This window comes from Musca autumnalis, unplaced genomic scaffold, assembly GCF_047663935.1.
Source record: "Musca autumnalis isolate F117 unplaced genomic scaffold, ASM4766393v1 scaffold_1, whole genome shotgun sequence".
Classification (NCBI taxonomy): Eukaryota; Metazoa; Arthropoda; class Insecta; order Diptera; family Muscidae; genus Musca; species Musca autumnalis.
The window spans coordinates 282222524-282366702 of NW_027411644.1; the positions used below are offsets into that span (position 1 = coordinate 282222524).

General features: G+C 37.3%; 2 protein-coding genes and 1 pseudogene across 7 annotated transcripts; all 3 read right to left on the reverse strand.

Moving 5' to 3' along the window:
* Positions 1-6505: 6505 nt before the first annotated feature.
* On the reverse strand, positions 6506-7363 carry LOC141392040 (bifunctional arginine demethylase and lysyl-hydroxylase JMJD6-like; annotated as a pseudogene).
* A 6974-nt stretch (positions 7364-14337) lies between these two features.
* Positions 14338-26446, reverse strand: Sar1 (Secretion-associated Ras-related 1). Of its 6 annotated transcripts, XM_073961460.1 has the most exons (7): positions 25746-26004; positions 25497-25570; positions 25203-25351; positions 16621-16740; positions 16482-16547; positions 15414-15649; positions 14338-15351 (listed from the first exon to the last, which is right to left on the reverse strand). In XM_073961460.1, the coding sequence occupies exons 3-7, from the start codon at positions 25243-25245 to the stop codon at positions 15235-15237; spliced, it is 582 nt and encodes a 193-aa protein (XP_073817561.1). In that variant the 5' UTR covers positions 25246-25351; positions 25497-25570; positions 25746-26004; the 3' UTR covers positions 14338-15234. The 6 variants fall into 6 exon arrangements, with proteins under 6 accessions (XP_073817561.1, XP_073817557.1, XP_073817559.1 ...); XM_073961456.1 differs by lacking the exons at positions 25497-25570; positions 25746-26004 and adding an exon at positions 26265-26446; XM_073961458.1 differs by lacking the exon at positions 25497-25570 and having other exon boundaries at positions 25655-26429.
* Positions 26447-34360: 7914 nt separating this feature from the next.
* Positions 34361-88938, reverse strand: rdhB (retinol dehydrogenase B). Its single transcript, XM_073964208.1, has 5 exons — positions 88700-88938; positions 88472-88640; positions 88284-88413; positions 55486-55621; positions 34361-34757 (listed from the first exon to the last, which is right to left on the reverse strand). The coding sequence occupies exons 1-5, from the start codon at positions 88835-88837 to the stop codon at positions 34560-34562; spliced, it is 771 nt and encodes a 256-aa protein (XP_073820309.1). The 5' UTR covers positions 88838-88938; the 3' UTR covers positions 34361-34559.
* Positions 88939-144179: the final 55241 nt, after the last annotated feature.

Here is a 144179-nt window from a genome sequence, read left to right on the forward strand (position 1 = left end):
TTTCCCAATGGAGTGCTGTTGGAGTACATGTCGAAATCTTAACTGGTGATGGGAAGACAATATCAAACCCATTTAGCAGATGAAGCAAAAGCACTTAAGCTTGGATTAAATGAAGAGCGGAGGAAGCACACATTTTTGCGATTGAATTCAATAGAGAATTTTCATTATTTGTGTTAATTTAATAAAGTTATTAATATTTTTGTTTTACACAAATAATAAATGCATTTTATTTTGTTATTCAAAACACGTGCTCTGAACTGCCTCCTATTCTACCCCAAAGGGTCAGTTAGAATGCAATGCCAAAGGGTCAGTTAAAATACAGTGCCAAAGGTTCAGTTAAAATGCAATGCCAAAGGGTCAGTTAAAATGCGGTGCAATGGAGTGCCTCTTTCCGGGATCACTCCCTTGTAAAAATCATGAGTGAAAATGCATAATTTGATGCACTTCCAAATCACTTGTACATATCATTTAACTGCCTCTTTGGAGGCAAACTTTTCGCTGGGACAGTATCTAAAAAATTAATCCTTTTTCTGAAATGACATTTCTTGAATAGGGTCGCTATTTTTTAAGGTAAAATCTTGAAAATTTGCCAGAGCATTTATTTTAGCTTTGTGTATCAAATTCCATCAAAAAACGAATTTTGATTTTCATGTGGGTTACGGCTTCAGGGATTCCTGGTGACGATATATATTGGCGTGATCAGCACTGTAAGACCTACCTGTGTTTCAGATCGATCCGAATCCAGTCCAAACATTCAACCTACTCCAAAGTTTTAAATGCCGTTCGAAGGCCCAACTTTACATCTGAAATTTGTCCGCATAGGCCCACTTCCTCATATCGTCATCTGAAATGCCCAAAGACGTAACCCTCGAAGGGTTACGTGTTTGGGCATTTCATGTGACGATATAGGCCCCATGGAACGGCACCTCCCGATTTCCCATATTTTGAAGGTTGTGGCCTCAACATCACACTTAAATAGCTGACATTTTGTATAAAGTCTTCGTTGGGAGTATAAAACTTTCCACCTGAAATTTGTCAGTATAGGTCCACGTCTTCATATAGCCCCCATAGAACGGTACCTCCCGATTTTCGGTATTTTGAAAGTTGTAGCCTCAATATCCCACCAAAATGACTGAAATTTGGTATTTAGTCTTCGTTGGGGATATAAAACTTTCCCCCTGAAATTTCTCGGTGTAGGTTCACGTCTTCATATAGCCCCCCATAGAATGATACCTCCGGACTCTGGTATTTTGGTATTTGGTATTAAGTCTTCATTGGAGGTATAAAACTTTCCACCTGAAATTTGTCGGTATAGGTCCACGTCTTCATATAGCCCCCATAGAACGGTACCTTCGGATTCCTTATATTTAGAAGGTTGTGTAACGGTACCTCCCGATTTCCGGTATTTTGGAGGTTGTGGCCTCAATATCCCGCCAAAATGGCAAAACTGCAGCGAGTTACACTTTTATGTCATTACTTAAGATTAGAATTTAAGTAAAAAATCGTTGAAAACCCATATAATTTCTTATTTCTTTCTCTTTTCAAAATAGTCTGTTTTTTTTTCTTTCAATAAAAATAAATGTTTCATTTGATTTGGAAAAGGTTTCATTTAATTAGGAAAAGGTTTCATTCAATTTGGAAAAGGTTTTATTCAATTTGGAAAAAGTTTCATTCAATTTGGAAAAGGTTTCATTTAATTTGGAAATGCTATATGTAAAATGCATAAATTTTGCTATGCAAAAATGTATGCATTTTGCATATGTAATTTGTTTCGATTGCAATTTAATCAGAAGCCAAAAATATGCCTAGTCCCAAAATTTGACATGAATCGGACCAAAAATAGGGGTTGCATAAAATTCCGCTGTCTAACAAGTAAAAAAGTATCAGTCGGCTTTGCCGACAGAGATATACCCTCAGCCTGTGCAAATTGAAACACTTTTTTCACAAAAAATCTTATGTATGTATTTAGGGGGTTTCAAAATTTTGGTCGTACGAACCGACAAAAATGTTGATTAGGATTAAAGTTCAAAAATGTTGCGGAAAAGGTACTTTAAGGAATGGACCGACATAGACCATGGGTGTGCCATAGGCGGTTTTTACACCCTTCGGGCTGTTTTCTCAAGAAGTATGGATTTGCCCCTGAAACAACTTTTACCATCGTAATTGAGGCAGCAAATTTAAGTTGTTTCAACAAAAATCAAAGTGATTCAATAGCAGGTCTTAAAGTGAACTTATCCAAAATTGTGTGTGGGATGTACGGGATGGAGTGGACAAATATAGTCCATATTCGAACCTGATCTATATCTGGTGATATTATGAGAATGTGTAAAGTATGGACCAAATCGGTCACTCCCATCAAGAGCTATCGTGCGCACAATTTTTCCGAATATTTTTGAACTTTTGTGGGGTAGGTACCTGAAGGAGTGAACCGATATGGCTTATCTACGAACTTTAACTAAGTTTGGAAACAATATTACGAAGACCAAATTTTGACCGGAATCGGCATTTCCGTTCGAGAATTATCTTGCGCTTCCACCCATAAACATGGTGTCATAGGCTTTGTTTTTCAACTTTCAGGCTATTTTTTCAGGAAGCATGGACTTGCCCCTGAGGAAACTTGTACCTTCGTATAGGGGACAGTGAATACAAGATGTAACAACAAAAACCAAGGCGATTCGAGAGCAGGTCCTAAACTGAACTTTTCCGAAATTTTGTGTGGGAGGTACTCGAAGGAGTTTACCGATTGAGTCCATATTGGAACCTCATCTAAGTCTGGTAGAAATTTCATAATGTGCAAAGTATGGACCAAATCGGTTACTTCCTTCAAGAGTTATCGTACGCAAAAATTTTCCGAACATTTTCGTTATCTTGCGTTCCAACCACTACACACGGTGTCAGAGGGTTTTTTGTAACTTTCAGGCTGTTTTCTCAGGAAGTATGGACTTGCCCCTAATTAAACTTACAGCGTCGTATAGAGGACAGCGAATTCAACTTGCGTAAACAAAAATCAAAGCGATTCGAGACCAGGTCCTAAACTGAACTTTTCCGAAATTTTGTGTGGGAGGTACCCGAAGGAGTGGACCGATTGAGTCCATATTGGAACCTCATCTAAGTTTGGTAGAAATTACACGATGTGCAAAGTATGGACCAAATCGGTTTTTCCCTACAAGAGTTATCGTGCGCACAAGTTTTGCGACAATTTTTGAACATTTGTGGGGAAGGTATCTGAAGGAGTGGACCTATATGGCCCATCTTCGAACTTAAATCGAATCTGGACAAAATATTTCGATACCCAAAATTTGAACCGAATCGATTGATCCGTTCGAGAGTTATCGTGCGCACCAGCCAGACAGACCGACAGACAGACAGACGGACGGACATTGCTAGATCTACTCAAAATTGTCTGAAACGGATATCGTGCAAACATACTTGGGGTCTAAAACCATTATTTCTATGAGGCACATTTTTGGTCGTATCAAAGTGTAAATACCCTCTTTAGCCTAAAGGCTGAGAGTATAATTATGGGTAATGGTGGTGGTGTTGGAGTTGGGTTTGGCGGCATCAGTAGCATCCCTGTCGGACTTTTATTAACCAGTTGATAAAATGATTGATAATAGATCGATAATTTTTAAACTGACTAAAAACTGGCTGAAAAGTTATCTAGAGATGAACACTTTGAACAGAAAAAAATTTCGGCAATTGTCCATGTCTAGATAATTTTTCGACCAATATAAAGTTAGTCGAAAAGTTATCTAGAGATTAACCACTCTGAAAACAGAAACATGTACCGTCTGCAAAGTATTTGTGTTTGTCGAAGAAATAAGGCACAAATGCATAAATAATTCGCACTTGCTTTTTCTTAATATTCTTCGTATAAATGCAGCATCCAGTTATAGAATACAGTGTTGATGGACTGAACATATTCGTACATATTACTCATATTATTCTGGAATTAAAAAGGAACACAAAGGAAATATACAAATTTGCCCCTTCTTCTCTCTAACAAAAAAGAGAGAGAGACAAAGAGAGGGAGAGAGAGAATATGAAAAGTCAAAAATAACAAAAACAAAAATTGTTTTTTTTTTCACATTATGTTTTAAACTGACGGAACAACTCTAGTTTAGTAAAAACTCTCCGATTTTTTTGAAATTTTTTCCAGAGGTAGATATTGTTACGCTGATCACGGAAATGTATAATTTTCTTGGGGGACGGACCCGGTTACCCGGTTGTTGGACCCGAAAGTCCGGGTACAAAACCCGGGTTGGACCCGGCTCTACTGAATCGATTGCTACAAAATGGGTATCATTGGAAAGCTTATGGAAATACCTATCCAACAAGTGGTCAGGTGATATAGCCCAAAAACTGATTTTTGGACCCGGATTTTTCCATAAAACCCTCAAAAAGTCGAAAATGGGTCCATTATGGGAGCCCGCTTAATGTATGTCAGATTATAGCTCGCACTTTAACCTTTCCAAAATGGTGATATATGTTGTAATACCTTCTCTGGATCCAGAGATATGGCCCTTAGAATCTTCAGAACTCGGTTCTGTAGGGCTGGTTTCTTTACATTATAGGTGTCTATGAGAAATTTTAAATTTCTAAATTGACCAACATTTTCTTTTAACTTATAATTTTTCTTTAAATAGCCGGCCTTCGGCCGGGGATTTAAGACTTTCTCCTATGGACAGGCACAAATCTCGGGAACGGGAACAAAATTTTCTTTTAAATTATAAATTTTTCTTTAAGTAGCCGGCCTTGGGCCGGGGATTTAAGACTTTCTCCTATTTACAGGTTCTCCTATTTACGGGAACACATTTTTCTTTTAAATTATAAATGTTTCTTTACGTAGCCGGCCTTCGGCCGGGGATTTAAGGCTTTCTCCTATGGACAGGTGCAAATCTCGGGAACGGGAACAAAATGTATTTTTAAATTATAATTTATTTCTATAAATAGCCACTTGGAGAAACCGGGTTTTCGAGATTCTAAGAGCCATATCTCTGGATCCAGAGAAGGTATCACAACATATAGCACCATTTTGGAAAGGTTAAAGTGGAGCTATAATCTGACATGCATTAAGCGGGCACCCATAATGGGCCCATTTTCGACTTTTTGAGGGTTTTATGGAAAAATCCGGGTCCAAAAATCAGTTTTTGGATTATATCACCTGACCATCTGGAAATAACCCCATCATATGACCACTTGCTGGATAGGTATTTCCATAAGCTTTCCATAATGGAAAAATCCGGGTCCAAAAATCAGTTTTTGGGTTATATCACCTGACCATCTGGAAATAACCCCATCATATGACCACTTGCTGGATAGGTATTTCCATAAGCTTTCCAATGATACCCATTTTGTAGCAATCGGTTCAGTAGAGACGGGTCCAACCCGGGTTTTGTACCCGGACTTTCGGGTCCAATAACCGGGTAACCGGGTCCGTCCCCCAAGAAAATTATACATTTCCGTGATCAGCGCAACAATATCTACCTCTGGTAAAAATTTCAAAAAAATCGGAGAGTTTTTACTAAACTAGAGTTAAGCCAAACTGACTAAAAATAGGCAAAAAAAAGTTAGATTATTATCAGTCGAAAAGTTATCTGGCGTTGGACAATACTGACTACTCAGGCGCTCATCGCCTTGTAAAATTAGTCAGTTGGCATAAGGCAAAAACTGACTAAAAATAGGCAAAAAAAGTTAGTTTATTATCAGTCGAAAAGTTATCTGGCGTTGGACAATACTGACTACTCAGGCGCTCATCGCCTTGTAAAATTAGTCAGTTGGCATAAGGCAAAATGATCGATAAAACGCCACTTATGTTTAAAAAAAGCTAGCTTTATGTGAGCTTTAAATCGGCCACAGTCCCTACAGGGATTATTTAGAATACGTCTACAATTATAGTTAAGTTTATCGTTGGTGTTGTTGTTATTATTTCTTCTATAGCAACTACAATTAAATACACTTCACCCCGGTTAACTACCTTTCATAAAATTCCAAAAAATTGAGGCAGTTATGCGGGAAAGGCAGTTACGAAAATCCCGCATAACTACCTCATGTGGGTAGTTACAAAAATCTCATCTCAGCCTTACAAAAAATGACAACTAGAACATAATCGCCAAAAAAACAAAACGGTCTATATTAAAAAATGTCTAAAAATATATAAGTTATATTATTTAATCAATAAGAAATTTAGTCATCAGTGAGCATAACACCATAACATAACACTGCACATCTTCATCACAATTCACGTAGTCGTCAAAATTGATTTTCTCATAAATACACCAGTGCGGGTAATAAACCGAGAAAAACATTATTAACTTTTCTGTTTGGGGAAATATTTGACGGGCAAATATCCGAATTGGGTACTTATAGAAAAGTAGTTAAGCGGGACAGTTTGAACTCATTTATATGAAAAAACTTTGGGGATTCCGATTGTGAGGCAATTAAACGGGAAAGGCAGTTAAGCAGATAGGTAAATAAGCGGGGTGCAGTGTACTAATAACGGCCATCATGAGTGTGAGCCCATTGTTTTACCCATGCGCCGTTTCTTTTTCTTTTTGGCAGTAAGACTTTCCTGGCCACTGTCCTTATTTGAGGAGCATGAATCGTCTTCACTATTATTACCACCATTATCACTATCCGATTCTGATAAAGATGAACCATGTAATGGCCTCATCTTTAACAATTCCTTGGGCGTTTGGGTGGGGAATAGACACCAACGTTTGTGACCACTTATCAAGGCATTCCATGCACTAGTACCCAATGGATCTATGTGAGTGAATGCCGGTTCCGGAACGGCCAGGGCCCATTACAAACCAACGATACGGCGGACGTCTTTCTTCGCCGCAATACTTGAAAAGATCATCACGGAAATATTTCGGTACCTGGTAATCTTCTAGAAGTTTCCGACGTCTGTGATGTTCCCCAAAACTACTGTCAAAAATGTACAAAGGGCTATCGTCCCGCGTTGTTTGCATGTATTCAATGTAGTATTTCATTTTCATTTTAACACTGTACCCCTCATTGTCTTCACCACACTTGAACTTTTGATTACGTACTTTTTCGCCAAACGCGGAAGGGTCCATTTCTCCAACGCCTGCCAATTCTTTTGACAACCTTCAATTACGACCGGTAAATAGGGTTCCTCGAAGCGTCTTATGAATTCCTCACAGCTAACTTCATCTTCGTTGATCCGTTCCATGTTGTCATTGACCTTACAGAATGGTTCAAAGCGTTCGGGGTCGGCATAACGTAAGGCTATCCAACCTTCTTTGTCCAATTCAGGTCGTGCACGTCTCTTTACATCACGAGTCCGTTTGCGGGAACGTTTTGGCAGTTTGAACTCCTCATTCATCGTATCGGTAGTTTATTGAAAAATGAAGCCTGGATGTAAAGCAGGTCGTCTCGACATTGCTCATTTTTCCAAGAGGAAGAGCGAACGGTAGTATTCAAAATTTGAGGCGTTGATAAGAAAACGTGTATACGCTTAAAATTCAAGTCGTTCTAATACAAAATGTATTCTTTAAAGACGTGTAAGATTAGGCTGTAAGTTTGCAAAAGATGATCTTGTCAACCAAGCCATGGTAATTGGGATAAATTCAACTCATTATACCACAGAGAAGTTCCGGAAATTTTGAGGCAGTGGATCCTTCTCAGATGTTAACACAAAGGCTAAAAGTTTCAAAAAAAAATTTCCACACCTGTAAGACTTAAAACGCTTAATTCCAAGTGATTGTCATTACTTTTATGACAACATTCCTTATGAGAATTAAAAGTTACATTTAAATTGTTACAGATCACTGAATTTATATTAACTATAGGCCTGTTCGATAACCCAAAAGTTTGTACAAATTTGTACAAACTTTTACAAAATGCTGTTTGATACAAACTTGTTCAACAAAAGAGGAATGAGAAGTTTTGCACATGGTAGAACAATAAAAGCTAACAACAATACCCAGCTGACTGAACTAGGCTGTAATGTTAGTATCAAATTCCATACGACATTTTATATATTTATTTCTATGTTCAATGTATATTAGGGATAAATATATATTTTTTGAAGAACAAATTTATTCATCAGAAAAAAACTATTTCCCATAAAGACTTCTTCATATCATTGACATGTAACCTCCTCCAAGTCCGAACGACATGCCGCACACTAAAACACCGCTTATAGGGGCGGTACAATATTTGTTAATATGCGTTGTATTTTGTTAAACTTGAAAAGAATAAAGCCCTAATAAACGTGTGCTATTTTGATTTCAAAAACAAAAGTTTGAAGCGGCTTCTCTTTTTTCGATAAATTACCAGCGACCCCAAACATTTTTGCAAGAATTCTACTTTCTGCGAGAAATTATGCATTTAGTGGAATGATATGGAAACATTCATATTGAAAATCTAACGAGTTTTCATTCATGTTTTCCAAAATATTCAATCAAATGTGAAAAAATATTAGTTTTTTTAAATTCCAATAATTTATAGACATTTCCTTATTTTGTTTACATTTATCTTTGGCACTAACGTTACAAACAAAAACAAATTCCTATGTGGTTGTTGTTGAGTTGTATTTGTTGTAGTACTTACTTTATCTGGTTTTTTCTACCATGAGTTTTGCAAGTACTTGCAAGAACTTACAAATACTTTTTATATGCGAAGTTATCGAACAGACCTTATGTTTTGTCCATAAATTGACTTAAATACAACAATAAATATAATACTCCAGATTTAAATATAGTCTAATACAATTGAAATTATAAGTAATTATAGTGATGGTTGGAAGAGACAGTTACCTAATTGTGGTCCATTGAATTGAACCCAACACCGTCAGATTGCCAGTTTAAAGTTCGCTCAACCGCGTGGGCCAATAAACCAGTTCTAATTTGTTTATAATTTTTCATTTAAACTAGTTTCTTCAAATGTATACTCAATAAATTGTGGGTTACGTATTTTGGCATTTCAGAAAAATACAATACCAAAAGACGTAACCCACACAGCTTCTGAAATTCTGAAAAAAAATTCGAATTATTCCATTTGTAGTTCAAATCATTTTATTTGTAATTTGTAAAACCAAAAATAAAAGAAATGCAATTGCGAATAAATTCGAATTTAAAATAGAAAAAGTTCAATTACAAATGGGAAATTTTCAAAATAGAAATGAAATAACACTCCGCGACAACCAAAAAAATTACAAGGAAAACTGAGTAGCTAATGAAAGTAGAGATAAAAATATGAGGCACGTGTATTGGCGTTTAAAAGTTTACGTCGAAAACTAACCAAAGTAGGCGGGGCAATTTCCGCCCATTTCTAGTTTTTTCGAAACGTTCGACTTAAGATATCTTGGAATCCTCGCATTTTAGGTATATAGTGTCTTTGGCAACTTTACTGAAGAGGATATGGAATATTTTTTTAAAAGTTTTAACCCTCATGCGGTTCATCAAAAGGGTCTTTTTGGTCCTTTTTCGAAAATCTTTCAAAAACTCCTTTAAAATGTGATCATATAAAATTCAAATATTCTACAAAATTATTCGTTATAAAATTTTACTATAGGTCTCAGAACACAACAAATCTGTAAATCTTGTCTAATCGCCAGGAATCTTTAAAAATGAGACTCATAGTGAAATTTGATTTGGAACATTTCTCTTTTTAACAATATCCCCAAAAAGTGAAGGATATTGTGAGATTTTGATCCAGCACGGAATTATGTAAAATTAACAGTACAAAATTAAAACAAATAATAATAGGTGTGTTCGTTTACTGGATAATTTGTACAAATTTGTACAAGTCCAGTAACTTCTTGTAAGCGACTAAGGTCTTTTGTATTGTACTGTAGAGTAAACGAACAACATCCAGTAACAATTCGTACAAATTTTGAGTAAACGAACACACATAATTGCAGCCTAAAATATACAAATTTGTAATCTAATTATACCCTCAGCCTTTAGGCTAAGGAGGGTATATACACTTTGATACGATGAAAATGTGCCGCATCGAAATAATGGTTTTAGACCCCAAGTATGTTTGGACGAAATGTGTTTCAGACAATTTGGAGTCGATCTAGCCATGTCCGTCCGTCTGTCTGTCCTGCTGGCTGGAGCGCACGATAACTCTCGGACGGATGAACCGATTCGGTTCAAATTTTGACTTTCGTAATATTTTGCCCAAACTTAGTTTAAGTTCGAAGATGAGCTACATCGGTCCACTCCTTCCGGTACCTCCCCCACAAAAGTTCGAAAATGTTCGGAAAGTTTGTGCGCACGATAACTCTTGAAGGGAGTGACCGATTACCATATTACCAGAGTAATATGAGTTTCCAATACGGTCTCTATAGGTCCACTCCTTCGGGTACCTCCCACACAAAATTGCGGAAAAGTTCAGTTTAGGGCCATCTCTCGAATCGCTTTGATTTTTGTTTTAGCAACTTGTATTCATTGCCCCCCATACGACGGTACATGTTTCATCAGGGGCAAGTCCATACTTCCTGAGAAAATAGCATGAAAGTTGTAAAAAACCCCTATGACACCGTGTAAGGTGGTTGGAGCGCAAGATAACTCTCGAACGGATCTGCTGATTCGGTCCAAAATATGGTCTTAGTAATATTTTGTCCAAACATAGTTTAAGTTTAAAGATAAGCCATATCGGTCCACTCCGTAAGGTACCTCCCCCACAAAAGTTCAAAAATGTTCGGAAAAATTGTTCGTACGGTAACTCTTGATGGGAGGGGCCGAATTGGTCTATACTTTGCACATCCTAATATATCTACCAGATATAGATCAGGTTCAAATATGGACTATATTTGTCAACTCCATCCGGTACCTCCCACACAAAATTTCGGATAAGTTCACTTTGAAGCAACATGCATTCGCTGCCTCATTTACGATGGTAAAAGTTTTTTTAGGGGTCCATATTTCTTGAGCAAACAGACCGAAGAGTGTAAAAACCCCCTATGGCTCCATATGTTGCGGCTGGAGATCCACTTCCATAACGGTCAATGTCGATCCATTCCTTTTAGTATCTCCTCCGCAAAACTTTTGATCTTTAATCCTAATCAACATTTTTGTCTGTTCAAACGCCCAAAATTTTTAAAACCCCCTAAATACATACGTATTTTGGGAAAAAATTGTTTCAATATACACAGGCTGAGGGTATATCTCTGTCGGCAAAGCCGACTGATACTTTTTTACTTGTTTTCTTATAGAAATAGTATACCTAGATATGATATATATCATGATATATAATGTAAATAGACATCTCATTTCTTTGGTAACCCATAGTGTAATCTGACGAAGAATATTTTTGTCTTTGATGTCATCTCTCTAAATTTGATTTTTGTGGGACAGTTTTGAACAATCTCAGATGAAGTCCGACTTTAACCGTAAGACGTGTTTTTCATTTTTAGAGATTCCTGGCGATTAGACAAGATTTACAGATTTGGCAGTATAATTTTAATTTCAAATGGAATGTATTGAATTGCACATGGAATTCTGAAATTACAATTGAAATGTTTTGAATTACAAATGGAATTATCGAATTAAAATTAACATGATTTGAATTACATCCGAAAATAATGTTGTTGAGGTTCCTTCCTCATTTGTTTTCTGCCTCGAATCGAAACTGCATACCTCTGTCGGCATTGGCCGATAGACAGTCCTTCTGGACTCTCGTTTTCTACTGAGGCCGAGGTCAGTTTATCGACGACTGCAGTCGTTGGGATGACTGTGGTATCATGTTAGTTCACGTATGTACAGTTCTCGGCTTCAGCAGAATCGCTACGGTATCTGAGACTCAGACCCTCCAGGCACGATAACTGCCAAACGAACCAATCGACAAACCTTCGATCTCGTAATATTTTGCTCAAATTTGATTTACGTTCAAAGATAGGAGGTACCTTCCCCGCAAGAGCTCAAAAAATTTCGTTTAAATGCTGTGCATGTATTTCAAGGGCAAGAACGCACAACATGCACGTAGCAACAGGTCATTACAGGTCATTACTGCGCTTGTTAACATAACGTAATTCTGACTTGCATTTCCTGAGTACTTCAGCCATAAAAAAAACTTCTCTGCAAGCGGTTTTATAGGTACTTTGTTTGGCACGCTTTTCAAGTTGGGCGATAAAAAGGAGGTGTTATAGCATTAGTCTGTAGTGCGATTCTCTAACTCATTTTTTGAGTTAGCGACAAAAATCGGTAAAATAAAAATGCTTATAAATTCGGCAATTAACAATGTATTAGATAGAGCACGCTAGAGAAGCACAATTTCGAAAACTATCTTCAACAAATTTATTTTATAGAATGAAATGATATTGAAAAAAATACAGAATTAATATTTCAAAGAAAACTTGTTTGAAATAATTTTACACAAAGTAAAGTATAAAATTCTAACACCCTTCCTCAATTTGTACTCCGGATTGCTCTCTAAATTTTGCGATTTGAACTGATGTTAGTGGCCTCACAGCCGCTATCATATTTTCTGTAGGACAGTAAATACACTTGATATTGTTTGACTTGACGTGATCCTTTACGAAGTAGACATTAGTATCGATGTGTTTTGTTCGATTGCTGAGTTTTTCGTTCTTGATCATTCGTATACAGCTTTGATTATCTTCGTAAATGATGGTTGGTTCACATTGCTCCAGCATCATGTCATTTAACATTTCTCGTAACCAAGCTTCTGACAAAGCCACATATTCTGCTTCCGTCGAAGAGACCAGTTAATGGAACCTCCATTGATTTGGAAAATGAATCCTGAATTGGATTTCCTATATGTTCGATTCTCCGCCCAGTTTGCGTCTGCATAGCCAACAAGTGTATTCTTTCCGGGAGTGTTTTCAGTACTGAGGCGAAGTATATAGTGTGCCGTACCCTTTAGATATTTTAGAACTCTTTTCAGCTCTGTCCAATCGGATTTTTTAGGGCAACACACCTTTTGTGCTAGTATTGAAACACTGGCTGCAATATCTGGCCTAGAATTTACACTTATATAGAGAAGAGATCCAATAAGTTTCCGGTATCTTGAATTATCTAGCAATTGTTCAGATTCTGTTTTTCCGTAGCCAGGATCAAGTGGATACTTTGCAATTTTTGAATCCTGCATTCCAAATTCTTTAAGTAAGTTTTCAATAAATTTAGTTTGACGAAGAGAATAATTAGATCTTTTGTCTTTGATGACCTCTAATCCAAGGCAGTTATGTATATTCCCAAGATTGGTTATTTCAAAGTTTGTGTTCAGCAAACTTTCTACTTGATTGATGCATTCAGCCGAATTACTTGCCACCAATATATCATCAACGTAGACCAATATATACACGTGTCCCTCGTCGTTGGTGAATTTTGTGAATAAGCATTTGTCTGCAGTGCTTTTTTTAAAACCTCCTGCAATTAAAACGTTATGTAGAGTTCTGTTCCATGTATGCGCGGCTTGTTTTAAACCATACAAGCTCTTCCGCAGTTTACAATCAAATTTGTCATTCATTTTCTCAAATCCCGGCGGCTGCTTCATGTATATTTCCTCTTTCAGATCGCCATTAAGGAAAGCAGATTTCACATCCATATGAACAACATGCATTTTCTTAACACCAGCAACTGACAACAATGCACGGAAAGTCGGTTGCCTGACGACGGGAGCGAAAATTTCGTCGTAGTCTTCTCCGTACTTTTAACTGAAGCCACGAGCAACTAACCTTGCTTTATAGCGCTTATAGTGCGTCTCGCTTGATTTTGAATATCCATTTACAGCTTATAATATTTTTGTTCTCTGGTTTCGGAACAATCTCCCATATCTTGTTATCTTTCAGTGATGACATTTCTTCAGACATTGCTTATATCCGCTTGTCGCGATCTTTCGACTTAATTGCTTCATTGTACGTTCTAGGCTCACTAGTATTGGAAATCGTAGAACTCATATAGGTTAACTTCTCTGGAGCTTTACCCTTTGTGCACCTATTTGATGTTCGAACTTTAGAGTTTGTATGCAAGTTTGATGAAACCATTTCCTCATTAGTATTTCCGCGTGGCAATTCCTCAGATGAAATTACTTCTATTTCAGTGTTCACATTTTCTTGAATATTTGCATCTGCTTCTGGATTTATACTACAAAATGCAATATTGGGGATTTTCCTTACGCCATTTACTTTTTGCGTCCTCACCAGCAAAAATGCAGTGAAATTACGTCTCTACATTGTCTGTTTGGGCAGATATGGAATGTTTTTATTTCGGGTCATATGACATTGATGGCTAGTGTAAACACCCCTTTAGAGAATCGCACTACTGATCTCTTTAACATATTACAAACAAAACCCCCCAATCTATCAAAAAATAAGATTTCAAATTCCAAAAAATAATCAACTTATTAAAAAGGACTTTTTTGTATTTATTTAGGATTTTTGTTGATGTTGATTTGTTGTTTTTTTTTTTGCACAGAAAATCGAGAATGTTTTACACAAGACCAAAAAATAATTTACGCTAAATAAAATTATATTATTAAAACTTATGAGAAAGAGTAATGAAATAAATGGAAAATCTCGCCCTTCATATTAAAATGGAGGCACAACAAATTAAATAATTTGAGAACTACAATTAAAAATATATATTGTTGTTACTAAAAAAATCATATGGAGAATGGATATCAAATCCAAAAACTTATCAAAAATCACAAAGCAAAATTAAAGAATAAATGGAATACATTTTGCGTGTGTGTGGTGTGGATTGGATTTTCATACTTCTTCTTCTGCATGGAAAGAAAACAAACTAGAAATTGCTAAATCTTAAAACATGTTGTTAATTTCTAATTTTTCTTGGCATAAATAATGCTATTTATTGTTGAATATTGTAAAAAAAAGAAAAGTTGCGCCTTTTTTCCCCACTTCTACTGAGAGTTTAAATTAAAATTATTATCATTTATGGTTGGTTGTTATTGTTGTTGCAGTTTGTTTTTCACATTTTCTTTTTATTGTTGTTTGAAATTGTTGTATTGAATTGTTGCAGATGATTTTCTTTTTTTGTAGTTGTGGCTGATTGTGATTGTATAAAGAATGTGTGTGTGTATTTTGTTTATATGAAAATGTGTATGTTTCAGTGTGTGACAGGGTGGAGTTTGGAGGAAAACAATCGCTGCTTGAAGTTTACAAATATTTGAATGTTTTTGTTGTTGTTTTATACTTAATTGATGTACAAATTAAAAAGTATTTTTCTTTTTTGTTTGTTTTGTTGTTTATGCCACTCCGTAACGAAACGAACCGAACACTTAATCAATATACTGCGCTAACCAACGGAAACCTTCACCATAACCTTGTCTCTTCAGCACAGAGCACATGAACAACTCCAAGGGACGACCAGGCAAATCGGAACGTGCAACTTTGCCCTGAAAATGAAAGGGGGAATTTGTGAATTCGCCGTATTGAAATAAATGCTGTTGTTTTTTACCTTTCCAGTGGTTAATTGATAGAGACCAAATACATTCCTTAATTCATCTTCACTGGCAGCACCAGGTTTATCGATTTTATTTCCCAAAATAAGCACAGGACAATTTGACAAAGCCTCATCTGTTAGCAGAGAGTCCAATTCGTTTTTGCTTTCTTGGAAACGGCCACGATCCCAGGCATCGATCAAGAAGACAATAGCATCCACAGCGGGGAAATAATCCTTCCACACTCTACGGGCTGAAAACAGATAAAAAAGAAAAATTATTAACTATGGTACGCTTGCTAAACCTTTTATCATAATATTATCACCACCGGCTTAGCCAGAGGGTCTCAGTTCTCTGTGCCATATTCCAACAGGTCTGATCACTTTTCCATTTTGTTGCACTTGTATTCGCAGACCACACTGGTAGTCCGACCTATAGCTTTATAAGTGGTCAACAAATGTTGCAGGCAAGTTCCAAGCAGTTTCGGTGATGAATTGTTCGTATTTTCGCACTTTCACTCTCAGAGTGCACGACTAACAGGCTCTAACAAGATCTACTTCCAACTCTTCGACATCTAACTTATTTTTGTTTTCCTAGGATTCGAAAGTGGCCTCAGTAGTGGCCTCAGCTGTCTAGCTACTTTTGTGAAAGTGGTAAAAATTCAATCATAATTCCATCTCCATCCATCACGTCCACCTTGTCTATGTATTTTTTGCTATCCCGAGAATGTCATTTGTTGGTATGTGTGTATGGACGTTTGCAGTATCCCTCTTTATCAATGCAATAATAATTCACCCTAACCCTTCATCATCTTACTCCAAGTGTAAAAAACTGTGAGTTCTTTTATGTTAATTCTATTCATTTTTAAGTTCATTCATTTCCCTTCAAAGCCTAACAAACAACATAAAGTGGCCACAGGTAATGATGTAATATCCCAAATTAGGTAGGGGTGGTTGTTCTTTTTTTGTGGCCTAAAAACCTGTTTTGCAACCTAACAAAGTGAATAACCTCTTAACATAAAGCAAGGAGTGGTGGTTAAAAAGGGTAATAAACAAAATTAGTGCAATGCCAATAAATTAACTCACCTTGAGTGTGACCACCCAAATCGAAGGTGGTGAAACGCATATTGCCAATGGACAATTCTTCCGATGCTATAAAGAAAAACAGAAATTTTGGTTAGCTTTCAAATGCATTTTCATTGGTTACGATGAGGTTTCTACTTACTGGGATGTAGTGTCGGTACATGTTGGGCTAATTTATCATCTTTGAGCATGTGCAACAATGTGGTTTTACCAGCATTATCCAAACCAAGGAACAATAATTTACCCGATTTTTTCCATAGACCTAAAAAATAAAACAAAATTGATTCATGGTTAGCATTGGGGAGTACTATGAGGGTGGTTAAGCTAAATTTGTCATCAGAATATATATATATATATATATATATATATATATTCCTAAGTAGATATATGTATACCGCTGATATAGCCATCCATCAGTAGCAAACGTAACACACGAAAAATATATCACGAGGAAAGGAATGAAAGAGAAAAAATATCTTTTCCGCGAGAAAAAGAATGCTCCACATTGGACAATAAACGGAGACGTTTCCACAAGAATAGGTGTATATTGCTTGCATTAACGTCACCCAGTTGATTTCAGGTACAAAACTACTATTGCTACAAGGCAATTATTTGCACTAACCTCAACTTCGACGTACGAACCCTGAGGGCCCAAGAGTTACCAAACTTATTCTTAAAGTCAAAATAATTGCAACATCAGCACAGGATTAAGTTAATTACCCTAAAGACACATGTTGAAACTTTCACCGTGTGGGTTTAGAGTTATGGACAACAAATAAGCTATTGTGTTGGATCCAGTCAAAATAGTCAAAATATTTCAGTTGTACACTCATGCATTGTACCTCGTAAAAGAAACTAAATGCATAAGAAATAAAAATGATACATGTTTGCTTTTTACCCGCGTTAAAAATGCACAATAGTGAAGTTTTGAAACACAGCTTCGCATTTGTTTAATATTACGGAGTTATGAAACACAATTCTTCAGGCATGTGCAGTCTTTTGCCAAGCATCTAACAATAAGGAAGTCAGCCAAACACTGTCGGGGAATGAAAGTATAAGTCAGCTGTGTCGACAGACATATACTCTCAGTCTGGGACCTAAAGAAAAGAACCAAACACAACACTGCTGATGTCTATAGGGGTCTTATGACTTGCACTCGAAAAAAATTGTACCGTCTTAACTAGGGCCGCATACACAACATGTTGCTAAAAATTTAAAAACGATCCCAGACGAGTCCTTGAACTTCACTCTTTCTAAACTTAGTGTTGGAGGTACCCAAAGAGTTGTCCGATGTAGTCAATATTCGAACATAATTCGGGGACGTAAGAAAAATTACTATGTACAAGGTTTGGACCAAATCGGTTTCTCCCTTCGAGGATTTATCTTACGTACTACCCAGTTTAGTTGTGGTCGGCAGGCATTTTGGAGATTTTGGTCCATTATTTTATTTATTTATTTCAATTTTCATATGCCCAGTCTTTCGACCTTAAGGCTGCATACTACAGTATAATGTTCAATTTAATATTATATAAAATAGCTTAAATATAACAAGGGAGGGATGTTAGAACTACTCAAAAAAAAATAATTACTATGTATAAGAAAAGGGGGCAGTAATTATAAAATAAAAAAAAATGTAAATAAAAAACATTTTGATTAATTGAATTTTGATACTCCAAGAATGGAAAGGATAATAAACTACTCCAAAAAGAAATACAGCATTTATAATAAGAGCAATATAAATATGCATAAATAATATTAAATTTTTTATTATTATTTTTTTTTTTTTTTTTTGATTAATGAGAATTTCAAAAACAAATATTTTATGAAAATTCATTATTTTTTTATGAAACTTCAGATCATTAAATGCAAAGTAAGAATTTGAACTACTCCAATAAAAACTACATTTACATCTGAATATGAAATGAACCACTCAGTGATGTGCCTAAATATTTCAAGCAAAATACGACACAGTGACTACATTCAAATTCACATGTATGCAGCATAGGAAAAAAAAATATTTAAAGCATTTGAGCTATAAGCGGATAATATGAAAATTAATATAAATAGATCACAATTGGGAGTAACGTGAAACAATATACTCCAACATTTTTCTGCGGAATACAACTAATGAAAGACCAAACACTCCTCTTAAGGGCAGTGGCAATACATTATATACTCTAGCTACTCGAACAAGAAACGATCTCTCTAATGGAGGTGTGAGCAAAGGAATGCGAATTTGGGGGTTCCGATATGATCTTGTAAAACTGAATAAATGTACAAAGTAAAGCGGCGTCTGCATCTTAAAGCATTTGTAGAAGAGAAGGCATATTCGTAAATTAATAAAATCACGAAATTTGCAACCTAAAAAATCAATAACAAAAGGAGTGACATGCTGCAATCTTTTAAGCGAATAGACAAATCTTACTACTCTATTAAAGGCAATTTGAAGCTTCTTAAGCACAAAACCAAATGTTCCTGAGAATACTTCTATGTTGTACATGATTATTGGCATTATCAATGCTTTTACAAGGTATTTTTTAATATCATTCGAAAGACATAATTCGGTGCTATAAAGCTTCCTTAACATAAAGTTAATTTTGGAAACCAATGAATTGATATGAACTTCAAAAGTCAGCGCATTGTCAACAATCACACCAAGGCATTTTATACAATCAACAAATTCAATTTGTATATTATTATATCGGACTTCAATTTCCGAATCGACAGGAAAACCAAAGGACATAGCCTTCGTTTTGTTGGCATTGATAGATAACTTATTTGTAAACATCCAATTAGCTACTGTTGAACTAACATGATTTACAACACTTTGCATGACATCAGGGAAAGCAACATCACACTTAAGCAATAGTTGGATATCATCCGCAAAAGCATAAGGGAGGCAATTTTCAGAAGCAACTGTAGCAAAAAAATCATTCAGAAACATGATAAACAATAATGGGCCTAGCACTGACCCTTGTGGGACACCACTCACAACAGGCAACAAACTTGAATGATTACCACCGGCATAAACATATTGATATCTACAGCCAAGATACGATTCAATTAGTGCACAGGATGTAATTGAAAACGCAAAATTATGGGATAGTTTAAAAACCAATAGTTCATGGCTAATCCTGTCAAAGGCTTTCTCCAAATCAATAGATACAAGAACACAACAACCATTGTTACTTGTAATATGCCGAATCTTGTCAGTTAGGCCCACTAATAGAGATGTTGTACTCCTATTAAGCCTAAACCCAGATTGAGAATCATGTAATAAAGAAGGAAAAGATATGTGACACAAAATTTGCTTTTTTAATATGTGCTCTGCCATTTTCGAAAGTATAGGCATGATTGATATAGGTCGAAAGTCATTAGCTGCATCAGACTTACGAATAGGAATCACTTTAGCTATTTTCCACAGCGAAGGAAACACAGAGGTCATAATAATGGTATTAACAATGTGAAGAATATGGTTTCCTATTAAGGGTAACATTATTTTAAGGAACTTTAGAGTTAAACCGTCAGAACCTACTGCATTTGATTTAATCAAAGAAAAACAATCCATCATTTCATCAAGGCTAACTGATCTAAAGGAAAATCTACCCCAGGAGTTAAGAATAGCCGGCGAATTATTATTGTCAACATTTTGGAAAGAAGCAAACAAATTATTTAACTGATCAACTTCAACATCAATAACATCCCTATTTTTTCCAATGCCATAACTGTTCAAAAGAGACCAAATCTCTTTAGTCGTTTTGCCATTGAATAGCTTATGATGAAATGATGATTTGATTTTACGTATCACACGCTTCGATTTATTACGATTTCTGCAAAATATGCGCCAGTTAGCATCATTTGGATTATGAAGATAAGCCCTCCAAGACAAATCTCTCATAGAAAGCCAATACTTTATTTCAGGGGTTTTAAACCAATCATCTTTCCGACCATTAACACACCGCCTCCTCCGAACAGGAAAACAACTATGTATTTCATATAAATTTGTATATAACACATTTAGTTGCTGATTCACATCATTTGTACAATAAAGCTCAGAAAAATCACACAATTCCAAAGCACTATCCAAAGTGTCTGCCGTTACAGCAGAATAGTCTATATATTCATAATACTGCGGTACAACATTACATTCAACATCCATCGAAATGAATATAAATGAGTGATGCGATATTCCCGGACACTGGAATTGACTAGAAAAACTCAATGAATTTGTCATCGACACTAAAAAATAGTCGATTGTCGATTATCTCAGGAAGTATGGACCTGCGCCCCAAAGAAAACGATCCGAGACGAGCTATTAAACTGCACTTTTCCCAAATGTTGTATGGTGGTACCCGAAGGACCGATATAGTGCATATTCCAACCTGAAACATGGCTAAATGAAATAATACAATGTGCAAAGTTTGGACCAATAAAAAACTCCCTGCGAGAGTTATCTTGCGGATTTGCCATTTTTTGTTGGCGCCGTCAAGGTTTCTTGGAGCTTTTCTTTTACGCCATAGTATGGACTTGCACTTGAAAAAATTGTATTGTCGTAAAGGGGGCCGCAAGGACAACCTGCTGAAAAAACATTTCAAATCGATCCGAGAGGAGCTTTTTCCGAATTTTGTGTTGGAGGTACCCGAATGAGTCCATATTCGAACCCGATTTATGCCTGGAAGTAATATTACCATATACAATGTTGTTACTAATTCGGTTACACCCTTCGAGAGTTATCGTTCACACCATTTGCAGAAAAATTTTGAACTTTTGTTGGGGAGGTATCCGAAGGGGTGGACCGATATGGCCCATCTTCGAGTCATGCCATATTTGTTATGGTCACCATCTTAAACTAAGTTTGGACAAAATATTACAAATGTCAAATTTTGGTACGAGAGTTATGGTGCTCATCTGCCAGACAGAGAGACGGACATAGCTAAGTCGACTCCAAATTGTTTGAAACAGATTTCGTCCAAGCATACTTAGGATCTAAACCCATTACTTCGATGAGGCACATTTTTGTTTCTATCAATGTGTATATACCCCATTTATCTTCAAGGCTGAGGGTATACAAATTAAGTTTTTGTGGATGACCGGCCTTTGACCGAAAATTTAAGACATTCACATATGAGCTGGGTTCACCACTGGCTATGAGGTTACATCTCCCTTTAAATTTTAAAAATGTTTGTGGATGGCCGGCCTTCGGCAAGGAATATGATATTTTCACCCAGTTGGACCTCCAGAGGTTTACACTGACACCTATATCAGCGGATTTCGGCAAGAAAAATGTATATCGTTGGTAAACATATCAGTATGAGCCGTTAGCTGAAACCTTGTTCACTTCATAGGAAAAACACTGAATCCACAAATCGCACATTATTGGCTGACTTCTGAAACATCAGTTGCTTTGTAGTCATGAAACAAATTTCATGAAATTATGCGTTCTTAGATCGAGTTCCCCACTACTGCAATTACAAAAATTTCTCTAGTATACAAGTCGATTTAAGAACGCCTAATTTTATGAGATTTTTTTCATGACAACAAATCAACTAACGATTCGAACAAAGCCCATACTCACTTTTGCCGTAGACATACGATATCATAGTTCGAGAGGTACAAGTTATATTGAACATACAAAATAGGCGGGCCGAACTTTGTATACCCTCCTCCACAAACTGTGCCAATTGTAGTTACTCGGAACCTATTATGTCAGCTAAAATCCTCAAGGCACCTAAAATAGGAAGGTAACGTTATTTGGAGGCTATTCCGAAACATGGAGCCCGGTCGAAAATTTTTGTTGAAGTAGTTTTGTATCCACTGGGATCCTTAAATATCAAATTACAGTTAGTTCAGTTAGTAATAGCTAAATAAAATTCTCAAATTACCAGTTATATGGGCCTACAATGAAAAGTGGACTTATACAAATTTTTTGTGGTGAAGTTTTGTAGCCACTGGGAAGCTTAAATACGAAATTACACCAGATTTGTCAGGAAAATTTAGCTAAGGTCCTTTAGATACCTCTACCGAAACGTGGACATATGCCGACAATTTTTGGTGGAGAGTGCTTTGTAGCCACACTACAGGCAGTTCGGTTGGAAAATGTTGCTAAAAGTTACTTGGGAGCTAGGCCTAAGACAGCAATTTTTGGGAAATTTTGTAGATACTGGGAACCTTAAATAGCAAATTACATCAAATTATGCCAGACAACCTAGGAAAAATACTTAAGATTCCTAAAATCGGAAGCTACCGTTTCATGGGGGCACTACCCAAAGAACCTATGCAGAAAATTCTTGGTGAAGATGTTTTGTAGCCACTGGGAACCTTAAATATCAAATTACAGCCACTGCTGTTAGAAAACTTAGCTTAAATGCTCAAAATAATTCAAATTGGGATGTGCCGTTGTTTGGGAGATGGCACTCGGAACGAACATTAAATGTCAAATTACAGCTAATTTGATCAGGAAATGTTTCTAATATACTCAAAATACCTTAAATCGGGAAGCACCGTCATAAGGGGCTATTCCAAAACGTGGGCCTATGTAAAAAAAACTTTTGAAAAAAAAAACTTAAATGAGAAGCACAGACAGACATGATTATTAACAGAATTTAATGCAGTAAACCGTGGATACTTTTACCATACCTCTAGATCAAAGCTGAGAAGCAGACTTCGAATGGGACGTTGTGAGATTCTAAATGTATTTCCGCAGAATCGCGGATTCGTCCATTATATAGTGCTAAAGTGGCAGTAATCCGATAAGACCAAGTACGTAGGTGGTATCAACGTACAGTAACCGCAGATAATTTTATCATACCTAAAATTCTGGAAAGTCTCAAGAGAAACGGATCAAAGCTGATATGTAGAACCTCGGTTTCCGGATGGGAAGTTGTGAATTTCAAAATTTCTTTCCGATCATACTGGAGCAGACTTAGAAGGTCGTGAAGAACCAGTAGGAAGCAAGCAGCACGAGCTTAGCTTTGTGCAATAACCATAGAACTTTTTCGTCATCGCCTTTAGACATATCCAGGACGAACACAATCGACCAAAAGTTTCCGAGTAAAGTGGGGAGCAAGTTGAGTTTACGCACTCAGTTTGGATTAGGATGACATTTTTGTCATAAGTAGATCTCGTCACTCTATATAACATTACTGGGGGTAGTCTATGCTTTCCGAGATATGGGCCTTTGAAGTTCTGAAAATTTCCTTGTACAAAAGTCCGATTACAATTTAAAAGAACATTTTGTTGAAAAAGTATTTCATTGAGGACCGGCAAATATGATGTTCTGAAAATTCCCTTGTTTAAAGGGCGGTAATAACGGAAAAATTATAATTCCAAAGAAAATGTTGTACCCGTACCTGTGAAAAAATTGATCCCGATCCTAGTATAGTGCTCAACTCAAGCCTCAAGCGGTCACAGTATTATTAAGTGACTGGGAATCTTTGAACCTTAGTGTGCCTTTCACATTGAATGTGAACGTAATGTAAAACTTTTCTATGCTATTTTCTAATTGTTAGAAAAATCTTCGAATTCCTTTTCCAAGGGGAAGTATTTAATTAAAACCGGCAAATTTATATCAAAACAACTTGTTTCATTTTAGCCTGAACTTGATTTTCTCTTAACCTCAGACCTAGACCTATGAACGGATGTTTAACAATGACTAATACCCTAGACAGACGGCAGCGTTAATTTGCATTAACTGCCTTAATTCAAATTAATTCGTGCATTATCCACATTCTTAATGCACAAAATCAAAGGAAATTTAAACTGAATTTAGCAATTTCAATATGGCAATGCTGTTGAAAATCAATTGTCTTTTGTCAAATTTCCATGTTTAAGAAAATAAAAATGGAATGCAAATCAGCAATTTTCGCGTTTCTTCAAAATAAGTAGTGGTCTTTCGCGAGTAGAATAGCAGCTAATCGTTTTCCACGCCTTCTAACAAGTCTCTTTTTCAAATTTTTATTTTCACAAAAAATGTCATTACCCACCATACCAATTCTATCGAAAATTATATCTTCCTCAAATGTTTTTTAAAGTTTTGCAATATTTTTATAATATTAAAAAGACTCAAAAATATCGCGAATAAATTACATTTATTTTTGCTTCATCGTAGAAAGTGTATTTGTTTCGCATATTTTGGCGAACTTTTGTAAAGCTTTATGAAATGGTCTGCTGGGTACAAACAAACAACACAAACAGCTGTTTCAGAAATGCAGATACTATCGTCTGTCAGGGTGAAAAATTAATTCAAATTAGGACATTTTTAATGCAAATTAACTCTGCCGTCTGTCTAGGGTATAAGATAATTATCAACATTGTTGTTGTTGTTATTCTTATCGCTACGAGATTCTCCTATAGCAAATTTGACGATACATGCTCATTTTCACATTTATATCATTAAAGAGGGCAAATAGCTGTTCGAATTTGATATAGGGTTAAAACAAGATTATCAACAACAGCAACAGAGGCTGGCTTTCGGTTTTGGCCGAGATGTGTGTTCAAAGATCAAACGTCAAATGTAAACACAATGCGTTATGGCCAACACATCGTGTCGTTGTGTTTTAACGTCAACACAAGTTTAAGCTACTACAACGGCGGCTGGTCTTCAGTCGATCTGTTTCGGCAGATAGACGACATATGGGCCAATAATAATTTATGTGCTTTGTTGGCAAAACAGATTTTAAAGATTAACTAAAAAACCATTCAATTTTATTTCAATGATCTACTTACCCAAATATCCTAAAACACCAGTAAACCAATCCCAAATGAACATTTTGTAATAAATATGTTACTATAATATGCGGGGAAGAAGGGAAGTAAGTGATATTATATATTATTAAAATGCTGCGGCTCTGCTGCTGCTTTAATGTTAAACTAAGCTGCAAATAAAAGAAAAAAAAGACAAGTTAAACAAGGCGGAAACATTAAACTTGACAAATAACAAAGAAAGTAGTGCATTTTTGTTGTGTCTTTATTGGCACATTTCAACGTACTACGTGCCCAAACACCCAAACACACACATACGCTAATTTCAATGGGATCCCAGAGATGAGTCCGGATAAATAGGCTATCACTTGCAACTGCCCGCCTGCCTATAGCTATAAAAAATAATTCTTTTATTAACAATTATAGTTATTACATGCTTGAAAACTGATAGTTCGGAATGACAGGGCAACTCTTGCCGAATGCAAAGCAATAAATGATAAGACATGGAGACGGGGTACTTGAACAAAGTAGAAAAAAAGTACTATGACTCTCTAAATAAGGCAAAACCTTGACATAAATATGTGTAAAGCGCAATATACGGCTGACGAAAATATTATTAATAGACTCATCCACTGGCTGGGCGCAAAATAGTAAAAATTGTTATTTAATAATTTGCAATTTTTGATGTTTTTTTTTAGCATTTTGTACTTTAGACTTTTCGTGACGAAAGACCGATTTTTAAGGGACTACCAAAATAATAGCTCATAACTTGTGTTGCTCCATTTCTCCATACTTCTTCCCATACTATAGCCACGATTTACACTTCAATTTTCTTTTGACCAATCATTGTTGTACGAATCACACCACCACCAATACCCCGTCGTCTGTCTTGTCTGGCTGGCAGGCTAGTATGACAACTAGTCAAAGTCAGCGTATATGTGCGTGTTTCTTTCATCGTTTTTACACTTCCTATTTTTTTCTTTCTTTATTTGCCCAGATAATTTTTAACAACACTTTTTTCGGTAAATGTCCAGCTGCTTCTGGGATTATCGGGAATGCTGGAGCCTTTGCTTCCGGTTACCTTACCTAATGGAGTATATTTTAATTAAAAGTACAAATTCCAGTAAATTTATCCAAAGCTCCCCTATCAAATTTTCACTTAATTCTTTCTCCCGTATTTTTTCTTATAAAAATGAAAAAGAAGAAGAACAAGACACGACACGACAGCAGTGCTGAGTGTTGCTAACTTAATGGATGTTAAAAACGTCAACATTATTTTTGACATTTAAAAGCGCCAACAGTTACCAATGTTGTAAAATAGCGGTTTTTGGAACAAATTTCCATTATCGACCCTTCGCAGAAAAAAAATTCATTTAAATCGTAAATTTTTTAATAGCCGGCCTTTGGCCAGGATTTTAAGACTTTCCCCTAAGGGCATGAGTTAATTACGGTCAAGTGAACAAAATATTATTTTAAATCGTAAACTTTTTCAAAGTAGGCAAGAGAATTTTCGGAACTTTGCAGGCCTTTATTTCGGGAAGTATACATTTCCGCAATAAAAGTAATACATCGTTGGAATCGGTATGAAAATCACAACAGCCCTGTTCCTTTACGTGCAAGAATCTTCAAGTTTTACCACTTTTTACACGAAAAGCGTTCCTTTACTTCAGACACCGTACAATTCATATGGTAGCAGTTTACAACTTTTGCTACTTTTGCCGGTTTTACCATTTTCAAAAGTAAAGGAACAGGCCAAACATGTGTTAAAGTTTTCACATTTTTCTGCGGTGGGTCGGTAAAGGAAATATAAGCCGTTTGACGATAAATTGTTAGATGTGAATCATAAACAAACAATAGGCGTGTTTGATAATCCAATAATTAGTTTCACTCTACGGTGTGTCGACTTCAAATTTTTTAATTCCCCAAACAAATGAAAAAACTTGGCATGGTTGACGGCTTTTTATAGTCCAAGAGCCATGACTTTTCGATCGCACGGTCAGGGGCTGGATTCTTGTTCTATGAAAATTTGAAAGGAAAAATATTTGCTTACTCCCGGTCCACACTAAAGCGATTTCAATGATAGAATTTCATGAAAGTAGGCGTTCTTAGATCGAGTTCCATACAAAAAGTAATTGTATGAAATTGCTGTAGTGGGAAGTCGATCTAAGAACGCCTAATTTCGCTGTAGTGTGGACCGGGACTTTATACATTTTTTCATTTTACAGTTTTCTCCTTTTTAAAAGCTTCATTACACATTTTCATAGAAACATAATCCTCGACTGATATGACCCTGCTTTTTCACTTGACAGGACAGTTGAGTTTATGTATTGATTGGCAAAACCCCAACACTTGCCTGTGTGACGTAGGAGTCCCGACAACTGAAAACAACAGTTGTAAAATTTTGAATGAAAATCGATTTCTTTTTCAGCCTGTTTCACTATGTCGAACGAAAATAAAAACGAAAGAAAAACTACTAAACTCGTGTATGATTTTCAAAATTTGTAGTTGTTTCGAAGCAAAAACAAAGTTAATATTAAAACGAAAAGCAAAGTTTAGGTGTTTTTCGTTCGCATTAATTTTCTTTCGACATAGTGGAACGGGCTGTTATTTGTTTCCGTTTTCATATTTATTTATTACTGATGTTCTTTTGTTTTCAACACATTAACAGCATGTTTCGCTACGTTGAACGAAAATTAATGCGAACAAAAACACCAACACTTTGTTTTTCATCGTAATATTGAATTTGTGTTTGCTTTAAAACAACTACAAAATTTAAAAATCATACACGAGTTTAGTTGTTTTTCTTTCGTTTTCATTTTCGTTCGACATAGTGAAACAGGCTGTTAAAATTTTATCTCACTAATCTTTACAACAATTTTTTACACCAACTCTCTGCGAAAAATGGTAGACATCTGGGAGTATGGCTGACTTCCGAAACTTCAGTTGCTTTGTTGTCACGAAACAAATAGGCCTTTTCGATAATTTCGCAAGTAAAAAGTACTTGCAAGTACTTGCAACTACTTCTCATTTCTCTTTTACTGAACAAGTTTTTGTTATAGAACAGCATTTTGTAAGTTTGTACAAATTTGTACAAACTTTTGGGTTATCGAACATACCTAATCTCATGAAATCAGGTGTTCGTAGATCGAGTTCCCCTCGATTTAAGAACACCTAATTTGATGAGATTTGTTTCGTGATAAAAAAAATGGCGTTTGAATTAGATGTTTTTGCCGGGTTTACATTCTTTATGAGGATTTATTTGATGTTTTTCCTATGGAATTGACATTTGACAACCCAGTTAAGTGCAAACAGGGTAAAAAATTAACATTTTCAAAATCAGCTTATGTGTTAGTCTTATGTAAACGCCTAGTGAGGGGAAATGGCGTGTGAAGGCCCCGGCACATACAGCCCGTTGAGTATCGCGTTATACTATGTTTACATTTACGAAATCCACTTGATTTCATCTGTCAATTCCTTTGTGTATACGTCAAATGAAAACTCATCTGAAATCGATTGGATTTCATTTGACGTTTGAGCAATGCCATATATATTTTATGTCTTTGTATCAAATAAATGTTTGGATTGGATTTTAAGCAACTCATTCAACAATGTTGTAGTTCATAGTATTGAGAATGTTTATTTAATATTTTGAGCTTTTTTTGATTATAGAAGTACAGTGTACCTAATACCCCGTTTATATATAACCGGATTTAACAAACCGACTGGGTTTTAAATGTCAATTCCATTGCTTATATTTCAAATAAATCCTTATAAAGAAGGTTAACCCTGCAAAAAGCTCTAATATAAACAGCATATTAGCTCAGTGTCAATTATGCAAAACTTTTGTTGATTTGCTGCATTCAAGTGATCAACAGAGCACTGAAACAATAATGAAGAAGGTTAATTAATTATAAAAACAAATTGTTTCATCTGAAACGTGATTAAAATAGTGCCGTTAGATTAAAAAGGATAATCAAGATAATAAAAGCCTGTAACAAACGATTGACAGACAAGGAAGGAGACATAAGGAAGGTTTGAAAATTCTTGAATCACGAAATGGGTAGAGAAAAAGAGCCGTAGGGAAAAATTGTGAACTTGGAGGCAGATGTGGACAGAGCCAATTGGAGGCAGATGTGGACAGAGCCAATGCGTTGAATAACTATTTTCATCGTTCTGTTCTGTGTTCTTTTGTCGATGGTCAGACTAGCACGATTTCAACATGGCGACGTCAAGTTTATAGGCGAGGGGTATGAAGTAGTGAAACCCATGTACATGGTTTTCTGTGTTTGTTGTGTTGCCTCTTCTTGTTCATCGTTGCAAGATTTTTTTCTTCAATTTTCTTTCATTTTTATTTTCTCAAGCAAACGTTAACAACAAAACAAACATAAATATATTTAATAAAAACATTTAATTAATGAAGTAGTGAAATTTTAACTATTAATATTAATTTAATTAATAATGTTAACTATTTTGTGTTGTTTTTTGGTTTATTTATGTCTTTTTTGTTTTTATTGGTATGAGAAACACAACAAACGCGAATGGTAAAATAAAGAGGACACGCAAAGATCTTAAATTTCACGTTAACGTGTGTGGACATTAATGAAATTTTAAAAGAAACTTTAACGAAATTTGTTTCATGAAACCTTGCTAGTCTGACCATCGACTTTGGGACAATGAAAGGCAACTAGTTTGCTCTAACTGAAGTTGACAATAGCCGAATATTAAAAGAACTTAAAGGTTGTGATCAAGACAATATTAAGCCAAAACAAGCCGACCATGTGATACCCTACACCTTTGCTCCTGGGAATTAGCTTTCCACAAATCAAAATTTCTTTATGGAACAAATAAACTTATTGTAAGAAATAACTTTGTGGACTCTGGTACCATATCACACCAAGCATAAATAATAATATAACAATTGTTTCCCAAACATCTCAGAAGGAAAAAGGGAGACTACTCTTATATCAATGAGTGAGTGTACCCCGATTCATATTCGCTCAATCATATGGGACCCACAGCATATCTCCGAGTGCGAACAGCGTGTCCTAAGACACCAATTGTAGAGAAGTTTTACATGGCTGAAATACTCAGCCAACATTACTGAAGGGTTTTCTGTGTTCAGCCAACATTACTGAAGGGTATTTTACCATCGTTGAAAATTTGATGTTGCCTGACTGGGAAATCTTTTTGAAAAAATGTGGCAAAGTGACCCATGTCGCAATGTATGTATAAAAATCCAGTTGGACAATTTATACGCTAGGGCACCATGCAATTTGCAATAATGCAAAAACTGGGAATGGGAAATGTGGTTCTCTAAACAAAACCCATTATATATTAGGCAGTAGACCCGTTATCTAGCAGACACGTTATTGCTATTTGCATCAGGGGGAAGATCAGTAGTTCCATTTCCATATGTAGTCTACTTTGCCGGTGTATGCCCACCAGGAAGTAAAATATAGACCAAAAATATGTTTTTTTTTTATTTTCCATACAAAAGTAATGGTCCATTTCACCCGCTAAAAGATATCAGATCATCATCCAAAATTGTAGGCACCTTCTTCTAGCAACACTCTTACCTCGTGCAAAATTTCGTGATTATTGAGCTATAATTGCGACCTCTGGCGTGTTTATTATTACACTATAAACAAATAACTGAGTATATTAGGCTGTAAATCTGTTATCATGTACACCAACACAATTGACACCAATAGAAAGGTCAAGCGTTCCTCTTCCAAGTATAGCTTATTTGCCCGGAATGTCTCTTCCAGGAATAAAGATATAACCTATATATTAAAAATTTTCACACAAAAGTTGTGGTCCATTTAACCCTCTTAATATTATCTGATCGCCATCTTAAATTGCAAGCTTCTTCTTTGTCATATACTCTTACCTTATTTAAAATTTCGAGGCGATCGGACAATTATTGCGACCTACAGAGCAGCTACAAAATCGGATAAAAATTATGTTTTTGGTCCATTTCACCCGCTTAATATTTCACGACCATCACCAATAAAAATAGGGATCTATTCTGGTCTAAACCCGACCTCCATAGAAAATTTCGTGACGATCGGTCCATAATTGCGGCCTGGAAATTGATTACAATTAATAATGGACAGACGGATGGAGGGACGGACGGACACACATCTTAAAATCGCTTTATCTCGTCGAGATATGAAAAATGGTATACCACATTGGGGGTCTCCGACGAATATTTCGCGGTGTTACATGAATATTTACCAAAACAAACTTATAATAATAATAATATAATAGTGGTGTAGGGTATAATGATGTTGGGGAAATACTTTTAAAGATTTCCAATAATATCATTAAATGTGGGAAATATCCATACTTTCTAAGATTCACAAAATAATTCCAGTACAAAAAAAAAAGTGAATTCAAAAAGCATTCAAGATTTCAGTAGTGGTTTTATTAGTGCTTGACAAAATATTTGAAAATATAATTTTTGAACAAATCACAACGTATGTTGAGGACAAAAAAATTGCAAATCAGTGGTGTGGCTTTATGAATGATTCTGGAAAAGATGAAGCCTTATTTAATATTGTTGAAAATGTCTGCAGTGGAATTGATTCATGATGTTGAGGAGTAGCCGGAGCATTTTATGACTTTAACAAGGCATTTGATTACACTGCGACACAAAATGGAGATGAACCTCTGGGGCAGAGATAATTCCTTTTGGGGATGAAAGCCCTTGGTGAGTTTATTAAGAATACCGAAGGTACAGATCCGCCGTGAGTCGAACTTCCGAGTTATGGCGTGATGAAGTTTCTGCTGAATACCCTGTAAGGCATCGGAAGTCTACGTTATATATTTTTTAACTCTTGTTTTAGCCTATTTATGAAATGACATGTCTTCAATCAAATTGAATGAGGATTATTTTCGTAGAGCATTACGACCTTCTAACTCGCTTCCTTCAATGTTCTTCAAAAATGTTGCTCAGAAAATTGTAGGTACGACTCTCATTGGCAACTAATCGATTTTGTCGCGTTTTCATGGGACCAAACCATACAAATTTTAAAGAAATCGCTCTACAGACCACATTTATTGTCCAATCGATGAAAACAGTTTACCAGTTCTTTGTTGTGACTAAACTGATCCTTGCCTGAAAATTGCCGGTACGAGCATTTTTTTCAATTTCCATTCCCCTTACGTGTCTCTCCTACAAAGAGCGACTTGCCATATGCCTAATGTGGATTGAGACTGGGGCTTTATATACAGTCGGACCTCGATTATCCGTAATGGTCGGGACCGGAGGTATAACGGATAATCGATTTTCCCGAATAATGGAGTACACTGATTCTCATGTAATTTTAATAAAAAATGCATTTTTACAAATAATTATAAACAAGAGCAATTATGAATTTACTGTAAAGTTTAAAATTTTGAAACTGTTCTGAAATAATTAATTTGTGCTTTATTTTTGTCCATTGAAATTTGTCGAATAACTTATAATGCAGTATCATGAAGATTTTCATGGTTATGCTTGGTTTACATTTACGAAATCCACCCGATTTCAACTGTCAATTCCTTTGCTTAAACGTCAAATGAAATTTAATGGATTTCGGATGAGTTTTCATATGACGTATATGCAAAGGAATTGACAGTTGAAATCGAGTGGATTTCGTAAATGTAAATCAAGCATTAATCGGTGTAAAATAAACCAAAAAAAATCTGTGTTTTCCTCTTCCGGATAATGGAGGTTAACGGATAATCGAGATTCGACTGTATTATAAAATGAAACAATAAAAGAATAAATTATTTTTTTATTTATTTATTTATTCGATATCCATACAAAGAAAGCCTATAAGTCCAATTATACATGTATTGTGAGATTACAATTAAAATTTAGATTCCATGGCAGCCTAATCGAAATTAAAAAAATATGAATGCTTTTAACTTTTGCCGCGTATTCCAGTTATATAGTCCGTAGTACTTGTAGTTGTTATGGTTAAAACACTATATTTTTGCAATGGAAATTTAAGAGCCACTTCTTCATACACCTCTAAGATTAACAGCCTGTTTCTGTATGTCGAAAGAAGAATGTGTGCGAAAGAAACACGTCCAAACTCTTGTGTGTTTTTCAAATTTGTTTTTTGTTGTGAAGCAAAAGAAAAGGTAAAATTATTTCGAAAACTAAAGTTCGGGCCTGTTTCATTCGCACACATTCTTCTTTCAACATACAGAAACTGGCTGTAAGGTTTTTAGTGGTCTTTGCTATAACGCTATAATTGCATTCCCATTACTTTTTTGGATAATAGACCGATCAGAAATCCTCTCGCTTAGTCTCGGTCCATACTAGAATAATTACAATGAAATTTGGCATTTTTTGGGAAGAACACATAATTTCAAGAAACTTGTGTACACACTTTCATGTATTCTGCAATTTTTCTTTGTTACAATATTCGTATGAAAAAATCAGACCGTTTTATTTTACATTTTCTTTTACTTTCATGTAAAAATTTCAGTAAAAGTATTTTTAGTGTGGACCGGGACTTATATATGTTTGAAATAGGTCCCAGTTCCCACAGCACACCTATATAGATTTTTTTGTAATTTCAGCGCTTTTTACATTTTGCGATTTTACAAATGTAGCTCATTTACAGCACTTACGTTTCATACGACAACCATTGTGTCGTACCACGATTTGGCAACGCACAACTAGTGTTGTGTTAGACTATTAATCGCTAGATGGCGTTTGAGTAACTTATGGATTTTATTTATTTTTTACAGTTACTTCATAAATAGAGTTAAAGTAATAACAAATTATATTAATTCTGATAAATTTATTACAAAAAACTGAAAAAAATTAATTTACTATTACTATTTGTCACATGGAGTGGTGTTTGATTGACAGACAGTTCAATTGCAGTCGTTTTTGTTGCAACGCTGCATTGTTGTTATTCTCACAAGGATATGGTATTGCTTTGCTGCAACAATTCGGCGCATTATGCCGGCTTCGTGAGAGAGAGAGAACAAGGATGCAAATAACAGTAAATACGTGCATCAATCGGTGTTGTGAATGAAAGTGTTGTTGTTTTAAAAAGCAAGGTATAAAATCCCCCCAAAAATAGGGAATGTTATTAGAAAAAACAAAAACAAAATAAAAGTGCAATAATAATAAAAACAATGTGATAAACCTTTAACAAAAAACAATAACAAATAAATATTTATGCATTAAACAAACAATTTTGTGCCATTTTCTTTATTTGCTGCATAGAAATCAAGTGAAGCACGCTTCTTCTGTAAGTTTCATTCATTGTTTTTAATATACGAAAAATTGCACGTGAATGTTGGTGTGTGTGGGGTTGGGAGAGATTTGTTTGCCGGCTTAAGAACACGTTTGCATCAACCACCACTACACTCTCAGTGGTTTCCGACTCCGGCTGTATCATAACGCCGCATTGCCTGCAATGTAATGTCCTCCACCTGTACATGATTCGGTGTCTCAAGTGCATACATGATTGCATCGGCCACATCGCCAGCATTCAGTTTGGGTAGGTCAGCAACGGTGTGAGAGTAGACATTGAGGAAATCTGTATCCACCATGCCGGGATTAATGCTCTGAAAAAAAAGATAAAAGAAAATTTTTTTATGTAAATAAATTATTTATTTATTCTATGAAAATAAATGCAACAAATGTTTGTTTAAAGATGCTGCTGAATGGTCTAGAGGTCTGCTATCCATTTACTTGCATAATTTAATTACATTAGTGTGAATCTTAGATGCATATGTATGTGTGAATGTAGGTATGTTTGTACTAATTGAGTCCAGGCAATTAAAAGTTCAAATATTTGTGTTTGAAAGGTCATCTGTAAATATAAAAGAGCAGTGAGGTGAGGTATTCACTGACTGACTGATTCATCACCGCCCAGACGAAACTGCTGAAGCTAGAAAGTTGAAATTTTGGGTGTAGGTTGCTGTTGGTGTGTAGGGGTGAGATAAGGCTGGGTTTTTGGAAATTCGACCCAGAAGCGTACGAAAAGTACTAAAAGGTACTAAATATGGTACTCTTTGTATTAGGCAAACGGTAAGAGCTAGAATTCTGACATTTGGAACGAGTGTAACTGATGGAGATCTAGAAAGATGTACAAAGGGTTTTTGGAAATTCGACCTCTAAGTGTACGAAAAGTACTAAAACTTACAAAATTTAGGGTGAACGGATAGAGCTGGAATACAAACATTTGGAATGAGGGTCACTGATGAAGAGTAACAATGAAAGGTTTTTGGAAATTCGAACTATAAGGGTACGAAAAGTACTAAATGGTACTAAATTTAGTACAATTTTGATTTGGGTGAACGGATTGAGCTGGAATACAGACATTTGGAATGAGGGTCACTGATGAAGAGTAACAATGAAAGGTTTTTGGAAATTCGAACTATAAGTGCACGAAAAGTTATAAATGGTACTAAATTTAGTACAATTTAAATTTGGGTGAACGGATTTAGCTGGAATCCTGAAATTTGTAATGAGGGTCACTGATATAGAGTAACAAAGAAAGGTTTTTAGAAATTCGAACTAAAAGTGCACGAAAAGTACTAAATGGTACTTAATTTAGTACAATTTGGATGTGGGTGAACGGATAGAGCTGGAATCCTGAAATTTGGAATGAGGATCACTAATGAAGAGTAAAAATGAAAGTTTTTGGAATTCGAACTATAAGTGTACGAAAAGTAATAAATGGTACTAAATTTAGTACAATTTGGGTTTGGGTAAACGAATAGAGCTGGAATCCTGAAATTTGGAATTAAGGAAAGGTTTTTGGAAATTCGAACTATAAGTGCACGAATAGTACTAAATGGTACAAAATTTAGTACAATTTGGATTTGGGTGAACGGATAGAACTGGAATACAAACATTTGGAATGAGGGTCACTGATGAAGAGTAACAATGAAAGGTTTTTGGAAATTCGAACTATAAGGGTACCAAAAGTACTAAATGGTACTAAATTTTGTACAATTTTGATTTGGGTGAACGGATTGAGCTGGAATACAGACATTTGGAATGAGGGTCACTGATGAAGAGTAACAATGTAAGGTTTTTGTAAAGGTTTTATAAGGGTACGAAAAGAACTAAATGGTACTAAATTTAGTACAATTTGGATTTGGGTGAACGGATAGAGTTGGAATCCTGAAATTTGAAATTAGGGTCACTGATGGAGAGTAACAAAGAAAGGTTTTTGGAAATTCGAACTACAAGTGCACGAAAAGTTCTTAATGGTACTAAATTTAGTACAATTTGGATTTGGGTGAACGGATAGAGCTGGAATCCTGAAATTTGGAATTAAGGTCACTGATGGAGAGTAAAAAGAAAGGTTTTTGGAAATTCTAATTAAAAGTATACGAAAAGTACTAAATAGTACTAAATATAGTACAATTTGGATATGGGTCAACGAATAGGGCCGGAATCCTGAAATTTGGAATGGGGGTCACTGATGAAGAGTAAGAAAGAAGTACCAAAGGTCGAAAAGTCCTAAATGGTAGTGAGTTTAGTATGATTTGGATTTGAAGAGCTGGAATCCTGAAATTTGGAATTAAGATTGTTGTTGGAATATAGAATTGAGATATCGAGGTAGCTTTAGAAAATCGTACTAATGTGCACGAAGCACAATTTGTATTTGCGTAAACAGATTACTGTTGGAGTGCAGGATTGAGGTAGTTTTGGAAATTCGTACTTATAGAAAAGTGCTAAATGGAACTACATTGGCTATAAATTGGGTTTAGGATAGAGCTGAAATATGAAAGTACATTTTGGAAATTCGTGTACGAAAAGTGCTAAATGGTACAAAATTTGGTACCTTTTGGTATTTGCTATATGGTATAGAATTTTGCACAATTTGTGATTTTGTAAAGGGTAGAACTGGAATTTTGAAATTCGGCATTAGATTAGCAATTGGTGTTTAGAGTGGAGGTGGGGAGGAGGTTTTGAAAATTCGTACTTATTTATACAAAAAGTACTAAATAGTACTATAATGGGTTTCAGAGGAACGGTTAAAGCTTGAAAAGTGAATTGGGGTTAGGATATAAGTTGAATATAAGGAAGTAATTTTTGAAACGTTTACCTATGTGTACGAAAAGTTGGGTAACATGTTGGTACCAAAACCATTTTGGCATTGTGTAAACAGTTAAGGTAATAAATAATAAAAGCTGGGATTATATAATTTGGAAATATGCTATTTGTACAAAAAATACGAAATGGAAAAATATTTGTTGTGGAGATCACTCTAAAATTAGAGACAAAGTTCTGAGTTTGAAAAATTGTACTGAACATTGTTCCATTGATTTGATGTTAACGCCAAGGCGTTTCTAAATAATGTACTGAAATTAAGTAGTCAAACGTGAAGTATCTTTTCAAAAATGTTTTTGTTCTGACCGCTTTGGTATGTTAACTTGAAAACGTGATCCAATGCGACAATTTTGTTAACTAGAAGTTATTTACCCCCTGATAATAAAAAAACCTAAATTGAAATGCCTCCAACAAATTTTCCGTTATATACGGTGGGCATACCCGTGCATAGTAAGTAAAATTTTTTGTAAAAAAGTTTTTCTAAACTTTCATGCCACAAATTCCGAATTTAAGTTGGAAAATGTGCTCTAAATCTTCAAAATATCTCTTCTAATAAACGTGGATTGAATTGGAGATTTTTATACCCTCCACCATAGTATGGAGGGTATATTAAGTTTGTTTTTCCATTTGTAACGCATTGAAATACTCATTTGCGACCCTATAAAGTATATATAGTATCAAGAATATAGATCAGGGTAAAATTCTAAGTCGATCTGAGCACGTCCGTCCGTCCGTCCGTCCGTCCGTCCGTCTGTGGTAATCACTCTAGCATCCACAAAAATGAAGATAGGACGCTGAAATTTTGGGAAAATGCGTCTTTTGTTTGCAGGCAGGTCAAGTTCGATGATGGGCTATATCGGTCCACGTTTTGGTATAGCCCCCATATAACGGTACCCCCCGATTTGCGGTATTTTGACGTTTTTAGCTAAATTTTTAGACCGATTTAGCTATAATTTGACATTTAGGGTCCTTAAGTATCAATAAACTTATATAACAAAAGTTGTGGACATAGGTCCACGTTTTGGTATAGCCCCCATATAACGGTACCCCCCGATATACGGTATTTTGACGTTTTTAGCTACATTATCAGACCGATGTAGCTATAATTTGACATTTAGGGTTCTTAAGTGTTAATAAACTTATATAATAGAAGTTGTGGACATAGGTCCACGTTTTGGTATAGCCCCCATATAACGGTACCCCCCGATTTGCGGTATTTTGACGTTTTTAGCTACATTTTCAGACCGATGTAGCTATAATTTGACATTTATGGTTTTTAAATGTCAATAAACTTATATAACGAAACTTGTGGACATAGGTCCACGTTTTGGTATAGCCCCCATATAACGGTACCCCCGATTTACGGTATTTTGACGTTTTTAGCTACATTTTCAGACCGATTTAGCTATAATTTGACATTTAGGGTTCTTCAGTATCAATAAACATATATAACAAAAGTTGTGGACATAGATCCACGTTTTGGAATAGCCCCCATATATCGGTACCCCCCGATATACGGTATTTTGACGTTTTTAGCTACATTATCAGACCGATGTAGCTATAATTTGACATTTAGGGTTCTTAAGTGTTAAAAAACTTATATATTAGAAGTTGTGGACATAGGTCCATGTTTTGGTATAGCCCCCCAAATAACGGTAACCCCGATTTGCGGTATTTTGACGTTTTTAGCTACATTTTCAGACCGATGTAGCTATAATTTGACATTTAGGGTTCTTAAGTGTCAATAAACATATATAACAAAAGTTGTGGACATAGGTCCACGGTTTGGTATAGCCCCCATATAACGGTACACCCCGATTTACGGTATTTTGACGGTTTTAGCTACATTTTCAGACCGATGAAGCTATAATTTGACATTTGAAGTTCGTAAATGTCAATCAACTTATGTGACAAAAGTTGTGGACATAGGTCCACGTTTTGGTATAGCCCCCATATAACGGTACCCCCCGATTTACGGTATTTTGACGTTTTTAGCTACATTTTCAGACCGATATAGCTATGATTTGACATTTAGGGTTCTTAAGTATCAATAAACTTATATAACAAAAGTTGTGGACATAGGTCCACGGTTTGGTATAGCCCCCATATAACGGTACCCCCGATTTACGGTATTTTGACGGTTTTAGCTACATTTTCAGACCGATGAAGCTATAATTTGACATTTGAAGTTCGTAAATGTCAATCAACTTATGTGACAAAAGTTGTGAACATAGGTCCACGTTTTGGTATAGCCCCCATATAACGGTACCCCCCGATTTACGGTATTTTGACGTTTTTAGCTACATTTTCAGACCGATATAGCTATGATTTGACATTTAGGGTTCTTAAGTGTAACTAAACTTATATAACAAAAGTTGTGGACCTAGGTCCACGTTTTGGTATAGTCCCCATATAACGGTACCCGCGATTTACGGCATTTTGACGTTTTTATCTACATTTTCAGACCGATTTAGCTATCAATTGACATTTAGGGTTCTTAAATGTCAATAAACTTATATAACTAGTGGACATAGGTCCATGTTTTGAAATAGCCCCCATATAAAGTTACCGCCCGATTTCAGGTATTTTGAGAATTTTACCAACAAGTTTTAGCCGAATTATCTGTAATTTGAACATTTGACATTTGAAATTCCTAGTGGTCACCACACCTCTCCACCAAAAATTGCCAAGAAAGCCACCCTATAACGGTACCTCCCGATTTTCGGTATTTTGAGAATTTTACCTACAAGTTTTAACCGAATTATCTGTAATTTGAACATTTGACAAAAATTGTCAAGAAAGGTCGATGTATTGATAAAGCCCCCATATAACGGTACCTCCCGATTTTCAGTAATTTGATGATTTTAGCTACAATATTAAACCGAAGTAGCAGTAATTTGACATTTGAAGTTCTTAGTGGTCACAACACCTCTCCATCAAAAATTGTCAACATAGGTCCATGTTCGGATATAGCTCCCATGTAACGGTACCTCCCAATTTTCAGTAATTTGTCAATTTTAGCTATAATTTTTAACAGAACTAACTGTAATTTGACATTTGAAGGTTGTAGTGGTCACCACACATCTGCATCAACAATTTTCAACATAGCCCCAATATAACGATACTTCCCGATTTTCGGTACTTTGAGGATTTTACTTAAAATGTTTAACCGAACGTAGGTCCATGTTTTTGTATAGCCCCAAAACAAACCTCCCGATTTTCCGTACCTTAGCTTTATTTTTTGGACGAACTTTCTGTAATTTGAAATTTAAAAGTCAACAAAAATTCTGCAACAAAATTGTTCATTTAAGTTCATATTTTCGTATAGCCCAGATACCTCCGAACTAGCTGTTAATGACATTTGAAGTTCCCACGTTATGTACCGATTTTCGATATTTTGAGGATTTTTAACCGAATTAGGAGTTATTTGACATTAAAGGCTCCCATCAAAAACGGTCAACATAGGCCCATGTTTTATTATAAGCCCTATATAACAGTACCTCCCAATTTCTAGCCCACCAAAAATTGCCAACAGTTAGATATAGGCACCATAAAAAAGGGCCTCTCGAATGAAGCATTTTATGTACATTATCTGACATTTTAACGTACTCACTTAAAGTTGGGGACAGGAATGAATATTTTATGGTGGAGGGTATGAAAAGTTCGGCCCGGCCGAACTTAATGCTTTTTTACTTGTTTAAATTAAACTTCTATATCCTCTGAGTATTCAAGGTCTAAATTTAAAGATAATTGGACAATATAGATTTGTTCTTCTTTTAAAATACACTAATCGAGAGGTACCGTTATATGGGGATATACGAAAACGTGGATATTCATGACCATTTTGAATGCCGAAAGTTTAACGGACCTATTCGGGCTCTGGGCGAAACCGCTAAAGCTAGAACCTTGCATTGTAAATGTGCGGGATTGTTGTTGTGAAGGGGTGAAATATAGTTTAGTGTTTGGAAATTCGTACTGGAAGGGAATGCTGTGTTAGTGAAGGGTTAAAACCAGGAGTCAAATCTAAAATTTGCAATATGATACGTAGTTTTGGAAATTCGATATAAAAAATATGGTAGTTGTGTAGGGATGCGATACGGCAATTTTTTTTTTTTTTTTTTTGTTTTGTAAATTCTGACTACAATCGAAAAATATTGGTAATAAAATAGGTCTTAGTACAACAGAATCTCCAGTATTCACCATTCCCGTATTAAATATTGTTTATATATACTTTTTCCTTTCCGCATACGAAGTAGCGGGCACTTGCTAGTCTATATATAAAAGTGCACATGTATTTGTTTTAGATTAAGGTTTTAGGTTATTGTAGATTCTAAAGGAATTAATATGAAGGATATGGCATGAATCCGTAAAACGTCTGCGCCGACAAAATAATGAGTTATTAAATTCAAAGAAAAATTAATTATAAATAATTAATTTAAATGAAATTAAAAGATAACTTACAAACAAATATGGAATTAAGAAAAATATTAATAATGAAATTTATTGTCGAAATAAAAGATATAAAATAAAAAAAATATATAACATAAAAGATATAAAGATGGGAGAATTCCATTGATGCCAGGTGAAACTACTACATAGCCGAACAGGTCGATGATTCCAACTTCTGCTCCTTATACGTGGATCATCCCACTCGCATAACTGCAACGTGCCGCAGTTCCCCTGACGTCATCATGGTTAGCTCTGACCTAATATTACCACTTCCTGACAAGTAGACACAGCTTTAAATTCGGTCCATTTTCCTATTACTGTCAAAATCAATCTGACAGAATCACACATTCCCTCTGAAGACAGAACGTTCATGCATTTTAATAAGACAGACTGGAACATATTCTGCCAAACTAACGAAGATGAGTTCTCCACCATGTACCCTCCAACATCAGTCAAAACGGGGGGAAAGCGTCTAGACAAGTAATACTCCGAGCTTGCAAGAAAAAATACCCGGTGGAAGGATTAAAAAAGGCCTAACTTCCCATCAGATCGCGGATCAAATCAAATATCCGATACGAAAGGGAAACCCAGCTGATGCAAGGATCCAACACCTTAATTAAGAGATCGGAAAGCACGTGTCTGCCAATAAGAGAGATCTATGGCGCAAACATCTCAACGAATTGGATCTCGAATCCAAAAAGCTGTGGAAAACCATTAAAAACCATTACAATCACAGGTGTACCGACAATATAGCCATAAAATTTGGTTACGGAACTCCAAAAATACCATCACGTACTTCTGCAGACAAATTGTAAACAATTCCCAAATACCGGACAGCGAGAAAAGGAAAATTCGAAAAAGGCAGATTGGGACCTATTCTGCCAAACAACCGATGATTAACTCTACACCATATCCCCTCCAACTTCAGATCATTATTTCAGTCCCTGCATTTAGGCAAGTACTACTCCGAGCTTGCAAGAAACAAATACCGGAGGGCAGGATTAAAAAAAATAAGGCCTAACTTCCCAACAGAAGCCTTTAAGCTCGCAGATCAAAGGATGACATACGAAAGTAAAACCACGGCGATTCAAGGATACAAACCTTTAATAAATATATCGCATAGGTCGTGTCTGCCCATAAGAGAGATCTATGGCGCAAACACTTTGTCGAATCGGATCTCGGATTTAAAAAGCTATGGAAAGCAATAAAAAAACTTTCCAATCCCAGGCGCTCTGGTAATATAGCCATAACACGTATATCAACAGTCTCCTACAGATATTTTGTGGAACATCCACAGATACCGGGTAGCAAGAAAAGGAAAATTCTCAGAGCGTCATGTGCTCTGAGGCCAGACAGGGACGTTGCCTCCAACACAACGGATAATGTGCTGAAAAGTATCAAAGGATGGTCTGGCGACAAAAATGCTGAAGTAGATTGGACCTAACGGTGCCACGTGTATGGCCCATACGTTCAATATATGCCTCAGTACACTTGAAATCCCAGACATGTTTAAGATAGTCGCTGTCCCTAAATCTGGGAAACTCGTATCGACCCATAACTCTCCTTTAACCGGTCGTTAAGATGTTGGAGGCGATAATACTACCAACAATATCTCAGCACTTTCACATTGCTAACTACCAGCATGACTGAAGGAGTACTATCACAACACTTAGTAAAGTTACCTCTAGTATAGCTAAAGGTCTTAACAGTAAAACACCACACAAAAGAACAATCCTTTCGACACTAGATTTGTCGAAAGACCTCTACAGCAATTGGTCTGGATGGTCTTGGGGACAAAAACGTTGAAGCATATTGGACCTAATGGTGCCACGTATCTGGCCCATACGTTCCATTTATGCCTCAGTACATGTGGAAGATAGTCAAGGATTTAAACCTGAGAAACCAGCGAAGCTCGTATCGACCCATAACTCTCCTGTCACCGGTCTTTAAGATATTAGAGGCAATAATACTACCAACAATATCCGAACACTTTCACCTTGCTGATCACCAGTATGACTACCGAGCCGAAAGAAGTACGATCACAGCACTTAGTAAGGTAACCTCTAATATAACTAAATGTATGTAGTCGGTAGTCAATTCTATGTGGAATTTTTTTTGGTACACATGTTTTGAGTTTTAAGGACACCTAAAGCTACATTTGCTGAGGTTAGCACGCTGTGGTCAGAGCTCGTCACAGAAATTTATTTCTGTCAGCGAAGGTTACGGGGGTAGATTGACCTGTAATGCGATTCTCTAACATATTTTTGAGTTACCGACAAAAATCGGTAAAATAACAGCTCAAAATTATGAATGAAAAGTTCAAATAAAAGTTGGCAACACTCTTGCTATTGGTAGAACTTTAGACTGCTTTTTATTCGTCGCTAACTTACCGAAAAACATCGGTGCAGTCAATATTGTAAGCGCCAAAATTACTAAGTATTTGGCCATTATTTCCATCTTCTTAAAGGAGAGAAACTTAGAACTATCACCAATCCATCTTGAGAATTCATACAGTATAAAACCCCAAAATATTGGTTCTTATATTCGACAATCTTATGACCTCGGCAACGAATGCCGCTTAGGTTAGGTTCGTAATGGGGAAATATAAAATATTCGGTTTATAGGGAAACACTCTATATTAGCATCATCTTTATTATCTTTATTATCATCTTTATTAGCGGCGACAGTGTTTGGTCGATCGACCTTGAAATAATTCCTATTTTGTTTTTGAGTTGTTATGTCGATGGTCAGACTAGCAAGGTTTCTTGAAACCAATTTCGTTAAAGTTTCTTTTCAAGTTTCGTTAGTGTCCACACACGTTAACGTGAAATTTAAGATTTTTGCGTGTCCTCTTTATTTTACCGTTCGCGTTTGTTGTGTTTCTCATACCAATAAATCAAAACAAACATAAATAAACTAAAAAACAACACAAAATAATTAACATTAATAATTAAATTAATATTAATAGTTAAATTTTCACTATTTCATTAGTTAAATGTTATTATTAAATATTTTTATGCTTGTTTTGTTGTTAACGTTTCCTTGAGAAAATAAAAATTAAAGAAAATGGAAGAAAAAATCTTGCAGCGAATAAAAGGAAGAGGCAACACAACAAACACAGAAAACCATGTACATGGGATTCACTACTTCATACCCCTCGCCTATAAACTTGACGTCGCCATGTTGAAATCGTGCTAGTCTGACCATCGACTATTTAAGTGCCTCTAGACATTCTTAGATCGAGTTCCATAGTCCCGGTCCACACTAGCGTGAATTTCATTTAAAAATTTCATGAAATTAGGTGTTCTTAAATCGAATTCTCCACTACAGCAATTTTATGATTTTACTCTACTATGGAGGTCGATCTAGAGACGCATAATTTCATGCAATTTTTGCAATGAAATCACTCTAGTATGGACCGGGACATACTGAAGTAATTTTATAAAATTGCTGTAGTGGGGATCTCTATCTAAGAATGCCTAATTTCATGAAATTATTTCAATGAAATCTCTCTAGTGTGGACCGAGACTTACAGAGCAAGTTGTTAGAACAAACAAGTAAAAAAGAATCAGTCGGCTTTGCCGACAGAGATATACCCTCAGCCTGTTCATAATGAAACAATTTTTTTCCCAAAATACGTATGTATTTAGGGGGTTTTAAAATTTTTGGGCGTTTGAACAGACAAAAATGTTAATAAGGATTAAAGATCAAAAGTTTTGCGGAGGAGATACTAAAAGGAAGGATCGACATTGACCGTTATGGAAGTGGATCTCCAGCCGCAACATATGGTGCCATAGGGGGTTTTTACACTCTTCGGGCTGTTTGCTCAAGAGGTATGGACTTGCCCCTAAAAAAACTTTTACCATCGTAATTGAGGAAGCGAATGAAAGTTGCTTCAACAAAAATTAAAGTGATTCGAGAGCATGTCTTAAAGTGAACTTATACGAAATTTTGTGTGGGAGGTACCGGATGGAGTGGACAAATATAGTCCATATTTGAACCTGATCTATATCTGGTAGATATATTAGGATGTGTATAGTAAAGACCAATTCGGCCACTCCCTTCAAGAGTTACCGTATGAACAATTTTTCCGAACAATTTTGAACTTTTGTGGGGGAGGTACCTGAAGGAGTGGACCGATATGGCTTATCTTCAAACTTAAACTATGTTTGGACAAAATATTACTAAGGCCATATTTTGGACCGAATCGGCATATATCTTGCGCACCAACCACCTCACACGATGTCATAAGGGTTTTTTGCAACTTTCATGCTATTTTCTCAGGAAGTATGGACTTGCCCCTGATGAAACTTGTACCGTCGTATGGGGGGCAGTGAATACAAGTTGCTAAAACAAAAATCAAAGCGATTCGAGAGATGGCCCTAAACTGAACTTTTCCGAAATTTTGTGTGGGAGGTACCCGAAGGAGTCGACCTATTGAGACCATATCGACACCTCCAAATAATAGTATGCTAAGTCTAAAAAGTGAGTTTTGCAGGAGAAGCTCTCAAAGTGTGGAAATTTTTTTGAACTTCAGTACTATGCTAAGTCAATATTTGTTTATAACTTCTGTTCGGATTGACCGATCATTACCAAAATTTGACAGAATTTAAGTTAAAGGACGTTCGACACCTCCAAATAATAGTTTGCTAATTCTGAACAGTGGGTTTTGCAGGATAAGCTCTAAAAGTTTGGAAATTTCTTTGACCTTCAGTACTATGCTAAGTAAATATTTGTTTATAACTTCTGTTCGGATTGTCCGATTATTACCAAAATTTGACAGAATTTAAGTTAAAGGACATTAAATATAAAAATGTAAAGAACTTGAAAACATGCTAAGTCGACTTAGCATACTATTGTTTGGAGGCGTCGATATTGGAACCTTATATTACTCTGGTAGAAAGTTTACGCTATACAAAGTATGGACCAAATCGGTCACTCCCTTCAAGAGTTATCGTGCGCACAAATTTTCCGAACTTTTGTGGGGGAGGTACCGGAAGGAGTGGACCGATGTAGCTCATCTTCGAACTTTGGGCAAAATATTACGAAAGCCAAAATTTGAACCGATTCGGTTCATCCGTTCGAGAGTTATCGTGCGCTCCAGCCAGCAAGACAGACAGACAGACGGACGGACATGGCTAGATCGACTCCAAATTGTCTGAAACACATATCGTCCAAACATACTTGGGGTCTAAAACCATTATTTCGATGAGGCACATTTTTCAACGTATCAAAGTGTATATACCCTCTTTAGCCTAAAGGCTGAGGGTATAAAAACTTTGTAAACAAGGCGGAAAAATTAAATTTGTTTTGATGTATAAAGTTGATTTTAATAAACCAAGACTAATATTTACGATGTCTAAACGTTAAAATAATTTGTTTATTTATTTTAGATGGGCAAAATAATTCTTTTTTTGCTCCTTAGTTATCATTAGTAGTATAATGTGCAAACATTTTCAGTATTAAACTATAAATTTGTAATTTGACGTATATTTTGAGACGAATTCAATTTAAAAAAATTCTTTTTACGTTTCAAATTCGATCAGATGGGCTGATGCATCTACCTTGGTAATTGTGGTATGAACAAAAATCAGCTGACTGCCATTTAAATCCTCCAAAATGTATATCTAAATGCAATGAGATTTGTACTGGATTTATTAGATCCAGTCGAGGATTTATGATCTATAAGTTTGAAAACTAAAACCACTAGCAGAACGTGTTGAGTTTAACTTACTCCAAGACAATCTACTTGGTCGGCGAGCATCTCGATCATAGTGTTCTGGGAAGGCACAAGTTTGCTACATGACCTGTCTGGGCGTCTCTTATAAGTGAAACTCAATGACGAGAATTGCAAAGAATTCAAAATAGTGAACTACGGATCGCATCCGAATGTGTGCGACTGTCGGAGTTGAACCACTTGCATGTTGAGGTTAAGACGCTTCAATCAAGCAACATAATGAACTGTCTAAAATTTGGGATTCGTAATATTTTGTCTAAACTTAGTTTAAGTTCGAAGATGGGTTATATCGGTCCACTCCTTTCGGTACCTCCCCCACAAATGTTCAAAAATGTTCGGAAAATTTGTGCGCACGATAACTATTAAAGGGAGTAACCGATTTGGTCCATACTTTGCACATCGTGAAATTTCTGCCAGACTTAGATAAGGTTCCAATATGGACTCTATCGGTCCATTCCTTCGGGTACCTCCCATACAAAATTTCGGAAAAGTTCAGTTTAGGACCTGCTCTCGAATCGCTTTGATTTTTGTTGTAACTACTTGTATTCACTGCCCCCATACGACGGTACAAGTTTCATCAGGGCCAAGTCCATACTTCCTGAGGAAATAGCCTGAAAGTTGCAAAAAAAATCCCACTTCTTGGGGACCTCCCACACACAATTTTGGGTAAATTTACTTTAAGAACTGCTCTCGAATCACTTTGATTTTTGTTGAAACAACTTGCATTCGCCGCCTCAATTACGACAGTAAAAGTTTTTTTCAGCGGCAAGTCTATACTTCTTGAGAAAACAGCCCGAAAGTTGTAAAAGACCATATGTAGTGGCTGGAGAGCTCGAACCGAATACTGCGTTCGTCTACACTTTGGATATCGTGTAGTAAGATAACTAAGAACACACCTATTATAAGTAAAACACATAACGATAATTATTAGAATGTAACGAGTAATCGTATATTTGGTATGTAATCGATAACCACATTGTTAGACGATAAGAGTTGAATCAATAAATGGCGTCATTCGTTAGTCTGATTGCCGAACTGAATAGACGTGTGCAATCGTAATATTTCTTCGAATATTAGGTGCTTTCAGGTCCACCCCTTCCCGGTACCCCCCTATCTATCGGTATCCCCGAAAATTTTTGAGCTTTATTCCTATACATATTTCTATCGGTTCATACGCCCAAAATTTTTAAAACCCCCCTAAATACATACGTTTTTTTTTTGGGAAAAAATGTTTTCAATCCACACAGGTTGAGGTTATATCTCTGTCGGCAAAGCCGACTGATACTTTTTTACTTGTTTTTTCCATTTTTCGATTCAATTATCTTTACGATGTTCTCAGGGCCACACATATCCAGTTGAGTCTAGAATGAACTATTGAACTAATGATCTGGCAATATGGACAGTTGAGAATGATAAAAACCTTCAGTTTCGCTAGGAATGTTTGACATTACAAACACCACGTCGGAATCTTCTTTGAGATCGAAAAAACAATTACAATACTTCCTCTAATTCCACCTATCAAAACAACAACTAATTATATCCTTTACTGCAATTTAGAATGCCCTCGCAAGATATAAGGCCCCACTCTTGTAACTTGTGAAGTACACTTTCTGTTAAGCAACCTTTTCTAATAAAAATATTTGGTAAACCTCCAAAAGGCACATGTGCTTAATTTTTATTTTATATAATTTAACAGAACTAACCACGCTTTAAAATAATGCTAATCGTCATGCTCCGTTTCATCCATTTTCGAAGACAAGGACATCAAGTTATGATGTGATTACCAATTTGACAGATGTAAAATCGGCTGCACATGGGAATTGACGCCAAACTCAGATTTGTTAAAAACAATGAACGCAAACAAACGAAACGATTCCTGTACGATTCACACAAACATTTCATTTTTCCTGATCGTTTCGTTCTCAAAACAAAACCACAAGCTTTTAAACTGAAGAGGAACAAAACTGTACGATTGCTGAAATGTACTTCGGCTATGCTGTTCCGGGTTGTTGCATTCACGAACGAAACAAAATGAATCGTTTGCAAACGTTTGCTGTGCGAAGTGATCATTGACACATTCAGACACACACACACATTCGATACTTGGAATATACTGCGGTTGATATTTCAATCAACCACCAAACGTTTTCAAAGAATTGTTTGTGAAGTTGAAAGCTTTCCTTTTCTCGTTTTGTTCGCACTCACGAATGTAAACAAAACGAAACAGCGAGTTCGGTCAACTTGGGTTATGTTTCGTTTTGTTCTGATGGAAAATACGAAAAGAAACGTTTGCAAGCGTTTTATAAAGTTTTTTCCGTACGCTGGTTAAAAAGGTTTGAGTTAGTTAAAAAAGGAAAAGAAGAAAAGAGAAAAAAGAATTTCACACATATTGACAATTCAAAAACAAAGTAAGTTTTATATATATTCAATACAAACTCTCATTGAATTACATTTAAATTGCAAATTAATCAATGCCACCAAGAGAGGATATTGTTGCATTTCCTTCCGAAAGATGCTAACGAAAAGGTAAACCCAAAGAATTTTGAACAATCTTTAGTGTTGTTGCAAGTGTGAAAATGTGGCATTTCTTCTTCTTTTTTTGTGTTTTCACAATATTTTCCACATTTAATTACCCGGCTGGTAAGTACGTCTCAGTACTTGTCACATACCCAGGTTGAAAAAAATCTTCAAGTTGTTTCGTTGTGCGAAACGAAAAAAAATAAATTTGACGACCATGGGCGAGTGTAAACTACATATTGGTTAAATGTTGCTGATGATGTCAACATCAACAGCCATGGCGGATAAACACCACCAGTCCTTTTTTCTTTTGCTTTGGCATTTTTTCTGCCGGATCAATCAGGGATTGTTGCTGGCATTTAACCACTACATATGTGTGTACAATATGGAGATTGGCTGGCCAGTAGGGTTTTTACTTCCGAGAAAGGGTTTTTTTACATCTTTTTTTTGGCGAAATACTTAATAAGGTTACGGTTCAAAGAATGCTAAAGACCTGATTTATATACTGGCCGAGTAAGTGGAAGGAAGAAGTTTGGTTATTTTATTCGCGCGGCATTACAGTCCAGTGATGTCAAAGCCGCAATGAATGATATTATTCAATGTAATTACGTTTTGTAACTACATTAATTACCAAGGAGCTTAAATAAGTGCACTTTGTACAGTTGGTTGCAAGAAGTTGATGTCGAATGAATTTTATTAACGAAACTAACACAAGATAAAAGAGATGACGCACGAAATGGTCGTGTACTGCGCGATTGTGGTGAAAGCGTAGTTGGGATCAAATTGACAGGCGTTTGTATCGATGGTGCAAATGTGATGATCGGAAAAAGCGTCTGATGAAATAACGAGAATTCGTGGTGGAGACCACTCATTAAACCACAGGAAATTCGGTTTGTTCTCCAAAAATAATGGTACTTCTCACCGTGAATTAAAAATGTTAACGGAAGTAAGATGGCTAAGTCGTTGATAGTCTCAAAGACTATTTGATCTTGGAAAACATGTAAAGGAGTTTTCGGAAATACATGATATGTGGAAAATTGTTAAGAGGTTTAAACAAAACTATTTTTTAAATAATTTTTAATTAATCGAGCTTTTTATGACCTAAGGAGATTACATTGAAAAATTGATCGTTAGCTGGTTGTTGTTGTTGCTAGACAATTTTCGCCATTTGGAGCTCCTATTTATACATTCAAGATTGCAATCTTGCATTTGTGAAGTTCAAATTGAAGCTTTTTATTTCCAAAGACGACTCATTTGTCCCCCTTCTATTCCAGAAATCAATTTTTTCAATGTTGCATTCATATTACAGTCGATGGTTTTTTTCCATCGTAGACTGTATATATGTCTTTCACATCGAAGGATTTTTAAGTGGATTGTGGTTTAGAACGCAAAGACGTCAGCAACATTGTCTGTTAGCGTTCTAAACCACAATCCACTTAAAAAATCCTTCGATCCTTACATGCACCGCCATGTGGCATGTCTTCATACGCCTTTTTAGCGGGTTCATTATCGCTCATTCTTATGATATGGCCTAGCCAACGCAATCGTTGCATCTCGATACGTTTAACTATATTCATGTCTTTGTATAGCTGATATAGCTCGTGGTTCATACGACGTCGATATTCACCGTCAACGCAAATCGGCCCGTAGATCTTTCAAAGAATTTTCCTCTCAAACACACCAAGCACTGCCTTATCTGCTTGCGCAAGTAGTCATGCTTCGGGGCCATACATTAGCACGGGTATTATCAGCGTTGTGTATAGTGTTATTTTTGTTTGACGAGATGTGGCTTTGTTTTTAAATTGCTTACTTAAACCATAGTAGCATCTGTTGCCCAATACAATTCTTCTTCTTATTTAAAAACTGATGTTGTTTGTTGTGTTTATGGCAGTGCCGAGGTAGACGAAGTCTTTACCTCAAAATTGTAGGTACCAACTTCCACAGTTGGTCCGAGCTCTATGGACGCTTTGCGCGTCGACACCATCAATTTGGTCTTTTCGCCGTTTACCGCCAGACCCACTTTTGCAGATTCTGCTTCGACCTTCCTAAAGGTATCAGTTACTTCCTTTACTGATCGTCCCATGATGTCTATGTCATCAGCATAAGCAAGTAACATGTGGCTATTGGTGTAAATTGTGCCATTTCTTTTGATATTTGCATCTCGTATTGCCTTTTCCAGCAAAATGTTGAATAGGTCACACGAAAGGCTGTCTCCTTGTCTGAAACCTCTTTTGGTACAAAATTCTTCGGAGAGGTTCTTTCCAATTTTAACTGAGGGCCTAGTATCAGTTAAAGTCATCTTACTAAGCCGGATCAGCTTTGTGGGGATACCAAATTCAGACATTGCATGGAATACCTTTGATCGGAGGGGACTGTCAAATGCTGCTTTATAATCGACAAAAAGGTGATATGTGTCGATCTGCATCTCTTGGGTCTTCTCTAGGATTTGCCGCAGGGTAAATATCTGGTCAATGGTGGACTTGCCAGGTCTAAAGCCGTATTGGTATGGTCCAATTATTTCGTTGACCATTGGCTTTAGTCGTTCGCACAATATCCCTGACACCATCTTATAGGCAATAGGGAGAAGACTTATGCCCCTATAGTTGGAGCATACAGTCTTATCTCCTTTCTTGTGGACGGGACATAGGATGCTCAGGTTCCAATCGTCGGGTACGCGTTCTTCCTGCCAGATGGTGCTAACTAGCTGATGCATACACCTTATCAGCGCGTCGCCTCCGGTTTTAAATAGCTCGGCTGGTAAGCCATCGGCTCCTGCTGTTTTATTATTCTTCAGCCGGTTGATTGCTGTTTTTACCTCATCTTGGCCGGGCGGTATACATTCTATACCATCATCTGGGATTGGATCTGTGTTATCATCGTCTTCGCTACTATTGGATACCAGCAGATTGGAGAAATGTTCCTTCCATATCCTGAGCACGCTATCTGTATCTGTTACCAGATTACCTTGCTGGTCTCTACAGGAGGATGTGCCTGTGCCAAAGCTATCAGTTTTATGTTTTACTCTTTGGTAGAACTTTCGGACTTCATTCTGGCTCCTGTACATCTCGATTTTTTCACACTCCCGCTTTTCCATTTCTCTTTTTCCAGCGGAAATGACTTTTCTTCTCTCTTCTTTTCTCCCTAGACCTCTCTCGTGCGCTACGCGTTGCTAGTGATTGTAAAGTAGGCCTATATGCCGCATTTTTCTCTTCGGTAGCAGCACGACACTCCTGATCATACCATGGATTCCTTGGTGGAGGGTTTCTGGTAACCAAGTATGGATTTTGCGGCTGTTTGCATGGAGTGGGCAATATTTTGCCATTGTGTTGATATTTTATCGGGACAAGGAGTGCTCGCGTTAAGCAATTGTGCTGGTTGAGTGGAATATGCTGTGGCTATCTGTTGTGTTTGCAGCCTATCGATGTCCAACTTCCGCGTTGTGTCTGTTCGTGCATTATTTGCAACGTTTAGACGGGTACGAACCTTTGCTGCAACTATGTAGTTGTCCGAGTCTATGTTTGCACCTCGGAACGAGCGCACATCCAACACGCTCGATGAATGTCTTCCATCTATCACAACGTGATCAATTTGATTTATTGTTTTCTGATCTGGAGACAACCAGGTGCCCTTATGGATGTCGAGATGTTTAAATCTGGTGCTGCTAACTACCATGTTTTTTGCAGCTGCAAAGTCTATCAGTAGTACACCGAATCAAAAAAGGACGTAGCGCGTTTGGTGCATTGGAAAACGTGTGGCGCTCCCAAATTATCTCCAGGCAAAACAAAATTGAGGTTATTTAACTCGAATGTTAAATCTGTAGTTTTGTATGGATGTGAAACCTGGAACGCAGTGACAAATGAGGTTAAATCGCTGCAAGTGGTCATAAACAGGTGCTTGCGTACAATAATGGACATATTTTGGCCCAACGCCATAACGAACATCTCACTGTGGCGGGAAACAAAACAGGAACCTGTTAGCATAGATATAACGAGACAGAAATGGAAATGGGTAGGTCATACCCTACGGAAGGATAGAGATGACATTGCCAGACAAGCGCTTGGGTGGATTCCGCAAGTTAGCCGGAGGAGAGATAGACCGGCAAATACATAGAGAAGGTCTGTCGAGGCAGAAGCAGCGAGTACGGGTCGAAGTTGGAGTAAAGTTAAACATTTATAAAGTTGGGCAATCTAGTTCCTGAAGCTGATCGATCTTTTTAGTTCCTTTTGCCAAAAGGAACTAGTTCCTTCTTAATATAGTTCCATAGTTCCAAATAGTTCCGAGAGCGATATAGTTCAGTGAATCTTTCTCTTTCATCGTTCTTTCTATTTCCTTCGTTCCAAATAGTTCCGAGACCGAAATAGTTCAACGAATCTTTCTCTTTGTCATTCTTATTGTTTCCTTCGTTCCAAAATAGTTCCAGGCCGAAGTGTTTTCGTGGTTTGGTGGATGAATTGACATAAAAATAAACTGCAACCAAGGAACGGAGAAGAACTAAAGGAACTATATAAAAGTAAAAGCTGAATAGAGTTCCAATAGTTCCTTCTCCAGAATAGTTTCTTGGAACTAGTTGGTTCCGGAACTACACAACTCTAGCAAAGATCAGTGGTGGAAACAACTGATACACGTGGCATAAAACGTGTTGTGTTGGCGATCAATTGTAAATAAATTCTTAAGTAATGTTTAAAAAAAATCAAGCGGAGTAAATTACTGTAACGACTCCTAAGGCTTTGTTTGCAGCTCGTGTTGACCAGGGAAGGTCCCAGAAATTTATTTATTTCAGCGATGAAGAGTAAAGAAAGACGGATATTTGTGGGGTAAAATTGTAGGATGAAAAGAGACATATCGAGAGAGTTCTGTGGTGGGTTTCGGGTACTCCGACTTCCACTAAGATCTGTCTGGCTGTCTTGCTCTTGACGAGAACAACATTGAGCGCCACATACTCAGGGAAATTTAAGTGGGAATTTATTAATTAAGGCAAGATAATTTATCTTGCTTTAATTTATAGATTCCGAGTTAAATTCAGGGTTTTATGTTATTTTACAAATTTCAGTATTTACTCATCAAGAAGTTCAAAGAAGAGTACACTAATTAGGTCCAGATTGAGCAATGGGTGTATGCGGAAACAAGAAGGCGACTTCAATCGTTACTTGTGTTATTGCCATTTATGTAAGTAAATCAATTCCTGGGACTATGTTCCCCCCAACTTCAGCGGAGTAGTAGCCCCACAGCTCCTTCAAACAAATCCCGGGCTTTCCCATGTTAAAGCTGATCATGACCGTTCCTTGCCCATAATCAAAATTCCCCACTCATTTCTTTTTCGCCGCCTTACTTTTATTAGCAACTGTTCTTTCTGTTTCTGATTGTCCACTTGAACACCGCCACCAATAAATGTAATCAAGTAGTACTTGCCTACCTACCTTCTTTCACTCTGACTGACACAAAGTGACATGGAACATGTGTGTAACAACAACGTTCTGGTCGCACACGCAACGTATTTTGCGCGTGAAAGAATATTTACTTACCGTTAATTTGATATTTAATTTAAGGAAATGTATTTCCTGACGCAATGTCTGACACAGACCCGTAATGGCATGTTTCGTGGCGGGATAAACACTGAATAAGGGCACGGCAACGTCTGGTATACGATGGCCTAGAACGCTGAATGGAAATTAAAAGAAAAAAAGAAAAAAAAAACAACAGAATCAGAATCAGGAAAATAAAAAGACACACGAAGACAACATCAGCAGGAGGATAAACAATTAAATGTTGATGAAGGAAGAAGAGCAATCAAAATCAAGGCAATCGGTGGATGCGGATGCGTGTGGTTGTGGGTGATTGTTGGTTGGACACAGGACGTGCATACATTTCTTATAGGACAGCATAATGGTTGCCCTATGCTTTTTGCTCGCTTGCCTTGCCTTGTTTTGGTTTTATTTTATTTGACGTTGTTGCGTTGCATCGTAACGCGCCATAAGACAACAAATTTTAACCATTCCAATTAGTGACCAAAGATAAGTGTATTGGTTTCATCAGCTGCACTTTGCAAATTTTTAAATTTACTCTCTTCTTCTTTGTGTTCTGTCACTTCTTAAAACCGTGTCAAAAGTGTGTGTAAATCTTTAGTCAGCCAACAAGGAAGGAAAATAAGTATTGCCAAATGAAGGATTGACCTTTTCCAGATCATTGAATTGAATAAATTCCTTTACTATACGTTTCTTCATCTTCCGCATCCAACTTCTCTTCATCCTTATGTTATTTAAAAGCTTCTTATGCAATTAATGTCATTTTCGTGCGAAAAGTTGTGGTTTTTTCTTTGGTTTGTTTGTTTGTAGAGTGTAAATCGGATTATATTGACACGTGAAAGGAAATTGCTTCTTTTTACTCAAATTTTAAGGAAATTGCTTTTGTTGCAGGCTTTATTTTAGGTCAGTGGTAGTCTTGAGGTGACAGCAAGTTGCATCATTATAATGTTTGAAGCAAATTATTGGATTGTCATGCAGATATACATATTCATTAGATAAATGCATGCAGATATACATATTCATTAGATAAATGCATATGCGAAATTATGTCAGTTAATTGAAACTCCAAACTTTACCTATAGTCCTGCTTGGTAATCCCATTTTTCAATGTCCACAAATACTATGGTAAGTTTTATTCCTACGTCATTAGTAATCGTTCTCCTATATCAGAAGATTTTTGATCATCAATTATTGTCTACTAAAGTTGTGACAAGTTGATGGTGGCTCAGAACGCTAAGACGCCGGCAACCTTGACACTCAGTTGTCGGAGACCCAGGTTCGAATCCCAGCCTGGCTCATGCTGAAATTATTTTTTATTTTTGCCTTATTAAGGCGAAGGTCATTTATAGTGATTTTTACTTAATTCTCTTTCGAGTTGAGCTTATTAGACCTATTATATACATTGAAAAATTAGGAGTCTACCGAAGTCCCACGGTAGGAAATAGTGGACTTCATGAGTCGGAAGAATATCATGATCGCGGCGGTGCAGGAAACCAAGATCCACAAGAACTGCTGCGTATAGCGTTGTGATGGTTACAACGTACTGAGGAAGGATCGCACCCGAAGTGGAGGTGGAGGATTAGCTTTCCCATTGCATCAGTCTGTTCAATACAGACTTATCTGGCTTGAGGCTGGCTCTAATGTACATGGAATGTATGGGGGCAGCAGTGAAACTGCCGAGGTAGAGTTGGTGAAAGTATACATCCCGCCGATAAATAGCTGTACTCCAGGCCCAACATTAGCCCGCCTTTGGAAGGTCAACCGTCTGGTCTTGGGAGACTTTAATGCTAATCACGAATTGTGGCATTCGCTCATCGAAAATGGCTAGAGGAGTATAGCGCTGGCTGAGCAGATAAATAGCTCTACGTTTCGCACTGTCAATGAGGACGCTCATGCCGAAATTAGCGAAGAGTGTCACAGTTCGCCAGACATAACCATCGTGTCACCTGGTCTGATAAATGACGTCGTCTGGAAATCCGGTATTTCTCTTGGAACATACCATCTCATCATAATTGTCTCCATCAGCCGACCGCCTGGCGACGGGATTAGCAAATGAGCGTGATGAGCTTGTTCGTATCAACCCCAATGACACCAGAGTCAGAGAGCTGACACTGGAAGTTAACAGGTTGGTCGGTGAGCATAAAGGGAACAAGTGGTTAAATCATCTGAAGAGTTGCAACATTGGATCCGCAATCATTGAATTGTGGGCAACGGTTAAGTCACACTCAAACTCTGGAAAGAAGGAAGATAGGACCTCAGTCACGTTGTCGACGTTACGCTGACTGATCCGAAGAGGTGCACAAGTTATTTCAATTGATGGCACGCCGGGAGTGACAGGACGAAGAGAAAAATACTACTTCGCATTTGATTTGCAAAGAAGAACCACCACAATTCGCAACGGATGATGTTGCGAATATCATCAGGAACGCAAAATCATCCAAAGCGTTGGAACCTGATGGAATCTTCATGGTACTCACTAAAGTTCTCAACCTGTCCCTAGGCACCCATATCGTTCATGAAATCTGGAAAATTGGCATGGTAGTTCAGCTACTGAAGCGAGGCAAGGATGTCAGCAAAGATGAATCGTACATATCGATTTCGCTTTTGTCGTCCGTATCAAAGGCGCTTGAGGCTTTAGTCCCCCAGCGTCAGAAATAGCTATCCAGTTGTCGACATAGCACGTCAACAGAGCTGCACGTTATCCCTACACCAATTTGTCTAGGACTCAACCAGAGCAAGTCGTGTGATAGAACAGTGTTGGTGGCGCTTGACTTGTCAAATGCCTTTGATACTGTCAAGAACTCTACACTGTTTGAGGACTTCGAGCAGACAACCCTAGGGCCAAGTTTGAAACGTTGGATAATCAACTATATGTGACAACGTGGAAATCAGGAACAAGAAGTCCAAGCCCCATATAGAGAACCAGGGAGTTCCCCAAGGTGGGGCGATATCTCCGAAAATGACATCGTAACGTATGCGGATGATTGCACGATCTTGGCGTGAGGTAAGGTACCTGATGTCATTTGTGATAGGCTGAGCTCCTATTTGAATGATCAATTAACCTTTTTCTACGCGAGGAATATGCAGATATTCGCCACTAAATCTACGGCCACTCTGAGAAGAGAGGTAAGAAGAGAGTTGAATGTCGTGGTCGATGGTAGCAGAATTTCGACCAAAGCTACCCCAATATTCTAGGGGTCACATTCGACACTGCGTTCACGTCGTCCGAGCATGCCGCAGCTATCTGCGATAAACTGAAAAGTAGGAACAAGGTCCTCAAGTCCCTAGCCGGCAGCACTTGTTGACCACATATAATGCGATAGGTCGCTCTGTGGTAAGCTATGCGGCGCCAGTTTGATCCCCGAGTTTATGTGATACGCAATGTAATAAGATTCAAACTTGTCAGAATGCCGCCCTGAGAACGGCGACAGGATACTTCCTCATGTCTTCAGTGCACCATCTACATGAGGAGGAAAAGATTCTTCCTGTACAGCAACACAACGAGATGCTTTCGTTGCAGTACTTGCCCGGGTGTTAGCGTTAGAGCCATACCTATCACCATCTAGTGGGTAGGTCCTACACACGCAGGCACATCAAGAAGGATCTTCACGTTCTAGAGGAAGAGCTCCAGGAGAGAACCCATAGATCCACAAGCATATCAAGCAGGTTTAAATAGCATTCACACGGACACAATTGCTTAGGCCATAAGCAAATGTAGCGTGGACAAAGTCATCGGAGTAAATCCCCCGTCTATGGCAGACAAACAAGAGAAGTTTTGGCTCAACTACGTAGTCACCTAAATTCAGGGACAAAGATCGTGCAATTAACATTTGTAGGTTTATTTTATTTTACCGCGTACACCTGGGAAGTTTTTGCGGATTCTGATAGGATTGGAAACCTAAAAAAAACCCTAAAAATGTGAACTTTGATCACGATATATTTAAAATGCGCTCCGGCGATTTTTTGTTTTTTGATAGCGGGTTAACCCTATTTATGAGGATTTATTTGACGTTTGCGCTATGGAATTGACATTTTAAATCCAGTGGATATATTACGTCCGGTTAAGTGTAAACGGGGTATAAGAATTTTTTTAGAAATATTTTAAAACCACTTTGAACGAATTTTTTCTCCTCGAAACCGGGACCCCTCGTTTTTTGTCTGGCACAATATCTACTGCACTATGTAATTTATATGGTAAAAACCACAAATTCAGAATTCGCGAACTCTTAATATATTCTATATAATATGACTGAAATTCTTTAAAATTAAGTGTTTTAGGAGGGATCCCATAATGTCGGCCATTAAGATTAATTTTCGTGGAAGCTGTGTTGGCATCAATGTAGAAAAGTGGGTAAAATGGGTAGACGCCAACAAGTTTTTTATGTTCCCTTCCAATTTCTGGCTTAACCTTACATGTTACAGACCTATGCCCAAAGAAAGAATAACAGAATACTCCATGGGCAACATGATACTAGTGTATGATTTTTCGATATATCCGCTGCATCAACATAAAATTGATGCTGACATTTTGAAACCGGAATTTCGGGGTTTTTGAATTTTTGTAATAATCCGGGCGCGCACCAAGAACTCGTGATTTCACGTCGTATCCTTGTAATTGGAGTCTAAAGGCCAAACATTTGAGGCGTGAATTTTCTTTAAAAACCAATATTTTGCGTTTAAAAATTTACAGGTGTCATTAAATTTCCTTTGAACCCCGCGTGAATTTAGTTTTTTACGGGACGGCTCTAATAAGCCCTTTCGCGATCGAATCCATCTACAAAAACCGCGGATATATGTAGATACCTTGGAAATAGGAAAATTAGCAAAAATATATTTTGACAAATCAGCGTACTAAACCGCGAATTTCTTTAAAAAAATTTTATATAAATGGAATCCTTTATACGCGATTATAATATTTGCGAAAACGCGTGTCATAAATTACAGAGATTCGCGAGTAATATGGGTATTTTACACAAAAAATAATGTAGAGGTATATCCGCGGTTCTTGAAGAATCTCTTTGAAATAGGTGTATATTGACGTATTTTTGATGGGCGCTAATGAAACTGGATGCGCATCAAAATGGTATGCACATTGCGCGACTTTTACCCACTTTAAGGTTTTTTACATTGTGAGATGCAACTGACGGCACACACTGGCCGCTGAGTGAAACATCGAAATATGTATAGACTAGCAAAGTACCCGCTACTTCGTATGCGAAAAGGATATAACAACAAATAAACAATATATAATATGAAAATGGCGAATTTTTATCAATTTTTATTTTAGTACTGTTCGTCTCTTTTTAATTCGATTTTCAAAAAGATCAGCCGTATCTCACCCTTACACATTAACAGCGAGACAAACGTTGAATAGCAATACTCACCCTAACTCCAAAACATACAGATTCCAGCACAGTCTCTACACCCAACAAATTGAGTACCATTAAGTACTTTTCGTATACTCATGACACGTTTTCGACAACATATATCAATCCTACACTGACTTGAATACAAAATAAAAACAGTAATCGTAATTCCAAATCTCAAGATTCCAGGTGTATCCGTTCATCCAATTCCAAATTGTACCATTTCGTACTCTTCGTACCCATAAGTAAGGTTTTCGAAAACTACCTCAATCCTTCACTTTAACAGTAACCTAAATTCCACATTTCAGGATTCCAGCTCTATCCGTTCATACAAATACAAATTGTACCAAATTAAGTACCATTTAGAATTTTTGTTCCCATAATTACAAATTTTCAAAACTACCTCAGTACTATGTTCAAACAATAAGCTTAATTCCGAATTTCAGGATTCCAGATATATCCGATCACTCAAATCCAAATTTGGTACCATTCAGTACTATTAGTATCCAAAGTACGAATTTCTAAACCTACATCTTTCAACACTCCAACATCAATTTTAATTCCGAATTTCACGATTCCAAATGTATTCTATCACTGAAATCCAAATTGTACCAAATTTAGTACTTTTCCTACACATAACAAAAAATTTCCAAAACTTTATCAATCCTACATTCCAACTCATTATTCCAAATCTCGGGATTCCAGCTGTATCCGTTCACACAAATCCAAACTGTACCAAATTTGGTACCATTTAGTACTATTCGTACCCGTGAGTACGAATTTCCACAACTACCTCAATCCTACACGCCAACAGTAATCTTAATTCCAAATTTCAGGATTACAGCTGCATTCGATCACCGTAATCCAAACTGTACCAAATTTGGTACCATTTAGTACTTTTCGTATCCAAAGTACGAATTTCTAAACCTACCTCTATCAACACTCCAACAGTAATCTTAATTCCGAATTTCAGGATTCCAAATGTATCCGATCACACAAATTGTACCAAATTTGGTACCATTTAGTACTTTCGTACCCATAACTAAAAATTTCAAAAACTTTATCAATCCTACACTCCAACAGTACTCCTTATTCCAAATCTCGGGGTTCCTGCAATATCCGTTCACCCAAATCCAAATTGTACCAGATTTGGTACCATTTAGTACTTTTCGTATCCGTAAGTACAAATTGTCTAAACTACCTCAGTGCTATGTTCAAACACTAAGCTTAATTCCGAATTTCAGGATTCCAGATACATCCGATAACTCAAATCCAAATTTGGTACCATTTAGTACTATTCGTATCCAGAGTACGAATTTCCAACCCTACCTCTATCAACACTCCAACAGTAATCGTAATTCCGAATCTCACGATTCCAAATGTATCACATCACTGAAATAAAAATTGTACCAAATTTAGTACCATTTAGTACTTTTCCTCCGATAACTAAAAATTTCCTAAACTTTATCAATCCTACACTCCAACAGTACTCCTTATTCCAAATCTCGGGGTTCCAGCTATATCCGTTCACCCAAATCCTAAATATACCAAATTTGGTACTATTTAGTACTATTCGTACCCTTGAGTACGAATTTCCACAACTACTTCAATCCTACACGCCAACAGTAATCTTAATTCCAAATTTCAGGATTACAGCTGCATCCGATCACCATAATCCTAATTGTACTAAATTTAGTACCATTTAGTACTTTTGTTCCCATAGGTCCGAAGTTCCAAACCTACCTCTATCCAACACTCCAACAGTAATCTTAATTTCGAATTTCAGGATTACAGCTGCATCAGATCACCGTAATCCAAATTGTACCAAATTTAGTACCATTTAGTACTTTTTGTTCCATAAACCCTAAGTTCCAAACCTACATCTATTCAACACTCCAACAGTAATCTTAATTTCGAATTTAAGGATTACAAATGTATCCGATCACCCAAATCCAAATTGTACCAAATTTGGTACCATTTAGTACTTTTCGTAGCCATAAGTACGAATTTTTAAAAGTATCCCAATTCCACACTCCAATTGTAATCTTAATTCCAAATTTCACTATTCCAGGTCTATCCGATCACTTAAATTCAGATTGTACCAAATTTGGTACCATTTAGTACTTTTCGTACCCAAAAGTACGAATTTCCAAAATACCTCTATCCTACATTCCGACAGCAATCCTAATTCTAAATTTCAGAATTCCAGCTCCATCCGTTCCCCCAAACCCAAATTGTACCTTATTTGGTACTATTTAGTACCTTTCTTACCCATATGTACGAATTTCGAAAACTACCTCCATATCTCAAACCTACACTCCAACAGTAATAGTAATTCCAAATTTCAGAATTCCAACTTTGTCGGTTCGCCTAAATTCAAATTGTACCAAATTTAGTACCATTTAGTACTATTCGTACACATGAGTACACATTTTCAAAACCACCTCCTTATATCAACTCATCTTCTAAACCTTGATTTTCATTCCAAATTTCAAGATTTTTGCTCTATCCGTTCACGTAATAACAAATAGTACTAAATTTAGTAACTTTTAGTACTTTTCGAACATTTATAGTTCGAATTTCCAAAAACCCTTTGGTACACCTTTCTAACTCTCCATCAGTGACCCTTATTCCAAATTTCAGAATTCTAGCTCTTCGCGTTTGCCTAATACAAAGGGTACCATATTTAGTACCTTTTAGTACAGTTCTAGTTCGAATTTCCAAAAATCCAGCCTTATCTGACACCTTCGGCCCAAGAGTGACCCTCACCCAAAATTTCAAGATTCTAGCTTTAGCCGTTTAGTCTGGGCGTTGATTATCAGTCAGTCAGTCAGTGAGTCAGTGAATCAGTGAGTCAGTGAATCAGTGAGTCAGTGAGTCAGTGAGTCATCATTACTGAACTCTTTTATAAGTATAGATATTGAAAGAGATCGATTCGCTGTATCCAAAATCGGATGCGCATCAACCGACTTTAACTAGTTCATATTTTTTAATGATTGTAATTTCAATATTACTCTTTATTTCCTATTCATAAAGTTATCACAGTAAGTAGTTAAGCTCTCGCGATGGTAAACCATATTTCTTGATGAGTTTTAGCAGTATACATTAATTGTATGGAATTTTAGCGAAATAGTTGGAGAACGCCAGAATATTTTTTTCTACTTTTTCTAATCGAACCAAAAAATATATTTGGAATAATATCTATATTAATAAAAGAGTAAAGTGATTGACTCACTGACTGACTGATTGATTCATCAACGCCCAGACGAAACGGCTGAACTTGAATCCTGAAAATTTGGGTGTGGATTACACTTGGTCCGAAGGGGTCAGATAAGGCTGGGTTTTTAGAAATTCGAACTGGAAGGGTACGAAAAGTACTAAAAGGTACTAAATATGGTACCGTTTGTATTTGGCGAACCGGTAGAGCTAGAACTTTGAAATTTGGAATAAAGGTCACTTATGGAGTGTAGGAAAGATGTGCTAAAAGGCTTTAGGAAATTCGAAATATAAGTGTACGAAAAGTACTAAAGTGTACTAAATTTGGTACCAATTCGTATTTTGTGAACGGATAAAGGTTAAAGGTTGAAATTTGGTGTGAGAATCAAGGTTGAAAGGTATGGTTGACATAAGGAGGTGGTTTAGGAAAAGTGTACACATGTGCACGAAAAGTACTAAATGGTACTAAATTTGGTACAATTATGATTTGGGCGAACGGATAGATCTGGAATCCTGAAATTTTGAATTAAGGTTACAGTTGGAGGGTAGAATGGAAGTAGTTTTGAAAATTCGTACTTATGGGTACGAAAAGTACTAATGGTACTAAATTTGGTACAATTACGATTTGGGCGAACGGATGGAGCTGGAATCCTGAAATGTTAAAATAAAGCTACTGTTGGAGAGTAGAATGGAAGTAGTTTTGAAAATTCCTACTTATGGGTACGAAAATTACTAAAGCGTACTAAATTTGGTACAATTACGATTTGGCCGAACGGATAGAACTGGAATCCTGAAATTTGAATTAAGGCTGATGTTAGAGAGTAGAATGGAAATAGTTTTGATAATTCGTACTTATGGGTACGACAAGTACTAAATGGTACAAAATTTTGTACAATTTGCATTTAGGTTGAACGGATAGGCCTGGAATCCTGAAATTTTGTACTAAGGCTGCTGTTGGAGAGTAGAATGGAAGTAGTTTTGAAAATTCGTACATATGGGTACGAAAAGTACTAAATGGTACTAAATTTGGTACAATTATGATTTGGGCGAACGGAAAGAGCTAGAATCCTGAAATTTTGAACTAAGGCTACTGTTGGAGAGTAAAATGGATGCAGTTTTGAAAATTAGTACTTATAAGTACGACAAGTACTATATGGTACTAAATTTGGTACAATTTGGATTTTGGGTGAACGGATAGAGCTGTAGCCCTGAAATTTCGAATTAACATTGATGTTAGAGTATGGGATTGAGATAATTTGGAAATTAGTACTTCGTAAGCTACATTTGGAGTGTAAAATGGAAGTAGTTTTGAAAATTCGTACTTATGGGTACAAAAAGTACCAAATTTGGATTTGGGTGAATGAACAGAGCTGGAGTAAGGAAATTTAGAATTAAACTTTCAGTTGACATGTAAGATGGAGTTAGTTTTGCAAATTCTTACTTACGGGTAAGAAAAATACTAAATTTGGTACAGTTTGGATTTAGGGGAACGGATAGCGCTGGAATCCTGTTTTTTGGAATTAAGTTTACTGGTGAAGTGAAGGATTAAGGTAGTTTTGGAAAATCGTACTTATTGGTACTAAGAGTACTTAATGGCATTCAATTTGTTGTTGGGTGCAGGGACAGTTCTGGAATCTGTATTTTTTGGATTAAATGTGAGTATTGGTGTGCAATGTTGGTCTCGCTATTAACATGTAAGGGTGAGATATGGCTGATCTTTTTGAAAATCGAACTAAAGCGGTACGAACAGTACTAAAATAACAGTAAATTTTGATTAAAATTGGTACAAGTACAATAAAATGTACAGTGTTCGCCATTTCCATATTATATATTGTTTATTTGTTTTTTATATCTTTTCCGCATACGAAGTAGCGGGCACTTTGCTAGTTTTAACAATAAGTTGGTTCTCTTTTCTTGTTGCTATAATATGCAATTTATAAAACCAATGTTTATAGTTTTGGATTCATATATTTACACTTTGTCTAGATTATTTACGTATTTTTAATTTATTTTTTAGAGGTTTATACGGACTCTGAGGTAGTATAATTTAGATTACCTCCGAGATTTTTTATACCCTCAGCATTTATGCTAACGAGGGTATATACACTTTCATACGGGCAAAATGTGCTTCATCGAAATAATGGTTTTAGACCCCAAGTATGTTTGGACGAAATGTGTTTCAGACAATTTGGAATCTATTTAGCAATGTCCGTCCGTCTGTCTGGCTGGAGCGCACGATAACTCTCGAACGGATAAACCGATTCGGTTCAAATTTTGGCTTTCGTAATATTTTACCCAAACTTGGTTTAAGTTCGAAGATGGGCTATATTGGTCCACACCTTCCGGTACCTCCCCCATAAAAGTTCGAAAATGTTCGGAAAATTTGTGCGCACGATAACTCTTGAAGGGAGTAACCGATTTGGTCCATACTTTGGCCATCGTGAAATGTGTACCAGACTTAGATAAGGTTTTAATAAGGACTCAATCGGTCCACTCCTTCGGGTACCTCCCACACAATATTTCGGAAAAGTTCAGTTTAGGACCATCTCTCGAATCGCTTTGATTTTTGTTTTAGCAACTTGTATTCACTTCACCCCATACGACGGTGCAACTTTCATCAGGGGCAAGTTCATACTTCCTGAGAAAATAGCCTGAAAGTTTCAAAAAACCCCTATGACACCGTGTGAGGTGGTTGGAGCGCAAGATAAATCTCAAACGGATCTGCCTATTCGGTCTAAAATTTGGCCTTAGTATTATTTTGTCCAAACATAGTTCAAGTTTGAAGATAAGCCATATCGGTCCACTCCTTCAGGTACCTGCCCCACAAAAGTTCAAAAATGTTCGGAAAAATTGTACGTACGGTAACTCTTGAATGGAGTGGCCGAATTGGTCTATACTTTACACATCCTAATATACCTACCAGATATAGATCAGGTTCAAGTATGTACTCCATCCAGTACCTCCCACACAAAATTTCGAATAAGTTCACTTTAAGACCTGATATCGAATCACTTTGATTTTTGTTGAAGCTACTTGCATTCGCTGCCTCAAATACGATGGAAAAAGTTTTTTTAGGGGCAAGTCCATACTTCTTAAACAAACAGCCCGAAGAGTGTAAAAACCCCTATGGCACCATATGTTGTGGCTGGAGTTCCACTTCCATAACGGTCAATTTCGATCCATTCCTTTTAGTATCTCCTCCGCAAAACTTTTGATCTTTAATCCTAATCAACATTTTTGTCGGTTCAAACGCCCAAAATTTTAAAAACCCCCTAAATACATACGTATTTCGGAAAAAAATTGTTTTAATATACACAGGCTGAGGGTATATCTCTGTCGGCAAAGCCGACTGATACTTTTTTACTTGTTTTTAATTTTTTTGACTTTTCGCGAAAATAAAAACAAATTTTAGAAATTATGATGCATCTACGGATGGATGTCAAATGATGTTACTGATATATGCATACATTTTCTCACTACAGCAAATAAGAAATTTTAAAATATTTTTTCTTTATAAGAGAATAAAAACCGCTATAGCTTTTGCGCGCATCGGCCTGTTTTGTGAACGCGAACAGATTTGAAACCAGAATTTTTTCCTTAACCTTTATATCAAAAATCGTAGATGTGCTCGCAAAAAATGTTTTTAATTTTTTTCAAATGGAATTGTAAAGGAAATTTGGTTTTTACCATATTTTATAATTTACTAGCTGAACCCGGTGCGCTTTGCTGCCCAGACTACGATAAAATATAATGGAATGCCAGAATTATTTTAACGTTTTTAATATTTTAACGAATAAATATAGGAGATATGAAGGCGTTATATACCTATTCAGGGTTGTTATGGAGCTACTATGGTATTTTTGTATGTTTCAGGAGGTAACACTTCTCCGAAAGCCTTTCCGCCTATAAGTATTCCTAATGATGTAGATATATCATAATAAAACATAAATCTTAAGAAGTCTCTCAAAGACATGATTCTTAATAGCTGTAGCCTTGGTCAATTCCTTCCCGACTATAAGTACTTCTCTAAATAATGATGACTTTTACTGACTGCTAAGTCTTCAAAATTGCATTGAAATTGAACATACGTAACAAAAACATGAAATCGACCGAAAATATATATGGGTAGCTATATTCCTATATGAACCGCTCTCGATATAATTTGTCAAATTTATTTTTAGACCAAATCCCGTCTCACATTCACATTTTGTGCATAAAATACAGAAAATCAGCCGAAAATATATATGGGAGCTATATTCTAATCTGAACCGATTTCGGTATAATTTGTCCCATTTATTTCTAGAACGAATTGCGTCACGCTTTACAAATTTCAGTGAAATTGGACATATCGACGCCTCCAAACAATAGTATGCTAAGTCGACTTAGCATGTTTTCAAGTTCTTTACATTTTTAGATTTTACGTCCTTTAACTTAAATTCTGTCAAATTTTGGTAATGATCGGTCAATCCGAACAGAAGTTATAAACAAATGTTTACTCAGAATAGTAGTGAAGATCAAAGAAAACTGTAAACTTTGAGAGCTTCTCCTGCAAAACTCACTTTTTAGACTTAGCATACTATTATTTGGAGGTGTCGATATGTAGTGTGTCCAAATCTGAACCGGTCTTGATATAATTTGGCACATTTATATTTGGAACAAATTTCGTCAGACATCCCAAATTTCAGCGACATTGGACACATATATCGTGTTGAGAGCATCAAATACAGAAAATCGGCCTAAATTATAGATAGTAGCAATATTCAAATCGGAACCGATTTCGATATGATTTGGCACATTTATGTCTAGACCAAATACCGATACGCATTCCAAATTTCACCGAAATTGGACATAAATAGCGAGTTTGGTTCATAAAATACAGGAAATCGACCGAAAATATATACAGGAGCTATATCCAAATCTGAACTGATTTCGATATAATTTGGCACATTTATTTCTAGACCAAGTTCTGTAAGACATTCCAAATTTCAGCGAAATTGGACATATATAGCGTGCTTGGTGCATAAAATACAGGAAATCGGCCGAAAATATATATGGGAGCTATATTCAAATCTGAACCGATTCCGTTCCGTTACACATTCCAAATTTCAGCGAAATTGGACATATATAGCGTGTTTGGTGCATCAAATGCGAAAAATCGGCCGAAAATATATATGGGAGCTATACCCAAATCTGAACCGATTTCGATATAATTCGGCACATTTACGTGTAGACCAAATACCGTTACACATTTCAAATTTCAGCTAAATTTGACATATATAGCGTGCTTGGTGCATAAAATACAGGAAATCGGCGAAAATATATATGGGAGCTATATTCAAATCTTAACCGATCTCGATATAATTCAGCATATTTATTTCCAGAACAAATTCCGTCAGACCCTCCAAATTTCAGCGAAATTGGACATATATAGCGTGTTTGGTGCATAAATTAAGAAAGTCGTCCGAAAATATATGTGTATGGGAGCTATATCCAGATCTGAACCGATTTTGATATAATTTGGCACGTTTATTTCCAGACCAAGTTCCGTCATACATTCCAAATTTCATCGAAATTGGACATAAATAGCATGTTTGGTACATAAAATAAGGAAATCGGCCGAAAATATATGTATGTGGGAGCTATATCCAAATCTGAACCGATTTGAATATAATTTGGTAAATTTATTTCTACATCAAATTCCGTCACGCATACAAAATTTCCGTCACGCATACAGTTCTAAAGATATTTGCATACAAAATCTAATTTTTTTTGGAGGTACCTCCGGTTTTGATGCTTTATCTCCAGATCAAATTGTATAGCCTATTTTCATTCCAGGCCATGTAGCAATGTACCCTAAACATTTCAGTATGATCTGTTCAGCGGTTTTCGAGTCTATAAGGCACAAACAAACAGACAAACAAATTTCAATTTTATATATATAGTCCGGTCAAAATAGACATGCGTATAAGGGGGAAATAGCAAAAATTCCCACAAAGCTGAATTTTGGTGGAGAGCTAGGGTTGGCCATTAGAAGCAACGTCCTAAAAGTCCCCATCGATCCCATGTGTGCAAAACAAATTATTCGGGGTCAAAGGTCATTTTTGGAGGCATTATTCAGTTTTTTTAATTTTTCTCAAAAAACGGTAAGACTTAGCAAAAGCCGGCTAAAGTAAAAGTTGTAGATTCAATAATTGTCTACAAGAGTGGTCTTTATGATTCTTAAACAAGACTTACCATTTTCGAGATATCGCGGTCTAAAGGTCAAATAAAAAATTAACCGCGTAAGTACATTGTGAGGCGAACCGGTTAAAGTAACGACACTATGTGTTAGATACTTCCGTAAGCTTTCAAACGATATCCACTTTGCAGTAATCGGTTCAGTAGAACCGGGTCTAACCCGGTTATTAAATTTGGCCTTTCTGGTCGAATAACCGGCGAACCGGATCCGCAGCCGTTGAAAATTATACATTTCCGTAATCAGCGCAACAATCCCTACCTTCAAACAAAACTTGAAAAAAAAATCGGAGAGTTTTCGTTGGGGTCGTTCCCGTTGGGCTTTCGATTATACATGTGGGTTAAATGGGCTATTTTTGCATAAAATGACTCTAACATTGAATAACTCTACTAAACACGCTCCGATTTTGTTGGATTTTTTTAGAAGATAGCTATAATTTCGCTCTTCAAGAAAATATATATTTTTTGGGGGACAGACCCGATTACTTCGCTTATTTTAGCCGGTTCGTCTGAATATGTGCATATTTCCCTTATAAGTGCATAAAAATCATGTGTTTTTTAGAACAACTAAATCACAAGAATGGTTCCTTCTAGGAAAAAAATTATAAAGGTCAAACTTGTAGATAATTTTTCTGTCTACAATATTTACTTTAGTCACTTGTTGATTATATCAACCGTTTTCAAAAAATAAATCCGAAAACCTAACAACCCTTAAAATTTGACCATTGACCCCGAATAATTTTTTTTGCACACATGGGATCGATGGGGACTTTTAGGACATTGTTTCTAATGGCAAACCCTAGCTCTCCACCAAAATTCAGCTCTGTGGGAATTTTTGCTATTTCAATGTCTATTTTGACCGGACTATATGTAGATATTTGGTTAAAGTTTTGTATATAATGAAAATCTGTTTACTTGTAAATTTAAAGTGGGTTTTGCTATCTCATATTCCAATTGCCATGTTTGAACACTTTTTCACCGAATCAAGTAATTTAAATTTGTTTCTGTCATTTCACAACAAAACAAGAAAAAACGCACGTCATCAACCCCACTTGTTAGTACGAGTACATACAAACATATTTATTAACTTAGCTCTTGGCAGATTACTGCAGTAAGTGCTCTACTTACATGGCCACCCGCGTTCACCCGCAATAATACTCGTGTCTCAGTATTTACTCTTGTTTTCCGCTATTCATTCCGCTACGCATTAAAAACAACGAACTGTTGCACTTTGCATCATCGTTTGCTGAATAAGCTTTTATTTCTGTACCACTACTACTCCGGATGGTGATGATGCTGCTGTTGCTGATGATGATGACATGTGAATAGGTATTTTACCACTACAATTTTGATAACTTCACAGCAGTAGGTGGGTAGATACCACCTCCCATAGCTGCTTAACTGCTTGTAACTGCTGTTGCTGTTGCTGATGCTATGCATGTTGTTATTGTTGCCTCTGCCTCGATCTCATGGGTGAGAAGGTGGGTAGTTGAGTAAGAAGGGAGTGCATTTCATGGCATACAAATGACATTAATGGTGTCTGTTTTTGTTACGCTTTGTGTTTGTCTGTCTTGATTACTGCAATTTGCATACGCGCCCAGACGATGTCCTTGTTGTTCTTCTGAAGAGAATTGCAACATGCAATATCCACAATGTACACGCACAATCACACACACCTTTATGTATTTATATATACTTTTATAGACAAAATCTACAGTTCGGAAAAAGTGTATTTAAGCCGCCCATGTTTTCACAAAATTGTATGCACCCAAATTGCATTTATATGCAATTTTGTTGTTATACTGACATTAAATGGAATAGGTATGTAATTATATTAGGAGATTTTGCTAATGATATGTGAACAGGAGATACTAGGTCCAAAGGAATATAAAATTATTCCACTAAAATCCATAAAAGGGGTTCATGGAATACATCTCACATTTTAAAGAGCAATGCCAAATTCTACCGAAGTCGTCGAAGCGTCGACAACTTTGGGATAGTGGAATACCCAGTAGATATCTTGAGTTCAAATGAAGAATGTTGGAGGAAACAGCCAAGTGCTTGCGACACCCTGATTGACGGCAATAGCTACAACTATTGCAAAAATATCCTTAATCACGTCCGCCCATAAAAAAATGAAATATGGGTTTAAGAATAGAAAAAGGGATCTAAATTTAAGAAAAACGTTTTATGAACATTTACTTGACCTTCCTAAAAACACCCAGTTTATGGAAGAGGAGTCACACTTGCTTTAAAAGCCTATTTATACCCTCAGCATTTATGCTAACGAGGGTATATACACTTTCATACGGGCAAAATGTGCCTCATCGAAATAATGGTTTTAGACCCCAAGTATGTTTGGACGAAATGTGTTTCAGAGTCGATTGAGCAATGTCCGTCCGTCTGTCTGTCTGTCTGGCTGGCTGGAGCACACGATAACTGTCGAACGGATGAACCGATTCGGTTCAAATGTTGGCTTTCGTAATATTTTGCCCAAACTTAGTTAAAGTTCGAAGGTGGACTATATCGGTTGAGGTTATATCTCTGTCGGCAAAGCCGACTGATACTTATTTACTTGTTTTGTCTTTGGTTTAATACTGGCCTGAGATTTTAACAATGGTGCAAACCCGTGTCCCGGCCAATAAAATCAAGAATTTATTTTAAGAGCGCCGCGAAAGATACTATCACGGCTGTCTAGACCAGAGATGAACACGGGGAGAGCATTGTATGGTGAGACTTAATTTAAATTAAAGGTGTGTGCATCAGTGGTCTTGACCATAATATAACCAATCCCGCGGTGGCGTGTTCTTCGCCAGCATATTGACTTGGAACCACACAACACCCATGCTCCGACCAGTGACAGCCACCTCCGTGTACATATGTTTTGTATTTGTATCGTGTTTTCTGTGTTGGGAGCAGCATATCCCGGAGTGCCGGCTCCGGAATCTTTTGGTCCGCGGCGGGACGTAGGAAAACCCAGGAACAATTTATTTGTGCTCAGTTTGTCACGTCCGCATCCACCACACTCAAACATCGGTGAGATGCAATAGATGTCGGTAGTGGATGCATCTCAGGAATTAATCTGGACTCGTCCACGCGGAGGGACTACGAAAGGGACCATGTTGCAGCATGCTGTGTGATTACAGGCCCCAGTGAGTCGCCGTCGTCATCGAAATACGCGACTCCCCCGCAGGCCCCCTAACAGCAGCCGCACACGCCGCCCTTAACACCAGCCGTTGTTGTTCCAATCCCTGAAATGCGTCCATTTTGCAATTGAATTGCAATGGGCTCCGAGGTGTGATCGAGGAAATAGTGGATTTCATGAGTCGGAAGAATATCATGGTCGCGGCTGTGCAGTAAACCAACCTCAACAACAACTGAAGCTTACAGCGTTGTGATGGTTACAACGTATTGAGGAAGGATCGCACAAGAAGTGGTGCTGGAGGATTAGCTTTCATATTGCACCAGTCTGTTCAATACAGCCATATCTCGCTTGAGCTTGTCTCTTATGACCAGTACATGGAATGTATGGGGGTAGAAGTTAGGTGTGCAACTGCAGAGGTATAGTTGCTTAACGTATACATACCGCCGATAAATAGCTGCATTCCAGGTTATAGGCCCAACATTAGCTCACTTTTGAAAGATCATAACCGTGTGGACTTTAACGCCTCTGAGCGGTGGCATTCGGTCCTCGGAAACCACCAGTGGGGTATAGTGCTGGCTGAGCAGATTGATAGCTCTGCGTTCTGTACGGTCAATGAGGACGCCCCTACTAGATTTAGCGGAGAGTATCACAGTTCGCCACATATAACCATCGGGAAATGACCCTGAGAAATGACATCACCTGACACCCCTCCTTTTCTTGGGTCAGACCATCATTCCATAATTGTCTTCATTAGCAGAACGACAGATTGAAATCTAGATTGACCTCTAACTGCCGCACTTTCATCAATCACGTGAATGCTAATTGTGGCCTCGTTTCAGAGAGATGTGTCCAACTCTTCTAATGTTCGGGTTGCAAAAATGACGTTCCGAGACATCATCACTGCTGCAGCTGCTCGCCATATACCTGCTGGTAGAATATCCAAAGTGATACCAAAGTTCCCAGCAGAGGCAACGGGATTAGTAAATGTGGGTGATGAGCTTCGTCGTGCCAACCACAGTGATCTTAGAGTCCGGGAGCATACACTGGAAGTTAATAGGTTGGTCGGTGAACGTGAGCGGAACAAGTAGCTAAATAATCTGAAGAGGTGCAATATTGGAGCCGGAATAATTAAATTGTGGGCAACGGTAAAGTCACTCTCGAACCCTGGAATGAATGAAGATAGGAGCTCCGTCACGTTTGGCGACGTTACGCTAACTGATGCGAAGAGGTTCCTAAGTTATTTCATCGACAGCTTTTAGAGCACACCGCGAGGGACAGGACGAAGAGAAGGGTACTACGTCGTATTAGATCTGTTCCTGCCTAGGATAAACCACCACAGTTTACTATGGAAATTACAGTAAATGGCTCTAAATCAACCAAAGGGTTGGGTCCTAATGGAAACTCCATGTTAATGCTGAAACAGCTGGATGTCGAGTATCTCACAAAAGTGCTGAACCTGTCACTAGCCACATCGTTTCCGAAGTCTGGAAAATGAGTAGGTCTCGTTACAGAAGCCAGGCAAGAATGTCAGCAAGGATGTCGTTTTTGTCGCCCGTAGCAAAGACCCTTGAAGCGCCAGCGTCAAAAATAGCATCCAGTTGCCGATCATCAGAATGAGTTATGTAAGCAACACAGCATGACAACTGCGCTGCAAGGCATCTTCACATATACATATTAGTCTAGGACTCAACCAGAGCAAGCCGTGCGATAGAACAGTGATTGTGGCCCTTGATTTACCAAAAGCCTTTGACATGGAGCAGACAACTCTCTGGCCAACGTTGGATAATCAATTATAGTGGAATTCAGTAACAAAAAGTCCAAGCTTTATAGAGTGAAATAGGGAGCTCCCCAAGGTGGGGTGATATCTCCGGAACTGTTTAACCTCTACATCTCATATACAGCATATTCATGTCGTCTGAGCATGCCACAGCTATCTGCTACAAGTCTAAGATGTAGGAACATGGTGCTAAAGTCCCTAGCCGGCAGCACTTGGGGTGTAGATAAAGAAACATTGTTGATAACCTCGATATAAAGCGATAGGTCGGTCTGTGGTAAGCTATGCGGCGCCAGTATGGCCCGCAAATATAAGTGCAAGGCGATGGAAAAATATTCAAACCACCCTGATGACTGCAACAGGGTGTCTCCTCATCTCTTCAGTTAACCATATGCACTAGGAGACAAAGATTCTTCCCGTACAGGAACACAATGGCATGATAGCAGCAATCGCGAGAAGATGCTGCAAAAGCGTTCAAAAACCATGTTTTGTAGGTGTCACAATCAAGCCAATGTAAACAACCCAACACATGGTCGTATGCCAAACTGACCTGAGTACGCTCAGGCTAAAAACTGTCAAACTTTCCAAAAAAAAGTCAAATGACACCTGACGACACTGCAAGTTGCATAAGCCAGAAGGTTTTCGAGTGACCCTCGTAAATATGAACAATTAGTTGCCTTTTGTTTATGAAAGTATGAACTATGTTCCTCCTCCTATTCCTTGCAGGAGCAAAATATCTTAACTGATCGTCATTGCTGTTCTTTCCAAAACTTGGACCAATATTTACAACTTTCCGAATTTAGCTTTTGTATCCTCGGGCTGCCTTTATATGAGGGCTATACAAAAACGTGTACCTACACTATCTGATTTTTATATACCGCCAACGAAGACTCAATACCAAATTTCAGCCATTTTAGTGGGGTATGCTGCTAAACCTTTAAAATACCGAAAATCGGGAGGGAACGTTCTATGCGGGCTATATGGAGACGTGGACCTATACCGACAAATTTCAAGTGGAAAGTTTTATACCCCCAACGACGACTAACTACCAAAATCCAGCCATTTCCATGGAATATTGACGCTAAATCCTTCAAAATAGCAAAAATCGGGAGGTTCCGTTCTATGGGGCTATATGAAGACGTTGACCAAACCGATAAATTTCTTGTGGAAACTTTTATACCCTCAACGAAGACTAAATAACGATTTTCAGCCATCTCAGTGAGATAATGAGGCACAATTTTCAAAATACCAAAAATCGGGAGGTACCGTTCTGACAAATTTCGGGTGGAAACTTTTATACCCCCAACGAAGACTAAATAGCTAATTTCAGCCACGTCAGTGGGATAGTGAGGCCACAACCTTCAATATAACGAAAATCTGGAGGTACCGTTCTATGTGGGCTTTATGAAGACGTGGGCCTATACCTACAAATTTTAGGTGGAAAGTTGTATAACCCCAAAGAAGATTAAATAACAAATTTCAGCCATTTCATTGGTATATTGATTCTAAAACCTTCAAAATACCGAAAATCGGGAGGTACTGCTCTATGGGGGCTATATCAAATCGTAGACCGATATAGCCCAAGATACTTTATAGGGGGCACCAAAGATAGTCCAAATTACAATGATATAATTTGCTTCGAAGCGTGTCCATACTTCCTGAGGCAATGGTACAAAAGTTTTAAAAGCCCTACGGCCACAAACTAAAATAACTGGTAGGCCTTTAAAAGGGCTGACTTTCAAAATAAGATCAAGTACCAAGATAGATTGTGTCGTCCAATACATTTAGTTTTCTTCTGGCGTTTAAATCCAGTTTAGGCCAATTTTGCGGATTATGTTTAAAACTGTATACCCTCAGAATTTATGCTAACGAGGATATATACACATTCATAAGGGCAAAATATGCCTCATCGAAATAATGGTTTTAGACCCCAGGTATGTCGGGACGAAATCGGTTTCAGAGAATTTGGAGTCGATTTAGCAATGTCCGTCTGTCTGTCTGTTTGGCTGGCTGGAGCGTACGATAAGTCTGGAACAGATCAGCTGATTCAGTCCAAAATTTGTCCTTCGTAATACTTTGTCCAAATTTAGTTTAAGTTCGAAGATGAGACATATCGGTCCATTCCTTAGGTACCTCCCCCACAAAATGTCGAAAATATTCGGAAAAATTGTGCGCACGATAACTCTTGAAGGGAGTAATCGGTTTGATCCATACCACGCACATTTTTAAATTTCTATTCGACATAGATAAGGTGAGGTTTCAATTTGGGCTTAATCGGTCTACTCCTTTCGGAAAAGTTCAGTTTAGGACCAGCTCTGGAATTGCTTTGATTTTAGTTGTAACAACTTTTATTCGCTGTCCCCTATTCGACGGTACAAGTTTCATCAGGGGCAAGTCCATACTTCCTGAGAAAATAGCCTGAAAGCTGCAAAAAAAACCCTACGATACCATGTGTAGTGGTTGGAGCGCAAGATAACTCTCGAACGGATCAACCTATTTGAACCAAATTTTGAGTATCGTAATATTTTGTCCAAACGTAGTTTAAGTTCGAAGATGAGACATATAGGTCAAACTCCTTCAAGTACCCCACCCACAAAAGTTCAAAATGTTTAGTTAATTTGGTGCGCACGATGACTCTAGAACGGAGTAATCGTTTTGGTCCATACCTTGCACATCGTAATATTTCTACCAGACATACATCAGGTTCGAATATGGACTATATGGGTTCACTCATTCGTGTACCTCCCACATAAAATTTCGAAAAAATTCCGTTTTAAACCTATCGAGGGGCCAGGCCATACTTCCTGAGAAAATGACCCTAAAGCTGTAAAAAACCCCTTCGGCAAATGATTTGGTCCAAACTTTTGATCTGGTAATATTTTTTTTCAAACTCAGTTTAAGTTCGAAAATGGGCCAAATCGGTCCACTCTTTAGAGTACCTCCCTCCAAAAGTGCTATTTAAGGTCTGTCCGACGATCCTTTTGAAAATTTTTACCAAAGGTGGTCCTCGTCGTCCCTTTACAGCGCATTATGTTTTTTGTGAGCAAGTCCATGCTGCCTAATATAATGGTCCAGAAGCACTTAATTATACGGAATGACACTCAAAATAACAATCACTTCCAATATAGGCAAAGTGGTCCATTCCTTCAGGTACCAATTCCACATCACTTTTGAGTTTTAATCCAAATCCATATTGTTGTCCGCAAATTCATACGTCCTGAACGGGCCACAAAATTCTGAAAATCCCCTAAATACATAATGTTTGGGGAAAAGAATTTTTGATTGTATAGCCGGTATCCGATCTGTCCATAGATGAAAATTTCAATTCACACAGACTGAGGGTATATCTGCGTCGGCAAAGCCGACTAATACTTTTTTACTTGTTTCTAACTAACTTCACCAAATATTGGCATTTTGAGGTAATAGAAAATAGAAACCTTCTATGCAACAATTCATCAATATAGGTCCACGTTTTGTTATAGCCCTCATATATAGGTATCCCCTGACTTTAGTTATTTCGAGGGTCTTTGTCATATTTTCCAATAGAATAGGTTCTAATTTTAGATCTTCGTTTCTTAGGGGGTTGAACAATTTTTCGGAGAACATTTTTAACCCAGATAAAGCCACTGGTCGTTTAAACGCCACAGAAAATGGTTGCAAAAATCGACGTAAACTTCTCCGAAGTTTTTGGCACTTTTAAAAGAAGGCCCGAATGCAGGAATACTATGCGTTATAGAGAAAAAGTTATTTTTATAAAAAATGTTTAAAATAGCTCCGTTCCAGTACTTTTTTAATGGTAAAATGTGCAAAAGAGAGAACCGTCAAAAGTGAGTTCAACGCACACATTTTTCCAAAATGTACGGGAACGAAAAAAATGGCAGAAACGTCAAAAAAACTGGAACAAATGTCAAAGTCGGCGTGTCAGCCAATTGGAAGCCGGCACACATGTTGCACATTTTTGCTCGCTCAAATTTGTCGTGTAAAAAGTTTCTAAAGAGAAAGTCATTCAGCACCATTTTTGTTCAAAGAGAAGTGAACATTTTGCAACTTTTTTGGTGTACGGGAACACATTTCGGGGAAAAATGTGTTAAATGTGTAAAAACTTTCTAGTTCTGGAACGAAGCTAATGTCTCAAAAATATAATTTTCATAAAAATGTTAAGTTTTCTCGCAAAAATTCTTGGCGCTATGTGGGTTAATGCAGGTCCATGTTTCGCATTAGAACTCATATAAATGTACCTCCTAATTCTAACTATTTCGAGTGTCTTGCCCATATTTTCCAATCGATTTGGCCACACATTTGTATTTAGGTTTCTTTGGGAGATTTGCGGAAGATTTTCAATATAGGTAACCACTGGGAGTTTGTAACCCTTTTATCCAATCTATTGGGAAGGTATTGTTATATGCGGACTCTGTCATGTAAGTGTAAAAATTAGGACACTGTTTATGATACCTATTCCACCTGCCCCAGTCTACAAATTGTCACCTATGAAGAGAATACACGGTGCTCTTGAATCAAATTTAAATGGAAGGTGCTTACACCTGGGAAGTTTTTGCGGATTCTTAAACTACAATGTTCATAGATAAGAAAAATCAAAAAACTAAAAAAATCGCCGGAGCGCTTTTTAAATAAATCGCGATTCAAGTTGACATTTTTAGGGGTTGTTTAGGTTTTTGCGATTTTGCTTGGAAACCGCAAGTCGTATCCAAATGGGAATATAGGAAATGTTGTAGCTATGAAAATTCTCTACAAGATTGGACTTTACGGTATTTTCGTAGGTCTTACAATTTTTGAGATATTGAAGTTCAAATTGGGACAATGCACTGGCTGTATCGCCTCTTATAAAACAATGTCATACATGGTGCGTCTTAACTAACTTTAAGTGAAAACCGCTTACACAGGGGAAGTTTTTGTGAATTCTGAAACAGCAATGTTCACAGATGAGAAAAATCCAAAAACAAGAAAAAAATCGCTGTAGGGATTTTTAAATAAATCGCGGTCAAAATTCACATTTTTAGGTGTTTTTTAGGTTTTCGCGATTTTGCTTGGAAACCGCAAGTCCGATCGAAATGGAGCTAAAGAAAATGTTGTAGCTGTGAAAATTCTCTACAGGATTAACGTTTATGATTTGTTCTCAGGCTGTACCATTTTTGAGATAAAGAAGCTCAGTTTACATGTTTAGTTTTTTTTTGTTAGGGTTTCGCGGTTTTGCTTGAATACGGCAAGTCTTATCGGTATGGGACCTGAGAAAATCTTATAGCTGTGAAAATTCTCTACAAGACTGGCTTATGTATTTTTTCCTAGGTTGTACCATTTGTTAGATATATAAGTTTAAGTTGGAAATTTTCAGTCATGACATTGTTTTATAAGGAGACGATACAGAATTGAATTTGAATTGTCCCAATTTCAACTTCTATATCTCAAAAGTTGTATAACCTACGAAAATATCATTAAGGCCAATCTTGTAGAGAATTTTGATAGCTACAACATTTCTTTTATTCCCCTTTTGATACGACTTGCGGTTTCCAAGCAAAATCGCAAAAACCTAAACAAACCCTGAAAATGTCAACTTGAATCGCGATTTATTTAAAAAGCGCTCCGCCGATTTTTTTTAGTTTTTTGATTTTTCTCATCTATGAACATTGTAGTTTCAGAATCCGCAAAAACTTCCCAGGTGTAAGCACCTTCCATTTAAATTTGATTCAAGAGCACCGTGAATATTTTTTTTAAGTTGAAACATTATTTGTTTTGCCTTATTAAGGCGAAGGTAATTTGTAGAGTGATATTTTAATAAGTTGAGCTGTTATGACCTATGCTGTTTCGAGTTGAGCTGTTATGACCTAAGAGGTACATTGAAAATCTAGGAATCCACCGAAGCCCCACACATTTAACCATTATGCTATGTTTCACGGGTGGTTAGACCGATCATCAGACATATTAGAATGTTATTTTAGTGGGTGAACGAAGGCTAAGCTTGAAAACTAGCATTTATACCATAAATCATTCGAAATTTGTGTATTCGAATTATTTATTTATTTTAATGTTAGTTATTTAATTCTAAACCTTTCCTATAGTCCGACTTGGCTGGTAACTTTTTTTCAATGCTTCTTTCCACCTTTATTTGTATTTGTCCTTCAGCATCACAAGATTTTGATGATAAATATTTGTCGTCGGAATCTTTGACAAGTTGATGGTGGCTTAGAACGCTAAGACGTCGGCTACCGTGTCACTTGGTTGTTGGAGTCCCAGGTTCGAATCCCAGCCTTGCTCATGCTGAAATCATTTTTTGTTTTACCTTATTAAGGCGAAGGTCATTTTTAGAGTGATATTTGAATTAATTCTCTTTTCGAGTTGAGCTGTTTAGGTCCTAAGAGGTACATTAAAAAATTAGGAATCCAAATTGAAACATTTTTGTTTAATTTTTTAGGCGGTTAGCATGAATGAAATTTCCCCGTGAGTTTTGTCTTTCCGCCGTTGCAACTTAAGGGAGAAAGTAACCCTCTTAATCTACGATTTTGGGGTAGTTACATCATTATAACAACATTATATTATAAATGTATCTTAAAAAATTCCAATTGATTTTCTGCTCTCATAACATTTGTCTGGAACTATTGTTCATAAACTTCAGCTCCACACTGTATCCTCTCATGCACTGCGTGCATCGATATTTGTTGCCTATACATATCTTCATCACATAGGCATATGTACTTAAATGGACATAGTATATGGATATGTAAAGATATTTTGTGGGTGCTTTAAACGAATTTACCTCGAAATGACAATGTCAGATGTCGTTGTTGTTATTGTTGGTGTCGTTGTGTGTGGTGGCATATTGCGAAGCATTAAACACAAATAAAACGCAAAATAACTCAATTATTAAACACAATTAAGTATTTACGACATATAATGCATAATGTCATTTGATGCCAGTGCATTAAGTGTTTATGTTGCACGCAGAAACACACACAAAGACACTCAGGATGTCCAACACATACCCAATAAACCCCTGGAATCATCAGATTATATAGACGACCGCACACAAGCACCTTCTTCGTAGTGTTGCTGTTGTTGGTTGGTCACACATAATGCCTTGAAATACTCAAAATATTGGTTTGACCAGCAGTGCTGAGTCATAAAAACATATCGAAGAATAGGTCATGCGGCGGAGATGGGGCATTATCACACGCACACAGACCCACACGTGGACTTCACCATGTGTGTATGTTGTGTTTCATAAAATACTTTTCATCCCGACATATGAGTGTTATTAATTTGAACTTATCATCTTAAAAAAAGCGATTGAATGGTGTCAGCCATTGTCAATAGTTTTTTGTTGTTGTGTGTTGTTGTTGGTCATCAATATTGCGGATAATACCGATCAATGTTTCTGCAATGATAAGCCAATGTGCCAGCTGGTTTGGGGGAAACAAATGTTTTTCCATGCAGCGCAATTGAATTTTTTATTGATGTGACAGTTTTATTATTTCATGTGGGAAGTGGTGGGCGGAGACGACATGCACTGGACTATTAAGACTATAGAAGATAGCTATGAGCACCAAAATAGATAAATCCTCGACCAACTGAAAATACTTTTGCAGGACAAGCAGAGCCAGAGCGACGACAAATATGTGAGTGGTTTAGACTCAGGTGCTCAACTGGCAGCACTCCTAGTTTCAGCTGATTCTACATCGGCACATGCAGAATCCCACAAGGACATTAACTGAAGATGGAGTATCCAAGGGGACTCCAACAACAGTCGGTGATGTGTCTTCGAAAATTTGGGGGACGACATCCGTATTTGCATTCTGAGGAGACGACCTCATTCATCAAAAGTATAATCAGGTACATGAGAAAATTCGAAAGGAGCTGCTGGATAAGATTATCCTTTCACAGTCTGTAGCTGATCAAGACAAAGTAATTAAAGAAGCTGCGGCGATAAGCGAAAAAGTAGAGAAGAGGAAACCAAGTGCCGCAAGCATCGTGGTGGAGTCAACTTCTGTTCCGAAGCCAAACCCAACACAGGAAGCAATGAAGAACACTTAAGAATGTACCCCTAAACCAAACGACATTCTTAAGGGAGGTCAGTGTCTTAAATCCGAAAGACAAAGGTAAAGCTGAGGGACAATCAGTTCAAGGAAATTCCACAGACTGTAAAAAAGCCCAGGTGTTTGGTTGACTATCTGAGAAACCGTCGTATTCTGCGAAGAAGGCTCCGTAACAAAAAGTCTAAAACGTATTCGCCCTTCCTAAGGCCATCAGCAATTCGAAAGAATTTACACTCCTGCACCTCGACTTCAGCTTCAGGTTGATAAAATAAATTTTCCAGAGCTCTTCAAGATAAAGCCTCTAAAGAAGCTGCTGCGGCAAACAAAAAAAAAAAATGGAGAAAGAAAACGAAACACTAAAGAACCTATTAATACACCAAACCACATCCGTAAAGGAGGTCAACTGATGAAGGGGTCTCAAACCCGAACGCCAAAGACTGACTGTAAGGAAATCAACGTGGTTGTTGGGCCGACTGAGAAACCATCATCTTCCTAGAAGACGAACAAAGCTACACAACAAAATAGTCTGAAACGTATTCGATCCTCCGAAGGTCATCAAAAAATCCCAAAGAACTTATACCCATGTACCTCGACGCGAGATTCAGGTGGATAACATCATAAGATCATCCTTCCAGAACCTATAACTACTCAAGACAAAGCCTCTAAAGAAGCTGCGGCGACAATCAAAAAAGTGGAAAAGTCGAAACTTACTGCCTCAAGTATCGTAGTGGAGTAAACATATGTTCCGAAACCGAACCCAACCCAGAAAGGAATGAAGAAGGCTACATAACCTACCCCTAACCCACACGACATCCGTAAAGGATATAAATTGACGAATGGCTCTCAAACCCGAAAGGCAAAGCTGAGGGACAATCAGTTCAAGGACCTTCCACATACTGTAAGAAAGTCAAGGTTCTTGTTGGACTGACTATGAAACCGTCGTTTTCTGAGAAGACGAACAAGGCTCCGCAACAAAAAGTCTAAGATGTGTTCGCCCTTCTGAAGGCCCTCAACAAATTCGAAAGAACTTACACTCATGTACCACAATTCGAGATTCAGGTTGATAAAATAAACCTATAGCTGTTCAAGACAAAACCTCTAAAGAAGCTGCGGCGGCAAGCAAAAAATGGAGAAGACGAAACGTACTGCCTCAAGCATCGTGGTGGAATCAACTTCCCAAAACAGAAAGCAAAGGAGAACACTAAAAAACCCACGCCAATCCCACGGCAGCGGGTTCTACCGTACCGGATTGACCCGAAACCATAGTAGTTCGGCCAGCGGCTGCCAACCTAGCATTAAATCTATGCTTCTACGTAGGTTTGTATGCTGCTACAACAGCAACAACTAAAGAACCCATTAATAAACCAAACTACATCCGCAAAGGAGGAGTGAAAGGTAAAGCGGAAGGACAATCGGATCTAGGAACTTCGACAGAGTGTAAGGAAATCAAGGTGGTTGTTGGGTCGATAGAGAAACCATCATCTTCTCAGAAGACGAAGAAGGCTCCGCAACAAAATAGTCTAAAACGTGTTCGCTCTTCCGAAGGCCATCAAAAAATTCTAAAGCACTTACACTCATGTACCCCGACGCGAGTTTCAGGCGGATAAGATCATCCCTCCAGAAATTGTACCTGCCTCAAGACAACGTATTAAAAAATCTGCGGCGAGAAGCGAAAAAGTAGAGAAGAGGAAACCAACTGCCTCAAGCATCGTGGTGGAGTCAACTTTTGTTCCGAAGCCGAGCCCAACACAGAAAGCAATGAAGAACACTTAAGAACCTACGCCTAAACCAAAGACATCGGTAAAGGAGGTCAGTTGACGAAGGGGTCTCAAACCCGAAAGGCAAAGGTAAAGCTGAGGGAAAATCGTTTTAAGTAAGTTCTACATAATGTAAGGAAGTCAAGGTGATTGTTGGACTGTCTGAGGAACCGTCGTCTTCTGATACGACGAAAAAGGCTAAAATGTGTTCGCCCTTCCGAAGGCCATCAGCAAATTCAAAAGAACTTACACTTATCTACCTCGACGCTAGCTTCAGGTGGATAGGATCATCCTTTCATAGTCTGTAGCTCCTCACGACAAAGCCTGTAAAAAAGTTGTGGCGGCAAGCAAAAAAATGGAGAAGACGAAAGCTACTGCCTCAGGCGTTGTGGTGGAGTCAACGTCTGTTCCGAAGCCGAACCCAACACAGAGAGCAACGAATGAGTCTAAAAAACCTACCCCTAAACCAAACGACATCCGTAAAGGAGGTCAGTTGACGAAGGGGTATCAAACCCGAAAGGCAAATGTAAAGCTGAGGGAAAATCGGTTTAAGTTAGTTCCACATAATGTAAAGAAGTCAAGGTGGTTGTTGGACTGTCTGAGGAACCGTCGTCTTCTGATACGACGAAAAAGGCTAAAATGTGTTCTCCCTTCCGAAGGCCATCAGCAAATTCAAAAGAACTTAGATTTATCTACCTCGACGCTAGCTTCAGGTGGATAGGATCATCCTTTTAGAGCCTGTAGCTCCTGACGACAAAGCCTCTAAAAAAGTTGCGGCGGCAATCAAAAAATGGAGAAGACGAAACCTAATCCCTCAAGCATTGTGGTGGAATCAACATCTGTTCCGAAGCCGAACCCACAGACAGTAAGGAAGTCAAGGTGGTTGTTGAGTCGACTGAGAAACCGTTGTCTTCAATAAAGACGAACAGAGCTTCGCAACATAAAAGTCTAAAGCGTGATCGCTCTTCCAAAGTCCATTCGCAAATTCGAAAGAACTGATACTCATCTAGAACCTGTATCTCCTCACGACAAAGGCTCTAAAGAAGCTGCGGCGAAAAACAAACAAATGGTGAAGACGAAACCTACTGCCTCTAGCGTTGTGGTGGAGTCAACTTCTGTTCCGAAGCCAAACCCAACCCAGACACCAACGAAGAAGGCTAAAAACTTACCCATTAACCAAACGAAATCCGTAAAGGAAATCAATTGGCGAAAGGGGTCTCAAACCCGAAGGACGTGGGTAAAGTAGAGTGACAATCCGATCTAGGAACTTCCACAGACTCTAAGTAAAGTTGGTTGTTGGACCGATTGAAAAACCATCATCTTCTGAGAGGATGAACAAAGCTCCGCAACAAAAACGTCTAAAACGTGTTCGCTCTTCAGAAGTTCATCGGAAAATTCGAAAGAACTTATACGAATGTACCTTGACGTGAGCTTCAGGTGGGTAAGATCATCCTTCCAGAGCCTGTAACTGTTCAAGACAATGTCTCTAAAGAAGCTTCGGCGATAAGCAAAAGAATGGAGGAGACAAAACTTGCTGCCACAATCATCGTAGTAGAGTCTGCATATGTTCCGAAGCCGGAGCCTAACCAGAAATGAATGAAAAAACCTAAAAACCCTACCCCTAAACCAATCGACATTCGTAAAAGAGGACACTTGACTAAATTGACAAACCCGAAAGCCAAAGGTAAAGCTGAGGGACAATCGGTTCAAGGAACTTCCACAGACTGTAAGGAAGTCAAGGTGGTTGCTGGGCCGACTGAGAAAGCCTTCGCCCAAGAAGACGATTGTTTTTCCTATGCAGCTGTCCTTGAGCAGAAAGCCAAGGAGAAAAAACACAGTACACTCGAAGTTCGTCATCGGGCATCAATGGGCTCGGTCTGATGAAAGGTTTTTTGGGTTTTTGTTCATGTGCCTTGGAAATCGTTATTTCCGACCTACAAAAAACCTATACCAGACCACTGGTTCCAACAATTTCCGATGATGAACTTCTAGTGACAATCATTAACACAGCTGACTCCGATGGGAGAATCAGCGACAGTCACTGGTTGCTGGTCGAAACCGTTCTTCTGAGAGTCATTGTTTCTGCAATTGTAAATCAGGTTGACCGTAAGTTTGGCAGCAACTTCTGTCTAAAGGACGTCAAGGTCATTAACAGTCAATAAATAGCTAGATTCCTTTTTGCAGTCTCTCAATTGCCTTGGTGAACTTTGGGAAGTGTGTTAATCTGTTTGTGGTCTCCATGTCTGAAATACCATCCAGAAATATCTTACCGCCATGGGTTCTCAGGAAGCATGGACTTGCTTACGATTATATAATTATTATCAGGACCACAAGAACAAGCTTTGGTAAATATTTTCAAATGGTTCTCGTAAGGCAAACTGCAGTTGATCAACATTGTTTGAACCTTTGTTGGGGGGACGTAAGCGAAAAATTCGACCGTGATGGAATATCTTCGAACTTGATCTAAGTTTGGAAGAAATATGAAGATTTGAAGAGTTTGGACGTAAAAGTTTCTTCAGAAAGTATACACTAACACCAAAAAATGCCGTCGCAAATTTCAAATCTATCCGAGACCTGGCCTTAACCGCACTTGTGCGAAAGATTTTAAAATTTTGTTCGGTAGGTATCCAAAGGAGTTGACCAAATCGGTAACTATCTTCTAGAGTTATCGTGAGTGAACTTTTGTGGAGGAGGACCAACATCTGGGATAAACTTTGAACAAAATATTACGCGATGCAAAATTTGAACCAAATCGGAGGTTAGGGATAAATCCTAGACAGACGGTTAGGGATAAATCCCTATCGGACAACTTATTTGGGTACCTCAATAGGTTCCACATTTTCATTTAACTGAGATTAAAAGAAAGTTAGAGGGCGGTTTTAAAATTACTACGGAGGGTAGTACTTGACTAGAGGTCAACGACTATTAAAGCCAATACTTCCCGAGATGTCATTCCCACACAAAAGTGCTTTTAAGGCCAGTTTTTTACCGCAAGAAGTCTTTGTGGTCTCTATTACAAGGCTATAATTTTATTTTCCATACTTCCGTGCTTCCATACGAGGCATGGGCACAAAGATCCAAAGGCCCCGCTCAAGTGGTTTTCTTGTAATATATGCAGGATTGTCGATTTTATTTATGTAGAAAGTATTTACTGGTATTCACTTAAAACTAATCCACAAATGCCTAACAATTTAGGCTGGAAACTTACAAAACTTCTTTCTTTAGGAAACTGTTCCTTGCACATTAGAGTCCACCACTTACCTGTTCAAAACAATAATATGTCCCTTATCAACATCGTCATGTCTCATCAATTTCAGACCCTCACGCAAGCAAATGGTTGTGGCGAAGACATTTATGTCATACAGCTCCTTTAATTCGGCATTTGATGATTCTGAAAAAATACATTTTAAATAAAATTCTGTACACATATTTTCCCTAATTTATTTTACCAATAATAAAGTTCGCCTTTATCACACCAGCATTACAAATCAAAATGCTGATACATCCAAAATGTTCGGCAATCCATTTAAACGCTTTGCCGATATTCTCTTCGTTTGACATATCACAACAATACGAAAGTATTTGAGCTCCACTGCTGTGGACTTTTTTATTCAGATCCTTGAGAATTGAATTTGAAAAATTATATTTGTAATGTAAACAAGTTTTAAGATGCTCACATCAATCAGCTCCGATCGTCTAGCTAAACCAATGACAGTAATACCGGCATTGGCCAATTTTATGGAAACTTCTGCCCCAATACCCACGGAGGCTCCAGTTACAACAGCAATTTTAGATTTCCACAAATTTGAAGACATTTTTTCCGAACTATGTATATGTTATAAAAATTATTTGCTGCGTACTATCTGCTTTGCGATCGGTTTAATGACTGAAAGCAATAATTACTAAAAGAGATGTCGTCGTTGTTACATTTGCATCGTGATTTTGATGCCTAGTTTGTTTTAATGTAGAAGAATAATAGTTTGTAAAGTGAGACAATTGTCACAGTGGTTTATAAATGGTAAGAATCACTGATTTTTAGTTGTCAACAGCTTCTGATTTCTAGTCAATCACTATTGACCTCTGGTCAACAATATTGGACCTCTACTCAATAACTATTGACCTTGGGTCAATAACTTTTGCCATTATGTTAATAACTATTGACCTTTGGTCAATGACTAGACCTTTGGTCAATAACTATTGAGCTTTGTACAGTGACTATCGAGCTTTGGGCAATGACTATTGACATTTGCTTATTGACTATTGACCTTTGGTCAATTATGATTGATCTCTGGTTAATGAGTATTTACCTATAGTCAAAGAGTATTGATTGACATCTGGTCAGTGACTATTGACATCTGGTCGATAAATATTAAACTCTTGTCTATGATTTTTTGACTTCTGGTCGATGACTATTGTGACTATTTACCCGTAGACAATTACTACTTACTTCGGTCTATGACTATTGACCCCTTTCCAATGACTGTTGACCTCTGGTCAATAATTAATGACCTGTGGTCAACAAATTACTGACTTCAGATCAATAACTATTGACCTCTGGTCAATAACTATTGACCTCTGGTCAATGACTATTGACCTTTGGTCACTGACTATTTACCTTTTGGCAATGACTATTGACCTCTAATCAATGTCTATTGAACTCTAGTTAGTGACTATTGACCTCTTGCCAATGACTATTGGTCTCTGCTTAATGACTATTGACCTCTTGCCAATGACTATTGGCCTCTGCTTAATGACTATTGACCTCTATTCAAAGACTATTGACCTTTGGTCATTGACTATAGACCTCAGGTCAATGAATTTTTTTTACTTCTGGTCGATGACTACTGTGGCAATTTACCCCCAGTCAATGACTATTGACTTCTTGTCAATGACTGTTGGTCTTTAGTCAGTAACTATTGACTTATGGTCGACAACTATTGACCTCAATGGTCAATGATTTTTTGACTTCAAGCTACTGTGACTATTTTCTCCTAGTCAATGACTATTGAACTCTTGTTAACATCTGGTCAATTGACCTTTAGTCAATGACTATTGACCTCTAGTTAATGAGTTTTGACCTCTGGTCAAAGGCTATTGACATCTGTTCAATGACGATAAACCTCTGGACACTGACTATTGACATCTGGTTGATCAATTTTAAACTCTGGTCAATGATAGTTTGACTTCTGGTCTATGACTATTGTGACTATTTACCCGTAGTCAATTACTACTTACTTTGGTGTATGACTATTGACGCCTTGCCAATGACTGTTGAACTCTGGCCAATAAGTAATGACCTGTGGTCAATAAATAATGACTTCAGTTCAATAACTATTGACCTCTGGTCAATGGCTATTGACCTTTGGTCATTGACTATTTACCTCTGGGCAATAATTATTGACCTCTAGTCAATGTCTATTGACCTCTAGTCAATGTCTTTTGAACTCTAGTTAATGACTATTGACCTCTTGTCAATGACTATTGGCCTCTGCTCAATGAGTATTGACCTAAAGTCAATGCCTTTTGACCTTTGGTCAATGACTATAGACCTCTTGTCAATGATTTTTTGACTTTTTGTCGATGACGACTATGACAATTTAGCCCCATTCTGTGACTATTATACTCTTGTTAATGACTCTTGGCCTCTGGTCAATAACTATTGACTTTTGGTCAACAACTATTGACCTCAATGGTCAATGATTTTTTGACTCCAAGCTAATGCGACTACTTTCCCCTAGTCAATGATTATTGAATTCTTGTCAATAATTGTGAACATCTGGTCAATTGACCTTTGGTCAATGACTATTGAACAGTGTTCAATGACTATTGACCTTTGGTTAATGACTATTGACATTTGGACTACGACTATTGACCTCTGGTTAATGTGTGTTTTGACCTCTGGTCAAAGACTGCTGACATCTGTTCAATGATTGACCTCTGGACAATAACTATTGATATCTGGTCGATCAATTTTAAATTCTGTTCAATGATTTTTTGACTTCTTGTCTATGTCTATTGTGACTATTTAGCCGTAGTCAATAACTACTTACGTTGGTCTATGACTGTTGACGTCTGGTCAATAACTATTGGCCTGTGATCAATAAATACTGGATTCAGTTCAATAACTATTAACTTCTGGTCAATGACAATTGACCTTTGGCCATTGACTATTAACCTCTGCGCAATAACTATTGATCTCTAGTCAATGACTATTGACCTCTAATCAATGACTATTGAACTCTAGATAGGGACTGTTGACCTCTTGCCAAAGACTATTGACCTCGGCTTAATGACTATTGACCTCTGGTCAATGACCTTTAGTCATTGACTATACACCTCTGGTCAATGATATTTTGACTTCTGGTCGATGACTACTGTGACAATTTACCCTCAGGCAATGACTATTGACCTCTTGTCAATGACTGTTGGCCTTTTGTCAAGAACTATTGACTTATGGTCAACAACTATTGACCTCAATGGTCAATGATTTTTTGACTTCTGGCTACTGTGACAATTTTCCCCTAGTTAATGACTATTGAACTCTTGTCAACAACTTTTAACATCTGGTCAACATCTGGTTTCTTCCTGGTCAGTAACTATTGACCTCTAAAATGTGCCTTTATCATTGACAGTTGACCTCTAGTAATTTTAACTTGTGGTCACTGAATAGTGGGACTATTGACTTCTGATCAATTACAATTGACCTTTGCTCAATAATCAATGACTATTGACGTTTTGTTAATGTCTGCAACTATTGACCTCTCTTCAATGACGGTTGTCCTCTGTTTAATGATTTTTGTGACTATTGACCTCCGATCAATGAATATTAGGTTCTGGTCAATGACTATTGGGCTCTGGTCAATGACTCTTGACCTTTGATCGGAGCCTGTTGACGTCGGGCCAATGACCACTGTGACTACTCACCTCTGCTTAATGAATATTGTGACTATTGACCTCCGGTCAATGAGTTTTGCAATTATTGACCACTGGTCAATGAAAATTTAGTTTTGGTCAATGACTACTAGGGTCGTACCAATGATTATTGACCTCTGTTCAATGACTATTGACCGCTAACCAATGTCTATTGACCTATGGTCACTAAATATTGATCTCTTGTCAGTGACTATTGGCCTCCGATCAATTGACATCTAGTCATTAATAATTGAACTCTGGTCGTTTACTTTGACCTCTAGTCAATGACTATTCTTCTCTTTTGACTTATGGTCAATGAAATTTTACTTTTGGTGAAGGTCTATAGACCCCTGATCAATGCCTATTGACAACTTTTCAAAGACTGATCAATCCGTGACCATTGACCTCTAGTTAATGATCTTTCGTCTCTGACCATTGACTATCTGTCTCTGACCTATTCCGCTACAGTTCTAAATCTTATCATTTCTTGCTCTATCCCACATTGCAGACTCTTATAAACCGAATGTCACATGTGTTTTCTCCGCATCACTTGTTGCACTTTGGAGGTTTCTTCCACCTATTCTTTGCATTATTCGTAACGGCCTGTATGATCGTCGTCGGCATTCTGTCTGTGCCCACATCATTTACATTAGTTAGTCTTTCGCTTCATTTGAGTTCAGTCCAATGGATTTGATCTGTTCATCTGCCACAAGTTATTATATTTACATATGTGTGTGCGTGTGTGTGTTTTTGACACTGAGTACTTCAATCCACTCACTAATCGTTTTTAATTAATTGAAAATTTCCATAATCATACAGCTTCACAAATACAATTACAAATACTTTAATGCTATTGTTGTTGTTTTTTTTCAATTCACATTCAATTTTGCATTTGTGTGGGAGGGATTTTTAATTTTTCTATTCCCATCGTCAGAGTAAATAATTGATTTGCGTGAATTTGCACAGACATGTGTGTGTGCGTCGCTGTATTAACAGGTGAAATGTTAAATGACTTAACCAACATTAGGGGACATTTGAATTAGGTATCAATTAAGAGGAACTGAAATAGGAGCCAATTTCTACTTTTACGGTCTTAAACATCAGTTTTGCCTGTGATAAATACTATTCGGAATAAGAACTTTTCATAAAAGGAAAATTAAGTTTTTAGAGAAACACATGTGAGGAAAAATTGTCAGTTTCAAAAAACAGTTTCCTTTCGTGTCAATGCTTTATATCTTCTGATGGATAGTCCTTGGAACCCTTTTGAGGGTTTTGTTTATTTTTCGATTACTTTTAACATTTTGTGGTTTATCTCCCTTTGCACTCCGTTTAGAATAAAATATATGAGAGAATGCTTTTAATTTGCATTTGGTTTAGTTTGAAATAAATCGCAATTGATTTTTATTAGTTTCCAATTAAATCTCATTTTTCCACAACGACGATAATAAATCGCCGGTGGTTATATGGCGGCTTTGTTATTCGTTGATTGATTAAATATCATCGGCAGTGGCAGACAGCATCATAGTCATCAATGCCATTAGTCCATAGTGATGGCATACATGAGCCGACTTATCTAAATGTCCACTTCCAGCTAAATGCATTTTTCGTTTTGTTTTATTAACTAATCCATAGACGACGATTTAATTTACCCCGCCAACAATGGTGAATATTGTGTACAAAATTTGATGGTTGATAATTTTATGCCATAAAATGGAAAAATTATAAATTTGAAATGTGGTTTAATTATGTTGAGGAATACAATAAAAGTTGCATTTATGGAATACTCGTAACATGCAACGGTTGGAAGGATTTTATAAAAATCGAGCAGAGAAATGCAAAATTATGGTCAACCACTACTGAGTGATACAGGATGTTGTTCTATTTTCAAGGCAAATGAAATATCAATTTCATCGGAATCGACTTATGCCTTTGGGCTGTCAAAGACAAAAAAAAAAAAAAAAAAAAAATGCGACGGATTTTACATAATCGAAATATACTTTGACCAATATATAATTAACTTGCTTCTTCCTATTGAGTCAATAGGATTGTCAATAGTATTGACCTCTTGACTTCCTATTGACTGGTCCAAATGGCTATTAACATCAAAATATTCAACACAACACACAACCATTCAATACTTATCAGTATTGAATATTATTCTCTTACCATTGTTGTTCGACCTCTGGTGACCTCTCGTAATAGATTCTAACATCCAGTCAATGACGAATGATTGCTACTCTATGAGTATTGAAATATAGTCAATGTATATTTGAGATGTCATTGACGTTTATCTTATGGCCATTGACTATAAACAAGAAAATCATAAATATTACTTTTTGTATCTGATCAGTGACTTTTAAACATTGTCCGATTGTTATGAACAACTGGTCAATTATTTTATCAACTCCAAAATTTGATGTTGAAAGGACTTCACCCTTTTGTCAATGTCCAAACACTTGTGTCCTCTGGTGCATGAGTATTTACTACAGTTTTGTCCGGACAATAATTATTCACCTCTGGACAATGACTACAATTACTAATGACCTCACGTCAATAGACTGGTGCATTTTCTTAATTAATGGCTTACGGTCAAAGACTTTTGATATTGGCAGAATTACTTAATACCTATGATCAATAAAGTTTAATCTCTTAGCTATTCGCATCGGGTAAATTTTAATGATTTCTTATCAATGACTATGACTCTGATAAATGATTATTGAACTCAGGTCAATGAATCTTAAATTATGGTCAATATTTGTATGAAGTTGATCAATGACACTGATGACCTCTGGTTAGTGGCTATTGACTTCTGGTATACTAATATTGATTTCGGGTTAATAAATATTGACCTCTTGTCAGTGTCCTTTCACTATTGACTCTGATCAATCACTGTTGACTTCTGGGTAGTGGCTATTGACCTCAGGTCTATGAATTTTGATTTCAGATTAATTAATATTGACCTCTGGTCAGTGACTTTTGGCTTTGGTCAATGACATTTGAGCTCTGGTCAACGGTTATTGACGTCAATGAAAATTGATCAGAAATGATTGCAAGACGGCAATAATGCAAGATGGACATGTTTGAACTCTAGTCAAAGACTATTTCCTCCGATCAATAAATATTGACCATTGATCAATGAATATTGACCTCCGCTTGATGATAATTAATTGATTAAATATATGGCCCTTTGGCAATTTAATATTAAACTCTGGTCAATAATGACAATTTACCTATGCTTATAAATATTGACCTTTGTGCAGTTAATATTGACACCAAGTCAATGACCTTTGATCAATGATTATTGATCTCTGGTCAATGGCTGTTGGCATTTGGTGAATGATGATTGATTTATGGTCAATGACTATTTACCTCTGATCAATGATCATTGACTTTTGGTCAATGACTTTTGACCATTGGTCTATGACTATTAACCTCTGGTCTATGGCTATTGACTTTTTGTCAATAACAATTGACCTCCTTTCACAGGCTATTAACCTCTGTCTACTATTGACTTTTCGTCAATAATTATTGAAGTATGTTCAATATTAGTAACCCAAAGTCACAACCCATTGACCTTTGGTCAATGATGTTATGTAATATTAAAATCTGTTCAATTACTATAGACCTCTGATCAAATACTATGGGCCACTGGTCAATGATAATTGTATAGGGTCTTATGACTATCGTTCTCTGGTCTCTGGTCAATAGCTATCATCATTTGGTCTCAATTACTATTGACTTTTGATCAGCGACTATTTGGTCAATAGATTTTACAGATTTTGCTCTCTGATCAATGAAAATTGAATTTTGTTTCTAACCTCTGTTCAGTGACTAAAGAGTTCTGATTAATGATTATTTACCTGTGGTCATCTACAATTGACATCTGGTTAATTACTGTTGAATTATTATTGACATCTGGTCAACGGATGTTGACATTTGGTGAATGATAATTGATTTATGGTTAATAACTATTTAGCTCTTATTAACGATTATTTACCTATGTTCAATTATGATTGACTTATGGTCAATGATTATCAACCGCTGGTGTATGATTATTGACCTCTGTGAAATTTGGTCAATGACTAATGTCTTTAGACCTCTGACCAAGGACCATTGACTGCCTTTTGACCTCAATGACTATTCACCTATGGTTAATGACTATTGACCTCTGTTCAGTTATTATTGACCCAGTTCGACGATTATTTAATGAATATTATAAATGAGCTCTGGTAAATGATCTGTGGTCAATGACTAATGAACTCTTATCAATGACTATTGACTTCTGTTCAATGAACACTGAACACTGAGTATACGACTATAAACCTCGGTTAATGAATATTGACCTAGGGTCAATGAATATTTTCAGTGATCTCTGGTTAGTGGCCAATGAACTCAATGACCTCTGGTCAATGACTACTGAACTCTGACTCATAGTCATATACCTTGGGCAATTACTGTTGACCTCTGGTCTATGACTTAACCTCTGGTCAATGACTATTGACTTCCTATCAGTGACTATTAACCTCTTTCTACTATTGACCTCAGTTCAATGGTCAATAGTTATTGAGAATAGGTAAATAACAAGTAAAAAATTTTCAGTCGGCTTTGCCGACAGAGTTATACCCTCAGCCTATGTGAATTGAAACTTTCATCTACGGACAGATCGAATGTATTTAGGGTCTTTTCAGAATTTTGTAGCCCTTTTTATATCCTCAGCATTTATGCTAACGAGGGTATATACACTTTCATACGGGCAAAATGTGCCTCATCGAAATAATGGTTTTAGACCTTACGTATGTTTGGACGAAATGTGTTTCAGACAATTTGGAGTCGATTGAGAAATGTTCGTCCGTCCGTCTGTCTGTCTGGCTGGCTGGAGCGCACGATAACTCTCGCACGGATAAACCGATTCGGTTCAAATGTTGGCTTTCGTAATATTTGACCCAAACTTAGTTTAAGTTCGAAGATGGGCTATATCGGTCCACTCCTTCCGGTACCTCCCCCACAAAAGTTCGAAAATGTTCGGAAAATTTGTGCGCACCATAACTCTTGAAGGGAGAAACCGATTTGGTCCATACTTTGCTCATCGTGAAATGTGTATCAGACTTAAATAAGGTTTCAATATGGACTCAATCGGTCCACTCCTTTGGGTACCTCCCACACAAAATTTCGGAAAAGTTCAGTTTAGGGCCATCCCTCGAATAGCTTTGATTTTTGTTTTAGCAACTTGTATTCACTGCCCTCCATACGACGGTACAAGTTTTATCAGGGGCAACTCCATACTTCCTGAGAAAATAGCCTGAAAGTTGCAAAAAACTTCTATGTCACCGTGTGTAGTGGTTGGAGCACAAGATAACCCTCGAAAGGTTTTGCCGATTTCGATACGACGATAAAATTTTTTTCAGGGGCAAGTCCACACTTCTTAAGAAAACAGAACGAAAGGTGTAAAACCCTCCTAAAATAAGTAAAAAAGTATCAGTCGGCTTGGCCAACAGAGATATACCCTCAGCCTCGGACCTAAAGAAAAGAAGTAACGCACAATACTTCTGACATCATTATAATACGATGTACAACGTTTGGACCAACTCGGTTTCTCCCTTCGAGGGCTATCTTACGTACTAACCAGTTAAGTAGGTGCCGGCAGCCTTTTGGGTAATTATCCCAAGAAGTAAGGACTTGTCCCTGATAGTTATCGTGCGCTCCAACCACTACAAATGGTGCCATAGGGGTATTTTAAATCTTTCGGACTATTTTCTCAGAAAGTATGGACTTGCCCCTGAAAAACCATATACCATCGTAATGAGGAAAGCGAATACAAAGTACTCGAAGGAGTGGACCTATATAGTTCATATTCGAACCTGATGTATATTTCGTAGAAATATTATGATATGAAAAGTATCGGTTGCTGCCTTCGAGAGTTATAGTGAGCACCATTTTTGGGAAAACTGAGGGAGGTACCTGAAGGGGTGGACCGATATGGCCTATCTTCGAACTTAAACTAAGTTTGGACAAAATATTATGAACGCCAAATGTTGACCGAATCGGCTGATCCGTTCGAGAGTTATCCAAGCACTACACATGGTGCCATAGGTGTTTTTTCGGACTATTTTCTCAGAAAGTATGGGCTTGTCCCTAATTAAACTTGTACCGTCGTAATGGGTGCAGCGAATACAAGTTGCTACAACAAAAATCAAAGCGATTCGAGAGCTGGTCCTAAACTGAACTTTTTCGAAATTTTGTGTGGGAGGTACCCGAAGGAGTAGACCGATAGAGTCCATATGGTAATCTCATCTATGCCTGTTATTTAGTTAGAACGTTAGTTACTCCCTTCAAGATCTATCGTGCGCACAATTTTTCCGAACATTTTCCAATTTTTGTGGGTGAGGTACCTGAAAGTGGACCGATATATCTCTTGAACAGGGCAACCAATTTGGTCCAAACTTTGGACCTCCTAACATTTTGTCCATATTTAGTTTAACTGCTAAAATGGCCCATATCAGTCCTCTCCTGTCTAAGTGCAGTTTTGGGCCTGATCGAAGATCCTTTGGAAATGTATACCGATGCTGTCCGTTTAGGTCTTGTTTACAACGATATTACGTTTTCCTGTCATACCGGTCCAAAAGTTATACGATAATCCACTGAAATTACTAGCGGGCGCGATATCTATCGAAAAGATATGACTCACAAAATAAGATCTACTTTCATAATGGACTATGTCAGTCCATTCCTTCAAGTACCTCCTCCGCAACACTTTTGAACTTTAATCCTAATCCACATTTTTTCCGCAAGTTCAAATGGGCCACACAAATTCTGAAAATACCCTAAATACGTTCGATCTGGCCGTAGATGAAAGTTTCAATCCACATATGCTGAGGGTATACCTCTGTCGGCAAAGCCGACTGATACTTTTTTACTTCTTTTGACTTGTCTTTACTAACGTTGCGTAAGAGCCCCTTAGTCACACCCACTCCACTTTGCCAAACTGCCTTATGCGCATATAACAAAATCAGGTTGAGGAATCATATACGAGAGCTGAACGATAACTATCTGGCCTAACAATTAAAACGCGAACATTTACCATCAAAAACGGTTTTATTGTTTTCTTAAGTATTCTCCAGCATGATTTATACACATTTTCGTGCGCTCAAACCTATTGTCGAAGCACCTTTTCCCACTCGGATTAAGACACCTACAAAACGAACGCCTTTACAGCATCTTCAGGCAACAAAAATTGTTGACCACGCCTTTTTTCTTGATGTGCTGGAATCAAATGAAGTCATTGGATCCCCAGTCAGGGCTGTACGACGGATGACCCATCAAGTCCACGTTTTGTCCGGTCAAACAGGCGCTGGCTTGAATCGATGTATGAGAGCTCTAATTGTCATGATGCAGAATGATTTGCCTTCTCTTGTTCGTTTTTCGAATTTCTCTGGAGACTTCAGGCAAACAAATTGTAGTGTACCACACACAATTAACCGTCCTACATTTCTGAAGCCGTATAGTCGCCACACGGTCGGATTAGCCGAAGAAACAAGCGACTTTTTGCTTCGAAGTGCTTCTTACATGAACAACTTTCTTTGGATTTGGCTCGTTTTCGAAGACCCAGACCTGCTTTGTTTCGGGCTCCTAAGCATAGATCCCAGATTCAACGTCTGTGACGATCTTATAAACGTCGTTCGAAGCACCGCGATCGATTTTATACACAATTTCTTTGAAACAATCCACAAGAGCCTTTCTCTGAGCGATTGTCCAATTTTCCTGGGTCGAACGAGAAAAATCCATTTTTGCGGCCAGGTGTTTATGCAATATCAAATATTAGTTGGTGGAGGAAATGCCCAAAATTGCCTCTATCTCACGGTATATAACTCGGCGATATCACATTATCCGTTCGCGCACGCCATATTTCTTTGCTGGCACAACGGTCGATTTTGGGCGACCCTGACGACCTTCGTTTTTTGGCGAGGTCCGACCACGATTCAATTCATTAAACTAGTTTTTCATAGTATTATAGGATGGTCCTTTATCGACATACAAAGATTTAATTTGATCGATGCATTCTTGTCGTGATTATCTACGTCGAAATTGTGAAAAATTCTTGGACGAAAATGTTTACGAGTAAATTCCATTTTTTTTTTGCAAAGTGATTTTTTCAAGTCACTGCAAACAACACATCACATGGTCGTACGATAGACTGTCCTGAGTACGTCTAGGTTAAAAACTGTCAATGTTTCCAAAGAAATTTTCAAATGACTCCTAGCAACACGCGGTGTTGCCTAGGCCAGATTGTTTTTGTGCAGCCCTCGTATACCACACAATTCAACCGAGTTATGTATTTTGGAGTATATTACCTTTAATTATTCGTCTATATCCAGTATTATAGACTATTATAAAGTAAAAGTACATACGTACTTTAGCATATGACCCACATTACTACCTTTGTTTTTCTCTCTTCGCCTGACTTAATATGCAACTAAATGTTTGTAGTGCCAATTCTTTCGAATCAGAAGAACGTTCTATGCTCATTGCTCTATGACAATTTGATGAGTCCATTTGCAATTTTATTTAAACATTCATAGATGCTTTATGACCCATCATTCCCCGCCAACTATGATGGACATGAAAGACGAATAAAAAAGAAGAATAAATGCGAATAAGTATCCTGGATGACATGTCTAATGCAAAACACACTCGTAAAACATTTGTCTCCGGCCAAAAAGATGAGTTGATATTTTGACAAGAAAAACAAAAACAACAATGGCGGCACATACAAAAGAACAGCAAAATAAACTGCTGTCACAAAAAGCTTAGTAAACTTTTATTGTGAATTATAAAGAATACCAAAGGGAATGTGACGGCAAGGATAAAAGGAAACAACAGAAGCGGCATGCATATTCCAACAGACCATACATACAGACAGACAGTATGACACAAGGAACAATAACAACAGCAACTGTTTGATAAACTTTTCTTCGAGACATGAAGAACAACAGAAAAAAAACTGAAAATAAATATGAAATGAAGAATGATGGGTCATGACATAGAATCATGGAATCATAATCATCTTCTCCTCGGTCATCATGCCAATTGTCTGCTTCCTCCACAGATCAGATGTTAGATGTTAGAATTGCCGGATGTTGAGGAAACATCAAGGCATAACAAATTATAGTCATTTTGCATAAAAACAACATTTCATTTGAATTCCCTTGTCCATTTGCCATTTCAATTAAATGTCTTAACTTGACTGACTGAAGCGGAATAAAACGCAACTGCTTGGAGCATGGCCGCCAAGTAGGACAGAGGACATGAAGCCAATGATGTGCTTAAATCGAATGAAGAACATTTCAATGTTGCTGATAACTTTGAGAAGCTTAACTATCATGACATTTACAATTGAGATGGCCGACCGACCCGCAAAACAACAAGCGACCGCCTGCCCGTTCGACCCAACGACCTTTCAACTTCTAGCGTATGCCAAACATTGTCATCGCCATCAAAGCAGACAATCGTATCGCAACGAATCACATCTCAAAAAGGATATTCAAGTGTTTGTTGTGTGCTAAACGTTTGCCGCTAAGTTTTATCCCTCTTTTGTTGGACGAACTGTTAAGTGCAGGGATGCCAACTGTTCCGTGGTAGAAATCGCTACAGCCACATACGCACCATAGGTCTGTAGCGATTTTTACCTTAAAACAGTTGACATTCCTGCTTAAACAGTGGTTTTTGTGCGTCAAAAATCACCACAAGTAGCGGAAAAACCACCAACTTGGCACCCCTGGTTAAGTGTGTCTTTTTGGGGGTGGGTTGGTGCGGCTTACATTTAACTTGTTGTACCCAAATGTCAAATACAAAAATCAAGATATTAAAAGTATTTTCCGGCTATTTCTGTCACTATTTCTCCCTCCACTCACTCAAGGAAATGAAAGTAAAAGTAAATAAAGGAAAAATAATAGAAAATTACGATGGCATGATTAAAATAATACAACAAATAAACCCTTATAAGGAAATATGTTTGGAAATAATATTGACTCACTCCCCCATTTCATGTTTTGATAGCATCTTGCAGTGGTTTATGGGAGGGTTGGGGTGATGCTGATGATTAGCATTCAAATTTATTGTGATTTGAAAATAATTAAGAAATTTAAATTTAAGGCATTCACATTCGTTCCGAATGGATTAAAAGGTTTCGGGTATAGAATACCACTGATGGATGGATAGAAAAATCAGAATAAAGAATTTTTGCAGTTTGAGTTAAGCCAGCGTTGCATTTTATTAAAATAACTCTACACATTCCAAGGCTAAATATTTTTCACGATTAAGAAAATTCTGATTCAATGTGCGTTGATGGCCCAACGCTGATTGACCTATAATCTACATAATATAAACTATGACTTGTGACTCTGATTACCTATTCAACTGATTTTGATCTCCAGACAATGACTTTGTACCTCTGGTCAATGACTATTGACCTCTAGCACCGACGTAGCCAGGGGGAGGTCTATGGTTATTAACTGTCAATGACTATTGACTTTAATGATATTGACCTCTAGTCAATGAATATTGACCTCTAGTCAATGAATATTGACCTCTGGTCAATGACTACTGACTTCTGGTCAATGAATATTGACCTATGGTCAATGACTATTGACCTCTGGTCAATGACTATTGACCTCTGGTCAATGACTATTGACCTCTGGTCAATGACTATTGACCTCTGGTCAATGACTATTGACCTCTGGTCAATGACTATTGACCTCTGGTCAATGACTATTGACCTCTGGTCAATGACTATTGACCTCTGGTCAATGACTATTGACCTCTGGTCAATGACTATTGACCTCTGGTCAATGACTATTGACCTCTGGTCAATGACTATTGACCTCTGGTCAATGACTATTGACCTCTGGTCAATGACTATTGAACTCTGGTCAATGACTATTGACCTCTGGTCAATGACTATTGACCTCTGGTCAATGACTATTGACCTCTGGTCAATGACTATTGACCTCTGGTCAATGACTATTGACCTCTGGTCAATGACTATTGACCTCTGGTCAATGACTATTGATTCCTGGTCAATGACTATTGACCTCCTGGTCAATGACTATTGACTCCTGGTCAATGACTATTGACCTCTGGTCAATGACTATTGACCTCTGGTCAATGACTACTGATTCCTGGTCAATGACTATTGACCTCTGGTCAATGACTATTGACCTCTGGTCAATGACTATTGACCTCTGGTCAATGACTATTGATTCCTGGTCAATGACTATTGACCTCTGGTCAATGACTATTGATTACTGGTCAATGACTATTGACCTCTGGTCAATGACTATTGATTCCTGGTCAATGACTATTGACCTCTGATCAATGACTATTGATTCCTGATCAATGACTATTGATTCCTGGTCAATGACTATTGACCTCTGGTCAATGACTATTGACCTCTGGTCAATGAATATTGACCTCTGGTCAATTACTATTGACTTCTGGTCAATGACTATTGACTTCTGGTCAATGACTATTGATTCTTGGTCAATACCTATTGACCTGTGGTCAATGCCTATTGACCTGTGGTCAATGACTATTGACCTCTGGTCAATGACTATTGACCTCTGGTCAATGACTATTGACCTCTGCTCAATGACTATTGACCTCTGGTCAATGAATATTGACCTCTGGTCAATGACTATTGACCTCTGGTCAATGAATATTGACCTCTGGTCAGTGACTATTGACCTCTGGTCAATGACTATTGACCTCTGGTCAATGACTATTGACCTCTGGTCAATGACTATTGACCTCTGGTCAATGACTATTGACCTCTGGTCAATGACTATTGACCTTTGGTCAATGACTATTGATCTCTGGTCAAAGAAAATTGACCTCTGGTCAGTGACAATTGACCTCGAGTCAATGACAATTGACCTTTTGTCAATGCCTATTGACCTCTGGTCAATGAGTATTGATTTCTGGTCAATGACTATTGACCTCTGGTCAATGACTATTGATTCCTGGTCAATGAATATTGACCTATGGTCAATGACTATTGACTTCTGGTTAATGACTATTGATTCCTGGTCAATGTCTATTGACCTCTGGTCAATGACTACTGACCTCTGGTCAATGACTGTTGACCTCTGGTCAATGACTATTGACCTCTGGTCAATGACTATTGACCTCTGGTCAATGACTATTGACCTCTAGTCAATGACTATTAACCTCTGGTCAATGACTATTGACCTCTGATTAATGGCTGTTGACATCTGGTTAATGACTATTGCCTTCTGGTCACTGATAAATGACTTTCAGTATGCGACTATTGACCTCCGACATATGACTGCAGACTTCTGCCCTCTGGTCACTGACTATTGACCTCTAGAAAATGACTCTCCGGTCAATGTCAATTGGCCTCGGTCAGTGGCCGCTTGCTTGTTAGTGGCTTTTGACTACAGATCAATGACTTTTGATCCCCTATCATCGACTATTGACCTGTGGTCAATGACTATTGTGCTATCGTCAATGACTATAGATCTGTGGTCAAAAACTATTACCCTCTGGTTTATGCTATTAACCCATCGTCTATGACTATTAGGTCTTGGCCAATGACTATTATATCTTGGTCAATGGTTTTTGTCTTTTTGTCAATAACTTTTGATTTTAGGTCAATGACGACCTATCATCAATGACTCTTTACCATTACTCAATGATTTTTGACTTCTGGTCAATGATTACTGACCTCAGGACATTGACCATTGACATCTGGTCAAGGACTATTGACCTCTGATCAATAAATATTGACCGGTGTCATTGATTTCTGACTTCTTGTAAATGGATCAATGTTTTCAATGGGTATTGGTCAATTACTCTTGACTTCTTTCAAGGTCTACTTACCTCTGATTAGTAACTAATGACCTGTGGTTAATGCCTATTAACTCCTGATTATTGACTATTAGGTCTTGGTTTTTGTCATGTGGTCAATAACTTTTGACTATTGATTATTGACCTCTTGTCAATAACTATTGATTTCTGTTAATGATTTTCTACCTCTCATCAATGTCTATTGACCTACTGGTCAATGATTATTGACAATTTGTCAGTAACTGTTGAGCTTAGTTCAATGACTTCTGAATTCTGGTTAAGGAGTATTGACTTTTTTCAATTTAAATGACTATTGATCTCTCGTCTATTCACATAGTTAATAAATATGGTTGATGATCATTGAACTGTGGTCAATCACTATTAACATCTGCCAATGACTACTTATACTTGTCTCATCCATGTGCAAAATGTTTTACTCTCAGTTCATCTGATATTCTTAAAAATACCCTCGTTATCCATATCTAATTCCGCAATCGCTTCCAAAAATTGAAAAAAAGCAACAACTAATGCTGGTCATTCACGGCCATAATGTTTGGACATTGCCTAAATATGTATTTAGGCTTTCCCAGCAGACATTTGATGGGTTATCTCTAAATACTTGACATCGTTTTTATACCCTCCACCATATGAAGGGTATAATTAAATTTGTCATTCCGTTTGTAACACATCGAAATATTCGTCGGAGACCCTATAAAGTATATATATTATTGATCAGCATAAAATTCTATGTCGATTTGACCATGTCCGTCTGTCCGTCCGTCCGTCCGTCTGTCCGTCCGTCCGTCCGTCAGTCCGTCCGTCTGTCTGTTGAAATCAAGATACAGCTCGCAATTTTAAAGATAGTGGTACAGAAGTTTTTATTACTTGCAGGATGGTTGGTATTGAAAATGGGATATATCGGTCCACGTTTTGATATAGCCCCCATAGAACGGTACCTCCCGATTTTCGGTATTTTTAAGGTTTTAGCTTCATTATCACACCGAAATGGCTGAAATTTTGTACTTAGTCTACGTTGGTGGTATAAAACTTTCCCCCAGAATTTTGTCGGTATCGATCCATGCCTTCATATAGCCCCCATAGAACGGTACCTCCCGATTTTTCGAATTTTGAAGGTTGTGTCTTCAATATTCCACCAAAATGGCTGAAATTTGGTATTTAGTCTTCAATGTGATATAAAACTGTTCGCCAGAAATATGTCTGTACAGGTCCACGCTTTCATATTGCCCCATTTCTGACTAAAATTCGTCGGTATAAGTCCACGTTTCGATATAGCCCCCATAGAACGGTACCTCCGGATTTTCGTAATACTGAAGATTGTGACGTCAATATCCAACCGAAATGGCTGAAATTCGTTATATCGTCTTCCAAGAGTTATAAAATATTCCAGAAGAGTATTATCAGTATAGGTCCACGTCTTCCTATATCCCCATAGAAGCTTACTTCTTGATTTTCGGTATTTTTTTAGTTTTAGCCACATATATATAGAAATTTGGTATTTAGTCTTCTTTGAGCCTAAAAACTTTCCGTCAGAAATTTGTCGGTATAGATCGACGTTTTGAAATAGCAACCATAGGATGGTGCCTCACATTGTTTTACCGAAATTGCTGAAATTTAGTATTAAGTCTTCTTCATACACGGAAGAAAACTAATTATTCCATTTTACTTCAATACAACTTGTGGTGGAGGGTATAACAAGTTCGGCCCGGCCGAACTTAACGCCGTTCTTACTTGTTTCTCTTTAATTTTGTCTCTTCTTTGTGTTTTTTCTTTCCTTTAACTACATGACTTTATTTAGATGAGGAGTGCCAGCATGCAGCGGTCAAATAACACAACAATAATCATAGAAAAAAAACGAGCAAATATATTGACTAGTTCAAGATTAAGGGATACTGGTATAGATTGTGGAAACAATATTTTCCACCTCCAACAATTGAGGGAGGAAAGGCAAGCAATTTTTGGGGCACATCGGGCTCTTTGCAAAGTGTGTTATGTTTTTGTTAACTGCGTAAAAGGCCAACACAAATGGTACCTCTTATTACATTGCGGTTGGTATAGCTATGTGATGTTCGTCGCTGTCGTCGTCTACTTCCGAATATACATAACTTGCCAGACATCCCTAAGGGGAAAAGAAACCCCATTACCCACAAAGGGCAACTAAAGTTTGCCAACTATGTTCGTAAGGGAATAGACAATGAATGAATGAATGGCATGGCTTGTTTGTTCTGCCGTCAGCATTGACAAAAGGTTGAGAAAAGTCAAATCAATTGAATGCTTAACTTGATTTTACATCTTCTTCCTATTCTTTGGATTTTCTAAAATTTGCTAAATAAACATGACATCACAGCTACATTGGCATCTACTAACCGCCAGACATTAAAGAACGTCTTCTCCACTTCTTACAAAAGTCAAACAAGTGTGTTGGGTCTTTCTTTTGTTGCTTAAGTATGTCAATATTAAAGTATCGAAATATTAGAGCAAAATCGAAGGGAGTGAGTATTTGTAAAGCTACAACAGAACCAAGAGGAACGAAGAAAAGTCCACACACAAATTGTTAAATACCCTGACTACAAAGTAAACCTCTAGTCATGCAAACAAATCCCCACATTAGCCCCCCACTCAAATCACAAAGAGCTAAAGTAGGAATCTACTTTACAAGCAGCCATTCAGCCATCATCCCGCCTTCAAATAAAGTATTAAGGATTTTTTTCTATATTGAATTACAATAATAACACTAATGTTTGTCATTTGCAGCGTGAAAACATTGGGCATTAACTAAATATGCCGTTTCATATTTTCCAAAAGTAGAAGGCGGATTATTTGACAGTTTTTGAAGTATCCTCATAATGGTCAATAAGAGAAAAACCACTTGGATATATTATGGCCAATATCGATTTGACTTCTTAGTTTCAAATGTTTGACAAATGATTGTTTCTAAAGTGGAATGAATGAAATGTTGGAACGGATGTACTATATGGGACCTCTTGAATATTGCCATAAATGAAAGTTGGATAAGGAAATATTTATTAAGAAACAGGCCATGTCATTTACATAATTATAAATGACTTGAATTTTTTTTGTATTGTAAAATATAATCAATTAATGTGTACCACAAGTTAATCTGTTTTCGTTTTATACCCTCAGTCTTTAGGCTAGAAGGGTATATACACTTTGATACGAAAAATGTCTGTCTGTCTGGCTTGTGCGCAAGATAACTCTCGAACAGTTCAACCGATTCGAACCAAATTTTGGGTATCGTAATATTTTGTCCAAGCTTAATTTAAGTTCGAAGATGGGCCATATCGGCCCACTCCTTCTGGTACCTCCCCCACAAAATTCAAAATGTTTCTGTAAAATGGTCTGAACTATAACTCTCGAAGGGAGCAATCGATTTTGTCAAAACTTTGCACATCGAGATATGGATCTGGTTCGAATATGAACTATATCTGTCCACTCCTTCGGGTACCTCCCACACAAAATTCGGATAATGTGAAGTTTAAAGGCTCCCCTCTGATGGTTTTGCAATTTTTTTCACTAACTTTTCCTTGTGGCTCCCTCTATGACGCTACAATTTTTTTTCTTGCGGAAGTCCATATTTCATGAGATATTGGCCTAAAAGCTCCAAGAAACCCTGACGGTGCCAACCAAAATGGCAAATCCGCAAGATAATCCTCGCAGGGAATTTCTGATTGGTGCAGGCTTTGCACATCGTATTATTTCATCCAGTCATGTATCAGGTTGGAATATGGATTGTATCGGTCCACTCCTTCGAGTACCTCCCACACAAAATTCGGATAAAATGAAGTTTAAGAGCTCCTCACGGATAGTTTTGAACTTTTTTCAGTAAGTTTTTTGTGGCTCGCTTTACGACGGTACAATTTTTTTGCCGGAGTAAGTCAATAATTCCTGAGATAGTGGCCTAAAAGCTCCAAGAAACCCTGACGACACCAACCAAAATGGCAAATCCGCAAGATAATCCTCGCAGGGAGTTTTTGATTGATGCAGGCTTTGCGCATCGTATTATTTCATCCAGTCCAGTATGGGATTGAAATATAGACTATATCGGTTCACTTCTTCGGGTACCTCCCACACAAAATCCGGATAAAGTGAAGTTTAGGAGCTCCTCTCGCATCGTTTTGACTCTTTTTCAGTAGATTGTTGGAGCGGCCTCATTTACAATGGTACATTTTGTTCCGGAGTAAGTCAACACTTCCTAAGATAATGGCCCAAAAGCTTCAAAACCCTGTCGGATATTGTGCAAGATAACTCTAAAACTTTTTCAGAAAATTTTTCAAACTAATTTTAACATAATTTAATATTTTGAGTCCTTTATGAGGAAGTTTGGTTGCCAAAAATGTTTGGTATATGTCAATGATTTGGTATAAGCCCACGTTACGGTTCCTACAGATTTTAAAGCAAACTCGTGATATAAAATCAATATATTTATATACCTACGGCATAAGTATTGTGTTTGGTTTGGTTTGGTTTTGTTGTTTTTTCTTGGTCAGTGGCTGAGGGTATTTCTCCGTCAGCACAGCTGACTTATACTGTACTTACTTGTTCTTCATGAAGTGAGTCTTTATAGACGAGCTGAAGGAAATCGTGCTATATCAACTGATGGGAGTCTTTATAGACGATGTGGAGGCTGTCTTTCTGGACGAGTTGAAGGTAGTCTTTTTAGGCTAACTAAAACGGGCCGTTATAGACGAACAAAATGGAGTCTTTATAGACGAGCTGAAGGTATTGTTTTTGTTAGACAACCTGAGGGTACATGGTGCCCTTGAATCAAATATAAATGGAAGGTGCTTACACCTGGGAAGTTTTTGCGAATTCTATAAGTACAATGTTCATAGATGAAAAAAATTATAAAACTAAGAAAATCGCCGGAGCGCTTTTTAAATAAATCGCGATTCTATTTGGCATTTTTAAGGATTTTTTAGGTTTTCACGATTTTGCTTGGAAACCAGAAGTCCTATTGAAATGAGACTGAAGAAAATGTTGTAGCTATGAAAATTCTCTACAAGATTGGGTTTTGTGGTATCTTCGTAGTTTTTACCGTTATTGAGATATAGAAATTCAAATTAGGACAATGGATTGACTGTATCGCCTCCTAATAAAACAATGTTATACACAGTGCACCTTCACTAACTTTAAATAAAAACCGCTTATATCAGGGAAGTTTTTGCGGATTTTGAAACAGCTGTGTTTATAGATGACGCGATCAAAATTTCACATTTTTTAGGTTTTTTTTTTATGGTTTCACCATTTTGCTTGGAAACTGCAAGTCCTATTGAAATGGGACTAAAAAAACTGTTGTAGCAGCGAAAATTCTGTACAAGATTGGCTAATTGATATTTTCCTAGATTTTACCATTTTTGTGATATAGAGGTTTATAACAAACTTTCAGATTATTTTCATAGGTCTTCAGGATTTAGCTTGAAAACTGCAAATCTTTTCGAAATGGGACTAAAGAATGTTTTCGCTGAAAAATTCTCTACAAGATTGGTTTTCACAATTTTTTTCTTGGTTGTAGCGTTTTTGAGATATATAGGTTTAAGTTGGGAATTTGCAGTTATGACTTTGTTTTATAAGGAGGCTATGCAGTCTATTGTCCTAATTTGAACTTCTATATCTCAATAGCGGTAAAAACTACGAAGATATCACAAGAATAAATCTTGTATAGAATTTTCATAGCTACAACATCTTCTTTAGTCCTACTTCAATAAGTCTTGCGGTTTCCAAGCAAAATCGTGAAAACCTAAAAACCCCTCTAAAATGTCAATTTGAATCGCGATTTATGTAAATAGCGCTCCGGCGATTTTTTTTAGTTTTTTGATTTTTCACATCTATGAACATTGTAGTTTCAGAATCAGCAAAAACTTCCCATGTATAAGCACCTTCCATTTAAATTTAATTCAAGAGCACCCTGGGTAGTCTTTGTATCGAATTACCCGCCATTATTAAGATTCGAAAACTGGTCTTAAGGTGGGTTTAAGCGCAAATAGATTGAACTTCAGTTGATCAGTTACCTGAAGGTTTGAATTGACATATTCGATCTTCCAACTAGATCTTAATTTGGGAGTCACTGTAAAAAAATGTCGTTATTGTGAGGACCCCAAGGACTATATTTTGTAAAAAATGAAAAAAAAAACATCCTCGAACAGTTCTTGAAACGCATTTAAGTAAAAAGTTTGAACTTTTGTGATGAAGGTAACCGAAGGAGTTTTCCGATATATACCTTCTTGGAGCTTTATGAACATTTGGGAGAAATATTTGCAAAGTTTCAACTAAGTCGGATGCTAAATTTGTAAGTTATCATGCTCATCAGCCATTTTAATTAGTGCCGGCAGGATTTTAGATCTTTTGTGTCATTTTCTCAGCATGTATGGACGTGCCCCAGAAAATAATTATATTACACTGTGCGCCAACAAAAAAAAAAAAATAAAAAAAAATACAAAAACAAAACTGAGTAGATTATGATAGTAGACCTAAAAATATGAGGCATCGGAAAGTAACCAAAGTAGGCGGGGCATTTCTAGTTTTTTTCGAAATATTCGAGTTAAGATATCTTGAAATCCTTGCATTTTAGGTGTATGGTGTCTTTGGCAACTTTACTGAGAAGGATGTGGAGAATATTTTTTTTAAATTTAACCCTCATGCGGGTCATCAAAAGGGTCTTTTTGGTAATTTTTTCAAAAATCTGTTAAAAACTCCTTTAAAATGTTATCATATCAAATTCAAATATTCTACAAATTTATTCCTCATAAAATGTTACTATAGGGTTCCAAACACACCAAATCTATAAATCTTTTATTTTTGCCTTATTAAGGCGAAGGTCATTTATAGTGAATCTTTTATTTAATTAATTAATTCTCTTTCGAGTTGAGCTTTTATGACCTAATAGATACATTGAAAATTTAGGAGTCTACCGAAGTCCCACGCATCCAACCATTACGCTACGTTTCACGGGTGGTTAACCGATCTTCAGGCGTATTAGTATGTTGTTTTTGTGGCAGACGAAGGCAAAGCTTGGTAACTAGTATATATGTATATCGCACTTCATTAGATAAATGCATATGCGAAATTATGTCAGTTAATAGAAACTCCAAACTTTTCCTATAGTCCTGCTTGGTAATCTTATTTGTTAATGTTCAGAAATACTATGGTAAATCTTATCTAATTGCCAGGAATCTCTAAAAATGAAAAACACGTTTTAGGCTTAGGGTCATCTGAGTTTATTCAATATTGTACCACAAAACACAATTTTAGAGAGATGAAGTCAAAGACAAAAATATTCTTCGTTAAATTTCACTATAGGTTACCAAAGAAATGATGTCTCTATTCACATTACATATCATGAAAATATCAGTATCAATTTTGCGATAAAAACTCGAAAATATTTCCCAATGTTTTTTATGAAACTTTTCCCTTCTTTATTCGAGTTGAGGCATGGAAGTATCATGAAACTTGGTTCTAGGTGAAAAGTGTCAAAAGATGAAAAATTTCACTATGAGTTTCAGTGAGCTATTTTCTTAAGAAAATTACAATACAAATTTATATACTATAGGATTAAATTATTTGTTTAATGGCCTGTTCCACTAAGACGTTTCGAATTTAAATTCGTTCGAACTACAACCAAACTTCAGTTTTTTGAAAAATACTTTATGCATTTTTTCGATCAAACAAAAATTGTCTACTTTTTTTAATTTTCAAGACTTTGTCATATTGGGCTTTAAGGTCCTTGTTTGTTAATTGTCTACAATAACATGATTTTGATAGTAATTCGAACGAATTTGAATTCGAATCGTCTTAGAGAAACAGACCATAAATTTTGGACTGTCAATTTTACATGATTCCATACTGAGTCAAAATCTCTCAAAATCCTTTACTTTTTGGGGATATTGTTAAGAGAGGAAATGTTCCAAATGAAATTTCACTGAGAGTCTCTGAATACAAGAAATCTGTAATGGTAACATATAACAACTTTAGCAGCCCTTGTTTTTGATATAGGGTTTAGGGTCATATGTAACTAATTTTATCCAAATTGTCTTTATCTTTTAACTTTAAAAATATCTTATTGATGGTTTTTCGCCATGAAAATATGGAAACCCCAGATCGGACTTTGTAGAATTGCGTATTCTTAATATTTTAAACCAAAATACGTAATCAGGATAAGCCCTGGCTTGCTCATATTGTATGTGAAAATGCGTGAGAGGTCTACGGTTATGTTCTAGTGAAAATATACAAGGCATATGGGTCCTCACAAAATAATACAATGATAGGAGCAACCCTTGAAATAGAAATAACTAGCTATATCCTAACTGAATTTGTTATATCCATTCATGATACAGCCATTTATGTCAATTTCTTGGGTTAATTCCGTAATTTTCCCCAAAGCAGGAGTTGCTCCCATCATTGTATTATTTTGGACCTCGCAAAAAGCGTAACTGTGAGGACTCACATGCCATATATATTTTCACTAGACCATAGCCATAGACCTCTCACCCATTTTAACATGCAACATAAGCAACCAATGGCTTATCCTAACTACGTAATTTAAGTTGAAAGCACTAAAAATACGTAACTTTGGCAGGTCCTGGGTTTTCTATATTCTGTGTCTATATATGTATATGTTATAAGTTATGGTTACAGATTTCTTTTATTCAGAGACTTATAGTGAAATTTAATTTGGAACATTTCTTCTTTTACCATATCCCCAAAAAGTGAAGAAAACAAATAATTTGATCCTAAAATATATAAATTTCTAATCTAACTTTCTTAAGAAAATAGTACACCTACACACAGAAAAATTTATGTTAGAAATATGTTTGGATCCAAACAAATATATGTTTGGGACCGGTTGCAAACAAATATATGTTTGGATCCAAATATAATATTTTTGGGTCCAAACAAATATATGTTTGCAACATTTTGTAACATATCTCAATTTGATATGTTTGGGTAAAACATATTTTTTATGTAAGAACATCTTTTTCATGGGTGGAGAGAGGATGTTTGTCAACGAGAGTAATAACAGTGCTCTCGCGGCTGCGGAATTCTGTTTTATAATAAAGAGTTGTGTGTATTATATAATAGAAGAAGTAGAAGCGAAGAAGGGGGCTTTGGTGCTTTGATGGCGTGTATGCGTCAAACTCGTGTGTTTCTTGTTTTGTTGTTGTTAACCAACGTAGTAGGCGAAGAGGATATGAAGAAATGGTATGAATTATTTTGTTTTTTCCTTTCTTTAGTGTTTTAGTTGCCAGCGTAGAGTCAAGACGGTAAAATGAGTGAATAAATCAGTGTTTTGTGTTTTCTTAAAGAAATTGTGTTTTTAGTCAATTAATGCCGAAAACATTTTATAATTGAATCGAAAAGTTGAATGGAATTATTTTATTGGACAAGGAAGAAATTGCATTTAATATTGGTAATTGCATACATATGTATATTTGAAATATGGTATATCCATATTTATTTATTACATAATCATTTGATTCCAGATGCCGATTCCCCAATGATGATGTCAACTTTGAGTAAAATTTGTTTTATTTCACAACTAAGGAGAAGCGTTCAACTACGTTTCTGTATATTTTTCTTTTTAAAAGTTTGACTATTTACAAATTATTTCAATCAGTTTTTCTTTTATTAAAGTGTGTTATGTATTTCTTTGGAATTTTGTATGTACCTATGTGTCTGTTGTTGTTGTGCCTTTCAATAAACAAAAACACCACCATTTGTGTGTATATTATAGAGATATCAAGCTGAGTTGTACATTGAAATTAACGCTCTCTTGCTCTCAGTAATCGCCCACTGCTGCATGTGTTTGTTTTTTTTGCTTTTGGGTTTGTATTTGTTTGCACCCAAACATATAAATTGTTTGCACCCAAACATAAATTTGTTTGCAGCCAAACATATAATTTGTTTGCATCCAAACATATACTTGTTTGCAGGACCCAAACATATGTTATGTTTGGGACTGTTGCAAACATATATTTGGTTGCTGCAAAATATGTTTGGGACATATGTTAGAGAGGCCGTTTTTTTCTGCGTGTAGATATATAGTTTATTCTGAAACTCATAGTGAAATTTTGTGTAGAATTTTTCATCTTTTGACACTTTTCACCTAGAACCAAGTTTCATTTTACTTTCATGCATCAACTCGAAAAAGAAGGGAAAAATTTCATAAAAAATATGGGGAAATATTTTCGAGTTTTTTTTCGCAAAATTGATACTGATATTTTCATAACATATAATGTAAATAGATACATTTCTTTGGTGACCTATAGTGAAATTTAACGAAGAATATTTTCTCTCTAAAATTATGTTTTGAGGGACAATTTTAATAGACTCAGATGAAGTATGATTTTAACACTAAAACGTGTTTTTCATTTATAGAGATTCCTGGCAATTAGATAACATTTATAGATTTGGTGTGTTCTGAGACCTATATTAAAATTTTATGACGAATAATTTTGTAGAATATTTGAATTTGATATGATAACATTTTAAAAGAGTTTTTGAAAGATTTTAGAAAAAAGGACCAAAGAGACCCTTTAGATAAACCGCATGAAAAATTTAATTTTGTTGCACAGTGTTATTACAATCAGGAACACAAATAATTAATTAGGAAAAATTCCAAAACGATTCTTGAACAGCCGCTCAACGGTACATAATAAAAATTTTTGTAAGCTTTTTATGAGTAGTGGACCGATATAGCCCATCTCCGAACTTATTTGAAGTTAGGTAGAAATATTGTATAATAATAATTTGTTTCACAAACATTGCAGAAGGGAAAGGAAAAGGACATAACTGAAATGCTCAGGAAATGTCGCCAATACTACACTGACATTGAAAACTTGATGTTGAATGGCAAGAGAATCATTGCACTATGGGTGGTACAAAGTTCAGACCAAATCCGTTACTCCCTGGACGTGGCTAAATCGACTCCAATTTCGTCTTAATATACATATGTGGATGTATAAACATTTTTTCAAGATTTCTGATCTTTACAAAGCATGCGAACCTTCTGTACCGTTGGAAGACCCGTCAAATATCCTCATCCTTATTTAAAACAATATAAATAATGAAAATGCCTTATTGCAATATTTTGCATTGACAACATTTGAACATTTTATTAATTAATTTATTATTATTGTTTTTGTATGTTTTCAGATTTCACACAACATATATTTAACAAACGATTTAAAAGGTAAGTTCTTTAAATAAAAGGATTTCAATGAGTACATCTAGATTCTACGTATGGAACTTTTTTTCGCCGAGTGCGAACATCGAGTCGAACGTGTCATTATCAACGTTATTGTTGTTACACTCAACTTCGGGTTCATCTAGTTGCTTTGGATGATTTTGCGTTTCGGATGACATCTGCAGCATTGCCCAACATAAATTCCGGTGATACTTTCTTTGTCGGCTCGGATCTTATTATACGGCGCACGGTGGTTCAGAAATCGTTTTTTCTGGCCAAAACCCACATTTTTTGTTGTCACCGATTTTTAATTTCTCTATGGTATTCGATAGTAAACATATTGAAACTAAGGAAAGCAAAAAAGTAGATCAAAATATTGAAAGGTGTGGGTGTGGCGTACTCCTAAAAACGAAAAATGTTTCCCAATTTTAGAAAATACCGATGTTTTGCAAATTTCTGGAGAAAGAAACAGCTATTTCTCAGAAACTATAACAGAATTTGTGTTAATTTTTTTTTTGTCCAAAGAGAGAGTGGGGTTAAGTTAGTCGGGTTAGCTGGACAGTTAAACAGGTGCTGCGTAGTATGCGGACTGGTGCCACATGCTGGGCAGATATTCCGCGTGCCATCAATCTTGGCCCAGTAAGAATTGAGGCGGCTGCACCAACCAGATCTAAGTTGTGCCAACACGACCATCGTTTGTCTTGGCAGCTGTTCTTCTGCTGCCACGGGTGGTGGATGATCGTCATGGACGATATTCACACTGTATGCTGCCAGAGCCTCTGCAACCGCATCAGTGTGAATGTCCCTTAAACCCGCCTGGTATGCACGTTGATCTACACGCAGAGAAAAAATATTTTTCACTTTTGTTGGAACAAAAATATCTGTTTTGGTTCCAAAAATGTATTTGTATTTCGAACATTGTAATCCAAATCCAAAAATACCATCTTTTGTTCCAAACATAGAAAACAAAAGCAACTTTCGAATTTCCGCAATATTGTAAAAATCGTTAACAATACCGATTGTAGGAACTATCATAATCTAATTTTGTTTAGAAAAAGTATTGTCAACCCAGAAAACCAGCCCAGAAATTTTTGATTTCAGTGTATATACTTCTCATATACACTTTTCACATAACTTGGATATAAATGTCGCGTATAATATTGCAATCATTGGCGAACACAATACATGGTTTGCTGCATTGGCTGACAACAAAGACAAACAAAAAGCGACAAGCACCCACCACAACATAAGGAATAATTAAACACAATAACAAACTCCGGTATAACACCAAACCTCAAAGCACAATGAAGACAGAAGAATGAAACAAAACAGAAACAAATAAAAACAAGAGTCTCATTGTTGGTATACATACACACAAAAACAAAGATAAAGGCATCATGTCATACAAACAAAACTCACCATAATTTTTTTGTTTCAACACGAGAGAAGAGGAAAAATTGTCGAAGGAAAGAGAGAACTATTGTCCAGTTGACAAAAACTATTTTTGGATTTAACAAAACCCAATTGTTGGAATCACAATACTACATTTGGAATTTAACAATATCTTTACAATACATATTTTGCTCTTCGAATATTGTTGGATCAATCATATTTTTTTCTCTGCGTGTAGATGTTCTCTTTTATATCTTTGGACCTCTCTCTCCAGATCTCGATAATCCTCCCTAACTTGCCTGGGGGGTTCAGGCATATCCACCAGATGGTGATTTGGGTGTGTCGACGCACCGGAAGGATCTTGGTCTCCTCATGTAAATGGTCCACTGCAGACATGAGGTGACACCCTGTAGCTGTTCTCAGGGCAGCATTCTGGCAGATTTGTAGTTTATCCCATTGCGTATCACTTACGTTAGCAAACCACGCTGGCGCCGCATAGCTTACCACAGACCGACCTATCGTGTTGTATGTGGTTAACAAGGTTTCATTATCCGCACCCCAAGTGCTGCCGGCTAGGGACTTGAGGACCTTGTTCCTGTTTCTCAGCTTATCGCAGATAACTGCAGTATGCTAGGACGACTTATACATGCTATCGAATGTGACCCCTAGGACTTTGGGGTAGTTTGAGGTCGGAATAATTGTACCGTCGACCTGCACATTCAGTGAGAGCTTTAATTGCGCCGTCCATGTGGTGATCAGTGTGGCTGTTGGCTTAGTTGTGGATATTTTCATAGTCCTCGCGTGGAAAAACTCTACAAGATCATTGAGATAGGCATTTAGCCTATCACAAACGTTACCGATGTTGGGATCTGACGCCATGAGTGTGCAATCATCAGCGTACGTAATTAACTCAATGCCGTCGGCAGGGCGCGTTATTGCAGGAGGTAGAGGTTAAACAGTTCCGGAGATATCACCCCTCCTTGGAGAACTCCCAGCTTCACTCTACGGGGTTTGGACTTCCTGTCTCTGAATTCCACGTATGACTGGCGACCACTCAAATAGTTGATGACCCAGCGTTTCAGACAAGGCCGGAGGGTAGTATTCTCGATATCCTCGAACAGCCTAGCATGGTTGACCGCATCAAACGCTTTGGTCAGATCCAATGCTACCACTGCACTGTTCTGTGACATGGTTTGTCCTGGTTGAGTCCTCGTCCAATATATGTGGAAACGGCGTGCAGTGCTCTTGTGGTACTATGCTGCTTCCGGAATCCGTGTTGATGATCCGCAACTGGATAACACGTTCTGATGCTGGGGAGGAGTAATGCCTCGTGTATCTTTGCTACTGGCGATAGAAGTGAAATTGGCCTGTATAACTCACCTCTACTGGCATCTTTGCCAGGTTTCAGCAGCAGGACCACCCTGCCCATCTTCCAGGCATCGGGAGCTATAAGCGGGGGGGGGGGGGCTAGTGATAAGTTGAGGACCTTGCTTAAATACTCGACTCCTGGGTCATCATCCAGCTGTTTTAGCATCACCATAGAAATTCCGTCAGGTCCAAGGGCTTTGGATGACTTTGCGCCTCGGATAACATCTTCAACATCATCCATTGTAAATTGTGGCGGTTCTTCCTCGGCTGGAAGAGATCGAAAACGACCCAAACACGTCTCTTCGCTCGGTTGCTATCAGGGTGCTCGATAAATTGTCGGCAAAAATAGCCAGCGCACCTCTTCGGATCTGTCACAGCCACGCCGTTAAACATGACAGATGTCCGATCGTCTCTCCTACCGGGGTTCGATAGCGCCTTAACCGTTGTCCACAATTTATTACAGCCGGCTCCAATGTTGCTGCACTTCAGATGTTCTAGCCACTTTTTCCGCTTGTGTTCACCGACTACTATATTGACTTCCATTGTCAGTTCCCTGAGTCTGGGGTCGTTAGGGTTCATGCGGCGAAGCTCATCACGAACATTGGCTAGTCCCGTCGCCTCTGCTGGGAAATCGGGTCTTATTTCAGGTATTCGACAATCAGGAATAAAGCGAGCGGCTGCAGAAGTGAGGATGTCTCGGAATTTCGTCTCTGCTACCCGAACTTCAGAGGGATTGGGCAGTTCTCTGAAGCGTTGATTAGTGAACTCTCTGAAACCTTGCCAATCCGCTTTCCCATGATTAATGAAAGTTCGGCGTTCAGAGGTTATGAAGTCCGGTGGTCTGTTTATGGAGATGAGAATTGGGAGATGGTCCGACCCAAGGGAAATGACGGGCTACCATGTCACGTCATTCGTCAGACCGGGTGACACGATGAATATGCCAGGCGAACTGTGGCAGTCTCCTCTAATTCTGGTGGGTGCGTCCTCGTTCGCAGTGCAGAATGTGGAGCTATCTTTTTGCTCAGCCAGATCTGTAGCTCTCTGGTCATTCCCTAGAGCTGAATGTCATAACTCATGATGCCCATTGAAGTCGCCTAGGACCAGCCGGTTATCAACTCGCAACAGAGATCTGATGTTAGGCAACTTGTTTTTGTTAGGTAGATAGGATTGTTGCCTTTAAGAGCTGTTTTAATAGATTACCGTAGCGTTTACACGAAGTGAGCTATTTTATTTTTCCTCAAGAGTTATAAGAGTTTTATGAAGTCCCAAGCAGTATTTTTTATTTTGAAAAAAAAAAATTAAATTTTTTGAAATATTTTTTTAAATTTTTTTTTTTAATTTTTTGTATTTTTATGGTTTGTTTATTTGCGTCTGAACTTTTTTATACCCTCAGCATTTATGCTAACGAAGGTATATACACTTTCATACGGGCAAAGTGTGCCTCATCGAAATAATGGTCTAACCCCAAGTATGTTTGGACGAAATCCGTTTCAGACTATTTGGAGTCGATTTAGCAATGTCCGTCCGTCTGTCTGGCTGAAGCGCATGATAACTCTCGAACGGACCAACCGATTCCGTCCAAAATTTGGCTTTCGTAATATTTTGATCAAACTTAGTTTAAGTTCGAAGATGGGCTATATTGGTCCACTCCTTCCTGTACCTCCCCCACAAAAGTTCGAAAATGTTCGGAAAATTTGTGCGCACGATAAATCTTAAAGGAAGTAACCGATTTGATCCACATCATGGAATTTCTACCAGACTTAGATGAAGTTCCAATATGGACTCAATCGGTCCACTCCTTCGGGTACCTCCCACACAAAATTTCGGATAAGTTCAGATTAGGACCTGCTCTCGAATCTCTTTGATTTTTGTTGCAGCATCTTGTATTCACTGCCCCCCTTACGACGGTACAAGTTTCATCAGGGGCAAGTCCATACTTCCTGAGAAAATAGCCTGAAAGATGCAAAAAGCCCCAATGACACCTTGTGTAGTGGTTGGCGCGCAAGATAACTCTCGAACGGATCTGCCGATTCGGTCCAAAATTTGGCCGTCGTAATATTTTGTCTAAACATAGTTTAAATTCGAAGATTAGCCATATCGGTCCACTCCTTCAGCTACCTCCCCCACAAAAGTTCAAAAATGTTCGGAAACATTGTGTGCACGATAACTCTTGAAGGGAATGGCCGATGCAATCCATACTTTGCACATCCAGCTATAGATCAGGTTCGAATATGGTCTATGCTTGTCTACTCCTTCTGGTACCTCTCACACAAAATTTCGGATAAATTCACTTAAAGACCTACTCTCGAATCACTTTGATTTTTGTTGAAGAGTTTTGCAAGTCCATATTTCTTGGGAAAACAGCCCGAAAGGAGTAAAACACCCCTATGGCACCATATGTAGTGGCTGGAGAGCACGATAACTCTCGAACTGATCAACCGATTTGGTCCAAAATTTGGCCTTCGTCATATTTCACAACTTCTGGTACTTCTCCCCAATATTTAAAAAAAGTCACTAAAATGCTAGGACGATATCACTTAAATGGGGCAACCAATTTGGTCCAAACTTTGGATCTCCTAATATTTTGTGAAAATTTTGTTTAACTTCTAAAATGGCCCATATCGGTCCTCCCTAAGGGTACCTCTTATACAAAAGTTCAAAATTTGTGTCTTAGTGCAATCAATTCCTAATCCACATTTTTGTCGGTTCAAATGTCCAAAAAGGGTCACAAAATTCTGAAGAGACCTTAAATACATTCGATCTGTCCGTAGGTGAAAGTTTCACTTCACATTGGCTGAGGGTATATATCTGAGGGCAAAGGACTGACAATTCTTTACTTGTTAAATAGTTAGAACATATGAAAAACTCAAAAACACTCATATTTTGATGCAAATTTTTAACTGTGACCTTGAATTCCTCTGCAACCGCTAGACCGAATTTGGTGGCTTCTAATTTGTCGTAAAGCTGAAAGTGTTATTTGTCGAACAAAAAAAAAAAAAAAAATGAATTAGGAAAATATCTGTATCCCTTCGAAAGTTACAGAGTTTTGACCAGGAAAACACGATTCTGGACAGGCCTCTTCCTATCACTCTCGGTGTGCTCTATAGACTGTAAATAATATAACTCGCGCATCTCTTCGGATCAGTTAGGATCAGGATACGACAGTGATTTAACCGTTGTCCAAAATATAATTAACTCTAACTCTTGGGTCTTCAGGGTTCGTACGACGAAGCTCATTTGATAGTCCATCGCCTGTGAATTGAGCAAATGTGAAATGAGCATTTTTGAGACATACAAACAGCCAGCCATACATATGTGTGTACATACATATGTACATATGTGTTGAGCTTGACCCAAAAATACAAAATCAGACACAATAAATACCAAATCCGATTATCATAATTGCTTACAAATAATTGCATTTCTTCGAAATTGACTTTCAGGCAACCAAAAACAAATGCTTAATATGGAATTATATTTCATTGAATTTTGTGTGTGTGTGTGTGGAATTTGATTTCTATTGAAATATAGAATTTAACGTATGTACCCCACATTAAATTCTGTACTTCAATAAAAATCTAATTCCACACAACTTTTCACTAGTGCATGTGGGTCATTGAGCATCGAATATCAGATTTGATGCTTACATTCCACTATAGGTAATTTGCCCAGTTTTTGAGGCAAAAAGTAGATTTTGCAACTTTTAATAATAATAATTTTTTAGTTGGCATTAAAAAAAGAACATGTCAAAATTTATTAATATGAATGATATATTTCAAAATAGCGTCATTATCGCGGTTTAAATTGCAGTCAAAGTGAGAATTTCGAAGAAGAACTAAAAAAAATATATATTGTAAGACATATTTCAATGTATTTAAAACCGCGGAAAAATAAACCAAATGTAAATATATGTAAAATGGAATAGATAGGTAATTGCGAGAGGAATTTATTTAATATATAATATAGCTTAAACATTATGGGTAGCGACCAAAAAACACAAAAAGTCAAAAATAAATATTTTATTTTTCTTAAACTCACTTCATATAGACTTATACTAAATTGGCCGTGTTTGGCCGTGATTCTGCTATTGGGAATATCTTCAGCAAAGGGTTCTGAATCAACTACATAATTACCAAGGTGCGATTTTTTGCGTTTTTTGAGTTATATCACTTTTTGAAGGTGCCCTCCTTGCAGAAAAATATATATTTTTTTAATTTTTTGTTTGGTGAAGGAAATATTAAATACGAAAAAGCATCCGATTTGACCTAAAAAGACATTTTCTTTAAAGAAATATTCACCATGTGTTCTAAAAATGTACATACGTGTTGTGGTGAACATTTTTGTTAATTATAGCTGTAATAAGTTCTAACTAGGGATCATGATTGCGTGATTTATTTGGTCCTTTAAAAATATAATATTTATACAGATCTTTTCGCGAATAAATATTTTAAACATATCAATGTTTATAAAAATCTTTTGGCGGATCAGTACTTTAGATCATTGTAACCGTTTTTCTTTTATTGTAACCGCTTTTATTGGGTTGGAACGGATAAAATAGGTAAAATGAGAATAGGGGGTAGGAAAAAGAAAAGTTGTTCGTTATATCCCGCGTTCGTTATAGACGTATTCGTCTGTAAAATTTTTATTAAAGCCTACTTTTAAATATCATATATTTAAATATTTGAAACAGTGCTCAAATTCGTCGCTATCCGCTTCTGCTTTAAAGCGGGCCTGAAAATCGTAACAAATTGTAAAAAATTCTATTCGCGGGGTAATAGCTTTTGTTTGTTATAGTCGTAGTCGTTTTAAGAAGTTGAATGTGTGTACAAATATTAAGAAAAATTCTTTGGAAACATAAAACTTTGTTCGCTATAAACGCAGTTTCTTATAACCGATGTTCGCTATATCCGAATTTTACGTTGTAATTCTTTGTTTTATCTTACTTTTGCATATAAAGCAATAAAAATGTATAGAAAGCCCACATATCCACCGCTATTAATTTTTGCCTCAAAAACAGGCCAAATTACCTATAGTGCATTCCGACAGGATAATTAGATGAACATTGGTTCAATGTCAAATGCTATGACACTATATATTTCGTTTTTCACTTCATTCAACATTCCTCGTATAAAACATTCAACGACCATTGTTGTTGTTGCTGTTGTTTTTGCTGGCTGGATACGGTGACATGTTAAATGGACCGACATTACAACACAATCACTCATGAGTGAAATTTACCAAAAATTAAATCCAATTCCAATTCAATTGGAATATGGTAGAATCTGCAGTTTATTGAATGTGTTTGTTCTTGTCTGTCATCGTACATCGTCCACAAAGAAGAATGTCCTTGAAATTGAAAATGAATTCAATCTTCTTATCGAAACTGTTCATGTACCTATTTACTGCACCAACACATAATGTTGCCGACGTCTGGATAAGGAGATGAAGAAAAAGGGAGAAGGTTATTTGGTACTGACATTGTTGTTGGCTGGGTAAAACGAACTACCCACACACACTGGAAGAAATGTCATCAACCTGCAGTTGAAAGCCACAAAATGACATTTTAAGTCATTCCTGCTGCTGTTGCAGCCATTGTTGTTGCTGTTTCTTTTATGTCGCTGATGATGCTGCCATTGCATTGCAACACAAATGACGACGACAACAACAATGACATCGTCATGATTGTTGCTGATTTTATTTCACTTTTCCCTTCTGTGTCTGAACTTCGTTGTCTGGCTAGACAATGATGGAAGTTTGAATAGTTTGTTTGGAGACGGTGGATGGACGGGCAGTCGGGGAGAGAATATTTTGTTTACAATTTAACCCTGTTATGTTGTTGTTGTTCATCTTCTTCTTCTCAAAAAGGAAAGGGTTTATGGTCTTGAAGTGATGGAATTTAGGGTTAAGAAAAACTATTCCAAGGAAGTTTATGAAAGGAGGGAAGCCTTTTTATGTTCTCGAACATCTTGGCGTGGTTGTGCGACACCTTAGTCGCGGCTGCTTTTAACCTATCAAAAGCCTTTGATACCCTATAAAGGCTTTTGAAAGGTTAACAGCCGCCACGACTAATCTGCGGCCAAATTGTTTTGGTTCTGATTTTGACTTACTCTGAATGCCTCACATTCGTCAATCATGGGAAGGCTAATTGGCCTAGTTTCAGAAAGTTCACTAATCACCGCTTCAGAGATCTCGACGCTCGCCATATATATACAGTAGGTCACAGTGGTGTATGACATTTTTTCCATAAAATTGTATAAAAAAAATTTGACCTACGAAAATTTCCTGAAAAAATTATAGGACACTGCGATGTATGAAGAATTTCGTAAAAAAAGTATAGGCCACTGTAGCCTATGAAAAATTTCGTGGAAAAATATATAGGCGACTGTGGCCTATGATAAATTTTCTATAAAATTTTATAGGCCACTGTGGCCTATGAAACATTTTCCATAAAATTTTATAGGCCACTGTGGCCTATAAAAAATTTTCTATAAAATTGTATAAGGCACTGTGGCCTATGAAAAATTGTCTATAAAATTTTATAGGCCACTGTGGCCTATCAAAAATGTTCTATAAAATTTTATAGGTCACTGTAGCCTATGAAACATTTTCTATAAAATTTTAGAGGCCACTGTGGCTTATGAAAAATTTTCTATAAAATTTTATAGGGCACTGTGGCATATGAAAAAATTTTCTTTAAAATTTTATAGGCCACTGTGGCCTATGAAAAATTTTCTATAAAATTTAATAGGCCACTGTGGCCTATGAAAAATTGTCTATAAAATTTTATAGGCCACTGTGTCCTAGGGAAAATTTTCTATAAAATTTTATAGGCCACTGTGGCCTATGAAAAATTTTCTTTAAAATTTTATAGGCCACTGTGGCCTATGAAAAATTTTCTATAAAATTTTATAGGCCACTGTGGCCTATGAAAAATTGTCTATAAAATTTTATAGGCCACTGTGTCCTAGGGAAAATTTTCTATAAAATTTTATAGCCAATATGAAAAATTTTCTATACCATTTTATAAGCCACTGTGGCCTTTGAAAAATTTTCTATAAAATTTTATAGGACACTGTGGCCTATGAAAAATTATCTATAAAATTTTATGGGCCACTGCGGCTTATGAAAAAATGTTCTTTAAAATTTTATAGGCCACTGTGGCCTATGAAAAATTTTCTATAAAATTTTATAGGCCACTGTGGCTTATGAAAAATTGTCTATAAAATTTTATAGGCCACTGTGGCCTATGAAAAATTTTCTATAAAATTGTATAGGCCACTGCGGCCTATGAAAAATTTTCTATAAAATTTTATAGGCCACTGCGGCCTATGAAAATTTTTCTATAAAATTTAATAGGCCACTGTGGCCTATGAAAAATTTTCTATAAAATTTTATAGGCCACTGTGGCCTATGAACAATTTTCTATAAAATTTCTACAAAATTTTATAGGCCACTGTGGCCTATGAAAATTTTTTATTAAATTTTATAGGCCACTACGGCCTATGAAAATTTTTCTCTAAAATTTTATAGGCCACTGTGACCTATGAACAATTTTCTATAAAAGTTTATAGGCCTCTGTGGCCTATGAAAAATTTTCTATAAAATTTTATAGGCCACTGTGGCCTATGAACACTTTTCTATAAAATTTTATATGCCACTGTGGCCTATGAAAATTTGTCTATAAAATTGTATAGGCCATTGTGGCCACTCACTAAAGTTCTCAATCTTTCGGTAGCCGCCCACATTGTTCCGAAGTCTGGAAAATGGCCAGGGTTGACCACTCTCTTCACCACATGGACTGCAGAGGTAAGCACTGAGTTGAATATCATTATCGATGGTAGCAGAATTCCGACTACCAACTATCCCAAGATTCTAGGCGTCACATTCGGCAGCATGATGGCGTCGTACGCCCATGCCACAGATATATGCGACAAACTGAGATGTAGGAACTAGGTCCTCAAGTCGCTATCCGGCAGCACTTGGGGTGCAAACAATAAACCTTGTTGACTACTAAAGGTCTGTGGTAAGCTAAGCGGTGCCTGTGTGGTCCGCGAAAAAAAATATTCAAACCTGTCAGAAGGCTGCCCTGAGAACTGCAACAGGGTGGCTTTTCATGTCATCAGTCCACCATCTACATGAGGAGACAAAGATTCTGCCAGTACAGCAATACAATGGTATGCTTTCGTTGCAGAACTTGCTCGGGTGTTACCGAGAGAGCCATCCTAATCACCATATGATGAATAGGACCCCTCCACCCATGCACGTTGGGAGGGATCTTCATGAACTAGCTTATCAAGACGGATTAAATGTAATTTACACGGATGCAGTCGTAGAAGCCATAAACAACGATCGTGTGAATGTGGTCTTCGGAGAACATCCCCCATTTGTCGCAGCTGAGGAGCGTCACCTGCCACGACAAACCAGAGTAACTTTTGGCTCAACTAAGCTGCCGTCTAAATTCCTATAGGGCAAGGATAGATGACACCTTCTAAAACATCTGCCCATCATGCGGCACAGGCCCGCACAGTACACTGCACCTCTTCAACTGCCCTGCCAAACCTACTCAACTACCTTTGTGGCTACAACCCATCGAAGCAGCCACATTCCTGAAGCTCGAGATAAACCCAGAGTCAGATTAACAACAACAACCAAGAGTTCATCTACTTCAGGGCACATCTTCTTTGTAGTTGATAACCAGGTTAGATGTATACTCCATAGTTGATGGGCGAAGAAGTTGCTAACTTCATATTCCACAGGATATGACCCAAGATGTCATGTACTCCATAGTCATGACTAACCCCCTGTTTTTGTAACTTATTTTTGTTCGTTCGTCTATATTCGTAATAATTTAGCCATTCATAGCTCAGCCCCCAGATGACATACACATCTAATTTTTCGTATAACCGTTCCATATATCGTTAAGGATTCCTCATTTAAAAATCAGCCCTTTACATTTGCGCTAAAGCGAGTAAATCGATCTTCAAAATTTGACAATTCGTGTGAGAATAATAAAAATTTTTACAAAAACTGTGGGTAAGACCATGATGACTGGCTTGTTCCTTCAAAAGGGTAGATGATTTTCTATACCAGATACTAAAGAGTAATTAGCTCCCTTGGCCATCCATAATAGAGTATTCGACCATCTTGGTCATTAACAGTGCACACGTTGATGAGTTCCCCTTGGTACTACCCTTTGAACTTCAAAATCAATTTCTTCAGCTGTAATGAATTCCGTTGACATCTTTTGAAATATAAACTACAATTTACAAAATCTTTTGTGTGACACAAAACTCAACTCAGAACTTATGATACGTGATACTTTAAAAAAGAACAATTTGTTGAATGGTGAAAGTCACAAGTCCCAGTCAGTGATTGAATCCGATCCAACCAACAAACCAAACAACCAGCGATGACAAACACCACATATTCTTCTTATACGCTTATCTGGTCGACGTCACTTGAGGGTGAAATGTCAGCTAAAGAATTGTTTGCCCGAGTGTTGAATGTTCTTGTATGCAGTTTGTCTGGCGCATTTTGTCTGGCATTAGTTCCTTCAGTTCCTGATGATGATGACTTTGCATTGTGAGCATTTTGTTGTATTTGTGACCGGAGATTGGCGCTTAAATTCTATGCAATGAATGCTGTTACTCCTACAAAAATATCAAACGAAATAGATAGTGGAGGAAGGCGGGAGCTAAGTAAAAGCTAAGCTAACGAAAATCAATAGTGTGTAGTCACAAAAAAAAGTGTTAAACCAGAAATGAATAAACGAAGAGTGAAATGAAATTTGAAGAAAATCATCATCATCATCGGTTTAGATACAGCCAAGATGGAGGAGAAGATGTAAGATGTATTTCGTCGTTGGCGAGTACCCTACAACCGGATGCTTGTGGCTTAATTATGAAAGGTCAAACATTGCATACAAAAATTGCAATGTCATCTGGTGGGGAAAAGGACAACAGCAAGATTAGCAGATACTTGAACCATTCAGACGTTGATTTGACAATTGTTAACGTCTATTCAATGTCTTTATTATCGCTGTACTGAGTTTTTACCTATTAATGAACAGTATACTGATAAGTTGGTCTAGTTTAGAATGTTACAATGAAGACTCGCACCACTGACTTTTTTCTGAGCCATTCTTAGCCTTCGTTCGTTTTTCTGCTATTTCTGGGTCTACCTTCAGTTCTAGGAATGTTGCAGCTTCGATGGAATGTAACCACAGATGTACTGGAGTTAATTGTCAGTGTGTCGTGCGGACCAGTGCCGCATGCTGGACAGATGTTTTGCACGGCGTCATCGATCCTTGCCCTATAGGAATTGAGATGGCTGCACAATCCCGAGCATAGTTGAGCCAAACCTACTCTGGTTTGTCTTGGCAGCTAACGCTCCTCAGTCGCGATAGATGGGGGATGTTCTTCGAGAATCGCATTCCACGAAAGTTATTTATGGCATCTGCTTGTTGATCTATGGCAATGATGAACACGAAGAGATCATTTGTAGATCTATGATCTAGGGGTTCCCTCTTGTTACTTGGACCTCTCTTTATAGATCATGCATATGTCTCCTGACATGCCTGGGTGGCATGCACTCCAAGTACTGTCGACTACATCTCAAGTTGTCACAGATAGCTGTGGCCTGCGCAGACGACATGAACATGAGGTCGAAATTCAGCTACCGTCTACCATGACATTCAACTCAGTACTCACCTTTTTTGCATATTCCTCGCGTGGAAAATATTAATTAAATAGGTAATATTAATTAAATAGGAGTTCCCAAGATAGTACAATCATCCGCGTACGTTACGATCTCAATGTCGTCTGGAGTGGGTGGAATACAGGAGAGATAAAGGTTAAAAAGTTTCGGAGATATAGCCACACCTTTGGGAACTTCCTGTTTCACTCTACGGGGCTGAGAGTTCTTGTTCCTAAATTCCACGTACGGACGCCAGTCCGCAGGGAACAGGACCAAGGGACCTAATTACTTCTTAGTAGCTGATATAGAAATCAACTACGCTTTTGAAGGATCAGGACAGTCGTCGTGGTCTTAGTCATGACTATTGAGTACTAGACATCTAGAGTCATTTCCTGGGGAATATAAAATTGACTACTTCCTCGCCCATCCACTATGGAGTATACAACCAACCTGGTTATCTACTGCAAATAAGACGTGCCCTGAAGTAGATGAACTCTTAGTTGTTGTTGTAACAGTTTTCTGCTTAATCTGGCTCTGGGTTTGTCTCCAGCTCCAGGAATATGGCTGCTTCGATGAGTTGTAGCCACAAAGCTAATGATTTTAGTTGAGAAGGTTTGGCAGGGCAGTTGAAGAGGTGCAGTGTGTCGTTCGGGCCTGTGTCACATGCTGGACAGATGTTTTGCACGGTGTCATCGATCCTTGCCCAACAGGAATTTAGACGGTTGCACCAGCCCGAACATATTTGAGCCAATAATTACTCTGGTTTGTTGTGGCAGCTGACGCTCCTCAGCTGCGATAGATTGGCGATGTTCTCCAAGGACCCTATTGACACGATAGTTGCTTATGGCATCAGCGAATGCATCTGTATGAATAATACTTAAACCTGCTTAATTGGCTAGAGGTTTTCTCTTGTAACGTTAGATAGAGCTCCCTGTCTCTCATGACATGCCTGGTTGGATAGGACTCCCCCATCCATCATAAGGATGGCTCTAACGATAATATCCGAGAAAGTAATACAATGAAAGCATACCATTGTGTTGCTGTATTGGAAGAATCTTTGCCTTCTCATGTAGATGGTCCACTGAAGACATGAGGAGGGACCTTTTTGCACTATTCAGGGCGACATTCGGACAGATTTGAATAATTTTCCATCACAAACCGATCTTTAGCCTTATATGCGTTCAACAAGATTTCTTTATATCCGGGAGCTGCCGGCTAATGACATAAGGACCTTGTTCCTATATCGCAGCTTGTTTGCTGTGGAATGCGCGTATGACCTGAGCTTGCTATCGAATGTGAACCCTAGAATTTTGAGGTTGTTTGTGGTCCGAATTCTGCTACCATCTACCATGACATTCAACTCAGTACTCACCTCTGCCGTACATGTGGTGAATAGAGTATCCGTGGATTTAGAGGTGGATATTTGCATATTCGTCGCGTGGAAAAATGTGGTAAGGTCAATCAATAGGAGTCTTCAGAAATGACACGAAGATCGTACAATCATCTCAATGCCAACTGGAGGGGGAGGAATACAGGAGAGATAGATGTTAAACAGTTCCGGAAATATCACCACACCATTTGGAACTTCCTGTTTCACTCTACGGGGCTTGGAATTCTTGTTCCTATATTCCATGTACGACTGGCGTCCACAAATATAATTGATTGTCCAAAGTTTCAAACTTGGCCGGAGGGTTGTTTGCTCAATGTCCTCAAACAGCGTGGAGTGCTTGACTGTATTAAAGACTTTTAAAAAGTCAAGCGCCATCATCACTGTTCCTTTACACGGCTTGCTTTGGTTGGGCTCTCGATTAACTGTTTCTCACGCTGGAGAAGATTAAATCCTTAACGATCTTTGCTACTGGCGACAAAAGCGAAATCGGCCTTTACGTTTCACCTTTGCTGGCATCCATGCCCGGCTTCAGTGGCGGGACCACCCTGCCCATTTGCCAGACTTCGGGAATGAGATCTTTAGTGAGATACTCGACACCCGACACAGCCAGCTGTTTCAGAATTACAATTGGAGATGCCATCAGGGCCCAAAGCTGTGGGTGATTTGGCGTTCCTGATGATATTCGCAATATCATCCACTGTAAATTGTGTTGGTTCATCCTAGGCGGAAAGAGATCTTATGCGATGTAGTATTCTTCTCTTTGCCTCCTGTTAATCCCGGGGTGCTTGACAAACTCTCGATTAAAATAACTTTCACACCACTTCGGACCAGTCAACATAACGTCATAAAACGTGACTGAGGTCCTTCTTTCTTCTTTCCAGGATTCAAGAATGACTTAACCATTGCCCACAATTCACTTATTCCGGCCCCAATGCTACAACTATTCAGATCATTTAGCCACCGACCAATCTTTTAACTTCCAATGTTAGCTCCCTTACTCTAGGGTCACCGGGGTAGGCTCGATGAAGTTCATTACGATCATCTGCTAATCTCGTCGTCTCCGCTGGAAATTTGGTCTCACTTTGGGTATTAGACCAGCAGGTATATGACGAGAAATTTCAGCAGTGATGTCTCGGAACGTCCTTTCTCTGCTACTCGACAAATCAGAATGATTGGGCAGAATTCTGAAGCAGCTTTCCCATGATTGTGAAGGTGCTACATTCAGAGGTGATGAAATTGGGCGGTCTCCTGATCGAGACAATTATAAGGAGATGGTCTGAACCAAGAGAAACGACGGGTTACCAGGTGACGTCATTTGTAAGACCATGTGAAACAATTGTTATGTTTGGCGAATTGTGACACTCTCCCCTATTACAGGTAGGGACGTCCTCATTAACCGTTCAAAACGTAGAGATATCAATGTGTTCAGTCAGCACTATACCCCTGTGGTGGTTTCCGAGGACCGAATGACACAACACATGATGAGTATTAAAGTCCCGCAAGACCTGACTGTTATGACCTTCCAAAAGCGGGCTAATGTTGGGCCTATACCTGGAGTACAGCTATTTTTCGGTGGGATGTATACGTTGAGCAACTCGGCAGTTCCACACCTAACTTCTAACCCCATACATTCCATGTACGGGTCATTAGAGCCATACTCAAGCGAGATTTGTCTGTATTGAACAGACTGGGTGCAATAGGAAAGCTTATGCGCCACCTCTACTTCTGGTGCGATCTTTCTTTCCCCAGTACGTGGTAACCATCACAGCGCGGCAAGCTGCAGTTATTGTTGACTTTGGTTTCCTGCAACGCCGCTACCATGATATTCTTCCGACTTATAAAATCCGCCATTTTCTCGACATTCAGTTCAATTAAATTGCAAAAGGATGTCCATTGCTATTATATTGCAAAAAGGATACATTTTCAACGATTGGAACATCAACGGTTGGTGTTAAATGCTGCAGGTGTAGCTGCTGTTAGGGGGACTTCGGAGGAGTCGCATATTCTGTTGACGACGACTAACTGGGGTCTGTGTTCACGCAGCATGCAGCAACATAGTCCCTGCCGTAGTCCCTCGCATAGACGAGTCCAGAACAACCCCTGAGATAGACCCAATCCCGCAATATATTGCATCTTACCGGGGTTTGAGTGTGGTGGATGCGGATGTGACAAAACTGAGCACATATAAAATGGTCCTGGGTTTTCCAATAATAAGAATTGGAAAAGAAAATAATTCGGAGCAGTCATTCCGAGATATGCAGCTCCCAACACCGAAAAACGATACAAATACAAACATGTGTACACTGAGGTGGCAGCCGCTGGCCGGAACAGTGTGTTTTGTCATTATCGGTCAATTCGAAGAACCCGCCCCGTGACACTGGTGTGGTGTCGTTAGACACGCCGCTTGGATTCGGCTATATAAATAAGGCCTTTTATTTATTTACTAGAAGACCAGGGTCCGCGTTACTGACCCGTCGTATTGCGTTTTAATGACAACTTTTTATGGAGTTTATGCTTTACAATTCAAAAATAGGTATTCTACCACATTTCTTCGGGTCCATGGTCAAACTGAGATATTCATTGAGAATTTTAAATTTATCAACAGATTTTGTCTGCAACCTTTCTTTTCTCTTGCGGACTTTGTCGGATTTTTTTCGCCCATTGATGCTGTTTAGGATTTATTATCGTCCTAAAGCGATCTAATAATAAAATTTAGAAAAAAAGATTAAATCAAATTCTACCACTTATTGAGACGTCATTGTTTTTAGTTTTTCATGGCTGATGGACCGTTGAACTTCACCATTTAAGGAAATTTGTAAATATATCGTTTTTCATCGAAAATTAATTTGCAAGCCGATGCACTCATAAGTTTAGCAAATATAGGGACTATAAAACAATAAGCCCCCCGAGATTCGTCCATAAATAAAGGGCATTTTGGACCACAGGACATTCCTGACCATTTTCTGAAAATTGCATGAAATTTGGCTCTAAATATGTACCTAGTATACACACAACCCCATTATCTCCCAACATTTATGCTGAAATCGATATAATCATAAGTTTGGCTTGGGGAATGTACCCCACCTCCTCCGAAATTCATAAAATATACATAACAACGGCAAACATTGAGCTTTTGCTGCAAATTTGATGGAAATCGGTTCAGTAGTATTGGAGATATAACATTAAAAAAACAGGCGTGGTCGGACCTTTAGGCCCCAAAGGAGTACTACTTTGGAGATTTATCCGAAAAATTTTAAACCGATACATGCGAAATTTTTGCAAATACATATAGCGTTTTTTTAAATATCGCATAGGGGATGTACTCCGCCCCCTCTGGAATTCAATAAAATATGTAACCTGTATTCGGGGGCCATCCCTTGTATATTCCCTGTACATTCCCTGACAAACGGCATTTGATTTATGAATTCATAAAGATATGGCGTTTTTTAAATATGGCAAAGGGAAGTACCCCACCCCCTTCGAAATTCATTAAAATATGCGTCCTATTTTCACCGTAGTCCATCCCTGTACATTCCCTGAAAATTTCAGGAAAATCGGTTCAGTAGTTTTGTCGATGTATCATATTTTAAAAAGTGGGTGTGGTCAAGTCTTTGGGTCCTAAAAAAGTAGGTTGGGTCGGAGACACAACCACAATTGTTTCGCAAATTAATTTCCACACCGCACAGTGCGAAATATGAGCACTTTAGCGGAACTTTACTAATAACTTTTAAAGTAAAGGGCGTAGATTCCTAAAATTTTGCAAAAATGTGTTTTATATTAGTGGATATTGTGGGGCTCAAATTGGGCCACATAGGCTTGCGGTTTCCCGTAGCGTTCATGTAACGGCGGCTGTCGTTTTTACGTTTTACATTTATTTTTCAATCGATTTTGCTGCAAATTGGTATATTGAGTTTTCAGCGGATAGAAAACTTATGTACACCATATTTACAATATAGGTTCGCGTTTTGGTATAGACCCCATTGAACGGTACCGGTCGATGGGACATATTTTAAATGTTACAGACACATTTTCCAACGTATTTGGTTGTATTTTTAAGTTCTTCGTAGATAGAAAACCTCTGTGCGAAATATTAACATCGTAGGTACGCGTTTTTGGTATAGCCCCCATATGACGGGTTCCCCCATGTTAGGTATTTAAAATGTTGAAGACAAAAATTGCAACATATTTTGATGCAAATGTAAATTTTAAGATGTTAGCGAATAAAAATCCTCCTCACATAAAAGCTGTCAACATAGGTCCACTTCTGGGTGAAGCCCCACAACCCTACACATCCATTAAGGTGTAAAATGTCAATAACTGTTTGTTTTCATTTGTTTATTGGTCTATTTAGCAGGTCTGTGCCATTAATTTTATTAATAATGTCTCTCAGATCAAGTTCAGGTTGGAACTGCATTACTATTTTTAACGTATATTGGTATTTGCACCACAGCATTCAAAAATATTCCACTATATATAAATCACTAACATTAAAACTATTAAAAATTGCGAGAGGATTCTTAATTTAACAGAAATTGTCATTTGTTAATATTAGTGAGTCCATTTCTTCAAAACACAGTCAACAACGGCGTTCATCGCCGCGTTTACCTTCCACTTTCGAAAATGCAATTAAAAGAAATTTCCGAAGTTATTTTAAAAAAATTGAATTTCTCCGAAGACCGCACGTTACCGCAGCTGTTTTATGGCTTTGCGAACAGAGGAGACCCCAATCTTTCAGATCATATAAATCTTAAAACGTGAATGTACGGGAATCACTTTTGAAATATCCACGGAAAATAAAAAAAAATTATTTTGAAAATATCAAAAAAGCACTTCTTTCCGATTAAAATTGCACGAAAACAATAAGAGTTTTTGCATTTTTTTAAGAGTAAAATATTATAATAGTTTTGTAAAATATTAAGAAAAATAAATCATGGCATACTGACTTACCATTTGTCCGCGCCACGCTATTTTTTTAATGAATCCAAATTATATTTTTTTAGAAAAAAAAAATTATGAAACAAAAGTGCAACTTTAAGTGCATTTTTAAGTCGTTTCGCGGAGTAAATCGCCAAACTGAGTATGGGTCATTTGCAGTGGAGTACTTAGTTAACGAATTCAATTAAAATTTAATTAATTTTATGTAATTTGAAAATTCCTTAAAGTTCCACTAAACTTCCCATATTTCGCACTGTGCACCGATACATTCGTAATTATTGAAAATATAGCATTTTTAAAGAAATAGGGTATATGGGATTTTTTTATTTATTTTTTTATTTACTATTTATTTTTTATTTATTTATTAATTATTTAATTAACTTATTTAGTATTTTGTTATTACTAATTTATTAATTAATTTATTTATCTACCAATTTATTTATTTATTTTTATTTATTTATCTATTTTTATTTATTTATTTAGTATTTTTATTATTTATTTACTTATGAATTAATTCATTTAGTATTTTTTATTATATTGGGTGACGTAGGGTATGGAAGATACCAAGGAACGGTCCTGACCGGTTTTAACATGGCAAAGCCCAGGATTTATCTTGGTCCCTCTTTCATCTCAAGTGGACACTGAACTCCCCGTGGTGTCACCTGGGGAACTGCCTTTAACACCCGTTAATGGTAGTGAGCTAAAATGTGCCGCGCGTTCACCCATAAGAACGTTAAAAACTTGGTTTGGGCGTAGGGTTAGTAACACTCCCCTACAAAAAACAGCCTACTATAAAAAGACGAAAGAAAAACAAACCCCACTAAAGTTGACGAACAACGCAAACGTTTTAAGGACCATGATCTGCAAATCTGCACCTGGAATGTTCGCACTCTTTATAGAGAAAGTGCAGTCTTCGCATTGGCAGACTGCCATACAGGAAATACGATGGATTGGGAAAGGCGTCACAACAACACCTAAAGGTGACGAACTGTATTTTAGCTTCCATGACGTAAAGCATGAGTTTGGTTGCGGATTCGTAGTTAGTCGAAGACTAAAACATCTGGTATCCAGCTTCACCCCAGTGAATGAAAGACTTGCTGCAATTCGAATAAAAGCTAAATTCTTCAACATCAGCTTTATTTGCGCTCATGCTCCCACTGAAGAGAAGGACGAACAGACCAAAGATATATTTTACGAGCGCTTAGAAAAAACATATGACCGTTGCCCTGCCCATGACATTAAAATTATTCTAAGCGATTTTAATGCCAAAATTGGAAAGGAGAATATCTTTGGCCCATCAGTCGGGAAATTTTGACTCCACAGTGAAACATCTGACAATGGTATGAGGCTGATAGACTTTGCAGCTGCAAAAAACATGGCAGCTAGCAGTACCAGATTTAATCATCTCGATATTCATAAGGGCACCTGGCTATCTCGAGATCAAAGAACAAGTAACAAATTGGTCATATTGTGATAGATGGAAGACATTCATCGAGCGTGTTGGATGTACGATCGTTCCGAGGCGCAAACATTGATTCGGACCACTACCTTGTTGCAGCAAAGATGCGTACCCGTCTAAACGTAGCAAATAAAGCACGAACAGACACAACGCGGAAGTTGGACATCGATAGGCTGCAAACACAACAGATAGCCACAGCATAGTCCACTCAACTAGCCCAATTGCTTAATGATAGCACTCCTTGTCCCGACAACATAACAACACAATGGCAAAATATTGCCCACTCCATGCAAACAGCCGCAAAATCCCAGAGACCTCCACAAAAGAATTCATGGTATGCCCGACCAGGAGTGTCGGGTAGAGTTGTATAGTTCATGAACGAACTAGTTCAATTGAATGATTCATTGAAAAGAGCGTATGAACTAGATCAGTCGATATAGTTCATTATAGTTCAATAGCTCACTGAGCGCCGACCGAAAGATCCACAAAGAACGATCAACGAACGAACGATTCACAATCTAGTTCAGCATGTCATTCACATAAAGTGACGCCGTCCTCTGTGCTAAGTGACGCCTTCGAAATGTAATGAGTTTTGTTTATGTTTTGGATCAATGTCGTGTCATCGACCATTGTAATAAAAATAAATTTTACATAAAGAGCATTTTAAACACATACGTATATACATATATCGAATCCATTACCTATTCAATGTGCCTTGTTTTGGATAGAATATGGGAAAAAATAAAAAGAAACATACATACAGTGATCATTTCTACAAACACACAACGTAAGATTTTTTTGCCAGCTACTTAAATGAAATTGTAATTACAATTTTTTCGAAGGATGTTTTTTCTAAACTTAATCTTTCTTTATGAATGGAATAAAAATATCTAAATGTAATAGTTTTGTAGTTTAATTATACTATTCTAATGTTTGTTCCTATTTGATGTATGTATGTGTTTTCATCAAGAGAACGATTAAGAGCCCGTGAACTATTCTGATCCGAATGTTTGAACTGGATAGTCGATGGTCAGACTAGCACAATTTCAACATGGCGACGTCAAGTTTATAGGCGAGGGGTATGAAGTAGTGAAACCCATGTACATGGTTTTCTGTGTTTGTTGTGTTGCCTCTTCTTGTTCTTCGTTGCAAGATTTTTTCTTCAATTTTCTTTCATTTTTATTTTCTCAAGCAAACGTTAACAACAAAACAAACATAAATATATTTAATAGAAACATTTAATTAATGAAATAGTGAAAATTTAACTATTAATATTAATTTAATTATTAACGTTATTTTGTGTTGTTTTTTGGTTTATTTATGTATTTTTTTGTTTTTATTGGTATGAGAAACACAACAAACGCGAATGGTAAAATAAAGAGGACACGCAAAGATCTTAAATTTCACGTTAACGTGTGTGGACATTAACGAAATTTACAAAGAAACTTTAACGAAATTGGTTTCATGAAACCTTGCTAGTCTGACCATCGACATAGTGAACTATGAACTAGATTACTGAACTAGTTCAGTTAAAAGAGCTGAGCTATTGAACTAGATCATTCAAATGAACTAGATTGTACAACTCTAGTGTCGGGCTGCTACCGAAGAGAAAAATGCGGCATATAGAGCTACTTTACAATCAGTACCAACGCGTAGCGAACGAGAGAGATATCGGGAGAAAAGAAGAGAAACGTCTTTTCCGCAAGAAAAAGAGAGAAATGGAAAAACGGGCGTGTGAAAAAAATCGAGATGTACAGGAGTCAGAATGAAGACCGAAAATTCTACCATAGAGTGAAACATCAAACAGATGGCTTTGGTACAGGCACATCCTCCTGTAGAGACCAGCAAGGTAATCTGGTAACAGATACAGATAGCGTGCTTAGGATATGAAAGGAGCATTTTTCCAATCTGCTGGTATCCTATAGTAGCGAAGACGATGATAACACAGATCCAATCCCAGAAGATGGTATAGGATGTATACCACCCGGCCAAGATGAGGTAAAAATAGCAATCAACCGGCCGAGCTGTTTAAAACAGGAGGCGACGCGCTGATAAGGTGTATGCATCAGCTAGTTAGCACCATCTGGCAGGAAGAACGCGTACCCGACGATTGGAACCTGAGCATCCTGTGTATCGTCCACAAGAAAGGAGATAAGACCGTATGCTCCAACTATAGGGGCATAAGTCTTCTCCCTATTGCCTATAAGATAGTGTCAGGGATATTGTGCGAATGACTAAGCCAATTGGACCATACCAATGCGGCTTTAGACCTTGCAAGTCCACCATTGACCAGATATTTACCCTGCGGCAAATCCTGGAGAAGACCCAAGATATGCAGATCGACACATAACACCTTTTTGTCGATTATAAAGCAGCATTCGACAGTCAACTCCGATCAAAGGTATTCCATGCAATGTCTGAATTTGGTATCCCCGCAAAGCTCATCCGGCTTTGTAAGATGACTTTAACTGATACTAGGTCCTCAGTTAAAATTGGAAAGAACCTCTCCCAAGAATTTTGTACCAAAAGAGGTTTCAGACAAGGTGACAGCCTTTCGTGTGACCTATTCAACATTTTGCTGGAAAAGGTAATACGAGATGCAAATGTCAAAAGAAATGACACGATCTACACCAATAGTCACATGTTACTTGCTTATGCTGATGACATAGACATCATAGGACGATCAGTAAAGGAAGTAACTGATACCTTTAGGAAGGTCGAAGGAGAATCTGCGAAAGTGGGTCTGGCGGTAAACGGCGAAAAGACCACATTGATGGTGTCGACGTGCAAAGCGTCTATAGAGCTCGGACCAACTGTGGAAGTTGGTACCTATAATTTTGAGGTAGTTAAAGACTTCGTCTACCTCGGCACTGCCATAAACACAACAAACAACATCAGTTGTGAAATAAGAAGAAGAATTGTATTGGCCAACAGATGCTACTATGGTTTAAATAAGCAAATTAAAAACAAAGCCACATATCGTCAAACAAAAATAATGCTATACAAAGCAGTATCAGCCCGTGCTAATGTATGGCTCCGAAGCATGGGTACTTGCGCAAGCAGATAAGGCAGTGCGTGGTGTGTTTGAGAGGAAAATTCTTCGAAAGATCTACGGGCCGATTTGCGTTGACGGTTATATCAGCTATACAAAGACATGAATATAGTTAAACGTATCGAGGTGCAACGATTGCGGTGGCTAGGCCATATCATAAGAATGAACGATGATGAACCCGCTAAAAAGGCGTATGAATACATGCCATACATTCTGTAATGGGCCAGCTAAGTAAGTAAGTATTTTTATTATTTATTTATTTGTTTGTTTATTCAATTAATTTATTAATTTATTTATTTAGTATTTTTTATTATTTATTTATTTATGTATAAATTACAAATATAAGGAAATAAGACTGGCTACTGATCCCTTAAGCCATAAATGAGGTCTTATATTATTGTGCAACTATGAATCGTAGGGCACTCATTGGTAGGATAAAAGTCTTTCTAGTCCCTCCGGGGATGTTCGTGGAAATATATGTAAGTATGTAAGGAGAATTGTATCTGTGCTTTTATAGCAAATTATACCGCATTTCCAATATCGCCATACACTCTTAAAGTTTTCGCTACATATTTGATTTCTGTTGCTCTTGAAAATATCTCAATTTCATTTGGCTAAAATCCATTCCGAACTTTAGTACAAGAAGGCAAGACTGTCTGGTAGTTGCTTACAGACATCAAAGACGGCAAAAGCCAACGTCTACGACCGGAGAATGAATATTCTAAATTGAATTAGAGTTTAATAAGGTATTATAATAATATATTTACATAAATAAGTACCATCTGACATTAATACAAACTGTTGAAATAATCTTTTAAATGTTGCGCTTAATATGCCCGCTGGGAATAGACAGGGAGTTTCCTGCGACAAAAAAGCAAAGAACGAAAAAATAAAAAAAACGAAGGAAATGTGTGCTTTTCGAAAATGAAAATTTTGTACTTGATTTATGTAGTTGTCGTTGTGCACACACACATAACTACATATGGGGAATTCCAAGTGAAATCGGACAGTTCGGAGAAAAGTAATTTTTGATTTCAATTGTTTTTGGTTCAATTTATGCTCCTAGCCAACAGAACATTTTGGTATATTTTAAAATTATTTTTTGACCAACGGTACAGATATATCGCCTATTGAAATTATCGATTTTTTAAAGAACTATGTTCAAATAAATACTCATAACTTCTTTAATATTGGTCCAAATGGGACCATATTTTTTTTGATTTGTCTGTTTTTTTATCAGCTATCGAAAGAAATATTTGAAAGAAAAATGCACAGTGGGCTTCAATGCAATTTTCGGGATTTAATATTTAAAATCAATTTTTAAGCATGATTGCACACTTCGATTTTTTCCAAAAAAAATTATGTTAAACTACGTTCAATTACAAAAATTTGAAGCCCTATGTGGTAATGGGATTCGGACGATTACAATTTTTTCTGATTTTTTTAAAATTTGTCGATACAATTATTCCTTAATACATTTGACCAAAATTTGCATTTCCTGTATTTTTGAAGCTAATAGTACATATTTATCATTACATATTGTATATTTATCATAAAAAATAGAAAAAAAATCTACAGTGGACTTTAATGGAATTTTCGCTGATGCATTTTCAAAATCGAAAAATTACGCAGTTTTTAAGATGTTTGAGATAAATTCATAAATATGAAATCAAAACAAATATTTATAAATGAAACTTTTAATTTTTTTAATAAAATAATAAATTTTGGATAAAGGTATAAAGGAAAAATTGTATTGACAAATTTTAAAAAAATCAGAAAAATAGTAATCTCCGAATCCCATTACCACATAGGGCTTAAAATTTTTGTAATTGAACGTAGTTTAACATAAATTTTTTTGGAAAAAATCGAAGTGTGCAATCATGCTTAAAAATTGATTTTAAATATTAAATCCCGAAAATTGCATTGAAGCCCACTGTGCATTTTTCTTTCAAATATTTCTTTCGATAGCTGATAAAAAAACAGACAAATCAAAAAAAATATGGTCCCATTTGGACCAATATTAAAGAAGTTATGAGTATTTCTTTGCATGTAGTTTTTACAGAATTTGACTTTTTCAAGGCGCGATATCTCTGGAACCGTTAGTCAAAAAAAATTTGAAAATATACTAAAATGTTTTGTTAATCAGCAGAATCGCCACAGCAAAAAATAATGGAAATCAAAAACCTCATCTTGAAAAAGTGTCCGATTTCACTCAGAAATCCCCATATATATGTATACATATATGCAGTAGTGTACATAAGTAAATATTTGTATAGCAGAATATCGTATGCGTATGCATGTATATATGTATGAACACATTCAAATATACTTATATGTACTCACACATTCTATGAGTTTCCGTGCAGTGATTTGTGGCCACAGAGTTCCAATTTTGCAAAGAATACAAAATTGCAAATAAAATTAATGTTATTCTATTTGCGTTGCTGTTGCTGTTACAGAGCAGAGAAAATTACACGAAGAAAGAAAAAAACGCCCAATAAATTACCAATATCGAATATTTCAAAGATTTAAATTGATTGCTGATATAATGAACTTATTTGATTATTATGGTAATTGCCTTAAATGCCGAGCTAATTTTCAGTGAATGGATAAAATCTGAGAAATAAATTTAATTTTAAATGAGGAAAATTAAATGTTGTTGTAGCACCTTTACGTGTATGTCTTCATTTCATTGATTCGGCTCTGCCTCCAAATCCAAGTTAAGAAAGGACGCCACCTGGATAAGATTAGTCCAAAGTGAGATTGGAGCTAGGTGAGTTGGGTTGACTGGACAGTTAACAAGTAAAAAAGTATCAGTCGGCTCTTCCGACAGAGATATACCCTCAGCCTGTGCAAATTGAAACACTTTTTTCACAAAAAAAAAAAAACTTATGTATTTAGGGGGTTTCAAAATTTTGGTCGTATGAACCGACAAAAATGTTGATTAGGATTAAAGTTCAAAAATTGTGCGGAAAAGGTACTTAAAGGAATGGACCGACATAGACCATGGGGGTGCCATAGGGGGTTTTTACACCCTTCGGGCTGTTTTCTCAAGAAGTATGGACTTGCCCCTGAAACAACTTTTACCATCGTAATTGAGGCAGCGAATGTAAGTTGCTTCAACAAAAATCAAAGTGATTCAATAGCAGGTCTTAAAGTGAACTTATCCAAAATTTTGTGTGGGAGGTACGGGATGGAGTGAACAAATATAATCCATATTCGAACCTGATCTATATCTGGTAGATATTATGAGAATGTGTAAAGTATGGACCAAATCAGTCACTCCCATCAAGAGTTATCGTGGCCCAATTGTTCCGAACATTTTTGAACTTTTGTGGGGTAGGTACCTGAAGGAGTGGACAGATATGGCTTATGGTTTGTTTTTCAACTTTCAGATTATTTTTGCAGGAAGTATGGACTTGCCCCTGAGGAAACTTGTACCTTCGTATAGGGGACAGTGAATACAAGATGTTACAACAAAAACCAATGTGATTCGAGAGCAGGTCCTAAACTGAACTTTTCCGAAATTTTGTGTGGGAGGTACTCGAAGGAGTTTACCGATTGAGTCCATATTGGAACCTCATCTAAGTCTGGTAGAAATTTCATAATGTGCAAAGTATGGACCAAATCGGTTACTCCCATCAAGAGTTATCGTAAGCACAAATTTTCCGAACATTTTCGAACTTTTGTGGGGGAGGTACCGGAAGGAGTGGACCGATATAATCCATCTTTGATCTTGAACTAAGTTTGGACAAAATATTACGAAAGCCAAATTTTGGACCGAATCGGCAGATCCGTTCGAGAGTTATCTTGCGCTCCAACCACTACACACGGTGTCATAGGGTTTTTTGTAACTTTCAGGCTATTTTCTCTGG

What these genes read in the sequence shown, in the direction of transcription:
- rdhB (XM_073964208.1), bottom strand. Translation starts at nt 88,837, where the DNA reads ATGTCTTCAAATTTGTGGAAATCTAAAATTGCTGTTGTAACTGGAGCC. An exon ending in GACGATCGGAGCTGATTGAT is followed by an intron (nt 88,641 to 88,699) that starts GTGAGCATCTTA and finishes TCAATTCTCAAG; the next exon opens with GATCTGAATAAAAAAGTCCA. An exon ending in AAAGGCGAACTTTATTATTG is followed by an intron (nt 88,414 to 88,471) that starts GTAAAATAAATT and finishes GTATTTTTTCAG; the next exon opens with AATCATCAAATGCCGAATTA.
- Sar1 (XM_073961456.1), bottom strand. Translation starts at nt 25,245, where the DNA reads ATGTTCATTTGGGATTGGTTTACTGGTGTTTTAGGATATTTGG. An exon ending in TGTACCGACACTACATCCCA is followed by an intron (nt 16,548 to 16,620) that starts GTAAGTAGAAAC and finishes TTTTCTTTATAG; the next exon opens with CATCGGAAGAATTGTCCATT. An exon ending in ATCAATTAACCACTGGAAAG is followed by an intron (nt 15,352 to 15,413) that starts GTAAAAAACAAC and finishes TTTCATTTTCAG; the next exon opens with GGCAAAGTTGCACGTTCCGA.